At 42.5% G+C, this 144,179-nt stretch overlaps 2 protein-coding genes across 3 annotated transcripts; both read left to right on the top strand.

Moving 5' to 3' along the window:
* The first annotated feature begins 42,588 nt into the window (after positions 1-42,588).
* Positions 42,589-100,503, top strand: LOC116431764 (uncharacterized). 2 transcript variants are annotated; one of them, XM_031987635.2, is made up of 3 exons: positions 42,589-43,002; positions 97,402-97,753; positions 99,423-100,503. In XM_031987635.2, exons 1-3 carry the CDS (start codon positions 42,913-42,915, stop codon positions 99,668-99,670), a joined length of 690 nt encoding a protein of 229 aa, XP_031843495.1. In that variant the 5' UTR covers positions 42,589-42,912; the 3' UTR covers positions 99,671-100,503. The 2 variants fall into 2 exon arrangements, with proteins under 2 accessions (XP_031843495.1, XP_031843496.1); XM_031987636.2 differs by lacking the exon at positions 42,589-43,002 and adding an exon at positions 95,204-95,233.
* On the top strand, positions 73,152-74,569 carry LOC143174335 (uncharacterized). The gene is made up of 3 exons (XM_076365634.1): positions 73,152-73,213; positions 73,380-73,572; positions 73,929-74,569. The coding sequence occupies exons 1-3, from the start codon at positions 73,202-73,204 to the stop codon at positions 74,567-74,569; spliced, it is 846 nt and encodes a 281-aa protein (XP_076221749.1). The 5' UTR covers positions 73,152-73,201.
* Positions 100,504-144,179: the final 43,676 nt, after the last annotated feature.

The following is a 144,179-nucleotide window of genomic DNA, read 5'->3' as shown; positions in this document are numbered from 1 at the left end:
TGGACTAATAGACTATAATCAAACGTATAATCTTAATGAATCTCTTTGAGAGTTGAGAACGTTCTTGGTTAGGTCTTGGTTAGGTCGGAAAACATCTAACGAGAGTGATGAATTTCTATTCAATTCTAGTTTTGATAGAAACTTGTATATGCAAGTATATCATACGAGTGACGTAAAGAGATTCACGAACATCAACCGCTGCAGTAACGAATACATAATTTTTCACGCTACAATTTAACGGACACCGGTACGAATATCGCCGTGAATCGAACGACAGACTCTGTTCCATATCCTCTAGTTTCCCTTGGACTCGTATCCGTCCATTCACGATTGCTCAATTCGCGGAGGCGATGTATCGCGGATGTTCGCGTTATTTCCCCGTTTATCGGATCCGCTGGATAGAGGATTGGCGTGGGGGAGGCGGCTCGTATAGAAAACACCTTAGATTTATGTAGACAGCCGGGAGAGCGTTGCCGAATGGATAAATTTCCGGGGAACGAGGAACGTTTTCGATTCAGCCGGGCTTTGAAGCTTGCGGCGCGGCCTGCGATTTCGCGCCGCGGAATTCAGCAGGTTGCTGCCAGATAATGGTGCGTTTACACCGACCGAAGGAATACTCGTTCGCTGATGCAATACAATTGAAATTCAAATGAACATTCGTCTTCACTGGATATTATTAAAAGACTCGTTGAGACATTTGTCATTTATTGTACACAAGACAATATTTCACAGTAAATTATAATACATCAAATTGAAATCTTATTCCCATTAGAATAAAGCAAATCTTGAAAATAAAGAAACCTGTGAATTTGTAACGTATTCCTTCTAGAACTTAACCATTAATTCCGAAATGCTTTACCACAAAAGTGTGCCAGAGTTTATAGACTACATAAACCAAAAAGTTAACAAAGTGTAGAGGGCTAAATTACACGAATATTCGCTAACGTTCATTAAAATTACATTAAACATAGCCTATTTGCAATTCACATCACAGGAATACGAACGTATAAAGAATGAAGATCAATGATTCATTCGGTTATTGTACACATACCATAACACAACGGTCATGGTATAAACTATGTACCCAACATTAGCAATCGCCGTTCTCCGACGTCATTCCTAACACCGGATTCATGCAGATTAGTCGCATTGAATATCGAAATTAAATCCAGGCTTCTAGCCCTCTCCTTTCCCCGAATAAGAGGAGTTCCACGGGTAGGAGTTTCACGGAGAAATCTTGGTGGCTCGTTCGCCAGGCACTGAGCAGCTGCGTAACGAACTTACGTTACTCGGTAACGCCGCCTACACGCGACACACCTGTCTATTCCTCCCCCGGCCCCTTGCTCAGTCGCAGTTGAAACACTTTGATTATGCATTAGCGTGGCTCTAAGTACTAATTTGGATGAAACAGCAATCAGCAATGTAAATTGTTGCGATACGCGAGACAGCGCGCCGCGGTAATCAGGAAACGATGTTTATTCTTCGCGAGTCTTATTCGATGCGATTCCTTATCAGGCGCGACGTCTGGGTTACTCGGTAGAACTTGTTACCCGTGTAACGAAGCTTCTCGTGGATCGAGGCGTGTCTACGAGGGAGATCTAATGAGAGTTTATTCGATAATGCGCGCGAGAACGCGTGTAGACGGCTCGGAATAATCTTGGCTTCCGGGTACGATGTTAAATTAAAGTATTCAGTAGAAATTAAGCTTCCCGAGCTGGTAATTCGTATGGTAACGCCCCGTGATTACCAGGGCTTAATTTGATGGGGATTTTAATATAAAACTGACGTGCCGCGAGCTGGCTGGAAGTTTTGTGAAATAACACTGGGCCCGGGAGCTACACGGATGTCGCTCGCTCGTAATGATATTCCGTCGCCGCTCTCTATTTAACCGGGCTCGCGCGTTTCCCTCGTTGCGCTGTGAGGATAAGAAAAATACATCGTTCATGCACGTGTATGATACGGTTGTCATTCTATTAAACAGTTAACTAAATTTGACAAGTGTATTTGTCTTAAAACAGAGAATAATATAAACTTTGGTAACAATTATTTACTTTTTCAAATATACATGTAATTGTTTTTCTGTTTCACTTGTATTTTTTATGCATTCGTGTTGCCTTCGATGTGTTTACTAGTTATCGGTTAGTTTTATTATACATCTCACGAGAGATTTTTGAAACTGAATTCCACAGTTAACTAAAAGTTTATGTAAGTTCTGAAAATTTTTCCGATTTCAATCCTTTCATTAATGGAACCTTAACGGAACATATAGAGTGTTAATTTTTGTTCCATCTTTTATTGAATGTCTTATTGGAGAATGCAATTTATTGATGAATTTCTCTACTTAAACGAATGACACTTCCTTCCTTCAATTTGTCAATTGTTAAGTACTCTCGAATGAAACACGATCTTGATAGTAACGAAGATGATAGTAACAAAGAAATTCGCAGGAAACGGGCAGAACGTCGCAACGATGCCAGACAGTGAGAAAGGATTTTAGGAGATTAGAAACTCCTGGAGCTGCATCATTCTAACGACTTTCCCTGCTCGACTCGGGGTGTGTAACCACGAGTAAGATGATGATGAAGAAACCAGATGTAGTATGCGAGCGCGGATCGTCGGTCGTGTTCGGGTTTCGTGAAACTTTCAACTTTGAAATTTACCAAAGAGTAAATGGCGATGGCGGTTGCGGTGGGACAGTGGGCCACAGTCTTAAACTATGTCAGATATGGCTCTAAAGCATTTTCCCCGAAACTGGTACCTTCACGCCTAATGCCAGAAATACGCGGCAACTCGTTAATTCAAGCGTCAAGAATATACTGAGTCACTTATGGCTCGGTGTCCACAAACAACTGCTATAAAATCTCTGCAGAAGACCACTGTCGGATGAAACTTTCATAGGAACTGTTGACCAAAAAGGAATTCACGAGAATGTTCTCAATCTTCGAGGGATGAGGATTTTTGAAAGTATTGAAAAACTTTCACATAAAAAACTAAATTACATAGAGATGATTTCATTAAATTGAATTTTTAAAGGTTAGTAAAAAGAAGTACCTTCCGATCTCTGGTTACTTAGATAATTAAATTGTTTACTTGCAACATTCGATTTTATCAATTAATCTAATGTCACGATTGTGTCGATAATCGTTCTGAAAGGGTTAATGCATTAGTACTGCTAGCTAAACGGTAAAATCAAACAATCGAACTAGTGTACGGTGTGTTATTGTACGCTAAGAGATTGTCCGAAACTTCGGACCGCCTAATTATCGCCAGAAACCCGCAGAAGGTTTTAACAGCTCTGACACAACTCTTATCGACAGCTCTTAACATATCGTGGTTGAGAAGTTTTTTAATCAACATCACTCCCGATAGAAAGTTAAACGTTCTTGGCACTGGCAATAGCAGGACCAGCGTAGGAAGGTTTATATATGGCCGTGTAGAAAGAAACCATTACAAATTGAACGGAAACGCTGGCGAAAATCTATTGGTAACGGAATGAGATACATAAATCGAGCTGGGTAGTAAAACGTAGTAAAAGACGAAGGTATAGTTTTCATGGGCATATTGAAGTGATCTAGTTTGTGGCCGGTGCACTACGGAACCAAGGGAATAAGAAAGATGAATAGAAAGAAATTGGAATGCACCGATGAGGAAAGTGCATGTGGTTCCAACAGGTAGCCGAAACGATGATTGCGTTTTAAAAGCGATCTTATTGTCATGGGCCATTACGTTTCTAGAAGTCCCTCTTACGGATATCGAATCAGCTATATATTTTCGCAACTACAAATTACCGATTGAATTGTTTTTTATAAAAAAGAAAGAATTTATCCTTGCTCCAAAAAACCATATAACTCACTTCTTATTACTATTTACTTTGTCTGTATGCTATTTGGTTTAGAAATATTATTACAGAGATAAATTATCACTGAAATATCCTCCACTATTTACATAAAAAACTCCACGTTATGTTTCAATATTCACCCATGTCAGTGATGGACGATAACCACCCGCAAATTCACGAGGTATCGCGAGATCCGTTGCTTGAAATATGTTCACGCTGACCGCTCGATTCAGAAGAGCATCCGTCTTTCCTTCGATACCGCGGAGAACCTTGTTCTTGCTTACTGGTATGCTCGGTTGGGTTATTTTTCTAGGCGCCATCGACTCGGCTGTTCCTCTGGCATTCTGCACAATTTGTTATCCGCCGATAACTTGATATTATCTACGAAAACCGACGAAACATCGCAAGTATTGCAATGAAAAATTGCCGACACTGTGTTGACAAGTCGTGAACAATACTTATAGAACGATTAGTAAAATTCATGATTAGACTGTAAATTCATGTCTTTAACAATATAATTAGACAAACAGAATTAAGATAGAAAAATGTTCTCTGTACAAAAGTTAAAAGCTCTACACTTTATTCATACATTTTTTCGTATCGTATGCATTCTGTTTAATCTTGCATCTTTCAAGTTCCTATAAACGGACACAAAGCAGTCTACTTGCGACACTAAGTGCGATGAATGAAATTACTCTTAATTCTCAGGATTTCCTCTAAAAAACCTATGATTGTCCATTTTGATTTTTGATCAAAGAAAAAGCGGTTCAAGACACGGTTACTCGATGGATCCTCGATTCCTCGGTCGCGAGAAACAGAAGCATCGAAGCGGGGCGGTTCGCGGTCTATATCGAAACTTGCCCAGGACAAAAATACGAAAATGGGAGTGCACGCTGGGAAAGAGTGCCGGTGAAATGCGGTCGGTAGAAGTCGGAAGTCGCGAATTCAACGGGACACGCCCTTATTCCCTGCAACCCCTTGAAAAGTTGCGGGTCCGCGGCTCCGTTAAGAACCTCGAGCCTCATACTTTCCAGTTGCTGCATCCAGACTTTTCGAGGGCTTCGAGGCCGGACATTTCGACTTTCCCGGCCGGACGGCGTTCAAGAGCCTCGACTTCTGGTCATGTCGTCCGCGTGAAAAATCGACACCCGCAGCTTATCGGTGGAAACCCGACGGCTCGGACTATCCATTGTCGTCGAGCGTATCTTCGGCCTGACGCACGTCCGTCACGAATATCTCGCAAAAATATTACCGGCGAACCTGTCGAACTCTTTCGAAAGATGACTTCTGCGATGACTACGGGAGAGGAATATTTATGGGTTACGGTTAGCGATGATAGTTTGGTGATTTGTATCAGGAATGAAATCTTGTTGATTAGACTTTTATTCATATGTTTATTGGTTCCGTTAGAATGGGAGATCGATGTACTGTGTGAGAGAAATATGAGAGTAAATATTCTTTAATCTCTTTCCGTATGACTTTGTTGCTGCGCTAGAATTTCCTTGTAACTAATAATTCATTTTGGTCTGTTTTATGAAAGAAACGCCCTTGGAGGTAGACCCGACAGCGATCTGCTTGCATGACCTCGATCATACTGCTTGTGTGAAATTTTTGACAAATAAAATTGAAGTTCAATATACATTTTTCTTTAAACAATAATATTTCTAAGAAAATCGTTAATCATTCAGGATTAAAATGTATAACGTACTTGTAGGTGATATTTTAAACTTGGATATAATAATTTTGGTCAAGTCTGTGTAAATAAATACAAATAAATAAATAAAAAATTCCGTTTATTTTAATTATGCACCGAAATAGTGGACATACTAAAGAGTACACAAGTCAAACAACTCTCTCCATCATGCACGAGAAACATAAATATTATCTAAATACTCATCTGCCGATGATTAAATATTTCACATTTAAATTACAGCATTATCGCAGCCAATTCGCGTACCATGATCCTATTACAGAAAAAATATTGTGATAAAGAGGATGGTAGTTGCTCAGGTCTCACCACGTGGAGGTTGTTGCGAGGAGGCCCTCGGAGGTGGGTGGAAATTGAATTCCATCGACCTCCCTTTCTAATTCTAAATCTTATTTTTAACGCACTTAGAACTATCGCATTTAATATTAATCCCAAGGCGGTTGTTTTCTTTCTTGAGTCTGAAATGAAGTATCCCACGGCGGACGGTCGATGTCTTCTTTCGCATACGTAATAAATTAAGTTAGCATTAAGACTAAATTAAGCTAGATTTATCTAGAATTAACAGATAACTTCAATTATACATTTATCACAATAGTAAGGGAGTGAATCAAGGAAGAAGTCCTTGATTCGACCATGAGACGAATCAGAGAAGCCTCTGATTCAGCAAGAGCAGAATGAGGGGATACAAGCTTAATTGTGTAGGGCTACTAAAATAAAAACTAAGTCCGTAGTCAGGTTAAATATATTTATTACGCGATGTGGCTCTAACGAGGAACGGCGACTAACCGCTCTTCCTCAACTGCTTTTCCAAAAGGGAAAGCTCCTCAGTCGAGAGCGTACGTGACCCAGGTCATGGTGGTCCCCTTGGTCATAAACTTGTCAATGGGCCTGGACTATCTCTCAGGCCTCGAAGTATCGACAAGAAAATGGGCGAACCGTCTACATTTCTATCTTAGTTTAGTTTTATAAAACTATATATGGACGCTAAAGATCAGCTTTATATATCGTCTATATCTCATTAGAAAATGTTCAATGTTTCTGGTGAAGAACTATACGATGGTTAACAGTTAATAATAAGACAATAATATTTAATTCAAACTCTAAAGAATTAGTATTTACTTCCGTTAGTATCTGTTTGAGATTTTCATCTGCAATACGATATCGCATAACAAGGGGTCGATGCGAGTCATTATTTATTTGCAATTCTTTGTTGCCCAGCTTAGTCCACGGCATTCAGTCAAAATTATTCAGCATCAGCCAGTGAGAATGGTAGCTGTGTTGAATTCCCGCGTACGATGGAAAAAGTTTGGGGAAGAACCGCGTGGGAAAATTGGTTTCCAACTTCCGAGGATCGTGTAATGCGATTAGCGGGTCCGGTCGCGGCACGCATACGCGCGCGATACATATGCACCGGGCCCCGGTGGAACGACATCCACAGAATGGAACTATTTTTCACGGAACAGCGAGCCGATGTAACCGGAAGAACTTTCAGTGAAAAATTTTACGTGCCCGGCCTGAAACTGCAGTTTCACAGTTTTGATCGAAACGCGACGATAACTCATGCCCGGATTTACAATCCGTGCTTGTTTCACGGTGGCGAACCGACAGAGTCACGAGGAAAACTTCCCTCGCTGCCGAATACTTCCGGGCTCTCCATTCGGGGCGAAACTAATCGAACAACGCTTCGTCATACGATAGCACTCCGGCCAATGGAAGCGTACTAACCCCCGTGCGCCTCGGGGTAAAAATTCTTGAAAGGGTATCGGAACGCGGCAAACAACTGCGCGGCGCAACCGAGTTCGAGAGGCCACCCACTCGGTCCAAGACGCCCGCCCGAAAACTACGAGGAGTTCGTGAACCATTTAACTGAATTTTAAAGCCATCTTTCATTCATCCTGTTCCAGGGAAACGGATCCGTGCAACCGGTACTTCTTGCATTTCGTCGACACCCTTAGTCCTGGGACTACCGCGTAGATCGAAATGACGCATCTGGGATTTCTCCTTTGAAAATTGTTGAAGGTACAGACGATTTTGTGAAAAATGATATTTTATATGAAATTTATATCTTCTATTTGCATTAAATGATTCGATTCGGTCACGCGCAGGTTGGGAATTAAATGAAACTTGAATAAATGCAATATCGTAATTTGTATAACGAAATTGCAAATACAAGAAACGATTAATTCGCTGATCAATTGGAAAGAATATTTGTTTGAAATAATTTCGGTGACTTTACTTTTGTTTGTTTGGAAAACTCTTCCCTAAAATCATCTCCAATACACAGACTGCGAGGTTGATATACCCATGAATTATTAATGAATATGTAATCCATTTTTCATTTTGTTTGTTACCACTTAAAATCCACGTGGAATATAAGTATCGAATTTATTCATACGAGCTACTGAAAAAGTCAATGCTATAAATTTGCAACTGTACGAATATCCTTAGTCTACTATTATTTAAAGGTGCAATGGCGTGATTGGTTTAACAGTATTTTTTCTTATTCAAGTGAAAAATATATTGAAAAGCATTGAATTTCGAAAATTAAATATTTTGTGATAATTTTAGGAGTTTCAATAGTTAAGAAAACGTTTTTAGCTTTTCTTTCAAGACTCCTTTATACATGGAGCGTCTAACTGTATTTCCAATGCAGAGTATACAGTATATTACGCAAATGCAGCCACCGATCAAACGGCAAAGCAGGCTGGCTTGCATTGGAAGATCCAATTGAGTCGTGGTGGGATCAGGAAGGCTTAGACGGGTCCGGAAATGAAAGTAGACCCTTTGGTTACGATAAATCATACAGCCGATTACCCACGGAGAATCCACTTTGATAAGGATTTCCCTGTGTTCTATGCTCTTCGTACAAACACCGAGGGTTCTCAGTAGCCACAGTTTCAGGATTCACGGCCCCCTAATGCTCCGTGATTAGGAAATTGGCCGTGGCAGTATTGAATGTAAAGCTGGTATTAATGAACGAAAGCTTCCTGGTTGCAATCATCGAGAGTAGGTATACAATATCCATAATCATTTTGTCTTTGATCAACCCTTACTTACTACTGAAACTCTATACAGAATCATAAGCTATAGAATAATTTCTATTTCTCTTATTTCCTGTTCTTTTATTTTTCTCTTCTTTTTCTTCCTGCAGTTTTCAATTTTTAATTAGACACTGATGTTTGATTATTAAAAAAGATAAAGACAGAAATGAATATTAGACTGTGAAATCTTCAATAGCATTACTGTAGTATCTAGAATTATTTAGCGTAGGTTAAAGTATTGTAGGATGAATGGTTTGTTGTGCGTGCGTAAGGGCGACCAGGCCGTATTGCGACGGACCGGCGCCGGGATGTTTGGAAAATAGTGTGACTGCGTTTAGAAAATCTCGAGTGGCTGAAAGAATACGAGGAAGAGTGTCTGGAACTGAGCGATTTAACCGTGAGAAAAGCGTGTACGTGACTGCGTGAATTTTGACTCTGAACGAAAGATGCGAGTGAGAAGGGTGCAAGGGTGAGAAAGACAGAGCGAATGGGGGTGTGTGTTAAAAGCGAGTGGGAATGCGTGCGAGAAGGACATTTTGGTGAGAGACAGCGGAGAAGAACATTTTTGTGCGTGACAGAGAGTCGTGTGTTGGCCTTCGTGGTATTAACTTGTATTTTTACGTGTTGTCCATATTGTTTCTTTATCTCATTAAATACATATATATTTATTCCTAATTCTCTTTTTAAGATCTTTTGAAGATCCACCTTTTCAATATTTATAATAATAGTAGCCCCACTATAAACTTGGGGGCTCATCCGGGATCACTATATTACAGTTGCGTAAGCTTCAACATTCGTAGTAAAGTATGAAGTGCAGCGTTTCTCTGGTAAAAATTATCAAATGCCTCGAATACAGTTTGCTAATTTATTCGTTGCTGGTGTCGATCGACATATCCACATATTTTTTACTTCATTTTTTTCAGCAGTACATACGTATGTACTACGATAGAAGCAATATGAACTGGACGAGAACTCGGATAGAATTTTCAGTCGGTCCTCTACGGTCTCTTTGATTAAAGGCAACGATACGGTGTTCGTTATACGGAGCTCTTGGTTAGAGAGATACTCGAAACTCGTCGGCCAGGAGCGAATTTTTCGGTATAATTAGTGCCGGACGAAAAACCGAGGGAAATACGGCTCACGTCCGCGAGACGAACGAGACGTTCAGGCAAGGAGGACGTGATTTCTATTCTGGGACGAACGTTCCTTCGCATTGCAATCATTCGGGGTTCCGGTTAAATGATGCGTGCAACCGAACATCATTCTTCTAGAGAATGAAAATAAAATAAAATTCAACTCCAAATGTACGTTCAACTGTCAGCACTTTGTAACGTACAAAAATTCACAACTAAATTTCACATAATCGGCTATCAGACACCTTAATACCCACATACAAAATATGACCGTTTTTTAATTTGGTACTAATTCTGACACAATTTCATAGAAAACATATGAAGATAACATACGAAGATTGAAATCTTCCCCAGGAAACTGTTTCAATATCATGAAGCAGTAAGCCCAGAGTCATCGTACAATCAATGCAGCCAGTTCCCCATCTTCATATCTCTTATCGGCGGGAACGACACGCGAGGGACTCAAGGTTCATATGAAATACGACGGCGGGCCGGTTAATCTAGCATCTGCCGCCAGCGTTCAAAGTTTAAACGCTTCCGTGACCGCCTTTCAATAACCCGGAAGATAAAGCGAATCCACGTTTCCCCTTTACATGAAAAGTTTCCTTGATGAAACCGCGAGATTTCACACAAACCAACCGAAACTCACCGCATCCTTCTACTTTCTTCTCCGTTCCGACGAAATCCTTGCCGGACAGGGAAGATGTTTGCCCGGCGTGGTACTTGGCCGCGTTACAGATTGCGCCGATCGCGCGATGAAGATAAATCGTTTTCACGAGAAACTGCCAGTCAGTTGGCTCGATAACCGAAAGAAAACGCGACGCAGATTGCTCGCGTTCTTACCCCGCCCCGCTTCTCCGACTTCCAACCCCTGCAGCACACTCTCCGGACGCTGGGGGAACGGATCAATTCCACTCTGTTTGTCTTTGAACATGATGGGAATTTATGGTAGCGGGCTGCAGCACCGATTCCTCTCTCCTCGCGGCAGATGGTTACTGCGCGGTGCGCTAAGATAAGGCCAAGACAAATTCTGAGAACGAGCGACGCGCGCGAAGAAGTGAAACGAGGGAGACACGGGCTAGAGCGACGCGACGCGATGCGAGAATTCGTCAGGGGTAAGACTGATGCGCCGTGAATGTTCGCCTCGACGCGACGTGCCCTGTTTAGCTACACTTTTAATGTTTCCCCCGGCGCTACGCTCGTTGGAACAAATGTACCGACTTTGTAACACATTGCGCGCCGTCGTGCGATGAATCTTCCCGAGGTACCGTGCTGGTGGTTCGAAAGCAAGGGTAGCTTGATTCTTCTTGGATTTTCGATCGTTGAAGATTTCTTTTGAAAATGCTCTCAATGAAGCTGTAGATATTTATCTGTAATTATTTGATCGAGGACAATTAAATTCTATGTTGATCGTCTTTCGTGTTCCTAACCCATTGCAGTCGACAGGTAACGCGTATTCGTTACTCGATTTGACACAGCAACAGTATAAAGTTCAGTACCAAATTCGACATAAAGTAATTAGATACGAAATATTGAAATAAAATAATTCAATTCTTTGATTCGTATAATCTACTGGATATAGCGAAAAACTGAATCAGTCTTCCATTAGAATACTATGAATGTAAGCAGAAAACTTCCGTGTGCAAAGCGTTAATTAGGTATACCAGTGCCACCTTGCATTGGTATCCTCACATTCCAGGCAACCCACAGACTGATATTCAATTTTCCTAATAACAAACGAATCACTGGACAGCGGAACGCGATTCACTCGGAAAACCCTTTGTCGGGTATTCAGCCGATGATCAGCGGTGAGATCGATCCGAAAAAAGGATGACGGACGAGTGGCTAATACGCTGGCGTGAGGCGCGCGCGAGCGTCCGCGCGAACCAGGAATAATTGAGAGATAACGGTTGATTGGCTGGTGTATTAATTCCCGGGGGCGAGGGCCGTGCGGTGAAAGAGCTAATCGTACGAGCAGCCCCCGGTCATCAATCTCGGAGCCTCGCTCCGTCGATTCTCCCTCATCCTTCAAAACTGCGCGCCGGCCTGGTAACGAGATAGGTCGTCGAGATAATTTTTCGCAGCGATCCCGAAGGTCCGGCGCCGGGGTACAAGCACAGGCCGCTGCCGTGCGCGCGTTTCCATTAGCATCGGTTAAAAGTGCTTTCCATTAGCGTCGACAGGCCGCGGGAACAAAGGGGTTTCAGTACGAAAGGCTAGACTGTGCTCGCGCGATGGAAGGTCGCGGTGAAACGAGGATGATGCCGGCTGAGAAAGGCGACGGGGAACGGCGAGCAAGGGACGGGGCGCGATGTACCATGGCTCACGCGAAGGGGGAAGACCGACAGATAATGGGACCGGCTGGGAGCTGGTGGCCTAGGTGCGCGCTACTCGAAATAATATCGCATCGCGATGAGGCCCTCATCAATCACGCACCCTAATGAAAAGCCTAACGTTAAAGCCGCGCCGTGAATAAGCCAGCCGGACCCGACTAAACTCCACGCGAACGATACACACCGAACCTCCATCCCACCGCCACACACCCCTCGCAACACCCTCGCCGTCGATCCTCGAACGGAACACAATTATCCTCTCGATGGAGAACGCGTATCTGAAAACGTCGCTCCGACCGAGAAACGCGAGGAACTCCCGGGGAATTTCGTTACGGGTATTAGTTAAATTTCACTGGAATTTCATTTCGCGTTCCGATATGGCTTAAATTGATTTTTATTCTTGATGGAATACTTTTAGATTACTAGTTCCACTATTGAAGTTTGTTATTCTTTATTATTGTATGTGTATGCTTATCTTCTTGTTTAGGAAATTATCTTTTTGGTGAAGGGTTCTAATGTAAAATTAATGAGTTAAAATTGAAGAATACAGAGCCCGATGCTACTTATTTGATGAGATTGTTCAATAGGTATGGTTCGAATGGAACAAATGTTCAAACAAATGTTCCGCCGTGTGTCCTGTATTGTTTTTTAATTTGATTCGCATCAGCTTTCGCGACTTCGCTCAGAGCACGCTCCTCCCCTTTGTTCCGCATCACCGACGCTCCCTTCTTGCCTTTGCCTTTCTCTTTGCCGACACACCTGTCAACACTCTGCTAATATACGGGCCACTTCGCTGCCGCTGAATGGCTCTCGAAATCTTCATTTCGCGGAGACTTGTAAACGACCTTCCGACGCGGAGAAATCGTCTTCTCGCAGTTTCACCTTTCTTACTTCGGTGCTTTGCTTTTCTTCCTTTCTTAGCTGCTCTTTGTTCCCTGATGGCGCGAGTTGGGGCTCAGAGATTCTTCCCCTTGTTCTTCGTGAATGATTAACCGTTAATTAATGGCAAACAGGAAGAAAGAGCTGTTCATTACACACTTGAAACACTAAAGTTTTGTTAAAGATAATAATATCTCATATTCATACTCTACATACAGTAAAATATTAATTGATAGATTTAACCGCACTATGTCAGTCTCAGCTAACAATAGTCTCTTGCTTTTTATAATGACGTTCAATATTATTCACGTGACAGAGAAATATTTGAATAATCAGCATTCAATCAAATACTGCATTACTAGAAAATTGATTGAAAACTAGAGAGTCGCCGACCTCGTTGAAACTTTTCAAAATATTCCTACCTAATACCGAGCTGTTGAAGGTGTCAAATTAACGATGCGCCGAACTCCTTAAGAATTTCTCATTCTAAAGCAGAACAAAACGGCGCGCCTGTGATCTCCGTTTCTTGTATGTTTTCTTGCCTTTTCCTTTAGCACGGGACACCTGTCGTCTCTCTGTTAATGTACACCGGTGTTCTCGAGTGACTCTAGAAATACCGTTCGCCTTCTCGTTTCCGGTTTACGATTCCCCAGACGAGAGAGCAGGACGGTGTAGGCTTTAAGGTCGCCTAGAAAGGCGTTGACTCGAATGACTAAACTATGCAGCTCGTTGCGTTTATGCCCGGGACAAATGCCACTTCAGCTGCGTTGGCTTCCGTGCTCGCGTTTGTTCACCTAGTGGTGTACCTGATATTCGTTCCTCCCCTTCCTTTTTCGGTCTTCCGCTCGAAGACACTCGGGGCGCATCTATTGAATCGTTAACACCATTCGAGCATGCTCTGTGATTTCAACATGCACGTTCTCTCGTTGCGCTAAATATTTGCGGTACTTGGAATTATCGAGAATAATAATTATATTCGCTGTATAGAAGTTCTTACAACAATTATCGAAGTTCCATAGAAAAAGCGGCGTAAAATTCATTGAAATTGCAAAGGTTTCATTCAAACGTATCAAAGTGAACGTTGTCGATTCTATACGCCATTAATTTTTTTACATGCGGTTTGGAAATACCATTATTTTATGGCCAATTTGGATGCCAAAGATATTAGGCCTCTAAACTTTTAAGCGTCGCAAGAGTTAGCTCTTCCGTCGTAACGCGCTTTTCACCGCGCATTGTATTACGACCACCATAAAACAGATAAAACGTGAAGTATTAAATGTCCATTTTCCGAGAGTCGATTTTATTTTCCGTAGGGGACTAGCTCGCCTTATCGATTCGGTTTATAGGTTGTAGCGGAACTTTTTCTATTGACGTACAAGCCGCTTAAAGCACGGGGAGATATGATAGCGTGCGCCGTGCCGGTTCGCGCGAAACGCGAGCTTGCCTCGCAGAATATTGTGGCAGAGCTAATTAATTGAAGCACAATGCCATGCGTGCTACGAAAGAATCGACCGATCGCCATTGCCGGCGATAAACCATCGGTTACGGTGTTATTACACGAGGCCCGTTTAAACGAGTCGCGGCCGCGTGCGTGCTAATAATGAACGGCTTCACGTTCGACTTGCCGTTGCGCTTCTCCTCTTGTTGCTCTATTGACTTTTATTGCCGGAGCCGATGATCGACATAATTCTATTTACGCGACGAATAGAGAACGTGACACTGTCCAGGCTTTACACGCGGCGACGAATATTTTCATCTTTATGAGAGCAGCTTCGTTTCCTTCTTCAGATGATTATAGACTCTGCATTTTTTTCTTTTAGCTTGATATTTATTTTATCGCATTTCCTCTATTTATGGGGGCTGTGAGAGATGCTAAATATAATTTTCATTGTAATCTACGTAACGTGTTGTTAACCTTACGTCACTAATCTGTCGCTAAAATAACTATCATATTTATTTATATCTAGGGAACAAATGCAAACTGGTTGAGTATAGTTGAGTGACTTGTGGTTAACGATACTATTCACCGTGTTGGTCCGTAAACATATTTGAACATTAATAATAACACTCGTAATAGAAGGCGAGCAAGAATGTTTAGATATTTCTTTTGCAAATGGGAAACATGTTATTTCTTATTTCAATCTGATTCACCTCGTGATCCAATTCGCCTCGGTCTATCCCATCGTTCTTTCCTATTTTCCGATTAGTAACTATAATACGATTCAATGTATTGCTGTTGGTTTAACTATTTGAACAATCTGGATATCTACGCGTATAACAAGAATCTTCATCAAACAGCTGACAATGTATACACAACAAAGCAACGCGACGCACAATTAAAATATACAATCCGGCCGGTCCGGAAAATTTTTACAATTGCCTCGAAACCGCAAGGATACTTGTACCTTTTAGCGAACCATGCAATCCCTTCATAGTTTACATTCCGTGGTTTATGCGTTCCGGGCACGTCAGACCGCCGAGACATAAAAATTTTACAAAAGCGTGGGTCTCTCGTACGCGCGCGTTTCCATCGCGGTTTTTGTTTCCGGTGACGCAGACGCGCGTCCGTGCGGCTCGAATTATTCCCCGGAGAATTTTTAAGAGGATTTTCGTGCGGCGCGTTTGAAAGCACAGGCTCGCGTGCCCGTGCCGTGACCCTGTTCCGTTTTTTCGGGAGCCGGCAAGAAACAACGGCAGACATTAAAGTACGCGCATTCGTACCGCGCAGCTAGTATCGCGATTCTTTGCGGCTTTGTTCAGTAGTTTGCTTAACCGGGGAACAATGTACGCCGAGGAATCCGATCTTTCTTCTACACTCGGATTATTTATGAAGGAAATACACGAGATTCCTGTTTCCATCACTCTTTCGGTCCCGATAAGTTTCAAGATATTCAAATGTCTTTTCCATTCTCAACTTTGAAGATTGTTCTCATCTTTTGTTACATGAGATGTGAAAGCACGTTCATATAAAAACAAGATTTCTTGTTTTCAGTGTTCAATATAGTAGTTAGGTATAATAGAAATGTCTATTTCCGTATGAATTATTTTCTACCAAATATTCGTCATTTATTAACAGTCGATTATATAAGAAATTATACCCAAAATAACTATTTTCTTATGAATTATTTTCTATCGAAGATCCATCGCGTATCAATAACGTGTCACAACAACAGCGAAAACAAAGTTATCCATTGTTATACGAACTATTTTCTACCAAATATTCACCACGTTCCGTCGAAGTGGCTCGCTACATCCTTCCGCGAGAATACTCAACCCCTTAAGTCCTCCGACGAAAACACCACTCGCCTTTATTACGCTCGAGCATCATGCCCGCGTTTAATCGTCTGTTCCGGTCGCGTGTGGATTGCGATTGCAGTCTCGCGAATCCGTGGTTCCGTGTCCGGAATGCTGATACCGTCGCGATCGTAGTATCCTCTCGATTTTACGGATAAAAGTCGCTGTGCTGCCTGTGTTTCTTGACTGGATAACGGTTCGTTCGTCGCCGGGGTTGTCGCTCGTCGAGACGAGAAAGGAGCAACGCGCGTTGCTGCAACCAGACCCGGCTCGATGCATAATTCCAGGACTTTATTTAAATGTAAATCGGAGCATCGACGTGTTCAAATTTCACGAAGCGCGTGATTACAGCCCCAGCTCGGCTGTATTTATACGGGAGACTGTTTAATCGGGACGGCCAACGAATTAGTTATCGTATCGACGCATTCAAATAATTTCGACACTCGCGCCGAGTCGCGCAGCGCCAGGGATATTTCTCCTGCGCCCGCAAGCAAATGAAAGAGGAAGCCTGCTAATTACGAGCAAACGGAACGGCCAGGTCGACGGTGGTAGCGCCGATCTTCCGCGTGCCGAATGAATCGATGGAACGCGATCCTCCGCATTGTCCGAACGTACCTGCACGCGTCATTCCATAAAAGATATTCAACGCGACGGATCACGTGACCCGGGTGTCGATCGATCCCCTTGTTCAACGTTATTCGACATCGGAACCGGTGTATTAATGTCCAATAATTAGCTGCCAGGCAAAAATCCTGCGGCCGTTTTAATTGCCCCACTGTTACTGAAATTGCAGTCTGAGCCGTGGAATAATCCACGGGTTTTCTAATTCTAATCGATTCGAAAATGAAGATAATTTTATCGAAGAGAATATACGGAATTTGGGAAATACGAATATTACTCAGTTATATGCAAATTCCAACGTGTTCGTTCATTTATGAATTCAAGTAACGCGCATTGCAAATTGAAGTTTGATTTTCGAACGGTTAGTATCTAGAATATGAAGTCGCAGCCCGTAAAGTAGTAAGGAAAGTTCTGATTTGTATTTATATGAGAAATCTCTTTCTCTCGAATGATCTCTTATTTCCGAAGCACCCAATATCAGTTTCAAATTTACTACAGCGGTCATAAAGAAGCTTCATAAGCTCAATATTTAGATAAGGCAGTTCAATCATTTCTTTCAAAAGAGGCATTACCAAAGAACAAAGTTCAAGAATGAAGACTCTTCAAGCCACAATACACCGAAATAGATTAGCTCCCCTAAACAACAGACTTTATTACAGGCCGTAAAAGCCTTAACCCGTTTCGTTTCATCATCGAATTCCATCCGTTCGACGGTTAAATGCTTATGGATGGGCCAATATTTCCAGCGACCGATATCACCAGCAGCTCCGCAACTTTAATCCGACCAGCCTGCAAAACGACAACAAAGGAAATATGGATGCGAAGCATCGGTGCACGGTGCGCGCGAAAGAATAAAGGATAATTGCGAAATGTCTACAGGGTCTGTATTGAAAAATGGCGTACGTCTTAACAGGGTTAACTCGCCGTTGTTTCCACGAACGGAGCATGCGGCAGCGGGAAATGGGAGGAGGCTAACGCAATTTTCCAGGAAGGCATTTCGTGGAAATTCCGTGAGCGTCGCGAGGAACCCGCGATATTACCCGGCAACGCCGCTCGAACGAACGTTGTAATTGCCGTTAATTACCATCGAAGTGGACACGGCAGTTTCCTATTTCATTACGGCCGATAGTCGTCCGGTTTTACGGCGCGGCTGTTCGGTCGCTAAGGACGCGGGCAGAGAGCGGCGGCTAAAAATCGGCCCGGGATAGGGCGAAAAGTCAATCAACGACGGTTCGGTGACGGGGAAAGGTTGTCGACGGTGCCGGATTAACTCCGATAATCCGCCGTCCGATCGGGAAGAAAGAGAGAGACGGACAAATCAATGGGGACCGAGGCGCGACAGATAGGCGGATGGTTTTGAAACGGTTACCGGACCGAACTGAAATTCTGGCGGCGTGTGTGCGCGCACGGCTCGCTAATCGGACGAAAGCAATTAAAAATGTTTAATCGAACGTGAGATGGCGGCCCGGAGCTTTTTGCCGTGCGGCCATCTGATTTCGTTTCATCTCCGACTCGGTGTACCAGATCGACCCGCGGGACGCGACCGGTCGTCGCACCGATTCCCCTTCGATTTTGCTCCTCGCTGTCCCCGATAATTAAAAGGCATTTAGTGTATTGGACCGCGGGGGGTCGCCGCGGTTACGGCCTGTTCTTTTGACCTCCAACAGAAATTGGTTTTGGTCCGGTTATTGTCGTCTTTGTTTTTGTCTTATACGCGGTGGTCCATATAACGATAAAATTCTAGGAACGGTAAATGACAAATTTGTTTTAACGTTGTGTTGCTTGAAAGTTTAGTATTATTCATGTTGCTTTAGGATTGGTAGATAATCTTTGATTACGTTATGAATGCAGATTGGTTGTCTCGATGAAGAAGTATCTACTTATGTTCAGAAGCTATTAATCCAATGGATAGTTCGGTCGAGAATTTTTGAAACTTGGACTTTCTTGTGCAGCGTGAAAGGCAAAGTGCATTAATGAAATCTATTTTGTCCATCGGAGCGAAGTTTGACTTGTTTAACGTTGTTCTGCGAGAGAAAGGTGTGAAGAAGAGGCGTTCGATAATTGTTAATGAAAAACTGTTGCTGTCCGGACATCCCTAAGCAATTAAAAGACGATCGGCGAGCGTCTACACAAGAAGCGGTAGGCAAGAACTTCGTTATGCGTTGACAAACTTCTTCTCCCCGAACTTTCTTCTGAATTCTGAAGTTTGTTTCGCAACCAGGCCGCTCGCCGACAAGTTCATTGGGTTCGGCGACAGTTATTTTCGCCTATGTTTCCCGGACTCTCTATAGGGGGACGCTGTTCGCGCATTTTCTTCTCGTTAGCCGGTAGGATTGTGTCACACGTCGAACAAATTGTGTATAAATTCATCGACGACATACTTCCATTAATTACAACGGAATTCCTCGGCGTCGAACACGCTTCCGGTAAGAAGTCGCCGGCGTCAACGACGTTCCGTCGAGAGTTATCGGCTCGCATGCGCGCCAACCTGAACGCTAATGGCAGTTTGAGCGCCACTGTTGGAGGATGCTTGTCGCGCGAACCTCGGAGGGTTGTTCGCATTGTTCGCGAAAACAATGCTGTTCAGCAGGTAATTCGGCACGAGCGTTGTACAACGAGGTGTACGTAGGAGGCTCGTTTTCGTACAAAGCCCGCACCGACTTGTCGAATCGTGTTTTACGAATTTTCGTACTACGGACCGGGTACAGGCTGTTCCAACAACGTGAGATATCATTATCATAATATTTGTGCGAAACATGCTTTGACGAATACAATCGTGAAGGGGGTGGGAACTTTATGAAATTACGTTAATAATAATGGAATATTTTATACTGTAGGTTTAATGAATAAATTCTAATTAAGAAGGTAATAATTCTTGATGGAGAGAATTAATAAAATTCAGTGGACGATCTCAAGAGTAAGCATTGTTTAATTAGATAAAGTAAATTTCAGATGGTTCTTCTTTCAGTTGTAAGGAAGAATTTGGATCTATTTATCCTCTTTAAGCTTCCAACAAGGTGATCTCCATATTTATTTCGTAGAATTCGAACACCTTCCGAGAATCACCTGGTATCATTCATCAACCGACAGATTCGAGGAACGGTTATCGTCTCGTCGTCCGAATCGCGCCTAGTTCATCGATTCCTACGATGCTCGTATATCGCCGTTACGACAATTTTACTGTCCTATGGGGAACAAAGGACTACGCTGCATGATAAACTGAAATGGGAATGTTGATAAGAAAATTAACAGGGAACAGGATTTCGACCTGTTAGAATTATCCATCCTCGAACGTAGAATATCAAAATAGTCACCGCGGTTACATCGTTCCACCGGATTAATGTTTATAACTCAATTTAATTTTATACTTCATTTCAATCCTTTACGCCCCAAGGGTCCTTTAAAGTAACCTTTTAATTAAAGTAATATAACGACGTTAAGCGTTAAATAAAATTCAAACTCAAATTATAAACTTCACAAAATATCAATCAATAATAATTCTCTCACCTTCAAATTGCACTAAATTCAACTCGTCTAAAATTTATCGAATAATAGGAAAGTCGTTATAAAATCATAACTGCAGAATAAAATTGATCGCATCCCTGTAAAATGAATTTACTGTAATCATGGAAAAGCTGGTTTGGATGTGCCACGGCCATTTTGTCGGCGACCGAGGACAACCAATCGGCCACCGGAAAAGGAATTATGTTTCACTCGTTACGACACCGGTGCCGTCGAGTTAAGGGCTGTGTTTCGCGTGCACGCTGTAAAATTTCATTCTCCCGGGTCATTCGAGTGTCGCGGGGACAGAGGCGTGTGTAGAAGCGGTAACAGCGCGCGATCCTCCCGCGGAATAAAATCGCGCGGAGAGATACTGTTAAAAATCTGCAAACCGTGCGCGTACCGCCGTCCATAACGCGGAGTAGAACGTCCGTGAATGAACGTGCCGGGAACTCGTTTTTATTTTAATTTGTTTCCCCTTTCTGCCAGCACTAATCTGGCAAACGACTACGACGACGACACTTTTGTCGTTCAATTACTGTAATACCTGCCCTTTGAATTCCCTACGCTGTTTTAAGCGCAATCACGGGATTCGATGATCGCCGTAACGGTTGCCCTACTTCCTACGAGCGATAAAAAAAATTATTTTGCAAAATTCTATGGGCTGTTACGTCGTCCGGATATTAAGGTTGCCTCGTAAGTGACGCTCCCTACTCAATCTAACAAACCTTCTGTTTCCTTCTCTCCTTTTTTCCACTCGTTATTTTATTTTTCTCAAGTATGGATTTTTAATGGCACTTTTAAAGGTACCTTATGTTATCTGTGGAATTATTATTATGATGATCATTATTGGGTATTGCTTGTGGAAGGAACTTGATAAAATTGACGTTTCTACCGAACGAGTTTCAAAGACGTTGGAGCAATTATCAAAAGCGTTGCGCGGCAAGCTCCGAGTTTCCGGCTTGAGATCTCCAGGGTGCCATTAGCCGTAATTACCAGCCGGAATTAGTAGGTGCTTAAGAATTTGGCTCCTTCTTCGAGAGATCCACACGCGATTCCGTTTTAAAGCTCGTTCGCTAGAAAGAAGCTCGCTGCCGCCCGCCTGGTCGTTGCAGTGTATTAATTCGCCCCCTTAAGGAGTTCTTCAGTGGTCGGCGAAAGGTGACGAGTTTCCTCGTTTGAATCGTTCCGGGGACTTTCGCGAGAACTTTTCAATGATACCCGGAGGAAATGAGCGCAAATTAAACAGGAAAAATTTAGTCCTGTTCCTATTTGACACAGGTCAAATTATCATTAGCAGGTAAGCTTATTAATTGTTCAAATCTTTAAGTTTAAAAATAGAATTGTATCCAAGTAAAATAACATTTTGGATTTTGATATTTTTGAAATTCGAAAATTTCTAAATATTTTTCTGAGAATTGAACAGAATCACTTTCTACAGAAAGCGTTTGCACAATTATCATCGCCCACAAAAATCCGCGTGAATCCTCATCTAACGTCAGAGAACGAAAGGAAAGTTAAACCTTCTCTGTAATTGGAAACATTCAATCTGTAAAGATCGTGCGGTTCGTCGATCAAGAATCTCGTTTAACGGAGTCCGGGTAAAATATTTCCCACCAGATTCCACTCAGACTTTTCCGCCGTTCGTCCCGAACGTTTGCCTGGGTGGTAATATCGCGGAACGGCTATCATTTTTACTGTCGGAATTTATGTACCGGATCCAGGAAGAATGAACATTTAAAACTATTTAATATCTCGGACGGTGTTTCCCGTTTTCATCCGTCCCGGCACGTTTATTAAGACGTTATTTCGAAGAGGTCCGCGATCGATCGCGCGCGAAGGGGAGCCGCCCCGTCCGACCGTTTCCCCCGAAACGCTAAAATTATTGTTCCACTGAAACGTTTTCCATTCACCGCACAGCCGAGACCATTGCACGTCCCACCGGAAGTCGAGTCTATTGTCGGAGATTGGGACACGGTCTCTGTTCATTGTACCCGGCTTCTTTACCATTTTTGGGGACTTGAAAATTCGGATTGTTTCTCGTATCGAGCGAGAAGTGTACGTCGAGAACGTAATGACTTACGGTTTACTCGAAATAATAATAACCGGTCTATTGCATCCTGCCTGGGAAAGTAGGTCAGAGGTAAAACATCACGACAAAGGGACGTTATCTCATTTTTCCGCAAAAAGTTTTATTTGTTCTCGTTTATGGGGACATCACGGATCTTGGAACATTCGTTTCTGTATTTATTTATTTCTTTATTCAAATGACGCTTTTTACGAATCGTGAAAGAGATGGGGAGCCACGGGAAGCAAGAACAGGGAAACGAAAAGAGATTTAATCTTTTGTTTGCGTGGAAACGCTGAACGCGCGTAGAAAGTTATAAATGATAGCCGTGAGATAAATAACGTTAAGTTATCGATTGGTTTACCCGTTCCTTGTAAGTCGCGAGCGGTAATGTCTATATTTAAGTGTGTAACTTGAAGAACCCTTCGCTCTCTATAATTCCTTCTCCCGGATACAATCTCGTTTCCTGCTCCGGATTGATAAAGCGATAATAACATCTCGTACGCGAAACTACGCGGGTGGTTATACGTGCTGTTTTCTTCTCTCCTTTTGCGCATTGTTATCTTCAACACGGCCCGAACGCTTCCCTCTGCGTGCGGAATTTAAACACTCGTGTCACGTGCACGATGCAATCGGATAAGGAGACCTTTTTTGTGGCGCGTTCCCGTGTTTCACGGTATTCTTCACCGTTTCCGTGCGACTCTGATGGACGAGCTGTTTTCTGTGGTCAGTATCGTCGATACGGGGTCACAATCCAGTATCGTCACGGCAAATACAATACTGCTTGGTTAGTCGTTCGTTATCTGAATTCCAATCTTACTTCAGCCATAATACGTTTTATATCTCATCCACTGATTCTTCGTTAAACAGAAACTTTTAAATCAGTACCAATCATTCCTGCATCGCAGTGCTTTTAATATTAGCAAAATTGAAATTTATTAGTCTCTATCCACTGAAATCATTGTTACAATTATTGTTATTCTCTCCTATCAGTACTTTTCTGTTCAATATATGTTTATAGTATCAAATCGTTTTCTTCTATTAAGCTGCTATTACTTTTTTCCTGTTATTAATTCCAAAGGAGAAGAACAGAGATAAATGTCTGACAAGGGAATCCTTCAAGCGTAATTGCATACTATGAAGAAACATGGACGATAAGGAAGAGTAGCACCGCCGAGGTTGAACCTGTACGAATAACGGGCGCCGATTAACACCGATGTCGTTGAACACACCGAGAGCCGCCCAGACGCAGACGGCTCGACGAGATCGCTCCGGCTAAGCGACTCGTCTAATTGGAGCTATGCAGTAATTTCACACCGCATGACGCCAGCTGCAGTCGCTCGAGCAGCCTGTCGGTGAGAGAATTGAATGTCGAAGTCGTGGAGGAAGTGGTTCCGCGCATGATTATGAGCTACTCCCGCGGAATCGTCTTTGTTTCGAACTGCGTCCGTTGAGTCGTTCCCGCGTAACACCCATTATCGAAGCTAATCGACTCGATGGAAGTGGCTGGAGATCGCGCGGAAATAAAATCGTCTGTGGCGCGGCTGGGGAATCAGAAGGGAGACGCAGGGACGAGTCGCTTAACCGTTTCAGTAGCATTGATGCCTGTGTATGGTGCAACAGTTTATCATCCTTCTAAGACATTATAAATGTATAATATTAAGTATTAAATATTAAATATTGGACATTGAATATTGAATATTGAATACTGAAGACTGAATACTGAATATTGAATATTGAATATTGAATATTGAATATTTAACATTGAATATTGAATATTCAAGATTGGATATTCAATATTAAAAATTAAAAATCAAGTATTAAATATTAAAGTACTAAAAACAGAATTTATCTTTTTAAATGGTAACAGGTTTTCATAATTCTATGTTTCGGTTTATAGTTCGCACATAATTCAGGTGAAAATTTATTCAGACACAGCGGCAGCAATATCGATGGAACTGAAATTTTTACCACATTGTTCGGGGAAAATGATTTTCTGTGTTAATATCTTATATGGACGAGCTTTTCACGATACACTCCGATTGCCGTGATATTCCGAGAAAAATATTTTCAATCCTCAACATTGGAGGTGTTGAGGCGGGGAGGAGGATAAAAAAACCGCGAACAAGCGGGGAAAGGAAACGGGGAAAGGTGGAGACGGAATGGCGTGATTGAGTTCAAATCGATTGGAAAGATTAGAGATTGCCAGAATATAAAAGGCTGGACACGGACACACCAAGAGAAAACCAATTTCGAATTAAACTGGCCTAGATGGATTTTCTTCTTACCCCATTGTCCGTCTGCTTCGATCCCGGTGTTCATGCCTCGCGACCGGATCACGGATTTTTCTGCGAAATGAAATTCCCCTCGCGATATTCGCGGTGATCGGTGTAACGTGTTAAACATGTACATCAACTCCGAAGAGAAAGGAATATTGATTTAAATCGTATTTTACATTTTATTGGATTCCTCGGATCCGTATTCGATATGAACGCATAAAAATCCTCAATCTATTTACGACCAAGCTGCGGAGGTTCGCGAATTTCAAACAGAAAGATTAACGTGGTTTTCATTTTATGTTTGGCGCAATAAAATCTTTAATGTACAAACTATACTCGCTGTTTAATACTCGTTCCCGAGCATTTATCTCGAAAAATATAAATTTCCGTAAAGATCAGTCCGCGGATATGAATAGAGTTTAAAATAGGTACTAAAATCTTTAGACGCATATTCCGGTTCATCGTCTGGGTTTGACAGTCGCGAAAGAGATTGCTCGTACATTATCTGAAACTTGTAATAGAAATGTATCCGTCTGGTATTATACCATTCGGGTCAGCCAGTTTCAATCGTAGTAATGCTCTCGACGTTTCTGAGGAACTCATAATTAGCAATTATACGGGAGAGTGCCTGTAAAACGTCGAATCTGTGTGAATAATCCGAGGAATCAGGACTCCGGAATAATAGCTCGCGAATTCGCGTAATAGCGACATTCGGAAGCTCGAGTCAATCACTCCGTGTCTACGTGGAACCACTTCGTGCGTCCATATGTGAACGCCGATTTACCGCTCAATTTCATTTCTTTTAAACAGCTCTTAATCGGTTTCGTCGTCAGGAAGCAAAAATACTTTTCATTCAATGCTCGAGTACTCTTCAAAAAATTGTAACATAAATATTCCATAAAGTAATTCGTATCGAATTTAACATTCATTTAAAGGGAAAGGAACCTGCATGTAACATCAACAGAAGTATTCAAACTACTAGTAACGGATTTATATAAGAATGCTGGTGTTAATTTAACCTCGTGCTTTGATATCCAAAATCGAAAACTCCAACTGAATCATTCAATTATTCCAACATTTCAAGATTGACGTAAGGTTTTCTTCTTTTCTAATATTGGACTCTTTGATACACGATTCTGTTTTTTATGGAATTCAGAATTTCCTATGGAGTCTAGAAGTCTAAAAGTTTCTCGTCAGCAAAGAGTGAAGCGAGTTCCATTTCATTTTACCGCACGAAAACCGAATCTTAATAATTTCCATTTTAAAAGTTACTTTAGAACGTACATACCTATAAACGAAATTCGTTACATCGTAAGCGACAACCTTCCACTTTGATTAAAGAATCAGAGTCAAATTTCCAAGCGGTCGATAAGGGCGTTTGTTATCGACCTGGTCGTGAAGAAGGGCTTCGTTTCAACGAATTTTACAATGCCTTTTCACTTACCCCGTGAAATTTATCCGAGTAGTTCTCGCGGAATGAGAGGCGGGAGGTGAAATCGTAACGTACCCGGCCGCGATACGTATCTTATCTTGTCAAGTTTTACGAGGAGCTTCGGGTTTAAGAGTTCTCTCATATGCATAGAGAACGTCTTCTTCTTCCTCTTCTTCTCTTTTTTCTTTCTTTTTTTTAATACTCCGGGGTTAAACGACTGATAAGCCGGCTTCCGGTGCGTCAGCACGCCGCGATTCGTTGTCGCGCTCAGCCCCGATTGAAATTTTCGTCTACGTGGTACAGTTTCGAGGGAATTCACGCGAATTAATTCACAGGATTCGTTCAACTCGAGTGCCGTTTTAATAATTGATGCCTCCCCACCCCGCGGCACCGCCAGGTGTCCGTTCAATTCACGGTGTCAGCACATCGCGGGGTACAGTTCGACAATATGTATGTATATCCCTTCAATTTGCTGGAAATCTCCGAGATAAGAGATCCCAATTACGAAGCGCGTATTAAAAGAGACCTTTGTCCACGTATTACCGGCTGGCCCGTTCAATGCGAACGGTTCAACTAACATGGCCGATTTAATTAAGCGAAAGAAAGATCGTTCTCGGCCAGTAAGTACACAAAGCAGCTTTCGCGAATGCTTCGTTTAATTATGAAATCGCGAGTCTGTGCGGCGTTGTTCACCGATTTTATTCGATCCGTTCGCGCAGTGGTAATAGCTTCGAAAATACAGTGATTCGAGGGATGGGGGATGATCGGCGATGAAACGTTCGATCGCAAGGCGGAGTGGCGAAGGCGAATAACTAACTTGCTGTACGTGAATATTTTTCATAAATGGATGTTTCTGCAAGTGCAACACTAAGAAACAATGTTAAGAAGGCAAAGTGGTGATAGTGATTCTAATGAAAAATTGGAAGTGTTATTCATATCATTGACCAGTCACTAAACACACCTCTATCCTAGAGCAGGAATACTCTCACTAATCATTAATAAATAATTAAACGATTAAGACCTTCTACTTTTCTCTCAAAAATCTTGTTTACATCTCAGTTCGACGTAAACGCTTTCATTACAGAACAGAAGCACACATTTCTAAGGTTGGATGTTATCGTCGTTCTCATCGAGTATCGCAGTTCTGCTATAAACGCGCCCTTAGCTTCGAAAATTTATTGATTCAAGGGGATAGGGGTTGACCGGCGTCGAAACGTTCGATCGCAAGGCGGATCGGAGAAGGTAAATGAGGTGATCACGAGACAGTCGGCGCTCCGGATTACCGGGATCTCTTACCGGCCCTTAGACTGATTTGGAGGGCTGCATTTGCGCCCCAGTGAACGGACACCTGCGACCCCTGCGCCACGCACGCACTCGCTCGCCGCTAACAGAGTCGGGGATCCATCTTGTTGCGATCGATAATTCCGCTCACGAAACTTAATCGTGCGCAAGGCTACGTGCCTGCGGCGACTGCCTTACGAACAATTACGCTGCCAATCCATCGACAACTCTTCGACGCTGAAAGCGGATCGCGCTGGAATTGAAAATAAAGTCTGATGCTGAATGAAGATATAATGAATTCTTGTTTTTAATTTCGTTCGACCGCTTCCTGTTCAAGTGAATCGTTCTATTCGGTGTTATTTTACGCGTCGCTGATGTTATTAACTGTATCTTGCAATAATAAGGTGATGATAACTGGAACTAACGTGCGTGTAGGGTGTTTGTACAATTAACGCTCGTAAAAGGGAAATATTAATTAAGATTAACTGAGCTTTCGTATTGTCGTTGTGTTCCTATATATATTTCGTTGAATCTAGAATATTGCTTTTGATTGCGAGGATTTTCAAATGCATTAAATTTATGTATTCACACGAACCACCGAGGGATGTTGGTTTACAAAATCTTTCTGATCTGTGAAGACATGAATTTGCGATCCAATTACTTTTCAGTTTTTCGTGTGTGGTAGGAAGAAGCAGGGATGAAGTGTTAATATTATCGCGTCGTCGCGGAAACGTAGACACAAAGGATGTACCGTAAACTGTGGGCAAAGTAGGTAGACAAGAGGCGTGGCAAGTGAGAGAGTAATGAGAACGAAGGTCTCTCCTCGCTGCATGCTAAGTGAAAAATGACGTACTATCTAGAAACGTACGACCTACCACATAAACAATGGCGGGGCTCTCTCGGTTGCATCGTGCGAGCCGGGGACGTCACTGAATATTACATTACTGCTTACAGCTATGTATTGGACGCATTTGCCTCTTTCGCAGATCCTTTCTATCTATCGCCTTGAATATTCGACGTTCCAAGAATGTCCCTGTGTTTTATCAAATCTTCTTTTACTGAGTCAGACAGCTGCGGGATCCCGGAGAAATATTCATTTTTCGGAAAGGATAACCATCGCGACATTGAATGTACCGCAGAAGCCATCTTTAACCACCCCAGGAACATCGATTTTCAGGAAAATCCTCCTAAAACGTTTGGAGGATTCTTGGAACGACGTAAATAACAATAGATCGTGAGCGCGAGCATTTTGTACTAGCGACAGAAACGTGGATTGTTATTCACAGACATCGAGCGTTCAGAAAATTGAAAATCTGGATGTACTTAATTTGATCGAAAATTGAGATTCAGAACGTGTTTGTTCGTGTTTTCGAATTGATACGTTTACGCAGTTATTTGAGAAATTTAGAAGAGGAATTTTGGAGTAGCATCGAATGGGATCTCCGGATCAGGTCTCTATCGCTTTACGTGTCGCGGTAAATTGCAGCTGCGCTGATAATCGAAAGTTTGCCAAGCTAATAGCTGTTCCCGATACTCGTGCTCTAGCGCGACGGGGCTGTCGAGTCTCGTTCTTCCAGTCGATTGGTCAACAGCTCAAAAATTTATTACGCCACCGATCCGCCGTTTCGTGATACCCAGAAAATTCATTCCCGGCTTTTTATACTGAACTCATTAAAAAGTCTCAACTTATTCACTTAACGACCTATTAACGGATTTTCATTAGTTTAGAAGTTACAAGGACACGTTTTCCTTTTGAACTGCCTCCGGAGGATATACCCGACCGAAGCACGCGAACTCGACAACTTTTCAGCGGAAATTGTCCTCGAAACAATGCACGCATTTTCCTGGGAGACGAAATTGTAACCTGTAGGTACCCTGAAACGCGTTCGCTGCTGGAGGACAATTACTTCTTCGGACGTTAATTGCGCAATTATCGAGTAAACATTCGCGACGCTAATTTACGGCAGTAAAGTGCATTCCTTGCGGAGAAAATGCTGGAATTACGTCTTAAAGGATTGCTTATTGCTTCAACGCTTTATTATAGAAATATCTTAAACTAATTGGATTATACTATTTGTATGCATATTATTTAGATTAAAATAATTTATTACCTTATATTATTCATTTCTAACTACTCTTTCTTTTCTCCAAGAAAATTACAGAACGAACGCATGGAAAAGACCGAACGCGCAATCGTTGCGGATTCACAGGATCGATCCAAAGAGAAAATCGAATAATTGAGATCCAGAATGAATCAGGGCGAAGCCACTGACGATCGACGTTCCTCGAGATTGGATAATGTCCACGCTCCGGTTTCTCCATGGCGGAGGTAAGATTATAACGCAATAAAGGGGCAAAGACTTGTTTTCCTCGGTAGCCGAGCACCCGCCCACAGTCTTCCAGCAATTTTCCCTGGTGTTCCGGGTTGGCCTGCTCTTCGAGATTTCGCTTTTCAATTTCCCTCGACCAAAACTCGATTTAAGGGACGGTATCGTGGATTCAAGCGCAAGAGAGATGATCGTGGCTGGCACGGAACGCGAATACTGGGCCGCAGGGTATTAAAAAAAGGGGCATTATAAATTTTTAGCCCGGTCTAGCTCGCTGTAGCCCGTCCTGACCCACTTTAACTTACTTCAAGTAGCTTAGACTCGCGTGTTTCGTATGAAAATTTTATTTTAGAGATTTATAATTTCGCTCTTTATTTCGGGACAGACCTCTTTTGAACTTTTCTACGTTAATGATTTCTCCTTTGTTACCTCGAATTATTCTATACCGTCACTTGTTGTACCTATTCTGTTATTTAAATAATTCACAGTTAAAAATCCATTCATTAAGATCATACTTTCATTTCTGTGACAATGCACCGTTAATCTCATATAAAATATTACAATCTCGAGTATCTCGTTCTCAAAACAAACACGTTCGAAGCATCGTCAATCCCGCGTTCTACCCAATAAAAATCAGCGATCGCGCACGTTCACGGCTCGCCGCCTCTACTTCTACAAATACCGAGCCGTCTGACAAACTTTCAAAGCCGATTATCTCGGGAACGAAGTGTCCAATGAAAAACCTTATTTAACTTTTTCGATTTATTCCTTGGCGCGGATTCATCGTCGTCGCGAAACGATTTCGGAAAAGGGCCGCGTGTCAAACCCATTTGTCACTTTAAAATGCTTTTGGTGTCGGCCGCGGGTTTTCATTAGCCGAGCGTAAACTGATTCCCACGCGAATCCTGCGACGGCCAGGCAGAATAGGCGGATTTCTATTCATTTATTCCGGTTTATCCGTGTCATCGGCGATTGGGACGTTCGTCAGCCGAATCCGAAATATAAAATTATACGGACAGGAATATTTGCATTAAGCGATAACGCGACGAGACAGGGCTCTCCGGGTGGTTTGCGCGCTGGCGCGCCGAGAAATGCCCGATGAAGAGCCGCGATCCATTTTCCGGCGACATCTTTCACCTTTGTGTTTGTGATCCGATTGGGATTTACGAGTATCCCCGTGCGATCTCTTAGGAGCCGTCTTCTTTCCTCAAAAGAAACACACAGCCTGATACGTCGTTTCGCGAGCGAACGGCGCGCTACTGAGACAAGAGTAACGGGGCCGTGAAGTTGGTCTTCTGTTGTACACTTTTCATTTTATTAGCTACCGGTCCGCACAAATATAATTCACGAAACTGGAAGAGGAACATTTTGGTTTGACTTTAAGTTTTCAGACGAAAAAGTTGATTCAAGATTGTTCTTGTACCTTACAATTAAAACTATCTATAATCAAACGAGACTACTTTTAGGAATATTGAAATGGAATTTTAATAAGTTAGAAACAAGTTTAGAAATTTTGCATTTTTTTTTAACTGCTTTATGATATATTTTTATTTCAGAGAATGATTCTATGTATAGCCCATATATTTAATATTTGTTTTTATAATGAAAAGTTTACAAAACCGCCGTTATTATTCTCATTATCTTACACGATTTTTAATCGCACGATGTAACCACGAACATTCCATTTCGTTATTTTCTTGTATAGTTTCCAATCATATTTCATAGAGTAAAGAGTAATTATTTTTCTTATATAGTGACGTTGCTTTTGAGCAGACCTGTACATTCGGAAAGCAATAATCCAGTAGAATAGGTTTCCTCTGATCCGACTGTCCGGATAATATCTTTATTGGTTATAAACCGATTCGATCCTCACAATGCTAAGTCGGAACTTCCGTCGACGGTCACCGCCCTCCAAAGGCAATTAGATTATAAGGTTCTTCGAACTGTATGGACCGCGTGCAATAGCTTTTGCACCTCGCAAATGACAGGGGAAACTTTTACTGACTTTATCGATCGCGATGGGATTGTGTTTGCCGCGGGGGATCGACCGAACGTTCGCGAGCATCGGTTTTGTTTCGTCGATCCTTTGACGTTAATTGCGACAATATTTACGTTAATTTAATTTCGGGCTGATCCGTAGCAGTGGCAAACACATTATTCGATCTAAATAATTAGCGAGGCGTGGAACGGCGTTGTCACGGGACATTTAACTTGCTCTTTTGCACCATAAATATTTACGGTACTCACGAAACGCGATCTATACATAATACATTTTATGAGCACCGTTTAATAATTGGTAGGATTTAAATAGAATAAAAAATTAGGGTTGAACAAAAGACGAAACATTCGTGTTTAATGCATGTTGTCGGATTTAATATTAACAAATCATTGTTATATTAATATTATATAATAATATTAGCGGCCGCATTTGTTCGTTCGATTTATTTTCCAGCGAAGTTTCGCAAACGTACTGTTTGCATATTAAACATACCTTTCAAAAATATTATGACGTACTAACGTTATCATTTCGCAGAACAGAACTCAGATTCTATTGAAAAATTAATCAGAATGAAAGTGCAACTACAAATTCCCCGAGATATCTTTTCGAAAAACAATTTGCACGAAAGAAACTAACCAAATCAAGATAAATATACCCAATCCTCCACAAAAAAAGAAACAATACAAATTCCATATTCTTGCAGCGGATCGCGCGAAACCTTAATTCGCTTACAATTAATTATCTTGCCCGGCACACTTCGTCACAGGATGACTGAAGCCATAATGACATCAGCCCCGGTCAACTCTCCGCGATAACTCAGCCCCCGTTAGCTCGACTGAGCGACGCGACACGCAATAAACCGATACAAATTACCCGACGGGTCGGGTTATACATTAAGATGCTCGAAACGAGTCGCTCGGACCTTGGCGGTGTCGCGTTTCGACCCAGTTGCTCGGGGGTGGAAATTAACGTCGCCGGGGACGACGAGCAGTTGAAAGTCCTCGATAATATCGGGTCGTCCCTCGGAATGCGCGTCGCGGCCCGGTTCCCCGCTGCTTTTAATAATAATTTCATCCCCTTTGTCTGCGTGTACGACGACGGTATGACGAGCACACCAAGATAATGTATGGTAATTGGGTATTAAACAGCGGATTACACCGTTTAACACGCTTCAAGCGGCCCGGTAGTTTCGCAAACAATGTATTTTTGTTTCCCGGCGCGCTGTATACGCAGGCAATTAAGGACACCGGTGCGATTAAAGGGAACGACGGAAGAGTGGCGCGGTGTCGCTCTTTAAACGTACTTTTCCAGATGAAATTTGCATAGTAAGAACGCGCCGAGAACTCCTCGAGATTTCTTGGCTGAACGGTTCGCATGCGCGCGCGCGCGGTCGCGTTTTCACCCCCCACCGCCCACGCAACAATTTGCAACGCCGGGAACGGAACTACCACTGAAGTTTGGCCATTTGTCTTTTAAGCGACTGGAAGAAGAATTAATGAACATCGCCCGTCTAAGAGCTTCGAACGTGCCGGGGAATTATTCTAAGTGGGTTAATTATTTTAACTCGCCTCAGCCGGCGCGCGGACCTGGAAACTCGGCTCGGTTGACGGCCCGACAAAAATAACGGCTGATGCTAGTTTCCTGGCAGCTTCCAGTTTTTTGCCAGCCGGTCCAGCGTGCATTCTTTAATGCGTTCGCTGCTTCGCGATGCCAGGTATTTAGAGTTTCTGGCGGGGAGGAAGAGCAGCAGTTCGTCTTCGGTCGGTTTTTACTTCGTTAGTGGGGTGAAACAATGTTTGAAAGTTAGTCTCGTTTGGAGATAATAAAAAGGTTGTTGTATGACGAAACTTGTTTACGAGCTTCGTAGTTTAATCATTATTCAGTCGCAGAGAGTTGAGGGATAATTTATTAATCCGTCCGATGAGGTTGGTTTTGATTTGCTTAAATTTCGTGGTAAACATCATAACAAGTGGACTCGTTGGTATCGTTAGACTCCTTGTCGATCGATTTTCTTCTAGGCTTCACTTGTCGGCTTTTTATGATTAATAATCATTTGGGAGAACGGAAATAAATTTTGTGATTATTGTATATATTAATAATTTCTTATTCTAACATCTGTACAATGTAACATTGATTTGTACTGGGTTAGAAATCTTCATAACGAATTGCAATCGTCATTACACGACCAGGGATGAAATTAAAATGGAAACCGTACATCAAGTAAATATTGAGTTTTCCCAGACTCCACGTGAATAATGTATCAGTCGGAATGTCGTAAATAAATCGCGACGCGCGCAATTTGTATTATTTAAATCACAATTCTAAAATCGATTGACAAACCGCGGCATTAGCTGTGTTTGTGGATTTAAGAGGATACACCTAAGCTGATCGTAGGTAGTTGGATCGGTTGAAATTCGACAGTGGATAAAATATGATTAAGCTTCGTGAAATACGAGACAGTGGCTTGGGGACACGGGAGATTCGAGCAGGCTGAAAAAGCTCGCAGGACACGGGAAAAAGAATTGAGCTTTTAATACCAGACGAATCCACGGGGAACCGTGTAACGGCGTCGTTTTTTTTTGTGCGCGCGACGATCCATCCCGTTGTCAGTTTAGGAAGATTTCACTTACCCGACCGATGACTCGCGAGGCGACTGAAGATCGATCTCTGTATTAATGTTCCGAGAGCCTCGGGCTTTTGGGTATTATCGGCTGGTTAATCGATGTTGACCAGTGTCAAACAACTGGTATTTGGTTACGATGATGTTCTCGAGACTCAAACAAGATGCTGAATCGGTCACTATTGTTGAAATTCTCGCACGTTGTTTCCTTAGTAATCCCCTACCATAAAATGTATTCGATGATCATTATCAGAGATATGGGTTTATTATAATATGCAGAGAAGCTACTGTCTGGGGCGAGTTGGAAAGAGATCGATTCGAGTCGACCGGAGTTCTATGAGTATCTCAGAATTCAGGAATTTCGGGAATCTTGAAAATTCTCAGATCATCGAAAATTTTGCGACTCCCAAGAATTTTGGGGTTATCGAAGAAGTTGGGATTCCAGAGACTTTTCCAATTATTAAAATTTAGAATTTCTGTAATTTTTTAGATGAATACAATCTGAAAATATCTAGAGTTTGGAAGTTCTCAAGAATCTCGATCACTATTTATAATTTGCAACTATCAGATAATTTTCGGAACACAGTGTAATCTCGATTTCCAAGTTGTCCAATATCTTCAATAGTCATTATTCAATACTCAAAAAGAAATCTGTTAATTACCTACTTGAAAACAGAGGCAGAACGTAACATCAAAATGTTAACAGAATCTCAAAGGACGCGTCTGGATACAACTAGGTCAGCCAATCCGCGGTGCGCCGCGTTTCCGGCGACGCCAGCGCAAAATACACGCGTTCCTATTGTTCCCTAAGTCTTCCGTAAATCCTGGGGTAAGCCTGCCGAGTCTAACTCTGCCTTGGAGGCGTTTGGCCGCGTAAAATTGCCTGTAGGATTTGCTGCGCAGTGTCGTGGCTGGGTTCGCAGGTGCGTTAAAAAATTTTCCAGTCCCCTGAACGCGTAGTGTATTCGAATCTTGCATATATTTCGGCTCGGTCGGGGGTTAAGTAATTCGTGAGGCAGATTCGAAAGTTTGAGCGAGCCGACGCTACCTTATAAAAGTTTTCTGTATCTTAACTCTGCTGTGGTTTTCAACTTAGCCATGTATTTGAAACATTATTGAAAAAACTGGGAATATATATCTTAGTAACAATTGTCTTAAACCATCTTTAAATTTATAGTATTCTTCCCTGTTATATTGGTAACCGAAACGTCCGTTTTTATTCAAATTCTAGTATCACGAAATTTCTACGCGAATCCTTCATTTTTGGAGCAAACGTCGACGTAAAAATGTTGAAAAAGTGGAGATCCAATGCAATGTTCCAAACTTTCATGAAAACGCTGTAAAATTACGCAAAGAAAAGTCCAAAAATTTCTTGTCGACGTCACAATTTACAAATTATAAAAACAAAACGCTCCTTCTGCTGGAATATCCAGATAATATTGATGTTCGTCCATTCCAAACTGAAGTTCGCTCATTAAAATCCTGGAAATTGGAGCTTTAAAAACAGATGATTACGATGCATGTTGGTGTAATTGCATTAATCAAAATCGACAGAAACATTTATTAAATTATAATAATATACAATTGAATATTCGTCAGACTGACGTGTTTCGCGAAGCTAATGTTAATGTTGTTTTAGTCGCCGCGGCACGCTCCATCCCGACGTGGCTCGCTGAATTACCCTGAACAACCCTTCTTGGTCTCTCCTGGAAATCCGGTCGCGTTTCCGCGGCGTTTTCCAGTTGGCCGTCGATAGCCGCCCTCTCGACCGGGACCGTCGTCAAACGGAACGCGGCCACGTTCGTGCGTGAACGGTTCCTTAAGCTGGCAGCCACTTAGAAAAACAGCGCGACAACGGATTAAACTGCCTGACCCCTTTTCATCGACCTCTCCCTCCTCCTACACCCATTTCGCCAGGTTTTCCCGGCGACAACCCGTTCCCAAACCCCTTTAGCGCTGCACACATTCAAAAAATAGAACGATGCGTGAAACGTTCTGTTGGCGTATGGATTTTCTGTAATTTCTTTATGTATTGGAAATTGAACATTTTGCGATCGGTTGGCTATTGATTTCGTGTTTCGTAATTTTTGAATTGTTTGACGGAGAAAGTTTGAATTCTATAGCTTTAAGGAGTTATATAGAAAATTTCGTACATAATTTTCATTGAATTTGCTACAGTTACAAATATAATTATCGTATATCTCCAATCAGTCGTAATGATTTTATATTTTCTAAATGAATGAATCTCGAAAAATTACAATTTCAGGAGTGATTCCTTTATATCGTATCGCCTGACGTTTCAGAAGAAGAGAAATATTACATTGTCTGTCAGAGGCTTCTTTGTTGCTCTAAATGTTTATTTAACACGGTTGCGACAGTCGGAATAAAATACATGGATTCTGGTTGTCAGGAAATCTATTTAAATGTGGGGTAACCTAATGCAAATTCCATTTATAGGAAGAGTTTCTTGTTGGATGCGAAGGTACGAGGCGAGCGCGGTGAACGAGCGTCCGCCGCGAAGTTCTTGTCGGAACTTTTTCTACGGTCCACGTAGAATTTCAAACAAATTCGAAACAACCGATCGTGCCTTATCGCTTCCGCAGCGAGATAGTTCTCAGGAGATACAAGCGCGCAGGCTTAAACTGCAGCGCCCCCGTCGGTGGTAGAAGAAAATACCAGTCGGTATCAAAGTCTAATACCTTACTTTGCAACTTTCCTAGCCGGCCCGATAATGCATTCGCCGAAACTGCCAACTAATCTTGATCCAGGATTAATCTTCCCGTACCTGTCTCCCACGCGTCGCATCTCTTTGTGAAATTTCCCGGGACAAAAGGTTAATCGACGTCGTCGATTGATTTTCTAATGAACGGCTGCCTTGTACAAGTTAAGATCACACGGACACTTTCAAAAGGATGCATTTTACTTTCTGATGGCTGGAGGACAGGGCAGTATATCGGGTGAGCTAAAATACACATTGACTTGTACGTTGTATCTGAAAAATATATTAAAACAAGATTGCAGAAGATCATACCACTGTGATCGTGAGATTAGAAGATCGATAGCTGAAGATTAAAAGAAATGTTTAAAGAAAATGTAGTTGAAAAAGTCACGTGACCAATTGAAAGATTCTTTAAACATAGCTAACTAGTATCGCATGGTATTATTGGTTGCGTGTTTAATGGTAAATAATGTGACACGAAATCACTAGCTTCCTTTTTAAAAGTAAATCCGACCGATAATATTAATCAGCTTCAAACAATCCAGCCGGCAATCACATTTCCCAACAACTTCAAAGATAATCGTTTAAATGTGAAAACGATTTTAAAACGATTTCCGGCGACGAACGATTACAGAGATCATAGCGGGATGTCTAGGATTTAAAGCACGGCTGTGCGTACGGCGATAAACGAACGCTATGGAATATTTAATAAACGGTTGCTCGCGCGCACGCTATTTTCCTCGATGTTTCGCAGCCGCTTTGCGATCGCGCGTCGCCGGGGATGGTGGAGAGGGAGGATTCAATGTCGCGCGTTTTATTTGTATAATCCCGGCCGGACAAAAGAATCCTATAATATCGGGAGTCCGGGGCTCATTAATTCGTAAACGGCGTTAATTCCGGTCGCTCGAGCAATGAAAAGCAATTACGCGATCACGGCGGAACGGAGAGATCGTTCGACCGGTGAGCCGTGAATTTCGTTCGCGGAACGAGGCGGGGCTACCCCGAAACGCTGCGAGTCGGGCGTCGATACGAATATTCACAGACGTTCCTCGCGCGAAATTTAAATTGGAGGGGGGGGGGGGAGGAACGTGTCGACTCAAAAGCTTCCTCGGCGACATGCAGAATTTAATATTCACCCGGAATGAATCGAAACGAAGTAGTTTCGAGCTAGCTAGCCTGCCAGAAACACGTACATGCCGGGCGTCACGGGTAATACCGTCTGGATGAACGCCATCCAGGCCTGTTTCGTTCCTGTGTCGGCTGCGATATCGGTGTAAAAGGTTGCCTGACACTCGATAATATCGCCTGCCGTGTAAACAAGCCGCCGCGTAGGTGAACCTGTCAGCCGATCTTCGCCATCTTTCACGATCAATCGCGATTTTCAACGTGTCATCATGATTTTTTTTCACTCGGATCACTTGCACGTTGAAGCGTATACTTCGAGGTTTAATCTTATGTACTGGAAGGTGAAAACGTTTCAGGTTAGTTAATATGAAGGTAGATCCATTCTCGAGGGATTAATTTCGGCCTTTATCACAAGATCAGTCGACATTTTCAATATATTATCGTCATTTCGTTTGAACAGGACCACTTGCATATTAAAGTGCCCACCTCGAACTTGAAATTCGTGTAATAGAAGTTGAAAAGATTACAAATCGATCAGAGGTATCAATTTCTGCTCGCGGCACGTCCCACGTTCGATAGGAATTTTTAATGTATCAATGCAATTCCTTTCGTTCGTAACAAATATCACAACCAGGGAACAAAGCACTTCCAGCAATTTCTCTGAAATCCGCTAACAGGAGAAAAGTATCATACGCGCGGAACAAGGGCTAAATTATAAGCTACGCGTTTTCCGGCTCAGAGCGAACCGGGCGGTTCGCTCTTATACGAGTGGACTTAATCGGACCGGGAGCGGTGCAATTTTCGTCGCTGAAGTAATTGCCGGCATCGCAATTTGTAAATGCATAGCTGCGTTACGAATGGTTCCTTTCTCATTATTCAGCAACCGGGCGCGTGCGTGGGCGGAGCACTGGGTCAGCACCCCCCTCCGTCCCGCTACGCGCCTAATTATTTCTTTAATTTGACGAGAACAATGCGCCGCGTTGTTTGATAAACGGCGCGTTCCCATGCGCCGGGCCCGTTCCATCGTTAAACCTACGCAGGTACATACTTCCGCGCTAATTGCGAAAATACTTTATTAATCGAAAAACGCCACGGCGTCGAAGATAAAAAGAACCGGGACGGAACACGTTGAAAAATTGTTTTCGTCTCTAATGACATCGTCCCGTAGCACCGCACGAACCCCCGCAACGTGTTCTGGGTCGCGTAAATAATGAATTTCAATCCTTGGATAACGACGGTTACGTTTTCCAACGGAGAGTGTCGCGCGGGTGCGCCCTTTTCCGCCCGTCGCATCGCGTCGGTTGAAATATCGCGCGCGCCGACGCGCGTACGATAAAAATAGAAACGATAGTTCATCCGTCAGAGCGATAGCTTGATACATTTCATATCGGCCGGCCAACGCCGTTATTTCGTTGCTACCACTCCTACCCCAACCCCTACCCCTACCTCTTCCACTCAAGAAACATCTGTTTGTTATCAACGCTTCATAGTTATGGATGAAACCATCATTCGTATCTGCCAACTGGAGACCCGCGCCGGCTTCCGTCTCCACATGCCGCGTGTTTCCGAAGAAATTTGTCCGCGAGAAGAAAGGAGGATGGATCAGTGGTATCTGGCAACGGCGGAAAACAGCCACGGCTGTGTATCATTGTCATATTCCACTTAACGGTGACTTAAAGCGTCGCATATACACGAGATGCAGGGAAATGGAGACTTTGAGGAATTTGTTTTCGTGACTGATTCTTTCGAGCGAAACTTGCGACGCGCTTGAAAATGAAACGAAATGGTTTTTTTTTCGTTTTTGTGAACGGGGGCTAATGGAGAAAGTGGAAAATTTTCCATCTACGTTCTTATAATAATACAGCATTAGCGTAATTATAATATTATCACGAGTAAAAAGGGAAAGAAGGGGAAGAAAAGAAAAGCCAGAAAAGTCGTGTTAACAGGAACAAAAAGTTCTTTATAACCTGAGAAATATTAATTCATCAACTCGTGTTCATTGGAACTTTTATGCAATATTTAACCACTGATTACGTTATAAGCTACGAATACTCCCTTCCAATCAGCCTGTATATATTCCTAAAATATTCTTACACACTGCTCTATGTTCCCATTAATTTTTCGGGTGCAAATCCGGTACATTTTTACAACGCGTTTGATGAGAACTGAAACTTTTGGAACGGCTGATTTTTCCATAAAAGTATTCAATACTACGTACCCCCATGGGAGCGGCGGTAGAATTTCGTTCGCCGTCGACCTAACTTTTCCGATTTTAGAAAACAATAGATCGTTCGTTCCGGTATAATGCTAGAATAATGCTACTCGTTATACCTGGAGATGCAATCGAATATATCAGTAATCAGGATCGAGCGATTCACGCGCGGGAATCTAATATCACAGAGCTGAGGTGTGAATTCGCGAAAAACAGTGATCACAATAGCCGGGAGACGAGTTCGTTCGCCGGCATTCAGCGTGTGCGCCGCTTCGAACATTTCCCATTTTTGCGTCCATTAACGCAATCAATGCTTTATAACGCCGCGCGCGTTCAGCCTCGGCCAGCATTGGCGGGCGTTTCGTCGAAATAAAATTCTCGGCGTTAAACATTATTTACAAGGACGCGCGTGAATTCGACGATTCGATTGTAAAAATCGAATGAGCAAATAAAATCCGCCCCTACTCGGACAATATTTATATCTTTACCGTTGCAACGGCAGCGTGTTTTATAACGATTCACCAGGCCGCGCGCCGGTTAAATGATAAAAGTTGCCGCGGATAATGGACGAAGTCGTCATCGAGCGAAGAGATTCCCCGGGAAAATGGAAACAAACGACGGGGAAGGAAAATCGCGGACGAAACACACGGCGACTGGCACTCGATTTTTCACGTTTTTACAGATTCCGTCGGTTACCACAGCTCCGGAGTTGAACGTGAACTGTTGCAAGATGTTGAACGAGACTTCAGAGACTCGTAACGAGTTTGAGGAACGTCGGGTCCATGAAAGTATGAACATGGGTGCTTCGCGGAAACTTCAGGATAACGGACATTAAGATTCTTTCAGGATTGCTTCCGCGTCTTCCGAAGTTTCTTCTGCTTCTGCGCAACTTCTGTTATTAATTAAATTCATTTCCTGGTTTATTGCCCTTTTGGAACAATGCTCGAAGAATGGGAAAATGGTAATTTGGTACTGCGTGCCCTCGCAGCGGTTGGAGATCTTAGAAATATCGACGAAATACGAATTTTAATAGTATGCGATACGTTTTATGATTGCCCCGAGTTTACGATTCCTTTAAAATTCCCTATGGAAATGCACGCTCGCGGGCAACTGACAACATATGAAAATACAAGAAACAGAAAAAACATCCTTGGTTTCCCCGATTACAACCAAAAAAAAAAAAAAATAAACAAAAAAAAATTTGTGATCGCCCTACATCGGCGACCTTCCACAGGTTTATTTGGGGGAGCTATGGGATCTCTTATCGAACGCAACCGCCGCCCCCGACTACAACCGCGACAACGTTACAGCCAGATACCGTACCTGGAAACAAGTATCACGTGTGTCTTTTATAGTTACGGTATGCAGTTCTCTTTCCAGTACATTTCCCAGGTTTTTTCGGCACCAATGGCATCCTTTTCAAATAGACAATTCCCCCATAGAATGTCCCCATTGGAAAAGCATTTCGGAGTCGTCGCGGTGCGTACTACGACCTAGACTCTTGCGGCTCCGTGTTTTCGGCCGAGAAATTGGTTCACGGGGGAACTCGGGTCCCTCGAAAATAACCCCGGGCACGCGCAACTTCCGGTTGAACGATCCTTTTGGGGATTACGTACAGGGGAAACGGTCCCGGGAATCGTAAAAATCTCGACGCTAGCTTTTAGCCTTAAGAGGGTTAAATGAATAGGAATTTAGGTGCTGCAGCTGTACCAAAAGTTAGATGACGTGCTTTAAAATTGTTGTTTAGATTTAAATTGTCACCGTCAACTATTGATAGAACGGAATAACTATCGGACGATCAAATTTTGTTTGCCATTTCCTTTAGATCATCCTAATTTCTTACACCTGCATCTTAAATGAAATGTTTATACTTTCTTGATATTCAAATTTTCTTCGGATACCTTTCCAATGTGGACCATTAAAATTCCCAATTAGCATTAGAACACTGCCAAAAAAACTCCAGAATGTACGGATGAATCGAAGTTTAATCAGGCGTCGTAAATACAAAAGACAAACGAGGCGTGCGGAACAGGTGACGCGGGCTCGTTTCCAATTAGCGATGGTATCTTGACGAGATTGGATGACGGGGCGGCAGAGGAACGCGTCGCGGCGTCGAATCGTAGTCGTTTGCGGTGGTCAGAAACGAGTGACGAATTTACAGCGGCCGCAAACTGCACGCCGACGGCCGGCCCGTGCGGTCAGCTCTCGGAGCTGCGCCGCGTTGAGAGGGGCCTCGGTTGCCGTGGTGCGGCTTTTCATTGAAATTCATTGGGGAGGAAAAAAAAGCGGAGTGTAACCGGGCAGCGCGGAGAAACGTGGCCCAGTTCCGGCGTGGACGCGCCACGGATTCGTCGAATACGCTCCGGCAACCAAGGACACGCACAGCCCTGCTCGAATATCTGCCGGAATAGCTTATTGGACAGTGAACGGGACATTGATAAATTAATTCAGACGGATAGGGATCATACGCGGATACCTCGTGGTTGATTATGCGGGGCACAGATGCACGGTAAGCGGATTAAATGCGAACTACCTCGGGACATCGGCAAGAAACTTCCGTCTTCGGCCACCATGCAGAGTCTCAGGCAGTCCGTAAGTTACCAGTCGCACATTGTGCGGGGAAGATGAGCATCTTTGCGGAATTAGTTTATCGTTGAGAAGATTAGGATACGGAAGGGAGAATGCTGAGTGCGGAAATTAAATTGACGATTTTTTGGGCGCAATTTAGTGTCTACTCGCGAGGAGATTATAGATTTTTCGGTCTTTTAAATATTTGCTATATATCATTTATAATGTTCCAGTTCGCAGTTTCACGGTTGTCAATTGTTCCGAATTTTTCCATTTTTCATTTTCTATTTTCCATCTTCTCGCTTTTACAGTCTCGATTCTTCAATTTTCGAGTTTCCCAGTTCCCCATCCTTCTCTTTTCTAAATTTCTAGTCTCCACCATTTCGGTATGATAAATCACAATTCCAAAACGGTAAAAGCATTAGCCGTTCCGCGACCGCTCAATTACCAAATCTCAAGACATTCTCAATACCATCGCATCGATTATCCCCGACAGCGTCGATTTTCAGACAAAGGTCCCACTACTGACAAAGTTTCCCAAGTGTCATTGACGAATCGGTATGCGGCGGTCGTTAGAGGAACGGCTGCAGAACCTTCAGTCTTATCAGTTCGCAGAAAGACCTCATTCGTAAATCGTTTGCGGGCCGCTCGCATTTCTTCTCCACTTGTCGCCGCTTTTGTCCGCCGTTTAAGCGTAGTAACTCGCGACGCGGAAGCCGATCGAATCGATACTCGGAGGGACGGGTGTCGAAGATATCCGCAGAAAATTCTTTTTCGACTCGGTGTGTCCCTCTTTCCCCGCCCACCAGCCGTGCACTGTCGTTATCCCAGCGAGCGGGTAATCCGAAACCGGGCTATCGATAGAGTCAGCCATTTTCCTATCAGACATTGGAAAAACGTGTCTATCGAATTGGAATATATAACGCGGCCCGGAGGTGGAAGAGATCCGGGGGAAGGATATGATCGTACGTGGTGGTTTCCACGTATCATCTTCCTTCTCCAGCCAGTTTTCTGCCGCCCGATTCAACCGGCTCGCGAGCCTCCCATTCTTCTCACTCGTTCGTGCACACCGTACCGGAGAATATTTCTTCTTATCGACAAGTTGCAATAGCGGAGCCCTGGAATATATATAGATATATACACTTCCTGGTCGCTTTCTTCTTAAGATCGGATCTCTTCAACGAGGCAGAGTCACGGGAGCAGAAGGCCGGGGAGTATCACCTCCGTACAACTTCTTGTATCCTATCTATTTTGCTTCTCTTTTCATCCTTTCATCCCTTCCTTTCTTCCTCTGTCCCTTGTTTCTTCTCTCTTGTGGCGGCACCTTATACTTCTCGCCACTAGAGAACTATGAAGATCTACACGTCTTTGCAGTTCCTATTTCGAATCGATAGTTATATTATATGTTTTTATATATGTATCGGTAGTTATACTAACAGTATTATTGTATATATATACGATTATACTCTGATTTATGAAAGAAGAGCTCTTGGAGGTAGATCCGACGTTTCGCGTTGTCGACTAATCTGCTTGCGTGAATCCGATCTTGTTTTATTGAAACTGTAATATTTCTAATAAAATTGTTAAATTGTTATAAGAACTTCACGGTTTTCGTTTGTGAACGCAGCTGTGAAATAGACTGTTTACTTGATTCTATTGACTGGGCGCCCGTAATAAATGTCGCGACTGCAGACGGATTATCAAATTCCTGGAAAATAATGTGAACAATGTGAAAATATTTTATTTTGTATATATGCAGTAATGTGCAATTCGTAAATCTTCATTATGTCAGCCTTGTGTACAAGGCATAGATTCACTGGGAAATGTCACCAACGATTTGATTAGCAAATTTCGAACATAACGGACTTTCCTTCTCCCCTTTATCCTTCCTTTATTCCTTCCTGGTAGCGCTGCTTTAATTACACTGGTTCCACAACCTTTTTCTCTCGACTTTTCCTTTTTTCTTTTTCTCTTCATCGGGTAATTAGTCTTGCATAATACCGTCGCTATTTAAATCACGGTTTGTCCCATGTTTAAAAAAAGGAGGAGACAATTTATTTTCAACGAGGCTCGGTCACCGCGACCAACTTTGCCTCAGTTTTTTCATCCCCTTGAGGATGACGGACGGGTGGACGCGAAGTTTTTGATGAGGCCACTGAAAAATTCTGGGGAACTTTTATCAATCAGAATACTTGGCTACTACCTTTTGATCTCGTTAGAAGGTTTACGGTGAGGAATAGACAGGGTAGCGAACGCAGGCAGAAATTTGTTGTCGCGTGACAATTTGCGATTGTTTGGCTATTCAGCTCGAGAGGTTCATAATTTGCAACTTTCTGGTCAAGATTACACAGGCATCGAGGTATACATCTTGTATAATCTTATATTTTCAATCTGGCTGTACTTTGTTTCCAAAACGCGCGTGTATCGCAATAATGATAGTCTAAAAAATGGTGATTCAGTGTTCACCATTCTTTTTCGCAATCTCGTAGGATGGGTATTGTGAGTAGGGATAGCTTATCGTGACGAATTTATTAACATATTAACGTATTTAATGTAAGTGCAAACACTTCAGCAGGCGCGCAGTTCCACGCCACACTCACACATTCATACACACAACGCATATACGCTCGGCCACCCTACAATCTTAACCCCTTAGCTTGCACGCTCGAGTTAATTCGAGCGCGCTAAACAGGCCAAACTGTGAAAATAACAATGTGAAAGCAAAGAAAAAAAATCGTTTTATTGATATTTATCATTTACATGGGATTGTACGCTATAACACTTATTTATTCAAAAATAAAATATAGCCTTTTTCCATGGAACAAAAGCGCAGTATATCAAAATTGATTTTTTTTGGCCGGTGTTTTTAAAAAAAACTGTGCGTTAAGGGGTTAATGATCTAAATCATTATAATGCAAAACATTGAATAATTTTTGAAAATTTGTTCGCATTAACGCTTTATTTGACAGATAAAACAATTTTTTTGACAAAAAACGATTTGAAGGTGCTGGTACGTCGCATAGAAAATCAACAAGAATGTAAAGGGTTAAAATACGAGGAAGGATATGTTTTTGTTTCGATTAAACTCACACGGCTCACAGTAAATTTCGCGTGTTCCATTGACCATTTCGGTAATGCCGTCCTACCGCGTGGCGCCTGTAAGCCACATTGTTTCCATGTAAACCGTGGCCGGGCGAGCTTTACGCGCGCGCGACTAAATAAACCCCCGGGGGGGGGGGGGGTGGTTCGCGTGATGACAGCCGTCAAAGGCTCTTTGAATTATTGAAACGGGGAGACATGTAGCGAGCGGCTGTTGCCGCAGCGTTTGATCGAACGAATTGGGTCTCGCCGGGAACTTTTATCGCCATTACCATTGACGGAATTCTGCCTATTCGCACTCAAAGGCCGATTTTGACCATTGATTTGGATATGTTTCGAATATTCTCCTGGAAAATTGCGTCGGCTTGCCGCAAAATTTCGAAATTGAGTTTAAGTTTAATTCTTTAATTTTGTGCCAGCAAATAGTAATTTGTTCGTTTCACCTTTTTATATTTCCCTTTAGCTTATTAACCCAAAAGTTAAGCGAATAAGATTATTCCTTTTACATCGAACGATCAAGCAAGCTTCAATTCAACGTTGCGCAGCGAAAGGAAGATGATTAGTATCAACAAAAGTGTAACACGCTGATCAAGAAAATTATTTTGCAATTGGAATGAGAAAATGAGAGGAAACTGAGTAACAATATTCGATAGACATCCGATAAAATGATATGAACGTAAATTCGAAAGAAAGTGTTTGAATTACATTTACCTCACAAGGTTCCATAACGAAACAACGAAGTTACATCGGCAAACCTCCGTTCAATCTGGATGAAATTTCCCATAATCAACGTTCGCTATATTATTCAACCCTGGAGGAAAGAACAGAAACAGCGCGGCGCGCGAATAATTTCGTCGGGTCCGACTTTCCATTCTCGGGAGGGAGAAAAAAAGGGCCTGGATGTTCGAACGCGACGGAACGTCGGCCGGACGAGCGAATTTATTTGAAAATTATGGCAGCGATGTTGAAAAATATACGGTTGGGGGGCATAGAGCGTGACAGAATGAAACGTCTGGCTCGGCCAAGTGAATTTACAGGTTCAGGGAAGATACAGCGGCCCGAGAACCTTATTTTCTCCGGAACGAGTTTCTCCGGCGTTGCGTTGTACATAATAAATGTAAATATGTATATAGGGGGATATCACAGCAGCTACTCGCACACACGTGCGCGACCGATGGCGTGCGAATCTGAAAAATACTCGCGCGAACACGGGGAAGCAGCAATTCCAACGGTTTCTCGCAAATAAAGCGTTGAGGGGAAACGGAGAAAAAATTATTCCGTGGTTCGTGCCGGGTAAAATCTAGCCGATGCAAGTGTCTTTAAACGTCCATTGTTAATTACATGCGGTAAATTTGCTAAGGGCCCGGTTAAAACTGCGACTAATCCGGCTTTAAGTTCTATGGTTCTTCCTGCTCGTACCTGTTCTGTAGTCTTTTAAGAGGTTAAAGTACCGTTGTCAAGAGAAGAAACTGCGCGGCCTCGGAATTACATCTGGAGCTGGCTGAGCTTTTTCAACTGTGCGCCTGCGTTTATTAATACTTAAAAAAAAGTCCAAGTGGAATTGTGCGATTCACGGGAATTTCATATAAAATTTAGTATGGAGCGTGTATATAAAAGCCAAGATTACTCGTCAAAATTAGTAACGTTTTTCCGCAGACTTCGATCTGAGAAATATTTATTTCCTCGAGCAGCTTGTTTATATATGAAAATAAATTTATCTTCGAAAACTTTTAAGCTACCTTTTATCTTTAATTTCTGATCTGCAATGTTTTATATCATCTTACCGTGCGTTACATTCAAATGCTTCTCGAAACAGATCTCCTTAACAAAAGCATTTCTTCAGGGATCATTAAAAGCTCTCGCATCATTAAAAATACCGGAGATATTTTGTATTCCAATATCGAATGCATTTAATAGCATCAATAAGCCAGGTCTGAGAAGAGTTTCCACCGTATCTGTCGTTCGAATTAGACCAGTTGTAATGTATTAGGAACTGGGGGAAATAAAATGGGTTCGGGACGTCCTTCTAATTCGTCGTCCCTCAGTACCATTCTGCCTAGGGCCGCGTTTCTCGATTCCGGCCCGGGATCGTAAGCCGCGCGCCAGTTTCCCATTCGATAGAATATTTCTTGTCGTCGTCGAGTCGCAATAACGCTCCTGGAAGGCACTCGGTCGTTCGAGAGAACGCCGATCCCCCGGACGGGGAAGGATTTATAGATACGGAAGCGCGTCGCAGCACCGTACGAAATCCTGTATTTTCTTCCTCCACGATCGCGGACGAGCAATCCACCAAGATGCAACGCGACGTGCATCGATTGTCCGGTGAAACTGCGGATTAGGCGATCGATTGCCGTCCGACCGATCACTGTGCCTGGAACACTGGTATATAACTGTCTCGACTTTTCTACGATATATCCACTTCAGATCAGGATAAAGCGAATTCTTGCCGCTATTTTTGTATAATCAATTGTAGATCGGTTTAGATCGTCTCTTTCGAAGCAGATGGAAAGATATATAGCATTCAAGTTGATCCACGGATCAAAACGGTCTTTTGTATTTTACTAGTCGCTACGCGATGATTTGAGACTTTTTCTGACTCTTTTTGTGATAATCCATAGAATTTTGTCCCTGGATTAGAAATAGTAAGTTATGCAAAATTTCCGATTCGAAATTAGCCGAGTGAATTGAATATTATGTCATGTGGGATTTGAAAATTTGTTACTTTGTAGGGCTTGTGCATATAATTTTATATAATTTTTAGTTCCTTTCTAATTTTATATTTCCTCATCTTTCAACTACTAGCTTTTCTATTTTCTCTTTGAAAAATTTCTTTGTATAGGTTCAAAATATTGGAATTAGAGTTTAAAATCCTATTTTCCACGTTGTAACTCTTAAATGCGATATTCCCGGTAGCTCTGATAGTTAGTGCACACGTTTGTACGCCGTTAAACTCTGTTTTCCGTGTTCCTAAAGAAGATATACCTAATTCGCGTGTCCTCTAATAGAACACAGCCGAAAGCGCGACCAAGCTCGTGACCCAATATAACTTGCGTGGCCCTAAAGAGAATCTACACAGACCACTTAGCCAGTAATCGAATTTGATTCCGGAACGTCGAACCGTGTGTCAGACGATCGCACGAGTTCCCCGTCGCCGCGATTAGTCACAGAGAATAGTTGCTCAGCTCGGAATGTTTGGACTGATCCTGTAACGTGAACTGTCGTCGCTCTGGACAAACGGAACCGTTCCAAATTAATCGGTCCCAGGCGGAGGGCCGACGAGACATCTGTAACAGTCGGAAACTATCGTTGCTGTCGTCCGAAGACGTCGCTCCTCGACGACTAATGATATTTCATAAACGAGTTACTCGCAGGTTAAGCCGAATAACTCCACTTTCTGAATGTTTGGAAATTTTCGTGGTAAAACGCTTTGGCAAACGAATAGTTTAAACGTTAGCTAGACTAGCTTTTTATGAAAACTAAAATACTAACAACGGATAATTGTGTGAAATACAAGCAGACAAATCATATGTATCATCATTTATAATTCTACTTGTGTTTCTTCTTTTTTTTTTGTTATTATTCAATTGTTTAACACGTCAACTTCCATGATGATCACTGATAACTGAAGCTACCGAATTACTTGAAAAAACTTACAATAAGAAAATTGAGTAACTAAATAATAAACTAGTTAGACGAAAGCTTAACATAAGAACTGTGTACTCATATTCCACGAGAGAAATATTAGTAGCACTACATAAAACACTGAAAATTCTCGTGGCAATCAATGTGTTAATGTTACACGTTATTCACTATCATCCTACCCCCATCCTACACGAAACATGCCAATTCACGCAAAGCAGATTCCCACTAAGGAAATCTTCCCTAACTTGCTCGAGGGATTGGAAAGCAGCCACCTGATCAAGAGAAAAAACAAGATTATCTTCGCAAGAAACACTCGATCCCCTGAGCTAGTCCGATCGCGCGGTATCAGCCGGGCAAGAACAACTGCGAAACGAAACGCTGTTCTTCGCCAGCCGATAATGCGTTCGCCGATAATCATTTCCGCCGGAACCGGTAAAATAATCCGGCTGGCCGGCGCACGATAACAATTTTATCAATTTGCCGGCGCCCAAGCTTGTCCGCTCAATTGCATTTTTTCCCCGGTTGGCCGAAAGGTTTTCGCGGGAAACGGTATTTTGGAAGGTCGAGCGAAAATGACAGCGGCGAACCGCGCAGAATTTATTACTGTTTGAATGAAAAATATTTCTCGTCCCGCAGAAGGCTCCGTTTCCGCTCGTTGTGACTTTATTCTACCTGCGGCGTGTTTACTGTCCAAATTACGCGGCCGGTAATGGGTCGATCGAGCCGAGCGCGAAAGAATAATCAATATTTGATTATAAAACAAGGAAGCTTCGGGACGGACTCGCGAATCCCGTTGGAAATCGTACGCGTCGGTCTCAGACATGTGCAGTTTTACTTTCCCGTGAAATGACAATGTAATTTGCGGCCCCTTCCGCGCACGTGGAAGATGTTCTCGGTGAAATCATCGAGATCTACCGGGTGTTCTGTGAGTCGTACTAGCGTACCTTTGTATTCTGACGTGTCTTTTTCACTTTGGAACTTTAACGTCGTTTCATTCAATTATATTGGGTCACCCCATGAATAGTAGTTTTTTTATGCTTCTTTCATTTTTCGAAGTCAACATAAATAAAATTTTGTTTGATCTAAAATGTGTATTGTCCTTCGTGATTTACAATTCCTTTCCATTTTTTTTGGACTCGCGATGCTTTGCTTTCAAAATTTACTTGTCCGTAGTAGGAAGTACACTATTGTGTAAGTTTAATAGGTAATACTCTGTTTAAATTAGTAACACAATAAACGTATATCCATTGTTTTTTACAGTTGCATGACGTTATATTTCATAAGATAATAGAAAACGTATGGACACACGGAATTATTGCGGAGCAGTTCGGTTTCATGGAAATCAGTTTGGGAGCTCGGATGGATGAATTTGTATAATCGACTACGGCGTGCGCGATTCATGATGAATAAATACTTGTGCCCGTATTTATATTCACGAGTACTGATGAAATTGAAACCAACGCCGCCGGTGATTATTTGAAAAATAAAATAAAATAGCGTACTTCAAATGATTGATTCCGAATAAATTATATCGCTCGTTTATGCAGGATTTTAATTTACGACTTGAAGGCTTTTGGCGTGATAGCTGTTGTCGATTCGAGTGTGGCGCCGATATTTCAGGGAAGGACAAAATTAATTTCTAAAATAGAAACACGCGTAAATAAAATTTTTTCCTTGCATATACAGATAAAATATGGATTTTCTGTTAGGATTAGATTCTCAAAACACGTCATAGAAAATGGAAACGAGAGTAAATAGACGTCGAACGAATGAAACGCAGTCGGAGACTCGTCGATGTCGCGCGACTCCCTGACAAGAGGACGAAAACCGAGCCGGCTCTCCGTTTGACGAACAATTAAGAGCTTCTTATGAATATTCAAGCAGTCGAATTATTCGACGCATCGGCTTTCCATTCGGTTGTCGAGCAAACGACACCCGCCATCTCAACGATCTCCGCAATTCAGCCTGAAAACAGGGATCGTCGCTGAAAGGGGGGTGAAAAATATTACAAGGGTCGAAATAAAATGCAAATAACCGCGTATGCGTATCGTTTAAGCTCGTCCATCCGTCGAGCTAGTTTGACAAATGTAAATTCGAGCTTTCCTCGAACATCTGGCCACGTTTTCTGCGAAAAGAAGCGATCATGGATTGTAATTGACGAATGAAAATTCTTAAACTGGCCTTCAACTTATTGGAAAATCACAAGTAAAATTTTAATTCAATGAATATTTCATATTAAGCATTGTTAATGTAGAAAGAGATACATTCGTTTCCCTTTTTCGCTGAGAATATTTCACTTACATATTCTGCAATAGCTTAACTCTACTTTAGTTCTAGTTTTTGGATCGGATTTTGAAACTGCCTCTGGCTATGCCCCACTCGAGCGCAATATATTCCAGCAACTTTCGTACTTGCAATATTTATGTCCAATTACTGTGTAATAAACGCAACATCATAATAATAATATTAGTTTCAAATTTCTCGGAGTTGGCTGTTGCAGTTTCAGTGAAAAATTTATTTCATCTCCATTCGCGGGGAGCAGTCTGCTTCGTGTAAAATGTTTAAAAGAAGAAACTAATTAATCGCTTCTCGCGTGGAGAATCCACGTTAACATTTGCCGAGATTATTTATTTAATCCTTCACTACATCCTCGCAACAAATTCCTCAATATCAGCCAGTCATTTATACTTTCAATGAATTTTCATAAAAAATATTGTCTCGTTAATTAATTCACTCATGTGATTCTATACACGTGTAATTATAATAGATAGAATTAAAATCTGTATACAAAAGCAATTCTATTGTAGATCAAAGTGGAAATCCGCTACGCGTTAAAAATCCCTCGATCGAAGAGAATCGCGCTCACCAGTGATTAAAACGGACAACAAAGATCAGGGTACAGTTAAAAATCGGCTAATTAAAAATATGCAAAATTCGGCGAACCTGGGCACATTAAAAATTCTATCATATATCAAGATCAATTCTACCACATGGTTATGCATTGGTCATGCGTTAGTAATTTCTCAATCAAACAGAATCGCTTTTTCTCTCGGGAGGTGTTACAGTTAAAAAATAATTACGGCGTTAAAAGTTGAAAATTCTATTACAGATCGAACCGTTCATCCTCCGCGCGTTAATAATCCCCCGATCGAACGGGATCGTGCTCGATAGAGACGATTGAAATGAGCGGAGACCGACGTGGCGGCAGTGACATTCGGAAGGCGGGCTCGTTAATAAATATCGTTTGTATCGCGGCCATGAATCAGCCAGCTCACGTACGAAACGGGACGCGGAGCACGCGTGCACATAGACGTATGCATACTGCGCCGCGATAACGACGATGATGCGGACGGGGGTGGCGTGGGCGACGGTGGTTAGGGAACGGTGGCGTCGGTGGTGGCGGTGGTGGCGGTGTTTGTAAAATACACAAGTATTATATGGCAAGACGGCAGCTCGGCCCCCACTTTTGTTTGCTTTCCTGCATTATTCATGAGCGTACTTATAAGCCACTATTGCATCGCGTTGCATCTCCTCCGTTTTCGAGGGGGTTTCTGGCTAGAAAGCTGGCGCACAGGGGGAGGCAGGAAAGAAGGCAGGGAGAGGACGGAAGCGACACGGAGTGAGAAAAAGCTGGGACCACGTAGTCGGGAACGTAGTCGACGAAGAATCGACTTCTAGCATGAACCCACCAGCCGTAACGAAAACTTTATCGGAGCGGAGCCACGCGGTTAAGCTCGGATCCGGCTTTAGTCCGGTATCGGCTTTGCCGTAGCTAGGCTACTTTTAAGACCGTTGAAACCGCTGTTCGACGACGATTACGCGATTAGTAGCGTTCCACGAACGACGCCATTTCTCATTGTTCCCCGGGAAAGAATGCGGTTTAATTATTCTTCTGGGCTGTAGGAACTGAGTACCCACCGCTGCGACAATTCTGTACGATGGAATTGCGACGTCGGATGGGCTTTATCGGAGTTGCGTCGCACAATGAAGTCTCGATGAAATTGTGGCGTACCGGTATTAAACTGTTTAATGACTGCTATTTGCATCCTGCAAAAGCTGGTGAATATTTTTATGGTAGCTGGTTACACTGGTCTGCATTGTTCGACGAGTAATAGTATGCTCTTGCTTGCTTATTCATCAGTTTGGATTAGTGAAGCACAGCATATATGAGATTTGTCAAATGTAAAATCTGAAATAAATCATTTAAACGTAAAGTTTCATTTTCGATGTTTCGGCTCAACCTCTGTAGGTGTTAATGTTTGCGAGTAGAATGTTTATGGTAATCGACTGCAACAAATTTCCATCTTCTACCTCGAAGTGTGAAATAGATTTTTACGATCGTCGCAAATCATCCGGCTTCAATTTGTGCAGTTAATGGGGTCGCGCAGCGGTGAAAACTTTTTAAGACTCGGATTTAAAGCGGTCGGACAATAAATATCTTAATTAAAGCGAACGCTTTCGTTGCGAGAACAACGTAATAAGTGGCCCCACGACGTTGCCGACGATCGCAGAATCCGAATTATCCCGTCGAGCGGGCGGGATTCGGCCGACTTGCAAGAATCGAAAGTCTGATGCGACACGAATGATTCATGCGGAGTGTTCTCTCTGTACGTGACGCCGAGAAAGTATGAATTTCACCTGACGCGGTTACAGGGACGCTCGTGTATCTCGCACGCAACTTGTTCTTTCGTTTCCCTTTTCGGCGAACCGCGTCGCGGAACAAAGAAGCTTTCGGAGACGAATCAATTGCGTGTTCCTTGGAAAATTTCGTTCCGAGAATATAAAAGGATTTCTTTTTTATTCGATTGCTAATAGATTTTTCTTTGTGAGTGTTATCATTGCAACACTGTGTTAACTACTTTGGACCGCGGTTACGAAGAGGAAATTTTGATTCAGGAATTTGGAAAATTGCGTGGTGTATATTGTAAACCGATAGGAATGGAAGCTTGAGAAAGTTATTTATTTTCTGGCTAACGGATTATTTATTTGCGGATAATCTGTAAAGTTTACGAAAAAGTCGGCAATCTCTTTTGTTAAATCTGCAGAGCGTTTCAGAATCGCGCAGACGATCCAGATTCGGCTTCCATATCCCGTCTTTACGAGGTATAGGAAACAGGTAATGCAAAACCAATGTAAGCAAATCTCCTGATAACATACCAGTGGAGAGACTGCGCCGACGAATATATGTAAGGAGAGTCTGCCGACTTTCCTGGTATCGACTTTTCGTTGCGGTTCGTATATTAGATGCGGTGGGTACGTCCGCCGATCGAAGATGAATTTTTAGTTTTATTTTTTTTGGGGGGAATATTCGAGGAACTTTGATGTTTAATGACATTACAAATTTTAAATATTACAATATATACGCGCATATGTGATGACCAGACTGATGCAAGTGAAAATCACGAAAAAGGGTGTGAAGACTAAAAAAAAAGAGCAAATGCTTTGTATAGAAGTAGGACATCTTCTGTCCCTATATTCTTTACTAGAATAATAAAAATTCCGTAAAGTAATGAGCAAAGACTGCCAATTACAAATATTGTATTTGTATTTGTATTTGTATTTGAATTTGAATTTGAATGAAAATCGGGAAAAAAACAATCCCAAAAATATGTTTTGATAGTATCGGAAAACTGAAGCAAAAGTAAAGATAAATCATGGCCACCAAAGTGTGGCGTAAAATCACGTAAGATTCTAGTCCCTACGGGTACAGGGCGAGTCATTTATTACAGGATTCGTTGTCGGTCGTTATGATTAAGCAAGAGACAGGGAATAAATTCCGGGACATCGTGTAAGTGCCTCCGAACTCTCGTACGGCAGCGTTACAAGGACAAATATTTGTCGCTTTTATAAACGAGACTTTGTAGAATTCTTTCGAAAGCAATACAAATAGTGACTCGTTTTTGTTCAACGCGTTATCATATAAAAATATTGCTCCGAAAGATAAAGAAGAGAAGTACGATGGTTGCCTGTGGTTGAAAATCTTTCGACCAAAGATAATCGTTCATTATTGAATACATGTTAGCCGTGCTAGGACGTGTGGAAGTATACGATAGTAAGAGTATCGAAGGGCTCGGGTACGCGTATTACTTGAATAGGAGCTTCCTGAAAATTACGGGAACGTGACTGGAATCGTTCAGGGTAAGTCTACACTTCGCTCGAAGTGAATGTAGCAGTTCTACCTTGTAAAAGCTACGTGGGGTTACTCGGTTACTGTGACTAGCCTTTTCTATGGCTCTTCTGCTGTGTACGCTTCGTGTCACAGGCGACTAACATACACAGTACGCAACACAAACGCGTTTAAAATAATAGTACACAACACATGCTTCCCAGAATTCAACACACCCCAAACAATATGCTATACCACCGTCCGTACTATTGTTTCCTTCGAATACAGTATAACATATTGCAATTCCCAGAATGCTGACATTTCATGCTTCAAACCTTCGTATCTCCGGGACCGATTAACTGATCGACCTAAAACAAACTGCAGATTAAAGAGCAAGTGTTCACGTTACCCTTCTATCTTATTAGAAACAGTCTGAATTCGATATTTTTGAAAAAAAAGGAATTTACTAATGCCGAACTACAACCAAGCTACAAGGAAAATGGGTAACCAGAGTGTTCATACCGTGTCCATGGTACCAAACGACATTAGGTACGTTTTCGTTGATTGAAAAGACACATTGCGCAACCAGAAAAACGTTTCACCGTTTAATAGCACGTAATGGGTGCCAGCGTTCTTACTTCGCTGTGTCTATTAATGTCCCCGCTTCCCCGTTGGTTCGCTGGATTTCCATGATTATTCAGCGAGATATGAGAACGGGACGGTTCAAAGGGTTCCCGAGCCGTCTCGTTTCCCGGAGGAATAGGCGGAGGACGCGGCAGTATCATCCTGCTGTAAAAGGGGCCGGCAAAAATGCGTGTACCGGAAATTCGACTGAACAGAGTTGGAGGCGCGTGTCGGTGAGCAAAGTTTCGTCCCAACACGCCAGGTCTCCAGGCGGTCTGCCGCGGGACAATAAATATTCGGCACGTGCGGGCTGGCAGTCGCCTACTGGAAATCAGCCGTTTTCACCGTTGCAGCCAGGACTCGAGGCTCGGCTACGAGCGATAAAAAGCGTAGAAAGTTACGTGATGTGTGTCACATCCATAACGCGCAACAAACACGTTGCGGAGCCGTTGTTGCCGGTGCGGTGCGTGTATACCTGACCGAAGAACGTCTGCGGATCGGTCGGCTTTCACGCAGCTCCCGCAGCGGATCCTGTGACTGCGGCTGACAAGGCGGGACATGCGGGGAAACTTCGATGACTTTTGTATTTTACGCTGATTCATGGGATATCGTAGATCTCCTTTTGAGTCCTTCCTACCACAGCAGTGATTTATATAATTTTTAAGAGTATACCTGACCTTCTGGATCTTATATTGGATTATCTTAAGACTTTGATGCTCGTATTACTCGAATTCAGCTGACATAATCTATTGCACGGATTTAAAAATGAATTCCCTTGAAGTTAGGAGATCTGTGAAGGTTAAGAGGACATCGAGGAAAATTACTTTTCAGTTCTTATTTCCTTAAGAAAATTACTTTAATCGTATGTAATAAACTAATAATTTTAGTCGCAATAAAATTAATTTTCAAATGTATATAAACAGTTGACCCAAATTCGAATAACATAGCGATCAAAGCCTTAAAGCCAAGGTATGTAAGTATTTACCATCCAGATTCGAAGACAGTATCGCGAAATCCTGATGTAAACGCAACAACCTTCAGTCCCCAGTCTCGTTCAACGGAAACAAACTCGTCAAACTCGTGCACCCGTTGAAAGGCTTTCGCAGTATCCGCTGGCGAGTTGGTTGCGCTGGGACTTATATTGCTGCTTGTAAAGGAAGAAGAACGGCGAGTCAAGGGCTAATAGTCCGTCGCTGCGGAGCGCTGCCATTAAGACTTTCCGCTGACAACGACATGACACCGGCGCGATATCCGCGGGAACGACGGATACCGGACAGCCTGGCCGGTCGTTTTTTAAGAAACTTTTCGTTATCTGTCCCCGGGAGGGAGAAATCCGCAATAACGAGCGGAACGCGAGTTCAACTTTTACACGACTTTTTATTATCACGCGAGCCTCCCCCTTTTTCCTACCAGCCATTCGCCTTTCATCCTCCCCCCTCGCGCCCGCACGTCCCAGTTTTACCTTCCCCTCGCCACCACCGTTCACTAAAAGCTTTTTATTCGTTGTATCTTCCGACGAGCTGCTAATTTACCGCGGGCAACCGACGGCCCATGGCTCAATGAGTTTTTACGCGCCTGAAGCGTGCATGAGCGTATACCGCCAGCTGTGCCAGTAAATATTCCACTTCAGACCGTGTAATCGCGATCTCTTAAGTTCTGAATACCCGACTGTCTACGCTGTCACACGGAGCGCCTTCTTAAACAATCTTCGAACACGAAACATCTATGGAACCTGGTTCAGCGGAAATAGTAGAACCTGGATCAGCGTGGATTACCGGACTTGCATTAGTGAGTTTATATAAAAACTCTGGGACTACTCTATGCAGGCAAACACGGAGGAATCTGGGTTAGCGATGTGTGGAAATTGAAGGGATTGCGGAACTATTTTTGATGCGGTGTGTGGCGATTTTTGGAAAATAAATTTATGTTATTCGTTTATTCGCAGTGATTCTAAGATTTTTCATTTTATATTGACACGATGCATGAAAGTTTGAATTATTCCAAGGTTTGAGGTGAAGTAATTTATTGTCGTGAAAGAAGTGTTTATCTATGTCAATATTAATAATGTAATTAGGCAGCTTCAATATTTTGCAATTAAACGTATTCAATTCTTCATTTATTGTGGGTAAAAGATTTTGGACAAGAAGGGTAACAGATTTTTAACGATTTAATTCGTTCGTGCTAATCCTTACTCTATTTAGGATCCATTGCAAAGCTACATTGGAGTCAGTCAACGTTTAAGGGAAGTCCCTCTAAGCACCGGTCGTCAACAATGTTCCAGGATTAAATTCTGCGTGTATACAGTATTCTCTTTGTATAGTTGTTCAGCAGTAATACGATTGCAGAGAATAATGGACGGGATTTTGCGATTGTTCGTTGCTCGTCGGATAGCTGTCCTGTTCTCTGTCCATTTCGCGACTACCCCATTTACTGAAATTCCATGATTATTAAATTACTCGGTATACTTTCTTCTAATAAAGGTTCCCAGAGGTAGCTTATTCTACATTTCTTTTCCACGGAATTCCAGAGTTCCACGGGGAAGTCTGGAATTAAGGAAGTATTTCCCGGTGTAACGCAATTAAGGAAGGAGTTTTCTGCCCATCGATGTATACAGTCGTCCGCCGGGAGTTCGAGATCGAAGGTGGCGGATCATGGAAGAGTTCACCCTTAAGTGCTACAGGTGACTACTGGTGAATTATAAATGATTGCTAAAAATAGAGACAGAAACGTAAACTATCAAATAATTGAAATTGTTTGAACAATATAGTGCAGTGGTCGACGAACTACGTTTCTAGTCTCTGAAGTAAAATCGAGAATGGAAGTAAAACTTCATTTATAAAATTTTACATGCGATTTCTTACACACAATAAATATATAAAGCGTTCACGTAATGAACTGTAAATACCAATTATAGGCTGCACTCACGTAAAAACATTCGTTTCTTCGCGTTATTATATTTAAATATACCAAGAAGTTCTCATTCGGTATTATAGAAAGACAAATAAAGTTCATTGGTGAGAATTTTTGAGAGAATTCGGCAGTATAATATTGGGTAAGTTTAAATTTTCTGGAAAGTCATACGGAAAATTTATTCGCCGAGAATTACACGGTAAAGAAAGGGTTAAGGGGTGGATTGAATTCTCGACGTGGTCATTTCGACTCGTTCAGATTTATGTAAATGCGAGAGCGCGTCGCTTGAATTAGTATGCGTGTCGTCGCGCGGATGCGTCATAGGAGGTTGTGTCCAGCTTTAGAAGCTCGAGGCGAACGAATTGATCGGCAAATCGGTTATATTAAACGGACCTCACGCATGCACACACGGCGTCCCCCGTTTCATTATCCAGGTAGATTTGACGGGAATCGATTATGAGGCTGTCTTTCAGGTTAAACGAGTTTCGGCCTGACAGAAGTGTTTAATTTAATCGTGCTGCTTTGGCCGACCCGCGCCATTCGAACCGTACCTACGTGAATGCTCGGGATCGATTAGACGTGAATAACTAATCTCGCTATCACAATTATACGAGAGACTGGCTTCAGTTATGCGGCGTGCCACGGATTTCCCGCGTTTAACGGTCGAAATTGAATCTGTTGTTGGACAGATTTTCTTCGTTCTCCAATTAGACCAAATAACGACAATTCTTTCTACATTAAACAGTAGTAGTTTGTTAATTATAAACAGATGCTCAGCGATAATGGGGAACTATATGCAAATGTCTTTAATCGGTGATCTTCATACTTCTTCGTGTTGTACAACTTCGTTCACATTTTACTAATGCATTACAATATTTCTTTAGAGTACGATAAGCTGTGTAACAGTATATAGGTCACTTTGTTTTAATTGCATCGCTTTCTAAGGGTGTCGAAAGTCGTCCCCGGTCAATATTGTGTTAATCATCCGCTAAGTAAAGTGACAAAGGGATGAAATCAGGGGCGAGCTGTCCAAGTTTATTCTTCTCTCAGGGCTCCGGCGACTAATTATGCAAAATTTATTCCACGGCAAAGGAAGAGGGTGAAGCTCCAACACAAACATCGAACACATACAAACTCGAGGGTCCAGAGAACAGTAACCCGTTTCAAAAACCGTAACCCTTCGTCGCGAGTAAATCGCTCTGATCCCGGGTATTAATTTCCCGTTACAATTCGACCGGGCATTTTTCACCGAATTCACAAAGTACCCCCGATTCTTTTATCCGGCGTGTTTCCAGCAGATGTATAATAGAACGTCTCATTTATCGCGACCATCCGTTTCTCCGAGAAATGACACCCGTCCCATGTTAAATAATTTCGCGGCAGACAGTCGGAGCCCGCGTTTTACCATAATCGATCAAACGCGGGGAACGATTCGTCTTCATTCCACGCTGGGAACATAATTTTTCACCGGTCCCCCGTCAGATCGGTCGTATCCAGTCTTTCGCCTAGCGCGGCCATGTTTTCGGCCATCACCGGGAGAGTTGGAGCAGGCAATGCTTGAATCGCCTGCGAGGACTACAGCTAATATGGTGGAAAGAGGAAGCTCTTTCTTTCCTACTGTTCTTTTTTCTTTAAGAATTGTCCCTGTGTTGCGATGCGGTAGAAATGTGAATTCGTGTTCTTGTAGGAGTTTATACTGTTTTCTCTGTTAAGTCTGCTTCTTATTATACATGTCCGACATTAGAACTACCAGATGAGCTAAAATTACACATTCTTAATGTCTTCTTCCGTAATAATCACCCTACATCACTCAACTCTCGCGAAAATAAGCACCGAACCTATTTCTTGCGAAACAAGTGTTTCTTGGTTGAAAACAGTTCAGTAACCGAGATTAACAACCTGCAACTGCTTATCTGAACAATTCTTAAATGAACCGATGCAATAACACATACTCCGAAACATACTCTGAATCAACGAAAATCTCAATGAACACACCGCCATAGCTACTACCAGGAAATCACATCTAGAATACATCATTAATACTGTAACTGCGTTGTATTTCGAATCAGGTGTACAATTACCGAATCCCCGTATTGCATCTTACTGTTAATATTGCAGTAAATAATTGCATATTGAATAAACTAATGCAAGAGGGAGGATAAACATGGCCACCCTTTCAGCAGCGCCTCGAGTAAGGGAAACAGGGGATGCGGGCGTGGCGAGTGGGGTAATCCTATTGTTAAGCGACGCGCTAAAATGGAAATGACAAGCGCGGCCTGTACAAACGCGAGCGCGAACGTCGCGTCGACGGGGACCGATGGATATGCCCAAGCTGTGTTCACTTCGCGCGCATTCACACGCGCGAGCGCCGCGAAGAGCTTTCGAGGCCTGCCGTTGTGTTTCCCAGGGACACCGGGGACAAGGCTTTTCCGGTTGTATCGTACGTTTGCTAAAGTACTCGGAACCCAGCCCCCATGGCCTGGCGGACCGCTCTCTGTTGCCGGAGTTGCCGCTACAACGCGCCCAGTAACTCCGACCATCCGTTGGAATGGGCTTTACTTTGAAATATCGGCCAGCCTGAATCCTAGCGCTTCTTACGTGCCCCGGTCACGGTTTAGGAAATCTTTTTTTCCCTGTCGAACAATTGGAGCAGTGAAACAGGACGGCCGATGGGTGGACGAGAACGTGAGGATCTTTTCTGCAACGGATCCTATAAAAAGAACCGTCGGTTGGCTAGCTTTTTACGGGAGTTGCGATTACATTGCACCTGCTAAACGAAACTTCGGTTTCTCGGTTTATTGCTGAAGCATCCTCTTTTTTAGGACTTCGATTGCAAGGTATTGGCGACAGGATTTACGATGTTGGACGGAATGTGGGTGGTTTTGTTTATTTAATAATTAGAATTGCAATTTGTGTAGTTCCGAGGGAATGTCGAGGAATTAATTATCAAATAATTCTAGGAGCTGGGAGAATTTTTGTGGAGATGTATATACCTTGGTGAATATTCGGCGTTATTAATTTAGCAGCAACTTTAAGAATAATAAAGTTCAGTTTGGTGGCTACGATTCGTCATTGAGGCGGAGCAATAAATCCAAGCTCGGCGAAAGGATGCATCTGGATCGCACGAGAAAACATAGGTGTTATTGAGTTTTCCATTTCGGAGTTGGATCTCTTGGGACGCTGCACGTAGAAGGTCACGGCTCACGAAATGCTGCGCGAGCGGGTCTCCTTAAGGATTCCGCGACGGTACGAATCAAAGAGACGGGAAAGGAGCATCAAGAAAAGAGGGAGGAAAGACTCCACGAAATTGCGTGGGTCATCCCTTTCCCTTCCCATCGACGCCGTGAGGAATCGTAACGAGGAGACACGTACGCCCGGATTCCGTCCTTCTTGCCGCGGATAAACGCGAATGTTAAATTAACCGTGCTGCTTCCGGCGTTAATATTCACGAGAACGCATCGGCGGTCTGCTCGATCGGCTTCGACTTTCGATCGTGAGAGGATCCGTTTCCGCGATCTTGAGGACTCACTGGAAACTCGTACCGAATGGTAGGCAATTTGAAGTTTAGTTGAATTATACGGACAATTGGAATTCATATTAAATTTGTAACAATAAAATATTCGGCCTCCAAAATACTAAACATCTTTCACTATTTATGTTTGTAAAATATAAGTATTCCATTTTCTTGTAGCAAAAGCATCATTGAACTTTTCTATTTTTTTGTACTAACCTATTTGTTTACAATTGCAAGCAATCATGCTCAGATACATAGATTAATTCGTTTAAGCAGTGTAATTGGAATAACAAATGCAACAATTTAATTCATAAATCAGGTGATATAATAGTCTCGATATCCTGATGAATCAGAGATCGGTAGACTGACACATTGATTTACAATTCTTCAAAGCCCTCCAGTATGTTCAGTTCAAAAATCATGAAAAAGTTAGACGGTAACGAGTAATCGGCAAACAAAATCCGCCCGCCGAGGCAAGAACCGGCGAAGCCCTCAGCATCGACGAGGTTTCTCCGTTTCTCGTCGGCGAAAGGAATTTCGTCGGAGCGGAGACAATGCGAGAGGAATCGATTCGCCTCGATGGGATTCTAGGGAAACGAGCCGACTCGTTTCGATCTTGGCCGAGTCGCTGTTCGGATTCCGTCAGAGCCAATCTCCCGCGGCTAACCTCGTCCCGCACTTTAATCCGGGAAATTCAGGTAAACGAAGGAAAGAAACTTCCGGATGCTCGGGTATGCAGGTCGATTCCGCGTGGTCGGGTCGCGAGCGAATGAAGAACGGGAGCACGGAAATTCTGGGAAGGAAAAATTACATGGTGAGTCAATACAAAAACAGCGTGTTCTTTTTTCGGCGACGTACTGAATCTCAAATATATGAAAAGTTTGATCGAAGTGAATTGTTGAATATTCTTGATATTCGATATGTAAATATTAAATATCTTCTTAAACATTTGATTCGTCATTTGAACATGAATCTACACCGTGAATGATTATAAAATTTGTATTTTTTGTTAAGAAATTATTACCAACGTTCAATTAAAGGATATAATTATAAATCTATCTGTGAATATTATTTATTGGAAGTGTGCAGTCGTTTTTTTATGATTAAATCACGCTAGAAAATCGTGAATTTTTATTGCAATTAAAGAGTATATAATAGGGAAGTATGTAAAGGATATTTTAACGATCTTTTGGGTGAAAAGGGGGAAGAAGACTCGTTCTCCGTCGTTAACGGCGGCTAACGAGCCCCCGTAACGTAATCGAAGCAGTTTGCGTGTTGTCCCCGTAATATCGTCGAAACATTTTGGCACTGTTTCTGAATCAGCGCGATTACAAACGGAATCGCGCACGCGAAACACGATTGTTTAGCAAGCACGCTCCTGATGCGGAGCATCATTAGCGCGAATGTACATACAACGGTTGGCTATTTCGCGGGTTGTGTGCAGTAAATCAGAGACTCGCGACGCGGAAATGAAGTTGCGCTCGGTGCTCCTTCACTTGTAATATCTTAATCGCTGGCGCCGAGAAAAAAAGGAATGGTATTATTTCGTACTAAGCATTCTTACCGCGTGTCCCAGTTTTGCGTCGGATGCAAAATTATGATTCTGGACATAACGAAGGAGTCAAGGAATTGGGGAGTCTTTCATACAACTCTTCCACATTATTCTTCTATAGTTCTTGGAGTTGGTATTAAGCGTCTGTAAACTTGTGACGTGTAAGATGATGTAGATTCCTAATACAACAGGATCTTTTAAATCGTATCTCTTTTAAAAATTGTCTTAACTACCGATCTATGTATGATAGGAATTACGTTCAAAGTAGAAACATTAGGGACTTCCACGTAATTTTCATTATTTGTTTGTTCAATGTTTAGAAACGAATGATCAAAATTATTCCCTTGTTGACTATAATAAAACTTCATTCGTTCAGTATCGTAATATAAACATTAATTTTTCATTTGAAAACAAAGTACGCGCCACCGATATGCAAACGAATGATTCTAAATTTCTTGATGATGGATCGCGTACCCGTTATCCGCTGCTTGATAAATTACCATTTGCTCACGAACGAAATAACGGGAATTCAATTAAAAGTACGTTTTTTATTCGTCTGCTATCCAAACAGAAGGAGTTTCGAAAGTAACAAAGCGCGAGGTTGTCTATAGCTGGCACGTGCCCATCGCGGACATGAGTCACGATCAGTCTCCACGGCTTTCCTCGTTCTTCCGTCCGCGTCCGAGTGTTTACGTACACCGTGTATCTGTCGTCAAAGATTTGCTCGTGCTACCCGTCGTGTGCGACGGCGAAGATTCACCAGGAAATCCGTGGTAAGCCGGCGAATAGCGCGACAATTGAAGATACGTGCTAGCTGGAACTAACGATGTAGTGACTAACTTAGCTAAGAATCCTTGTCCCTTTCAGCTCCGAATACTTGTTATGATATAGTATCGTAAAATAGCAGTGTACAGCCTCGGTACAGAACAATTTCGAAAAACAATAATATTATCCATTTTTGGAAATTAATGAAACATGAAACAGCCGAACGAAAGATGGAACTGAAAGATTAATTTTTGAAGGAAATTTCGAAGGAATAATTTTATCCATTTTTCAATATATTCACAAACATCATATTTTGTTAGTATAATAATCTTCGCCGAGACTCGGTAAATCTAACGTCGTTAATTAATTAGTTATTTAAACTCTACTGTAAATCTTAAAATTGCAGGAAGACGATTTCTGTAGAGATGCAACTTCGCTACAGATACTGAACGATGCGTACACGTGTTCTCAGCGGTAGAGGGGTTAATATCCCGCCGTATTTTGGTGGGACGTCGTCGAATGCTGGCGTGACGATACCTTCTGCCTTTCCTCTCCGGCCGGAGACTAATCGATTGGCCTGTGCATTCGGCGAGTCCACCTGGCTGGGACGCGTCGCGCGAGTTTATTGTTGGAAATAGCCCCCGATTCGCATGAATATTTCAATAGGGTAGCCCGGCACAGATAAATGGATAGTTAGCGAGCTTTATTTTCGTTGGACGAGCATTGGGGACACGATAATATAATGGGTTCGTGTAAAGCTACGCGGAGAAGAATTAACGTTTTGCAGTATTTGCTGACGGACTGTATTTACTCGTTATAAGCGCGTCTCTCTCCCCACTACGCTTTCCGCGTGGCGAGCGCATGCGCTCGCTGTCGTGGTTCCTCCCGCTTGAAAGCTCTCGTGGCTCGTCCTGTATTCCGATTGGTCGAATATACGTTACCGTCTAAAAGACTGATGATGCGAGGAATTCATAGAGGCGAGTGTTTAGTCGCAATAATTTTCTCGTTGCTTACGCGTCCTCTGAGAGTGAATCAGTTAAATTTCCTCTTAACGCTGGATCTATTTAGATCTGGAATATTAGGTCTATAGTATTACACTTAAAACACTATTAAATACTATTTGCTTATTACAAATTAATGGGTAGTATTAAAATTAAATGAATATTTCAGAAACATCGCTTATACTTTCCTGTATCTATTAGCAACAAGAAATTTACAATAACAGTGTTATCTAAGCGAAATAAAAATGTTTTAGCATTCAATAGTTGAATATCGAATTAGTTGGGGCATATATTTCCATGGTAAGTCAGCGACTTGTATTCTACTACACTAAATCAGGTGTTACACGGTATCGATTGACCGAGCAAAGTAAAGATACATAGGAGGTTTACGCACACGTGCTATGCAAAGCCCCGCGTAACAATATTCGACAAATACACGCGTTCAGGTAAGGTGACAACGTGGCCTGTTGGTGCACGCAAATGTCACAATACCCTGGTACACGCCACAAAGACATGGCCGCGAATACTGGTTCGCGTTCGTGCCAGTGAAGGCTGGAAATAGACGAACCTCTCTGTTGCCCTTTAATGCACGATAATCGACTTGCATAATGCATCCCAGATAACACCGCTACGAGTCCGACCTTTCGTCACGTTGTACCGGTGTTATCCGCATATGTATATGCACATATACGGCGTACGGGTGGTTACATGTAATAAAAAGGGAGAAGGATCAGAGGAACATATTGATTTTAGTAGCTGTTTCTTCGCGGAATGATTCGGCAGTATCTCCGGTTTTATTGGCTGAGGATGTTCGTTTCGCGAACGTATGAAAGCGGAACGATTCCTTGGCCCCCATGAATCCCATATCAGCCGACGCGGAAGACACTTGACCCCAACACCTTCGTAAAACGAGCCGTAAAGAAGATTTACAGCGCTGCTATTTTGGAAAGGACATTGTGGGTTGCTCTTCTTCCGTGTCCATAATTACGTCACTGGCAGCTGCGTTCGGCAAAGGACTCCTGCTCCAATATGTAGCCTAGGTATCAATCAATTTAATAGCGTTCGATTGGTTCTCTGTCGTAAAACGTGAGTAGTTTATCCTATTCACTTAGAGTGTGCAGCGAAGACTCGTGGCGCTGACAAGTCGGTGATAGTGCTGTATTCCTCTAAGGTGGAGTTTATAGATACGTCGCATCGAAGAATCAAGAGGCATTGGTAGATCGAGGATCTTGACTTGTTCAAGGTACATTAGAATTTGTAAAATACATTAAGATATCTGCGTTAATAAAAGTAGGTAGTATTTTTGTTTTATGAGTGCGACGTCAGATCTTCTTGTTGGTGCAGAAATAAAAGTAGATAGACCTAGACTATAGATTCTAGGATAATAGGCTCGTAGAAACATAATTTCTTTCTTTACAACATACTGTAACAATTTCGCTATTGTGGATTCTCGAATATAGTACCCGCTGTTGTATTCGCAACTATATGAACCAATATTCGTGACCCATTTTCAAAGTAATCCCCATAAAGAAATTCACGATCATGGTACATCTCTGTAAGTATTCGAAGAGAGTGCACTATTCCTTTCAATTTCCTTTACTAAAAGGAACATAGCTCTAACACAAAGCTTGGTAAAGAAAGTAGCTCGTTTCCGGCATCAATGTGAATTTTCTAGAGTAGAGAATCCGCAAAAATGAAGCGTTCTTTGGAATATGCGGATCCAGAAATCCAAAGATCTAGCATTCCGTGACCGTGTCACTGATCGATTCCTGCCGCAATCTAAGATTTCGATCGTTAGTCCGATCACGTTGCATGAAAACTGCTTTCCCTCGTTTTTCTGGCCTTCGTCGGCAGAAGGACGCGATTGAAACGCAAACTGGCATCAGCTGGCACGACGTTCGGGAATCCGGAGATCGGTTTCTCCACCTCTAATCGGCAGACATCCAAGTGAAACAAGATCAAAAGCGAGAATCAATAATTTAAACAAATTATTATATATAATTTATACTACTAAATTTATTGCTATATGCCATATAATTGCCTACTATTGTAATTTTCTGTAGCGCATGCGCATATTTTCTTGTAACAAGTCGATATAAACCTGTCTTTAATTTTAGCCGCACAGATCGCGTAAATGCTTGACTGTGCGTCGCAACGGCAGACCCTCACAGGTTTAGAATTGGTCAGCGTTTAACCGTGTAAATTGTACGAACGGTAATTAGGTCCGGCTCTTTACGAGCCACGAATTCCGTCTAATCGATGAAAGCGGCGGAAGCGTACGCGCTGGGCCTCCGCGGTTCCGTCGGGCGCAGCTCGAGCTTACGACCGCGGCCGACCCGGGATCGTAAACCCCCCGGCCTCGTAAATCTACGCACCAAGACGACTGTTCGTGACGAATATGATTACGTGCTCCCCGCCGTTGACACCTACGTCAGCCCCTTAACCTCGTTCAAGCGATACAATCGTGATTTATAGATCGCGCGGGAGCAAAAGGGAGGGACTATAGAGAGGAACGAAGAATAGGTAGCGGGAAGGAGAGCCAGCTTCTCACGGCGTGACACCTTTTATCCTGAGGACGTTCCTGGAATTCATCCGTTTGCACCGGTGCATCAGCATCGATCGTAAAAGCCGGTGATAGCCGGCGAAGAACGAATCAAGGTTTCGCGCGGCCGTAAAAGGGGCACGGTCTTTCTTATTGTCAATTACCGACGCACCAGCCCTTGTCGCGGAAGCTATTCCGTAAAGGGAGACAGATATTTTGTTCCGACCCAACGCCCTTTTCTTACCTGATTCTCAATTCGAGAGGCTGATATTGCTGCTTTAAAGGAGGAATCTTATTTCGAGGTTTTATTTTCGGTAGGTACTTGTTGCCAGCTTCTCTTTAATGGATTCTTTGATTACGTAGGATCAGTTCACTTTTTATTTGAACTTCAAAGACGAATGGAGCGTGTTTGCTAATGTCAGCGTTCTCCCGTGTCTTATAAAAGTACTCTATTTACATGTTATTACGGAAACGAACGAGTTCGCTTAACATTATCAAGAAAGAAACAGGTATACCGCCGCTAGGTATACTGACTTCACGAATGATAAGTCAATAGGCACTGCTTGTTTCTGAAACGATCAGATGAACGCAATATTGAACACACTTCGATGCGAATTGTTTTTTTCAAATCATCAAATTTACGGTGACATACTTAAATATTAAATTTTACACAGTTACATTTCAATCTCAGTGCTTTCCATCTCGTAATACTTTACGTTCCATTTACGAGTAATTTGCAGTACCATCGAATTCAGACATTTAACGCAGAAACCGATCTCCCCAAGCAAATTTTTCAAACGATTCAACGAAACCGGTATCTTCGGATAAACTTCAGGAAAGAATTATTTGTCGGTGCGGATTACGGTCCCCGAAAGCAGCTGATAATGCACTGTCTGGCGCGTCGGCGGTCTGTTCCTGCAGCTCCCGGCACCCCGTTAATGACAATGCAGTAACGTCAGGGGACACCATTGTTTCCGGCAACGAAAACGTAACACGAAATTAAGCTGAATACAATTACGGTATAACGAATGGCCGTAATATCCCAATTGTGTCACGTTCCTCAGGAATGTACAAGAGTGTGCGGATCGCGCGCGGTGGTAAGCCAAGAATTGCTCGCGGCCCTGTTGTAATTCATGAGGCGACAACTTCTAATTACGCCATCACAATGCATCATCGTGACAAATTAGTGATCCTGCGAGATCCATTTGACGAGGAGCCGCCGCGCCGGTTTCGGGGATTCCGTTTCGTGGCTAATTGCGGCAGACCGGTGAAATTGTTAAGCGCGCGCTGACCAATCGGGTCAGACCGGCGTTACCTCTGAACTTCGGGCGTGCTCGGGGCCGGAAATAAATTTGCTCGGACGCTTTTACCACGGAAGGGAGCTCGTCTCCTTTGTAAACCGGGCAGATCTCGTGAGCCGCTCATTGTTCCGCGGCGTAAAGCGTTCCTCTCCGTCGTGCGAAAGTTTTCCTAGACGTTGCTATTCAGCCGCGGAGACACAAAAGGGGGAAAACGAATGCCACTATAATTTCACGAAATCTTGAAAGGTCATCCGGTACCACCGGTCCGCCGCGGTATCTTCATTTCACGAGGGAAAAATGTCCCCGGCACATCTCGCGTACCGTTTTTCCATGAAAATCCCCGCATCCTATTCCGCTCCGACGATGCGAAAATTCACGGAATCGGCTTTATAGTTTATTATTTAATCCGGATGTTCGGGTGGTTTTTTCTTGCGCGAATTCAATTTACCTGAGAACCGCTGATGAAATTTTATTCCGATGCTTCAACGAATTTACGGCAGAATTGCGTCTATGGGGCACCGTAAATTTCAATTCGAAGCCTGTTTTTTATAATTGTTTTGCTTTCGTTTGTATGGGCGGCTCGGATATTTGTTTCAGGTTGTTTGGGAACACCGGCTAAAATTTTAATTAACTCCACGATGAATTTGCGAGACGGTCATATTTTTGTATTACCGAACGTTCAGCCTGAATATGGTTTCTTCTTTATACAACGTTCGTTCCTTGTCCGGTGGCATTTTATATGTATTTAATTTGTTTTAAAATTATTGGTACTTTCTGAATTGTGACGTTATGAAAGAATCATTCTCAAAGGAGGTGCATCTGTAGTTATTCATGCTTATGTAACGACGCTTCGGCGAGAAATTCAGAGACAATTTGTATGTTTAACGAGGGCCGCGATAAAGTTCGAACGTCTTCACGCCAAAAAATCTAACAGACTCGTAAATTTCTCGATGCGACTGAGAATGTAATGAACGCGACGCCTCCGCTGTATGGTACGTGCTCGATTTATAATAATGTTTCATGGCCGCGTGTACCGATGCGGCTGATATAAATTTAAAAGTGATGGGGCCGAATGTAGGAGACTTTTTGTGGTGTTCGCCCAGAGTAATTACTTTCTAAGTATCGCTGGTACAGATTCGAGACCGGACTATAATTTCCTAACGGCGGCACCGCTTCCACGAATCGTCAAGTTCGAAAGTTTGAACTCCGGCCAGACCGATTGATCATCGATTACAGATAATTTGTTTCCGCAGCGGGGAAGGGGGGGGGGGGGACGGGGGAAAATACTTCCTACTTCCGCTCCGGTTGTCGAAGAAATGTCCCGGTAATCGATGTTTCCTTCCTATGCCCTATGGACGCGTCATCGTTGCGCCATTCACATAAATTGTTCAAATCGACCAGTACTTTGGTTTGATAATCCACTTGCACGTGAGATCGAACGCAGCTTTAATAAAGAAATATCGAAAGAGTGATTGGTGTTTCCATTATTATTCGTGATACATTAATAGTCTTATTATTAGAAAGATTTAATATCGCTGAAAGAAAGATTGATTTATCCTTGAATAATAAAAATTAATAGGTGACTAAATCGATAGATAATAATGTAATACCAACATTTATATTTGAACATTTTTTAAATTGAAATTTTCAAATATTACTTTGTCAATCGAACAGTCGATGTTATTAAATATTATTTACCATTGAATAACGTTAATTTCGTATATGTATATACTAAAATCTTAGTATATGATTCGTTAAGAGAAAAGTTCACGTTAAGAAAAAATCATCTTTGATTCTAAAGTGTCAATACAAGCTGGAAAAATTCCATTCGCAAATGAGGATGCAACAAACAGGGATCTTCTTTTGTCGTATAAATTTCTATAACCCAGCCAGCAACCTAGTAATAACCAGACCGCATTGAATCTAAACATCCCGGCGCATTCAAGCGGATTCGGGAAGCGTCGAGTATTCTCTTTAGAATCGCACGCCTGAATCTCGTGGCTGATTGCCGGCACACAGGCCCGATGGTGTTATTTTACAAGTGAAAGCCGCAGCCTCGATCGGGGCTTTTCAGCGGATTAAAAATTTGATTTTCCACAAAGGCACCGTCGACCGATGCGTGCTCTTTCATTACCGACTGAGTAAAGTATCGTGGTGGTGTACATTTAATTAAACCAAGCGAAACCGTTCAACTAGTCATTCGTTGCGTTTAATTGAAACTATGGGTCATTTAGAGCCGTATTTCTAATCAATGAGAGCGAACATTTCGTCTGAAAACCGTTTTCAATCAGTCACAAATAAACGGGAAAAATCAACGATTTTTTTCCACGATCCTGATCGAAATCGTCCCGGCAGTTTCTTTTTCATTTAAACTCTGTCCACGAACTATTTGCGGCTCCGTTAACTGTTCCAAACACTCAAAAAGTAGCAACATTGTTACACTAAATTCGACTTGCACCATTCGTTTATGCTTTATTACTGATTCATTCCAATTCTATCCACTTTGTGGCGAAAGAATCTTCATGGTTCAGTTGAAAACAAAGATATCATTTTTCTAAGACTGAAGTACTCTTTTTATACTTTTCACTGATGCTAGAAAACATTACGCAAAAATTCCCTTTAATCTTCCAAATATTAATGCCACATTAATTCCCGCGTAAAACATACAAAAACCAATAATAACACTAAAAATCTTTGAACTCCCTAAACAAGAAGAATCTTGAACCTTCTAAATTCCGAAGGAACACACGGCAATATACATTTAAAAATCATTTATTCGTCTCTATCCTTGTTAGTCAACGAAACGTTTAGAAAGTCGAGCGATTCAGCGGCACATTCGATCGCGAAAAATCTGTCGGATCGAGCACAGGCTCAGCGGATCGTGAATCGACCGCGCGCGCAAAAATCGTCGCTATTCGTTAAAGCGTGCTGCAACAGATTTTTCGCGCGGCGTTGCCTAGAATCGATCCAGGATTATCACGATCCGTTAATTGAACCGAGCCGACGCGAATCGGCGATTGAATAACGTTGTCGCGCAAGAAGCCGTCACGTAATTCGTGCGACGAATATTTTCCTATAAAAGGCAGGCTTGGCGCGCGTTCCGCTATCAGTCCGTTGCGTCGTTAGGGGAGAGCGCTGTTAACGACGTATGACTACCGGGAATACTAATGGAGTCCAAGGTACGTCGAGGGATGAAATGAAAGTGTGTATATGTACATACACTCGTACATCTTTAAAGAACGCTCTCTTCGTGCACGAAATTCCCCGAAGCACGTGTCGACACATTTTCTTGCGGATTATCTAATGCGGTTATGTAACCGTAGCTCGCGCTTTTGATTATTCCAGGTCTTACTTTGGATTCTGCTGATCGCGCCGATTGCAGCCGAGTTTGCACACAGACCGACCGGTCCCGCGGCTAAAATAACGAGAGCTGCTTGGAGGGATAAGGGCTACGATAGCGGAGATTACAAAGTTAATGCGGGATTCTCGGATCGGTACAGTCATCAGGATTATAAAAATGGCGCCGCGTTTGGCGAAGGTAATGTCAATGTTCTATTTGCTTTGGGATTAGCAGTATAGCGCGTGGTTTCTCCGATTTCTCTGTAACCGCGTTGTCATCCTTCATATAGTCACTAATGAGATGTTTCCAGGCAGACGATAGTTTCTAATCAGTAGTATCTGAGAAGTTGATAGTCTCTAGTGTCATAAACAGGAAATAATTTACTTTGAATATTATCGCAAGTGCCTTAAATGTCAGTGTAAGGTGAATACAAGAATGACTACAGTGATATAATTTAAAATTTCAAATTTGTGATCATCAAGAAATCTATGGATTGTGTACTTTAAAAAGCACTTGACTATGCTTCAGGATCTAGAATATTTATACATTTCTAGGAAGCATCGTTTCCAAGTACGACTCTTTAGGATCCAATTTGAACGAAGACAAATATCGCGTTAATCATCCGACTGCTAACTATAAACATCACAAAAGTGGATTAAACCAGGGAATCAAGGACTCAAATGGCGAGTCGGATGGCCACAATCAGGAATATAATCACGGTTATCATCACAGTCACGGTTATCGCAGTTACCATCATCATTCCGACAACGGGAAAGATGGGGACGGTGGTTACCATGGATACTATCGGGTTCATTTCGATCACGATGACGATGCAAAAGGCGATGGAGATCACGGAGCGGATCACGACGATTACAAGGGCGCTGGTTATCATTACAATAATGAGTTCGAAATTCATTTTGGAGACGATGGCAAAAAGAATGAGGAGCTGAAGTACGACGGAGACAGCGGCCACGATAAATACGAGAGTCATTTCAAGCACAGAGATAGACAGAGTCTTAGCAGCGGCCATAACGATGGCGCTGATGACCATGGGACCGATTATCATTACGAGTACACTAGCGGCGGTAATTACGGCAAAGATTATCCCAGCTCCGCAGATGATCGCCATTATCACCATGAGCAGGACCATGATCACTTCGCATATCGTTACGGGGTTGTTCATAGGGATCACTGAAGTAGTTTGTAATGATCGTCGAAGATTGTTGCATTTGCATTTGCAACAGGCTACAGGTGTTGGCTGCGTTCTCGTGTAAAGCTGTAAAACTTCATTGATGGTGACAAATGATGCGATGAGTCTGGAAGTACCGAGAATATTTGTTACAAGAATCTTCAGTGATGTTACGTTAATATAAAATTTTAATCACGATTTCCTTTAATCTTCAACACTTCTAACACGTTGAACAGAAAGTGTTCTATAAGATGATCATAAGCCGTTGGAATCGTTTCAGTTCTCGTTACCAGGAATTACTGAAACCGTAATTCCAGGCAGCAAATAACATTGACTCGAAATTTAACGATGCGTAACGACTGTTACATTATACGAAGGTACAATCGAATATCTTGTTACCTCCTTGTGCCCCGACCTCTATGCACTAGTCACACGAAAACTCCAATTAATCGGAATAATGCGCGCCGCGCGAAATAACAGAGCGGAATACTCAATCCCGCAGAAACGTTAGGTTCGTTAAGTTTCACTTGCAGCTCGTGTAATAATAACGAGGAGGGGAGAAAAAAAGAAGCGTTATCCGGTGGAAAACGGGCGAATGTAGGTCCATTAGTCGTAATAAATACAACTTCGGTTAATGAGAACGCTCCTGAAAATTCGCGGCGGTGATTTCAGAAAATATTATCATACTCGTTAGCGCTCGCGGCTGCAAGATGAATGAAAGAAAGGGGTGAAAAGGGAAAGAGAGCGTGGCGAGATCGATATCAAGCAGCAGTCGTAACCGGTTCGCGATATTCGGACGATGAATATTTCTACGTGAAATTGACACGCGTGTTATGCGCATGACGCAGATGAAGAGAATTGACGAGAAGCAACATTACAGAGGCACCGAGGGATGGATAATCAAAGATTGATGTTTGCGCCTGCCGCGGCTCGTCCAATATCAGTCAGCCCGAGGTGATTGATCGGAACATCGAAACCTTTTATGGATAGACTGTCTGAAAATCCGCAAGGTTATTCCGTTACACGAAGAAAGAATGAACGTGGAGAGACGCGGTGTACCTAGACCCTTCCATTTCCGTCTTCTCACACCTCGTTCCCGTTCCACGATGAAACGGATGGTCTACGTACTTACGTAGGTATCACCTAAGTAAACCGATGCTCCCGCGGTAGACTGGATCGCGTGAATTACCATTTCCAAGATTTCTCAAAAATACCTTTAAGCGAGCGTACTCACCTGAAAGCATTCGTTGAGATCTTAACATTCGTGATTTTCGACATTTTTAATAATTTTTCGATCTTAAGGTCACAATGCTTCAGAGTCTGCGTATTCATTTTTGAAATTGTAACAGTACGAAGTAGTATTATAAAATATTCCAATTCATACTTTCCAATGTTTCAACAATTTTAACATTACGCTCTAGAATATACAATAATCTTCTTCCAATTTGTCTATGATTCTTATCATTAGATAAGTTTTCAGGCAAAAATTCATGATAAAATTCATGGTTCTACCGTCGAAATAATAATATTTGAAAGGTAATACAGAGTGACTTCTTACGATCAGAAAATAAACTAATCTCAGAAGATTCAATTGCATCAGCATGGAATGAAGAGAAAAAGTTAATAATATCTATTATCATGTACCACCATATTCATCCTCTTTTTCCTAGCTCTCGCTTCCTCTCTTTATCTCCTCTTTTTCCTCTCTCTTTCTCTCTTTCTCTCTCTCTCTCCCTCTCCCTCTTCGTGATGGTTTGTTAACATCCTTTGCATACAAATTCCCCATTTCGTCCTTAAAATATGTATGGAAGAACCGCGGAACTTTCGCGTACAACCAGACAGTTATCGACTCGGCCTGCACACGCTGAACTAAAGTGATTGTCTATTATCTCGGTGCCCCGATAAGACCAGCCGCGTAACAACAGAGCCAAAACGCAGCTGCCTCGGTGTATCAACCACCGCGTTGATTAATTAAAACGTCGGCCTCGGATAATCGATTTCGCGATGATACGGTGGCAAACATATTCCTCGGTAATTAAAATCGAACCGATATCGGTGAACGTCATGAAAGTCCAAACGTTTTTTGTCTCGTGGCTGCGACGTTTCATTTGACGAAGCTTCCGTTTCGCGAGTAAGGAAAATATTCGGTGGGTAATTGACGATGGGTTTAATTATTCGTGAAAGAATTTCGCGACGTCGAGGTAATCGTGGCTATCCGCGACGAGGTGTCAAAATAATGATGCCCTGTCTCATTTTCGCACAACGTTACATCGATTCGAGATAGCCAGGTCTATCACAAATTTAATTTCTAGTTTATATTGGATCATGGTCGATTTTCTAAGTAATCTAATGATAATAATGATAATTGAGGACACCCTTTAACAATCAGGTGTCGTCTTCAATGCTTCCTTTTGAGATTGACTTGCAGCTTTTTTTGTTTCTTAACCCTTTGCACTCGAGAGACGACTCCCAATCGCCAGATGGTTTCATAGCAAAATTATGAACTTTCGTATTTACCCTTAGTCTTTGTATACTGCATCGATACGTGAAATATTGAAAGAAAATAGCTTTGTTACCTAATTTACGTATGATTTCTTGTTAAAGTCATTTAAAAAAATCTTGTCTGCATCCGATTAGAAAGTATAGAATATTTCAAGTGAAAAACTGTCCAGTGCAAAGAGTTAATATGTAGCTGTTAGTAACACATGTTGTATAAATTATGTAGTAAATTAGTAAATAGCAAATTAAATGCTATACAAATAATGCATGGAAATAGTAAAGAAAATCAGTCATGTAACATTTGGAGTCTACGTGATTAATAATAACCAGTAGCAATAATAAATTTCTGTTGGTTTTATTCAAACATGTTAACAATATTACATAACTGAACCACGTTGCACGAGGTTCGCCTGTAATTCCAATTACAACCTGAGCAAAAGTAACAGTCTGAATCGTGAATAGCGGAATGCTCGGTGGTTTTTAATGAAAAGCTCACTCTATTGAATTCTTTAGGACATTGTCTGGTTTCAGCGCGACTACCGCGGGAGCCGCTTAAAAATGAGAAACGAAACGTCAGACACGGGGAAGCAGGAAGACCCGTCCGTTGTGTACACATTAACCCTCCCTGCATTTTTGTTCGCGTTTCCCTCAATTGTGTTACCTTGCTCACTGCTCGCCTCTTTCTCCATCAAGGCACTGGCAAAAAGTGCATCTAATTAACTAGCCTGATTAACCACATCACTCGCGGTGGTTTAAGATCCGCGGGGCCGTCTCTACATTTAACATTTAATACCCGTGGCTCCTTTCTTTTTTATCCACACGAAAAAGACGTTGCACCCATGCACATTCTTCGAGTCCCTAGCATCCGCGAAGCTCCGCTGGAAATGTACAATTCCATTCCACCGCCGGCGAACCGTCCTCTCTTATTCTTCTCAGACTGATCCTTTTTCGGCTGATCCTTGACTTATTCAAGTACAAAAGAGAAAATCTTTGATACGATTTAAGACGATTCGAGATACTTCTCCGTTTATAGTTTTCGTTGTTGCCTCTCTTTCGATTACTTTTAGTAATCTTTTAGTTAACCGATCAGTAATGAATCGGTACTTCTATTTTTTTTGAATTTACTATTCCTTGCGTAATATATGAATTCTTCACTTTTCGCACGAAAGAAAACATATTGTACAATTCTTATAGAATTAATTTAATGGAATGAAATTTCGATAATGGAAGGTTGTTGGTCGAACGAACGATAAATATAATGTTCAGATGTGCCACGGATCAGTGAGAATTAACAAAACGGTTTCATCGGTAACAGTAAACCGGAGAATCTACTAATGGACGCTGCAATCAAATTAGAAATTGATCGCGCTGGCTCGTTCTCTAAGATGTTGGAGCCGGAATAAAACAGAAGAAAGATCACGCGACCGATGCCGGCAGAATTAATTTCCTCGGAGATACGACCAGCAATCTCGTACGAGTATCACTTCCACCCATCGCTCGGTGTCGAAAACGATTCACCGGGGATGCCGCCCCCGGGGGCGATTGCCGGGTCGGTCCTCGGATAACGATCTCCCTTGCCTGCTTTCCTGGCGTAGCTGGAACATCGATCAAAAAATACGTTTGTCGTTCGAGCGATGACTTTCATCGCGCCTCATGTTCCGAACGATGCATCTACCGTTGTGAATTTACACATGCAGTGACAATTTGTCAGACTGGGTCAGTCTCCTTAGTTCAATGCTAATTGCTGAGAATTAGATATTTTACTAATCAACACCATTATATGTAGACCGAACAAACAAATTGTTTTGTGTCTATTGTCTTTTATAATATTATTATAGTGGTTACTATATTATAGATAATGAAAAGGTGGATCTCCAGTAATCGAGAACTAGGAATAAATATATGTATTTAATGAAATATGCAAACAATATGGACAATACGTAAAAAATACAACTCAATGCCACGACTCTTCCTTCCGCAACTCTCTCACAGGCATTCTCTCCCTCACAAGCATTCTTCTCACTCGCACTCATCACAAACACTCGGATGCACCCCTGGAAAGCTGGCCCTGCATTCTCGGGTCCGCGACGTTGTGCAGGCCACTTTCCCTCGACCGTTTTACAGCCTGTCCTTCACTCACACTCATTCTTACATTCACTCTTCTTAAAAATACTTTAACTTACGCTAAAAATTCTAGATACTACATTATTATATTAATATACAAATATTACTAATACGTCAAATATATTTATATAAATATATGAATATTACGAGGTAAGTATATGCTTAGAATCATTAGGGAACTCTTTTGAATTCTCACAAATGAAAATTAAGTGATTGCGTATAATCGCGAAGAAGATCGCATGGGGTTAACTCAGTTACAAAACAGTTGTATGTATTATTTAGTTTCAAATGTTGTACGATAGAAAGGAATGTAAAACTTCATTGCATTGGCACCAAGTATTAGATTTGCTTGTCAGCGCAAGGAGATCTCACAGGCCTACAGATTAGTACTATTAGCAATGAGTGTACTGAACAAGAACTGCCTGTGATCGATAGGTCCACTCGGCACCTCGCTATCGCCAGCAATCGGTCGCATTAACAAAGAACGTGTTAACTGGAGTACGTAATAAATGAACTACGACGTACACGCAAGCTCGTTGAAATTATGGACAGCGCGTAGTCACGTAAAACCAACGGATTACAACGAGGCCGGCATCAGTAACGCCCGGTTGGTTCCTCGGTCCTCGCGCTGTCTGGCCCCTTTACGCGGCGAAACCGTGTGATGTATCGCCAGCGGCTCTCCCACAGAGTTTCCCGTTTAATTAAACTTCTGATTGGTGACGGCCTGACAGACGTACCGTAATGACTCGAAGTAATCAGTTGCCGCTGGGAGGGCGGCGCAGTTTTCGAACGGCGAACAGAGGGTGAGGCTTAGCCTGCGGTCCGAGGGTCGATGATTAAATCTTAATGACACTTTCATCTACTTCTAATTTCTTTAATTATTTTATTGATCCATGTTAATTTATGTTTGGCTGTTTTCTTAGTTTCCGTTATTCAGATGGTTTCATTGGTGAAGATATGGTCGATGTTAGAGTTCGTCGCAATGTGATATAGTATTGCGATATAAAGTTTTTGATAATGTTGTTAGTTTCCTATACAAAGGAACGCAATATCTTGGTTCCTTATTTTTATTGATGTTATTCGGATTATTATTAGTATTAGTATACTTTGCACTCATCGCAATCTGATGTGAATTTTGTGATATTATTATTAGTTTACTGCACAAAGGAAGATAACATCTTGACTCCTTGCTTTCGTTAGTATTATAGAAGTGGTTTTAACATGAGGAAAGTTTATATTCATTATCATCACGTTATAATATAATACTGTAAATTGCGGTAGTATTCCTGGAATCTTGGTAAAACAACGCAATATCATAGTTGAGTGTTTTCATTGTTCGTCTCCGTTTCCCGAATCAAATAAGAAACACTAAGAGATCCAAACAAACGCTAAGACCCAAGTTTCTCTGAAAGACCCCAGGAAACCGAGCCACTGTTACTGGTTAACAGAGATCAAATTAGGATTACTTTGGTCTTCCGCTGAAACCAAATGTTTATTAGTGTCGCTTTAGCAGCGCGTTCCTGGGGAGGCCGATACGTAGCTGGGTGTACATTAAAGTCCACAGGTGACGCGCTTGAACCGCTTTCACGTACCGCCCTATAGAATTACAAAGGCTTTGATCTCTGATTTCGACAAAGTGCTTACTGTTACCAGGAGGATTACCTCAAGTACTATAGTCGGCGAACCAATAATGCTGGCCGGCTCGGCCGGGCGCAATGAGTCGTTGAGATATGCCTGCTATTTAATCGGAACTCCCCGATAAATCTTGCTCACCGATAACGATCCGACGCGGCCAGTTTTAACGGGCGGCGGTCGTTAAAATCGATGCCGCGTGGAGACGGAAGGAAACGACGCCGTTTAATCCACGACCGGCACAGGTACTAACTAGAAATTATCAATAAATTGATAATTAATAACCTGGATTTGTACCTGTCCACCGGACGCTGTCCGCGGAATGGAAATCCGATCACGACCGAGCCATCCATCGGATGAGCAGTTTTTACTTTTACCTGCGCCACGATTGGCTGGACGAACCTGTTAATCCGACTTTACGCGAGCATCGATTAGACATCGCCCCGCTGTCATAAGTATGTCTACACTTTTAGTATTCATTAAATATAGAGTAGAAATCAATTTAATATTACTTCCAAGCCCAGATTAATAAATGAGGATTATCGCCACAGGAAATGAAGATCTACTTAATAAATCCAGGCTTTGTGAATTAATCTAATAAACTTTTATAATCCGTAAAGGTTCGCTGATTAATAATATGTACTTCGTACGTTCAATGTGTGGATAAATGATTAGGGCTCGTTAATTTCGTTTCACTTTTGTCACATTTTCGTAGAGATATAAGGTGAAAATGATTTAATCCCTGACTATCTTCAATTTTTGTAGCGAATAACAATTGTGGAGAAAATTAGGAAATCGCCTGGTTTACTGGTGAACCATAGTGTAATAATGTATTGATACCCTAAATCGGAAGTAACCGAAAAATAAGATTAGTGGCATTAGTAGTTATTGAAACGCGGCAAAATATGTATCTAAACAATTCGTAATTCATCAACATACTCGTGTATTTGATCATCGTGATTTAATTCATCATCAATTAATAGAATACCAGGCGCCCTTATGCGTTTAACGTTTAGACTACCAACGGGATAATACATATGTCCCGGAGCATAATTAAAAATTTCAATTGAGCAAGTAAGCCGTTTGAACTGTACTGTTATCATTTCCATGATAGCTTGGGGTCTATTTCATGGAATAACCCAGCTATTCGGATACAAGCGAAATGTAATCGTACAAATTAATCATTAAAGAGACAGAATACTACAATGCAACCCTTGAAACAAAAGAGATTCGTGTTTTAAAACGTAAACGTTGGTTTATACATGGATTAATTCATGTAATCGGTGTTCCGATGAAAGGTAGAAAGATAGAAAGAAATTTTAGGCGTATTCAACGTCCACGTTTGCTCGAAAGTACGATAATTGATAACAGAAGAATAGTATTTCATTTGGATTCACGAGAATTGAGTAATATCTATGATTGTTAAATTCGCTTTAAAATCTTCACCACGAGTGTTAGGACAACAAAGGGACAACTTTACGATACGGTAAAATATTCGTAGAGTCGTTCATAACCGTTAGCTTTCTATTCGGTAGTTTAGCAGGCCGGCCTGCAGCCAATATGCGGCACATAAAAGTTCATTGTACAAATCAGCCATTGTCTATTTTTTCGCTTCAGCCCAGGTATCGTAAAGTCGTGTTCCAGAGGGTCCCTTAGAATTTCAGAAATAAGTTTCCTCGAGGACCTTGACTTAACGGAATTTAAGTACTGGAAAGGATGATGCAAGAGTGGTCATCATAGTTAGGAAGGGATGGAAACACCGCTCCTGAGGCCCCACCTTCGTACATGAAGAGGGAGGGAGCGTGCCCAGGGAGAATCAGAAAAAATCTCTTGTTAGCCGGATCAGAATTAGAAGGGCACTCGGAGAGACAAGTCAGAACTAGAAAGGCCCTTGGGGGAGTCAGACAGAATTAGAATCACACGTTCAATTAGGAACAAGTTCAATTAGCAACCAAGTTCAATCAGGAACAAGTTCAGAAACAATTCAGAAAACCTTCATCAGGGAGTTCAGTCAGTCAGTCAGTCAGTTAGTTATTAGAAGTCTGTAGTCCCAACACTGGGTGGTCCTTCGAGTGGTAAAAATTCAGCATATATTCAAAGTACTCGTGACAATCCGATTATTTAACATTTGGTCCTTCGAGCCGGATGCCAGATTATTATACGGCAAGAGGTTAAACTAAAATCAAATGTACGCGTATCTGCCAGTTTCATTGAAGAGGTTAGTTTTGGACTTTTTCCCCCTTGCAATTATGAGATCTAGGGACCATTGTGAGGCGTGTTCGCGAAACTCGTCGCCGCAAGCGGAAAGCATAATGGGCAATCGACGTCACACGTGTATCGCAGCTGTTGCCGTCGGGCCGAGGATTTGTTAGGCGGCGGCAAATTGACGTACGTGTGTTTGGCCGCGTGTGCCCCGCCACAGGGCGTGTGTACGACATCGTCCGGTGACGAGGGGCTCGATCGCGGCCCGATCAACAGGTCTTAAGATCCCTGGACGTGCGACGGCGGTGAAAGTGTCGCGCATGGCCAGGCAACCGTGACAAGTGCAAGTTAATCGGGATCTTGAACTTTGATTCGCACGGGGACAGGCGGTGACGGCTACCTGTGCACGCACCACGTTGATAATTCGCTGGAATGTTAACCCGTTCACTAGCATGGTGGTCGTTGATGATGATGACATCTGACTTTCTTAGGAACGGTTCCAATCAGATGATTCGTGTCGAGAATATATACACAGTGACATAAGTAAGTAGAAAATAGTGTGAACCGAGGATTATAGTATTTAATGATTGATAATTGTTTATGATATTTGGTGTTTTTTATTTTCGGCGTGAAAGAGTATGAGATATTTGAACGTTCAACTCTTGGCAACTATGGATGTTGAAACTTAAGTAACTGTAACAGAAGATTTCACACACTGCAGATATTTCTTATACATTGCCAGAGAAATGATTTGTTTATATTAGAAATTGAATATTGAACTATGATTGAAAGGTACGCGGTATAAGAAGATCAGAAACCACGCAGAAAAGGAAATAAGAACGAATGAAAATTTCACAGACGATTTATAACGGTTAAGGATTAAGATTCTCGTGGCGGTGAACGTGCTAATCTGTGATCTTGACACGTAGCATTCACGTTCATGATCGCGAATCGCTATGGACATTTGGAAACGTGTGCGTCGAACGGCCGAGATTTCACTGATGGAATTCCAGGCCTGTCTCGAGAGGAAAATGATCTTCGTTTGAGTCAGTAGACCGTGCCTGACTCACGGGATCTCGGTCAGTTATATAATTGTGTTTTCTTTTTTAACACGATAATCGGGACTGTTAGGCGCTTAACATATGGGTCATTAGAAATCGATTTTACGATAGCAGAATTAATTAAAGGATCCTTTCGTTGCGTATTATAGGATTCGTTACACCTTGGAAACTGAATAGCATTATACATTTTTAAATAGTTCAGTCGATGTAATTACGGAGTCCTCATAACAGGATCGCAGCAGGTTCACCAACGCTGCATGTACAATTTATCAAGCATTGAAAGCTGATTTTATGATTGCAGAATTAATTGAGGGGCAATTTCGTTTCTATGTTATAGATTATAGAACAGTGATTAATGTAATATATTTTTAAATACCCCTGTCAATTTAATTATAGAGCCGATTTACCGCTATTGATTAGAATCACGGTTATAATAGGAGAGGAGCTTTTACTTGCTGACCATGTGTCTAGTAGTTGATTACTGTATATTATAATGATACACGGTTTGCCTTACGTGGCGTGCACAGGCAATTAAGTCACGGTGAATGAAAGTTGATTGATTGTTCGATCTTTACACCACGGGATACATGCAGAAGTAGAGAAGGTTTTCAAAGTAAATTGGGAATGTGGAGGTACGTTCTTTTATGTGGAACTTTATTGCCAAATAAAATTACGTTGAAAATTTCTCTGACGAACATGTGCTCAAGCGCGCGATAAGTAGAAATGGTCGGTCATAAACAGACACGTTAGCCAAGTTTTATTCACTTGCACACGTGCCTGGCTGAAATTCAAAAGGAACTTTTTCATGACACTAAACAAGCTCCGCGGGACTTTATCGAGAATTTTATTAACGTACTTGCTCCGTGAAAATAGTAGGTTTATTATTTATAAAATTGTATTCAACATTTCATTCTGTATATAGATACTTTACAAAATCACTAGGTCTAAGTATAATACACTTATTTGTGTGTTCATTACTAAACATATTACTACACGAATATTGAAGTTGGTTAAAATTTAATCTGATCGCACATTAATCATACCGTTTATAATGTAACTGTTAATCTGATTAGGAATTATCTTTTATGAATGTTAATTAGGTTTTGCTATCAACTGGATTAGCTATAGATAAGCGAAAATTAACGATTAAAATGCATATATTAATTTGACTAATAGTTGTCTTGTGTACATTATATTAACAGCGAATTACTATAATCTGTATCGGTTGCAGAACCAATGACCAAGAAGAAACGACCCCAAACTCTATTAAAATCTCCAATTTATTCTCTATAAAACTTTAAAAAATTCCACTCTCCATTAAGAAAATTATCAACCAAAAATACACAAGCACTGACAATAAATAAACAACAACTTCAACGGTCACAGCTCTGCAGATCTGAATACAAAGTCGTCGTTTCGTGCTGAATCCCAAGGCAGTCCATTACACTCCTTCCTCCACTCGGCAAGTCAGTAGATAATCGTTGGTCAAGAAGCCGGAATGCAAAGGGATAGGGGACTAGTAAGAATGGCAGTACGTTTGCGAGGAAATGGCGCATGTAACGACGGATCGGGAACGTACAAGGCGGTTCGGGTATTCTTCTCTTTTGGTTTCCATCGAGACCCGGGCACTGGGCAGCGGAAGCAGGAAGAAGGATCGTTGGCAGACACCGGCCACTTCTGTATTTTAATAACAGCAAGACGGCGTAACGCGGATGCAAATGAGACGGGGGGCTTCTTTGGGCGCATTGGCTCCTTAACAGTCCGCATTTTTAACGTTTCATCGTTTTCCCGTGCTTCTTCGCGGGTCACGCTCCGGAATACCAGACGCAGGCCGCAATAACGCGAAAAGAATGGCCGAATTTGCGTTTCCTTATCGTCTCTCGTTCCTCGGCTAACCGTTGCCCCAAATATAGCGTCTGGCGTGGCATAATGGCCGGCGAAAAATGGCACCCGCCGTGAAATACATGACCCGTCCGGCGACGGACCCGGCTAAGAGCAAGTGTTTCGGTTAAATGAGAAATTTCACGGGGAATTTTAATTGAGCCGGCCGACGACCGTGCGAAACTACCGCCGCCTGCGAGCGCTGCCCGAGCTCCTCGCCCCAGCGCCATTGTTCCCGTCGGCGAAGGTAAAAAACTTGCGCCAAGCTGGCCCGCACACGGTCGACACGATATCACGTACTGGTTCGCGACCCTTTTCACTCGTGGATCGCGCAAAAAAACTCCACCGTATCGGACACGACCATTTTAAATCGCAACAGAGCCGACACGGGAATTTCATTCTTGGATAACCGTCACGTTAACTTCGAATTGGCGAGTGTAAGAAGAGTAACGAAAGTCCGAGCGTTTCGGGTGATTTAGTGAGATTTATTGGAATTGGTAGATTGCGATTTGAAAAGATATTTGTAGGCTGGTCTTTTTGTATTGGTGATTTTTTATTGATGGTTTCGTGATCTTGTAGCGCTTATGAGGATTGAAAATAAGATTGGAATCCAAAGTATCCGTAATTCGATTTGTAGGCAATTATAAACAGGTGGATAAGAAAAGTAAAAGGTTGATAACGTCTGCTCAGAAGAAATTGGTAATATCTACGTAAACAGTAACAATATTCGCTTCTACAGACTTCCAAAATTCAGTCCAACAATTAAGATACACCGTTTCTTACGTACCATTAGAACGCGATCGATTAGAGTTTACAGATCCTTTGAAGTCTCGGTGCGGTTTAATTTGCGCGAGTACGCGGCCAGAGACTGGGGCAATACCGATAGGCATCGATTCGCTATCGTTCCGATCAGTGACCATAATTTGCGCGAAGAAATGGTGACTCTGCGAATTCTTTCCGTGCCTTTTCTTCGGCTTTATGCGGCAGGGTGGCCACGGCGAAGCGCATCGAGTGCAAATTGCGGCTGATGGTTGATCTGGGTCAAGTCGATGCGCGGGACGACCGTTATTGTCGGCCGTCTCGCGATTAAACGAATACACCGAGACAGGAGGGGACGAGTTTCCTTGTTGAGCGGCGGTCCGGTGACAGGACGTCGTTTCATTGCCCCAAGCCCCTCGCACGTTCGATATTACTCTCATGCCTGTATCGTTTCCCGTGATTTATGTGCCCCTAACAAGAATGTGCGCGCCGTGAACTTTGTTCTCGGACTACAACACTCGGTAAATTTATTCATCCGCTAACCACCGCCTCTCTGTGGACATTTCAATCGAGATTATTTCGAGTCTCTCGATTGAGCTGCTCGCACAGCAGATCGATTGAGCCTACTTTTGGAAGTTTTGACATTGGCGAAACACTTGATTGCTGGTTATCTCTTTGTGACTGAAATGAATTTGATGATTGTTTCAAAATTGCGAGATGAGAGAAACATTTTTTAGCATAGAGTGATACCTTTATTCTAGAAGCCAAACCGATTATGTAACTTAACGCGTTGAGCACGAACGTCCTCGAGCAAACAGTGTCTTGTTGTTTTTATCGATTATGGCTGTATTACTGTTTATTATCATGCTACAATTGAACGATTCTAGATAAAATGTAATAAAGAGAAGATTCGCTTCATCTATTTTTCTTTGTTTTGTTTACTGGACTCAATCGATTTAGCAAATAAATGGCTCAATTATTTATTTATTCGTCGACACGGAATCTCGTTGGAAGACCGATTTAAAATTTTTCATTTAAATATTCTTTCCTATTTGCTGTATAGGTTAATATTACTGAATTTCAAGTATGCGTCAAAGGGGAATATTAATTAAATATCACTGCAGCTCACACTTGTTTCTAGAAGTAAAATTATCCAGTTCCGCACAGACGTGCGCATTAAACGGAGACCAAAGGTATGCGTCGAGCTTTTAGAAATGTAAAATTTCCTCGCGTGAAAGTCACACGCGAAACAGCCCAATGATATGTACAATTATATTATTCGAAATTTTCCAGCATTGTTTCACAAATAAAATTCCGCTCTCTTTGGCGCGACTGATGTAATTTCGTCGGACGCGGATCACTCCGCCCATTAATTACGGTTTACTCGTTATACACGCGTTCGCTGAACACAGTTGCCACGGACGAATAGAAAGTCCCCGGGCAATGTTCAAGTATGGAATAATTGATGTTAAACAATCTCAGTAGCGCGAACGTGTCGATCAGCATCGCATAAATTCGTGAATGGCAGCATTTTATTTAAAGCTCTCCGCGGTCGTTGCGCGAAAACGCTCGATTTACGGGAAAAAGTGTCGCTGCGATTCTTTGCTTCGGTGGATCTTTCAACGCGTAGAGTGTCATAGTGTTTTATTGTAACCGACGCATTCGAATCGCTTGAAAGTAATTGCAATGAGAAAATAAACTATATAATGTAACGTAATAACGATGACACCAAATCATTGAAAATTATTTCTAATATCATTTTTCTAATATATTTTTCTAATATAAAATAATAAGTAGCTAACATATAAAACAGTAATTAACTATTGGTCCGGTTGCATTCGTTAAATATAACAAAAATTACTTTCTATTATTTTCATTTATGTTGGTCGATGCAACGTTATTACCATGAAATTGTACTGATACGATACAACAGCAGAAAGTCGCAACACCGACAAAAGCTTGTTCGCCTGCGACTGGCCCAAATCGGTCGTAACGCGACCTAATGCGTTCTGATTTTATTGCGCGTGTCGCACCAGCCAAGCTCGAGCTGTTCGCTCGTACATATCAGGTCCTCTGGAAATTTGAATATAGAGTGAGTATTTACCCTTAGAAAATTAAAGGATCTGCTCTTGATCTGCAGGGCCCGGAGCACTTTGCGTGCACGTGAAAGCGTTTCCCGTGAGATCCCCGGATGATCCGCGTATCTTTGCGCCCTATGCTCCAAATTAGTTGGAAATTCATTTACACGTACAGGAAAGTGACTACATATTTGTGTCGCGGGATGGGAAATTCGGAAGATAAGTTCTACGAACGGTTCAACACTTTGCCCTATGCTATCTTTCGCAAGTATGAGCAGCAAACCAGTTTACCTTAAATAGTTTACCGGAAAAGAGAACATTCTATATTTATTCGTTTGCTTTGAAGGTTGCTTTGAACCGATGAGAGAAAAATAATATTTTATATGAATTTAAAAGAACCGAATAATATTTGTATTTGTTAAACTGTTAAATTGAAATTTTCGCCTCTTGTACCTACACAGTTTTATAAGGCAAAGATTTAACCTTTGCTCACTAAGTTATACTCAATCCGTGATCACGTGTTCTTCAGATATAAATAGATACGATGTTTACTTTGACGAGAGATTGGTGATTCAGGGTTAATATCGTCCGAGAACTGGACGATACCCGGGGAACCATACTTTTCTATTTTCCTATACACGCTGCTCGTTCGATCGTACCAGGACTTTTATCGTGTACCCGGCTCTCTTATTTTCAACGCGGTATTATCCTCCGTGAAGGGTCAGACAAAGGGACCTATGCTTTTAACGTATACATACCTAACGTACAAGGAGGACGTGGCTGGCATACGATATTTTGCCTTTCTTCTGCGCCGAGGAGAAGAAGAACGCTCCAAACCCCTAGCAGAACATTATCGGGACGTCGATGCTTGGATTATTTTGTCTGTGCTCGCCGGCGTGCTTCCACTGAAAGGGAGTTTCTTTGAAGTTTAGATAAGAAGCGGGGCGTTTGTTTCCCCATTGAGATCTACATTTATTAATCAAAACATAAATCTTCCACGGCACTAACGGATAAATTAATAATTCATCAATGTAAATACTTCGATCCACTCCATAAAAGAAGCAGCAAAAAAATGTTGATACCTGGACTACGTACTTCTATGGATTAATTAAAATGTATATATGTAAAACGAGCTCAAGATCTCCATGTTCTCTTTTTTCAAAGGCGATTACTAAACAGTGTACAACGCAGTCTCTTTAAAACGCTATCGGTAACATGATAACGAACTTACAACAAAAACGTTCTTCAAGAACCATCGCGAATCTCTTTTTATTCCCTGAAGCAACACGATCATCCACGCAGCTGTTCGAAACACAAACGATTCCTTCCTGAATAGACGTACGATTCACCATCGCTCTCCGCAGGATATTTCCGCATCGTGTCAAAGGTCTCGCTCGAAGCATCTCCGTCCTCGCGACAGCGATTCGTTTCTTTAAAGGGAAAGAAACGCAGCGGATCAAACGCGGTCACGGATCCTCTCCAATTAACGGCGCCCGTTTAACATTACCAGATACCTGAATCCGGCCGATATAATTGTCCCAGGCAAAGGATTAATTCCACGCGAAGACAGGTGTTGTAATTGGTCTCCTGAAGATGAAGTGCCTGCGCTTCGAGCCGCGGGAATAATTTACGGACGACGCCTACCCGGTTCCACCGCGAGCAGCCGATCGATCGATGGGCGCCGGAAACGTCGTCGCACGCGCTAATTGAATATATTTATATACGGGCCGTGTTTCGACGCGCCCCCCTCGGTAAATAATAATGCTTTGAAATCCGCGGGCGGCCGTCGGATCCACCTACAAAGGAAATTCAATTACCGGCGGTGCTCAACGAGCGCGTCCCTCATTCATCCTGCGCTCGTCGATCTTTAATTGGACAGCATAACGAGCCGCCTTTCGTCCAGTCGTACGGAAACCAATAAAAGTACGCGATCGGTGCCATTCCATCGGTCCGAAATGCTCGTTGATCAGTGGACTGCGAGTATTCGTATGTTTATGGATTCTTCTAATCCGCGGAGTATAAGGAAAACAAGGTTTCAATAATGTTTGTATCATTACATTCCGCTTCTTCTTTACTTTTTCGTTTTACCGTTTCCTTACTCTATGTTGCCTTTTTAAATTCATAAATCGAAAGATCATTCATAAATCTAGATAGAAAGTGGAAAGATGAAATATAAAGACAATCTGGAAAGAAAGTTCATTTCTATTTGTAGTATGGCTAAATATTAATGATTTGATTGGCAGTGCCTATTTGTAGTGTCCGTATGTACAGATTCGATATCATTAATAGCGAAATTTTTCCTTTCAACGGCAAGCGATTTACATATGTACATCTGAAGTGATCGAAAGATGTTCGAGAGTACCAGCGATTTCCGACCGCGTCACAGTGGAAAGGGCATATTCGATCTGTGTGGGGGATGCGTAAGGAGGAGACAAGAGGACGGGATTATATTCGAGTCATAAACCGATACGTACACGGGCAAGATAGGTTCAGACGGTTTTTACTCGTCGACGAGGAAAGCGTATAGAGAGGGAGAGAGAGAGAAGATTCCTTCCGAACGGTAGCCAACTTCCGGTTGGCTCGGCTCCGTGAAAGCAGCGTCTTTTATGCACTCCACCTGGAAGAAGGAGCAGCCTGTGCATCAGCCGCTTGGCATCCGCTGCGCCGGTGAACCTCGCCACGCGGAATAATAACTCGAATCAGTCGGAAATCAATAAACCGAGACGATCGCCGAGAGGACATTCGAGAGAATGCAGTCAAACAACTTTGTCCTTTGGTTTAATCCTGAACCGTTGGGGGGTTCTTCTTCTCCCTCGTACTCCGTTCGTTCACGTGAACCGAAACTTAAGGATCGCTTTTCCTGTTCGTCGCAACCGTTACTTTCCTTTATCGATCTACCGATTTCGATCCTCGCTGTTTCAGGAAGGAATTTCTCTGTGCACGAGCTGTTTGGTGAAGTTCAACGACTCGTTGAAATAAGAGTCCTTATTATTTCGAGTACCGTAGAACCCCAATTATCCGAAGGACTAGCGTGTCGAGAATTAAGTAGACCGTCGATGTTCATTAATTTTGTATCGAAGGGGATGAGAATTAAATGGTGCTCGTTGCGCGCGAGGTTACGGAACGTTAAAGTCCTCTTCATTGCTAAAATGGAGTTTATGCGTTAGATACAGATAAACAAAAGCTATCGTGTTTTTATATTTATTATCGTATTATCGTAGAGCATTGATGATCCAAATAATAATCAACTTCTTTGCAATGTTATGTTAACGTTCTTCGTGTGAAATTATCAGGTGGACGATACACAATTAACTTACTCTACTAGAAACAGGTCTAGATTTAGCTTTTAGATAAAAGTCAACTCCCACTCTTATCATGTAAACTTAGAACCCAGGATTATACGTATCCATCTAAATTATATTTAACCTATGCCCCTTTAGTATCAAATTCGAGGAACGATATTTCCTAAATATTATATTATACAAATTAAAACATTTTCTCGCGTCCTTTATAATGAATCTCGTCAAAGCATCGTAAACAAACAAAGATTTTATCCGTTACATCCCTTGCTCGCAACACACAATTATCGACTTCGCGTGCGATCTAAACAGAAAGCAGAGCATAAAGAGCTTCTCGTTCAACGTGTCAGGCAAGGGTCAAATTCTATGTAATCTTGAGCAGCCGTCTTAGGGTGACCGATGAAAGCGATCGGCGGATCTCAAGGTGGTTTCCTTACTTTCCACGAGTCGACGGCGATGGCGCCTGCACGGCTTCCCTACTTTCCCGAAGCACGAGGCCCGGCGTCGATGGACGATGCTCGGAAGGAATAATCCGCTTACACCGTTCGTGCCAGGATTTATTTGGAATCTTAACCCCCCTCGGGAGTCGCCGCTTGAATTGAATCGAGTCGGATCTACTTTAAATGCCCCGATCTCCAACGGTTTTTTCTTCCTCTCCGACCGGGAAGCTGGTTGCCTCGTTCGTTTAATAGTCGAGCTTAATTCCTTTATTGCGCTGTTTGTTCGAGTCCCTGATACCTTGGCCCGGAACGCTGGTTATCCGATTGTCCTTTCCGGCTTGGAGCAACGGGGTTACGCGTTCAACGCCATCATTGCGACACTCTTCCGAGACTCCCTTTATATAGACTACCAATGAAATTAAATACCGTCGTGCAGAGGGTAATGACCGAAAAATTAAAAGTTATTAAATCTAAAAAACTTATTAAAAAGTAATTAAAAATAAAACGCGTGCCCCCCCCCCCTCTCTCTCTCGATACGTACGATTTTCAAAAAATTAGTGACGTTTAACTTCCTCGAAGAATTAGTACCACTTTCAATCAGGCAAAACGAAGGAAGTTTTATAGGTTAATCCTTCGTACCATATCACGGCTAATCGCATTATTGCATAAAGTAGAGCTTCAACTCGCTGATGAACTTCAATCTCTGCACAATAAAAAGATTACGGAATTCCATACTTGTCTCTGTATCCTCTTTTAAAGGGGGCGTGCCATTGGCTGAACCTTTGTGACCGTGTTTTAGATAAAATTTTATCGAACGTTCAACAACAAAGGCGAATAGAAAAATGTAACAAGCGCTAGTACGTTTTCTAAAAATCACCGTTCAAAGGGTACAAATGGTACTAATGAATTTTAAGATCGGATCCCGACGAAATCGTTGTTCCAATTTTTTCCCTGGAAAGTCCTTCGACGTGGTCCGCTTTAAATTTCGTCGAAATCGCCGCCGAGCCGAATTGTCTCTCCGCAAAGGGTCCGATTTATCCGAACGGAGAGACTACGCGACGGGAACGGTCGCTGGTAATCGGTGTCAGTTCGATCACTCCGAACGAAACGCGGTCGAGATCCCGCCGGGAGACTATAATTTGGCCGAGGTTCCTGAGCCAGCTTGTTTGAAATCAGAGATCAAAAGCCCTGATTTTCTGGCATCGGTAGCGCCACTGTCTAACAGGTAGACCGGAAAACAGGAAACGAAACAGGAAGAAGGAGAGACGCGAGCTTAAAGGGTTAGAAGCTACGCGTCCGCTGTTGGCTATTTACACAAGCTCCTTTGAAGCTCCCGCGGGGGATGTAAGGAGACGACAGTGTCCTCGATAAAGGGAGGGAGCACGGTTGATCAGAAAAATAACGGGTTATATTCGGAACGCCTTCATCCAGCGTCGTTCGACCCTTCGGACTGTAATGGTCGAGTTGTTTCCTCTTCTTTTGTATCCACGACCTGACATTTTATCGCCTTCGGAAATAAAACCCTCGTGTTAACCGGTGCTCTCTGTGTGCCGGCGATATTTACTGGCCTGAGTTTGAACGTTGCGGTCGCTGTTCCTGTAATGTCACGGTGATTAAAGTTTACCGTGATAAAACGATCCACGGAGAAGCTCGATGTTCGCTTCGCGTTACACGGAAAAAGTTTGTCTTTATTTAATAGGTTAGCACTTCGGTGTGAAATTGTATTTATTTTCGTATCGCTCTAATATTAGGTAACGGTCTTTTCGATATAACACAAATATTGAGAGGTCTAGGAGTATATTCTCGGTAGCCGAAAAGTTAAGGTGTTAGAAACTTTCGTTACGTGAAGTTATTTATCTAATCAAAGCGTGATGAATCTTCCAAATGTTCTTTTCATTTAATACTCATATTAAAACTTTTTAACGGTACACTTTTCGGACAATGTATATGCAGCGTCCCCTTCATGGTATCCAGAGAATATTCATGGGGATATAAAATCTTTATACTTCCAACGGTTTTCCTGATTTCATGCGTTGGATGTTTTACGATGATTCAAATATAACTCTCCGCATTTCCTGTTGGCTTCCAAATCTTTCAACCGGTATCAAGCAAATTTTACGTTGACATCTTTGAAAAGTTTAAACGCTATAACCTATAAAAGTCCCTATCAACATTCTATATATATATATATAAATTCTGAATGTTTGTTCGTCCATAAATATCGTTTCACGCGACTAAAACTGTCCAATTTCTGTAACATCGTTTACATTCCTTCGATCTATAGTTCCCCAAAAACCAAATAGTTTGTCAGCGGGCATCGCCGGCTATTATCAAGCGAACCCGCTCGCCATTTCGCTCGTTAGAATTATCACAACTGCCACACGGTTGAGGTAACAATGGGACGCGCGTCGCCACGTATAATTTCGACAGATGCATCAGCGCGGCGGCTCGCTTCCCGGCTGTTGACAATTCCGATCGTGAAAGGTGGCCGGTAACGGTGGAGAGGGTCCAGTTTATCGTCCACGAGCGAAATTCGCGCGCGGCGGCGTGCACGCACCGCGTAACGGGCAGATTCACGTGTGTTCACGAGGCCGGTGGACGCGGCGCGCGGTATAAAAGCCTAGAAAACACGCCGGAGAGTTGCAGTTCTCGCTTGGCCGCCTTAAATACCGTAATGGCGGAGATGAGATTCAAGGTAGAGTGTCGGTGCATGCGTACGGGGGCGCACAGTGGGTGCATTCGGTCATTTACGTGTCAAAATCAAAGAGCTTTTGATCAAATTAAGATAGAACGATGAATTTTTGTCAAATCAAAGCTGAAATGTTGCAGAACAAAGGGAAAAATATGTGAGCCGTATGATGAATAAGTTCTGACCTTTAGAAAATTGATTATTGTTGATAGTTTCAGAAAAGGAAACAGTCATGTTGAAATGAGGAATTCGAATCTGGTCACAGAATTCAACCAAACCTTATAATGGAAAAAATTAAATCTGTTTTAAGAAACATTAACATGAATCAGTATTCTCTAGGTCGAAACTTGTTTATCAAACCTTTTCCATATTTCTCCTGTATTATACGTTTCAGCTTGAAGTCAAAGGAAATTCGTTGCTATTTCTACCGATAATACTTAATTCTACCAATGTTCTTTGATACAGATATAAAAATACGTAAATATCCCCACTACGAAACGGCGTGAAGGGGAATCGGCTGGGAAGAGGGGCGAAAGAAAGCAAAAGGAAGAGAACAAGGAGAAAGTGCTCGTTAGAAGACGGTTTACTTTTTTCTCGGGCCAACCGGTGGGTCTGGGAGGGTGGAACGGCGGAGATAAAACTGGGGAACGGAACGGTGATTTCGTTGGAAGGCGCTCTAATTGATACTAATTTCAAAAATATAATTAGCTGGGCCAGATGAGCGTGCTCGCGGCGTCTATGGGCCTCGTTAAGGAGTACGGGGAAACGAAGTAAATAATTCCGGGAGATTCAACCGGAACGCCGGCTTCCGGTGTCACGTGTACTGGGACTTGGATCGTTTCCACGGGATATCCAGTCCCTGATAATTGAGTATTTGGGTATTTTCATTGAATTTATAATCCCCGCGAGATATTCAATTTTTGGTAACTGCATATCGTGACTTTTATTTTCGCTGCGTTTACGGAAGTTCGATCGTTTGATATGTAATGATGTGGAGAGCAGGTTGCAAGAAATGGGTAGGAGACGACAAACGAGTAAATAGAATACCATGGAATGTTATATTAGATCAATTGGACGTTCTATTTTCTAATTACTTCTGTCAGTGTGGCTTGGTCAATCGTTTCCAATAATTCCGTGCGCCACGACGACCGAGTAAACGAAGCGGGACGCGTTTAAAAGGGACGAGGAGAATCGAATTTCAATCCACAACGAAACGCGAAACTTTTATTGGCTTGTATAATCAACAGGCCGGCTCTGTTTTCGAATCGGAAGTTGCCGGTGATGTTCTCCCGACCGGCGTAATTAAAACGGGGACGTCTCAGGCATCGCGTTTCGTCTCTTCTTCCTCCCCTTCCGCTTCCAGCCTCCCTTTCTCTACACTCGGAATTCAATTTGCCAGTGTACGTTAGCATGTATTCAATAGCCTTTTGCCTCAATCCCGTATAATTGCAATTGAATTAAAGTAAATTCTTCGATTAGAGATTTTAAAGCGGAGGGGTTCAGTGGAAAATTTGAAGAACCGTGGCGCAAAGTAAATGAGAAAATCTTGATTTAATTGAATCAAAACGTACCAAGCTACCCCACCGGAGAATGTTATAATTATTCCATGGGGAAAAGTGAGTTGTACGGATATTGGAAAAGTCGAGATTACTTTCAAACGACCTAACGAGAGGCCGACGCAGAATATACCGTATCATTCAACATTTCTAAACGATTTCCACGATCGCCGGCAAAATTCACTTTTCACCATCAAACGTTGGAACAATCCAACACAGTGCAATGCATGCACGTGTAATACACTTTCTTAAATCAACACAAAATTATGTAACACCTTTCCTCATACTTCGCATTACGCTACCCATATCCGTCAAAAAGAAATCTTTCAACATCAAGCCACCCCCACGCGAACCTGCCCTATTCCGGCCAACTCAAAACTTTCCTGCCCCAAAGAAGTACCAAGAAACCGATCGGGATCATCGATTACTTTCACCGGCGGGCAATTATTCAGACGTAGCCCCGGGCGTCCCATCGATCGTCCGGAAGTAGCAGGTTCACAATCCTCGGGAAGTCGGTCAATTAAACGTCACCCTCGGCCGCATCAATAACCCGGGGCGAACCTCACGCGGAAACCGGTCCCTGCTAGCCATTCACGGGTGAACTTTTTGCTAACGCAGGTCGCGATCGCCTTGACCGTCGTGCTGGCGCTGGGTCATCGATCAAGCGGCGGCGTGATCGGGTTGGAAGAAGACGAGGCTTACCACGTGCAGAACCAAGCCGCGCTGGAGAATGCTGCCCACGATCAACATCAGCTTTCGCTGGCCAGCTCTTACGTGCAGTTCCATGGACCGGTCGAGGGGCCGGAGTACGAGGTGAAAGTGCCGCAGCATCACGACGACGGGAACCATCTTGCGGGACAGGAGCACGAGGACACGGTCGACTACGTGGCGCACCCGAGGTACGAGTTCTCTTACGGCGTCGAGGACCATCACACAGGCGACTTTCATAAACAGAAGGAGGTTAGAGATGGTGAGTGATCTGGTGATTAGAGTTGGGTAAAATATCATTCGATCGTATGTTAATGTTACCGATTGAAATGCAACTGTTGATTCAGCTGAAAGTTATTATCTGTAATTAATAATGCTTTGCTGTTGGAACGCTGCTTCTGATACAATTGCAGGTTATTGGTATTTGGGAAATGAAGATATATTTTTCACTCCGTTTCAGTAGATATCAATATCAATATCAATGTCTTGTTTTTCGATTAGTAGCAAATATAGACAGAATAAGTACGGAATTATCTATTTATTCTAGTGAATTATTACCAACAAAACAGATCGAACGAGTTCAGTTAAGAAATCATAGAGCAAGAGGTTAATAATGAATTATTGTAATCGTCTCGGTTGAAATACGAAATTAGTAACAGTTACGTTTAAATCGTTATCAGTGATACGTAATCAGATTACATTTGACCTAAATCTGACGTAGATAAAGAAGAGGTGAACGTAGGACAGCAGGTCTCTGCCGTCGCAGTGAAACTTTTCCACGTGGCTAGGTTCCTTTGAGAGCTTTTGCGAATTTCGCCGCGGCAAGAGCGAACTCCGGCGACCGGGCCGCGAGAGAAATTCGCTTGGACGCGCACCATGAATATCCGAGGAGACACAGGCGGCCGTATACTGCGGTCGTCTTTAATATTCGGACAACGTGCTGTTTTATAACGTGGACGGTACCTGTTTTGAGCATGATACTCTCTAATACGTGTTACGCGGATGGGATGATTTACACGGAGCTGAACTACATTTCTCTTTATGGTATTGACTTTTGTCGAACCCTCGTTCAGTTTGACGCTTTCATCGCTGTACTAGCATATACAAAGATATTGTTAAGTTTTATATACCGTTTTTAGATCAATTGGAATTGAAAGTAATCATCTGTTGTTAGTCGATATTCAACATAGAAGTATTAGAGACAAAAGAAAAATGGTACCTCGGTACATTGTTGTAAAATTTTCAGTTTTGGAATCTCCACGATAAGATTTTGATTTGATTAATAAATATTTTTCTCGATATAGCGGAGCCAAGTTAAGACCAAGCCAGGGTTATCTTAAAGTTATCGAGCGAACTACTCGAATCAAGCTGATCCAAAAGTAGCTCGATACGAGACTTGAAATAACCTCGAGCCTGAATAAACGATCATTCACCGGAAATAATCCAACCAGATTCCACGCGAGGGCCATCGTTGGTCCAACCTATACTTAGGCCATCATCACTTCCGACCGACTCCCGTGTCAGCTTCTAATTAAATCTCAATTACGACAAGTAGTCGGGTCAAGACGAAGTTTCTGACAGATCTATATCTGGCTCGAGTTACGCCCGGACCAGGTTTCTCGCGCTGGTATCAGGGTCGAATTTCAGTGAACTCGGCGTCCAAGTAACAATCAACTTCCCATCAAGTCGAAACATCGACACCGGTTAACGAGCACCAAGAAAATCGACTTAGGCTAAAATATCCGGAGCTGGCTCGTTGTAAATAAGGAGGCCGCGACGCAGTTTCCTCTTCTATTAGCGTGACCGCTCGCTGGCCCTGTTATGCTAATAGCCACTCCGACCAGAATTTCTCCGGGAAGCAATTATGCCTTATTACGGTGTTGGGAATTGGTTTTGCGGCGAGGATTCGTCCACGGCCGTTCTTTTTGCAGGGAGCAGCGTGACCGGCGAGTACAGCGTGAAGGAGCCAGATGGCAGCGTTCGAGTCGTCAGATACCGCGCGGACAAGGACGGATTTCATGCCGTGGTGCACACTTCCGGCCAGAACGACCACACTGCCGCTACCGCTACTGCCTACGCTGGTCAAGGCCAGGAGCAGGTTCACGATCATCAACTGGCTGAGCAACAGGGACAAGACGTTCACGGTTATGTCGCGTCGTACATCGACCATGGATACTGACGTGTTTTGTCCGTGTCCGATCGCTCCTACCCATTGTTCTGCACCTGGATGTTAGCGTGTATTATACGGAGCCGAGAAGTTGGCTGGCTATATCTGCCGCTGAGATATAGCGAGGTTCTGGAATTGGTTGGACGTTGGCGGGAAAAACGTTTCTAGTGGCAGGACAAATGGATTGATAGAAGTGTAGTTTTCTTAGGGTCTGGGACTGTGATAGGCATCTTTAATGTCGTTTGAAGTTTGGTCACGGCAATTGTTACTAATTCTAACGGGTATAAGTCCTGGCTTGGAAGATTGGTTTACGATCTAGATATATTGCAGTGACGACTGTAATTACAAATTGAGATAATAGCGGAGTAAAGGGAATTGTCCAATTGTGATGCGTTATTGAGTAGTTATGGCGGCAGTGACGCCTCGGTATTGATACATTAAGGCGTCGAATGTAATTAATTTATGTGATAATTTATCGGTACGATTAATTATACTGTAGTATTACATTACAATTGATCATTATATTACTAATGTGACTAATTATAACGTAATGTTACATAATACAATGTTATATGACACAAGTGTAAATGACATTTTCGTTATTAATCGGTCGCGTGACAAAATGAAATACAACGATATAGAATGATACTGTTGTAAAATTCCGTATTCCAAATTTCAAATGCTTACGAAATTTGTAATGATTATTCTAAAATATTGCAGATTTGATAGTCTTCTTACTAGAGTCTTCTCGATATACTTTTAACTTCTAGATTGTCGGCCAATTTCTCATCACCGCGCAATACGAGTCTCGCGTTACGTTATACCAAAGCACGGTGGATCGGTCACGAGCGAGCAACGCGCACTTTGTAAATAACATAGATCGCGCTGCTAAATAAATTAGCCACGTCGATCCAACTACTTGTCGCCGTGCCACTAATCATTGTGTCGACAACAATTGTGTGTATCGCGCACGGTAATTTTATATCGCCATGATGCGTCCACGGTGCACATTTCGCGATAAGTACCTGAACGTACAAGGATGCGCAAATTGATCGATAATCGGCTACAATTGACGTGTTGCGATTCGCGTACTCATTACCATTTCTATGTATTTCATGCCACGAACATTATACACGTTCCAGCTGTATACAGGGTGAGTCAGAAGAAACAGAACACGTGAATATCTTTGTTGGATTTAAAGATACGAAATTTGGCGACATGGGAATTTGAATGGTATCGAAGGACATTGCCATCATAATATCATTATTTTTTGTGCCTTTTTCTTGGTATTTTCAAGGTCACCGAGGTTTTTTTTCTTACCCTGTATATCTGGTTGTACAAATATATCTGACATACCATTTTCCAGAAAAACTGAATGTATTATTTCATTAATATTTCGATATTATTCGGAAATATTAACTCCGCTTTCATAGACCACGCGACTGATCACGGTTCACATGCACTGTCCAATAGAAACTACAATTAATTGCGTGCATCTTGGCGCATGTGTATTACAATCTTAACCCTTCCCGAACAGCCTATATATTTCTAAATAACGCGAAAACTCTTACACCTACCTCTTCACCTTTGGACAAACTTTTTAGCTCATCTCAAAAATCCTGCTGCCAACGTACGATCAAAGTCGATGACGCTTATAAATAGGCTTCGATTATTTACGCGTTTATCGGAAATTCGAAAGTGTAAGAAATGATATGAATTACTCAAAGTTTCTTATGACATTCGTTGGAAAACATCTGTTTCCTATCGTAATTCTAGTTTTCCAGTTGTGTCGTTGAAAACGTGAATTCGCAAAATCTAATTATAAAGGTTCTGCGATAACTCGCGATCGCGAGAGCCGAAAAAGCGTTCCATGAAAACGGTAGTCCGGCCGCTCCCGGGGCACGGACGCACACGGCAGGTCGTTAAGACGCGTCCCGTCTGATCAATTCGATACCGGCGGAACGTCGTTATCGCGAATGGATAAAGACAAAAGGGGGAAAAGAGGGTAATGGGACGAGGAAGGGTGGCGGCGATGGCGAAAGGGAATAACAGGGCGGGGGGCGGGGTTGAAAGGGAGGCGCGTTCGTGCGCTAACAATGCCTCGAATGCATGCCGATAGAGGGAAAGGAGAGCAGAGGCAAAAAGACGAGCAGCCAGACGACGATAAGGGTCCGCGAGAGGTCCTCGCTGCCCTTGCCGCTCGTATTACTTCGTTAAAGCACTAAGGCGGCTCGTTGATAAGAGGGTCCATTTTTTTTTCTCGGTGAAAAGATGTTCCTCATAGATAACGGACCCTCCTTCAACCCTTTGCGGACCGTGTCGGTACGCAGCCCGGCGTAAAACTTTTATCCCCTATCAAATTCCTCTTTGAATTTTTCAATAAAATAAGTTTCTTATGGTACACGGTCTCGCGGAGATTTCGGAAAATAAAAAGGCGTACTGCACCTTTCATCGATCGCCTTATCCACGCTGATTTCCATACTCTCAATATGTCTGCGAAATTCGGGACTTGCGGGAATCTTGGATTTCCGCTTTTCCCTTTTTACGGTTACTGAAGTCGCGAATTTGTTTTTTTTTAGGGAAAATCGATGTTTATTTAGCTGAATGCATTGCGAAGAAGTTTCGAAGCGAAAGATATTTCGACTAATACGAGGGTGGTTTAAGATGCATGCGTTAGAGATCGCGTCGCAACTTTCTAGCACTATGTAGTTCTACCGCGGAATCGACAACTACGTGATTGGAAAAGTTACTATCGGCTCGAACGAAACGACAAATGAAACCGGCTCGATTTTCGGGATGTTTCGCGTGCCTCGGTTCTTACGTGACGTCGTAACGTGTCGATACAGCTACCGATAATGACTGCATAGACACCCGAGGTTCGCACGGTATTCCGAGGGACGCAGTAATTTCCGGCGGATCGCGGCAACTGCTAATTACCGCTGCCATTGCGCTGCGATTACTTCATTCGCTGGTCTCACGAATCGTCGTGGGTGATCGAGGGTTCGCGTATGCCGCCGCGACGTCCCTTTCTCGCACGAGAATCCACCCCTTCGACGTCGCGCACTATTATCGTTCCGTAGAGTGTTACTACGTTATGATTGGTGACATGGAAAACCTTTACACGACGGTGAATCGCGAAAGTATTCGTAAAGAAGGTTGGATGAAATGTAAGCGAAGTAAAGTAAAAGAGAACATTTATAAAATAGTTAACTTGACTCTAATCTATGCAGTTAGTTCAAAAAGGAAGACTGTAATTCTCTTATTATGCTTTTGAATGATTGTTCGATATACGGTTAATATTGGAAAGACAGAATGAAAGTGAATCGGTAATAGAAAGTCTTTGATGTTTTATAAAGATTACAAGGGACTTAAAGGATAGAAGAGGAGTGAATGAATTTATTTAATAATTTTCCATAAAGATATCTTATTAGTTCTTAAAATAACTGAAATAAGAAATCCAAAGTGCATTATTACGAGAATATGTTCATCGAAGAACGAAGAAGCGTGAATAAGCCACGATAAAATAAGAACAAGCATAACGATTTTAACGTTCGAAACGATCGAAACTCTGGTCTCCACTGTTCGACCCAGTAGAGCAAGTTTCCCGGAAGTTAGAACTTCCCGGAGCAACATGAATCACGGTCTCCTGGTGACGAGTCCGGCCCAACGTTATTAAACGATAAAAGAAGCTGTCGTTTGGTACAGTACAAACTTCAACCCCGGTCGGGTAGAAGTTTCAATTATGGAACGGGTATTAACTTTCCTGACTTCCTGGCAAAATCAACGAAACAGGAAGATTCGCAGTTATGATTTCCGGTAGGGAATAGATCAAAATTGACATTTCAACAAATAAAATTAATGTTCAATGTGCATCTTTATTTGAACTATAATATTTCTAACAAAATTGTTAAACATAATAAAAGTCGCGGCCGCAGACCTGTTATAAAATTTCTAGAAGTGACCGACGAGGGGTGGCGCTCAATGCGAAGATATTTTATTTTGTATGCACTAGTCATTGGAATATATAACATTACAATTGATTGAAGAATAATCACCCCGCTGTCCGTCATTTTATCATTGAATTTTTCTGTTTTTCGTCCCGCGGTCCCCGAATAATTCTCAATTATTAGACTTGCCCGATAGCTCAACGTTGGTGCTAGACCGTAGCCTTTGGATACAGGAACCAGCTAATTTCCAGTGATCCGCGACAAATCGTTTCCCCATGGAGTTCATTATTCCGCGCCATTGTTCCGAATAAAATTTGCGAGCTGGGTTAATCGATAATTGTAGACATCGGTCGCGTGAACCGCGATCATATTTACCGGCGCTCCAATTAGCCCCCGCGACCGCGGCAGCCGCTTGTCCGTTCGTAGCACCGGCAAAAACCAGCCCGCGAAAACAATATTTACCCGTGGCGACCATCTTAAATTTGCATTCGCGATTACGGCCGACGATAATGGGTGCCCGGTGATCGATTCTATCGATATCGATGTCGATATCTCGCATAGAGGTTCAGTAAACCAGAATAACGCAGGATCATACGTCCCGACAGCCTTGATCTGCAATAAAATCGCGGTGCGTTTAATCGGATGGGAATGTGGGTCAGCGCTGCGTTTGGACCGCGCACCAGAAAAACATCATAAATATATTATTCATAACTATTCGCTGACCCGATTCTGGCACTCGAATGCGTCGCTCGAACTGCGGCCGTTAATAATCGACGGACAAAAAAACGCTGCACCGGTTTCCGTAGGAGGCTCTTTATTCGCGCGGTGTTTGCTACACGAAAATAATTGATAAAACCAGCCGACGGTCTCATTATGAGTAATGATCGCTCTCCACTGGTAACGGTATCCATTACGGTCGAGTATGCAACTCCGATTCACAATAATTACGCGTTTCCGTTGCATATCGTCCTGGCGAATCTGGATACCGCATACTATCGTTGAATTCTGTGGCTTTAATGAACGATCGATTGACTATCCTGTCGTTTTCAAAACGGCATGTTTTTGCAACGGAATTCACGTACAGAATGATTGCACCTTAATTTTCGGTTAATGTTGGACGATCAATCGTTTCGCACTTGTTGCTTCGATGTTCAGCAAAAATTCTGTATGTTTGTAATGCCCTTTTCGCAACGTTGTAACGGTTGATTTAACATTTCTGAAGATAATAGTTTTTTTATCATGGAAGTTATTATTAGTTTATTGCAACTGAGGGCATTAAAGTAGGCGATTCAAGTTTGTACATTACACGGTATTGACTATAGTTTCAGAAGAAGCCACTTTTCGAACTCAAGGAATATACAAATAAAATTTCACTTTCTGCTACTAGAACATGGTGTACGTATCAGGCATCGAATCAAATGGTACCAAAGGCGCGTGCAACATGACACGAGTTTGTCGTTCCTCGCGAAATCTCAATGCCGTGTGACCATTTCGGCGCAGTAATGAATCGGCTTGCAAGTGGACAACGCGTAGAGAACGCGAGCAAATAATCAATAGGTTTGCCGATAGATGCATAGAACGGTTGGCGTTACTCGAGCGACGCATTTTAATCGGCAGGAAACGCCAGGAGGCCATGGTTCGCGGCAATTTCGCGATTCGCGGACGAAGGATGCGGCGCCCAGAACACTGTATACATGTTAGCTGTTCACACATTCGATGTGTTCCAGTTTTTACTTGCTTTATCCAGGTGACATTAATTATTTACTTATTAAATATTAAAATGAGAATTAATATTATTTATTGAACACGAGGAGAATTGAAAGAATATTTCTCTCTTATCAAAACTCCACCTTCAAAATAAATTTTCCCTACAATGAATGCAATTATTGATACTGAAATTAGTTAGACGAACTTGGTCGCAAAGAAAATCGTGCAGTAAGGTGTTAATTAGTAATCATTCGGCGCCACTCTTAATACTCACAATCAAAATAGCCAAAATGGACGATTCTCGGTGTACAGCGGACGTGTTAATTCAATCGGGACCAAAATGGCGGTGGCTAATGGCGTTACGGCTAACGCAACGACGGGACAGTTGTCATGGGTCTCGGCCGCGGGAAGTTTTTCGCATCGCGGACGCGGCGAACCGATCTCGGTCTTTGTTATTCGACGCGGGAACGGCGCCCGGCGTCATTAGCGGCAATTATTTTCGGCCGCGCCGCCCCGGGGCTCGTTTGCACGGGCAATGACGGACGAATTTCCCGATTGGTCCCGTTACACCCGGCGCGGCGAAGTAACGCGTTAATTCTGTTGTTATCACGCGATTCCGCGGTGACATTTGGTTTCGGAGCGTGTACGGGAAAGCTTGCTTGTTTGCGCCCTCGATATTACGCCGGAATTGCGCGAATGTGCGCGCAGAACGGCCGAAACCGTGATTCGAATTCGCCGGAATGGCTTTCATTTATTAGCCGGCTAATCTACTGTTCGCTGTTGTTTATTTTTCGCGGATAATCGAAAAATTGCGTCGGGATGAACAATGTTCGATGTTGCACGCCGACAACGCGATGCGTTCGTTAACCGAAACGTCATTCCGATCCATGCTATCGTTGAAAATATTTGATCGGTTGTTTGTTTCTGTAATGGAAAAGGGAATTGGAGGGAAATTAAAAGCTTCAGGTTTTATGTAGTTAAAACTGTTGAATGTTACTGGGCAATAACATTGAAATAACAATCGTAGAAAAATATACTGCAATATTCTTCTATATTTTTTATTTTTTTCTTCTTTTTGTAAGATGTGATTATCGAGAGTGGTCGAATATTTGAGATAAGGTAATTTCTTTGAGGCGAAGAGGTACTTGGAGAGCTGTAGCTCATTAAGAAGAAAGTAGTGTCTAATGGTGAAAAAAATAAAACCACTGTAAAGAGACTTCAAGTGATAATTAAAGACCGACTGAAGATAAACGCGACAAGAAAGCGGTGTCGGTTCTTTTCTCCATGTCACGGAAAGAATGATGATGAAAGTTGACTGGATTCGCCGGGCAATGATGAAAAGCAGGCGCACAGGTTTGCCGTAACTTTCTCTGTCCACTGAAGAGACGGCGAAAGGCGATGGATTCCGAACTGGGGACTTTTCAAAGCACGCTTCTTTCTGGTCAACCCTGGCGGATAATGACGTCATCAATCTTTCTGGTTTTATTATGCTCTTAACGGTGCCGGGCAAGTGTTAAGAAACTTTTACTTCTGACGCACTTCTTTTCCATCTTCTCTTCTATTCATACAATTAATCGCGAATTATGAAAAAGTTGGCACCAAATCTTCAGCTTAATGTCAGCGACAAGTAAAAATAAGCCAAACACGCTTAATTCAGATACTTCCCGAAAAGTTCCTCGACATTCTGTACTCGCAGCAGTGCAAAGATGATTTTCAAATTCGTTACTTTAAAACATTTCAATTCTTCCATAATACCTCGTGATTCTCCCCCGTGCATTTAAAACAAAATTACATACACGCGTTATAAGTTTCCCACCAATCCAGATCCACGAGGATTCGCTGAGATATTGTTCACCTACCACTCGATGAGCAGCTTGATACAAAGTCAAGAACTTGTTTGTAGTTCCAATTAGTTACGTGTAACCGCGTTGAACAGCAAATTATCATCAAAACAAACAACAGATAAAAACTGACCACTTAGATCCTTATTTCTCGGTGCATCCACCGAATGGTAGGCTACACCAATCCACGAATCGACTCGAACGGATGTTTGTCGCGGTGGCGAAAGGACGTTGCACCAGATCGGTCTCGATCGTAGATCACGAGGAATGAAAAGCGTGGAACGAAGCAGCCCGCGGTGGGTGGTACTCGGGGACCGTAGCATCCACGCCGACTCTGCAGTCAAATATGTAATTCCACGGGCGTATATACGCCGGCAGTGAGTAGTAAGGTCGACTTCGGAACGTCCGTGGAATTTATTTATGAAAAATGTATAAACCGGCAACGAGCGCGCTGCGACCGGGTGCCGATGCAATAATATGCTCGTACACCTTCCCGTTGGGGAAACGAACGCCGCGAGAGGGAAACGGCGAGGAAGACGGAAGGAGAGGGAGCAAGAATCGAGGGAACGCCGGCCTGCGGAGGGTGGGACGCCAGTTGGAAGGAGAGGAACGTCGGGAAAAGGGAACAGAGAAGGAAAAAGGGATCACGGTATGACCTACATTTGGCCTACGGGTCGCAGGGTACAGCTATTGATTCAGTTCGCTCTTAAACATAGCCTCCGTTTCATTTCGTTCCAACTCCCTCCTACCATTTCGCGATTACCGTTCTTCTCCTCGCAACCCGTTCCACCCGCGTTCTTCTTCGTTTCGGTTTACTTATCGTATTGCCCTTCTATCCCGCCCACTTAAGGCTGCGGTTGCAGTGGATGCGAATTCGGATGAATAAGCAGTTGAAGATCGCTATGTATACATTCTCGGGTATTCGTATACGTGTCTGATTGCTTTGACGTATTGAGTTCGTAGGAACACCGGTCTGTACGAGTTCGCTTCGATTGTGACTGCAGTACGAACCGGTATCTACGAAAACTGGCACCCCTTGTTGGAGCGAGGGCTGCAACCGTGGCGGTCTTTGAGTTTCAGCGGAAATATACTATCGTATTAGTACGGATTTAAAGATATGAATATATTGGCACTTTACGTGCTCATCTGGTTTTAATTAGCCAAGTCGAATGGGAAGAACGATTAACTATTTGGCATTATAATTCTTGTGTTACACTATTATCTAAATAGTTGCTTGTGTCGTTGAACGTTTTCGTTCGACACTAATCATCTTACATATTGTAATCGTTTCCAAGTAATTCAGAACCAGCAAATATCGACGACCAAGCAATCAATGTGTCAACATTTCATTTCGCGAATTGGTTTATTAAAATGACTATTTCTTAGTTTAGAAGAAACGCGCCAAAAGAAACTCAGACTTACATTTCTGTCGTGGCCAAGGAACAGTAGATTCACATCTCAATTTGTTAAAAAGCGAGTACTTTGCTGGCATGAAATATTAGAGTACACAGCGTTTATTTAAATTTTGTCAAACCTTGTTACTCGCAGACCCCGACCGGGAATTCTAAACTATGGAGTTAAAGTAATAATGTGACGGGTCGCATGCAGGACCGGCGTCCCGGGCCGTGTGAATAATTCTTTGGATCGTGATACACTTTAATAAAAAGGCGCGAAGTTCCGGAGGTTGCCGGTAAATTTCACCGTAAATATTATTCCCCATTAATTTTGTAAACGCGTTGTCTGTTAAAACACAGACTTCTGCGGCGGGGGCAGCGCGGCGTCTGCGGAAAACCCGGGACTGAGATTAAATATGACGCGGGTCGGCGAGAAACGTGGCATAATGCACCGGTCTCGGAACTTTTATCAATACACAGTCCGAGCAGCCGGAACTTTGTTTGTCCCGTCGTTTGTCAACGGCGAACAAAGCGCGTAAATTAAAAGCCTTAATCGTCCCCGCGCAGACGTGAAAAATTGTAACCGTTGTCGCCGACTGTTCCCGCGATAAGGCGGCCGGATGCAAACCGCGTAGATCCGAGTCCGGTTATCGTTAGAAAAGTCGAAGAGATATTAGACGCGCGGCCGCCATTCTGTGCAACGGATGCGCTCACGTGCGTCCCGACGATTCCGCATGCAAAACGGAGGCGAAGATTGAGTCACGTCGGTCGCACGCCGCTCAAACGTCTGCGTTCCATTCAGCAGGCTGATACGGGACTACAATGGCTATTTGTCGCTTGCATTCCGATTTCATTAAACGCACTTTCTTCTCGATCTTTATTGTTTCCAGCCTATGTGCTTTTGTCGTGGTAACGGAGGTAAGTGATTCGCGGATGTTGCTTTTATGAAAAAGAGATTTCCTTCTGTTATGCTGCTTTGCGTAGTTGTTGTTAGATTTAACGTATTAAATTTAACTTTATAATTGGCAACCGGCAGATTTCCAAAAAGACAACGGCATTCCTGTTGTAGCTCTCGTACGTAACATTTCTGCGACCGACACTCGGAAAAGCGTCCTCGCAGCGAAACATGTTCTACCATTTTAAATTATAAAATAATAGATTGAGTTATTGAATGCAATTTTGTAAATTTATAGATGATAAATGAGATTGATATTTTCGGGAGGAAATAATAATCGTGAATATGATCGATTATAGTTGAAATATGTTAGAGTTTTAAGTCTTCTATGAATTGCGAGTACTCTTGATGCCTATTTTCCTCTTGCCATTCTACCAAATTTATATTCCCTGGCCATTCCGATGTATTGCACCCGTCGGAACAGTAAAATAGTTATAGGCAAACTTGGTATTTGATACATCATTTTTACCCCGTATAGCAAGTGACTGGAGCCAGGAGAGTGACGTAAAAATTCATGAGGAACCTAATATTCGAATAGGAAGCGATATGTAGATATGAATCAAAATGTATCCATTGTTCGCCGTTCGGTCGCCAAGGCAATCTCTTTTCATCTAGATAAATTCCTGTGAGTCACTTCCTTCAGTTTCTCCGTTTTACAATTGTGTTCAAGTCGGAAGAACAGGTATCGAATTAGCCAGGAAACATTTAAGCGATACGTCGAATGGGATACATAACCATTTCTCCTTGCTGATGTTGCTATAAAACGAGATTATCAAAAATTCGCGACGAATAAAATAGGAACACGTTCGTAGCGTCAAGTATACCCCCAGGTTTGAGATAAAACAAGAATATTCTAAAGGTCTCATAAATTCGTTGCACTCCTAATTCTTCAGTGTGCCACGAATGCATAAAAGTTGCAATCTAGCTATTGATTAGCATCTGTAATACCTGACACTCTGCCATTCCTGCGTCACAGTGTCACATTATTTCACGAAATTCCGAGAACCGTACCTACAGCTAATATTCGTTTCTCAAATAAAATTGTCGAAGAAAATCATTTATAATTTACCGACGCAATCGATATTCGATAGATAGTTGTCAATGTGCGACGAGTCGCGGAAGGCCACGCCCAGTTAAGTTTTAGTCACGGTTAGACCGAGTCATTTAAAGACCGCGGAATAATTAATTGACGCTCGCAATTATCGCGTTTAACCGGCCAATTTCGAGCCAGCCTGGCGCCGGAGTGCATCGAGCACAGAGACCCGTAACTTCGTACGGCGTACAGGCGACCGACCGCCTAATGCTAAGTGGCATCTGGTCAGTACACCGAATTGATACACTCCTGGCGGAACTCTGTCTGACGTTGGCGTGTGTGTTCGCGCGTTCGCTAAGGCTGCGACGATCGGTCACGTACATACATACCGTGTCACGAGTTCCCTCGAACGCCATACCGGAACTACGTACGACGAATATGAAAGCGAAGTTCCTTCGCGGCAATTAAGCTCGCGTGATTTTCTACCAGTGTTGGTTAGTTTCTAGTGGTTAATCAGTTTCGTGCTTTCCAACTGGTAATTTGTTTATATACATCGACCAAATGAACGTGTTTGCTTCTCAATTAATCTTCGTTGATCTCTTCATTTCACTGCTACGGTATCAGAAGATTGTGTATTGCGTTTAATAATAAATAACTGTCGTTTAATCCACCAGAAACGATATTATTTGGGATGAAATACTGGTATATTACTTTTCCGAAAGGAGTACGCTCAGAACAACGGATTTAACATTGTAGATATTGAAGTAGTAAAACAGTTTACGATATAATGCATGTCTGAAGGGGTTAAGTTCTATAATTATAAAAACAAAATATGAGAAAATATTCATATCATTTCGAATTCTTTTGCATCAGAACAGTGCAATTTCAATAGACCGCCGGATGTTAAGCGCTAGCAACTGAAAAGGAGTAGAGCAAACTGAAGAGAAACTGGAGAGGAAACTGGAGGTAGTTTGATTGCTAGACCAGTAGTTGATAAGCGTTAACATTAGAAAACCTTACTAGTTCGTTTCCTGCAAATAAACTGTCAAGACAGTTCCAATTCGCTAGCTTATCAACTGCTATAATTCTATTTTCACGGCACTATTCTAAAAGACACTGCTGATCTTCAAAGGCAAGAAAATACTATTCTACAAGTAGCAGTTTCAGGCTCCTTTTTCCTTGTGTACCGCAACGAATCTGAAATACAAGCCACTTCCTGTAGAAAAATATCGTTGAAGCGGAGAACCTTCGACCATCTACACGCCGCCGAAAAATATGGCGCGGTTAGTCGGTTCCGCGCGGAAAGAACGAGCAAAACACGATCTCTGCAAGGTATTTTTACGCCGCGGGTTCCCGCGGCGGGTAGAAACAACCCGGGTGTACGCGGGTTCGACGCATGTTAACGCGCGGCACGTGCACACGGGGTTTACGAGGTATTTATACACCGCGGCGGCCGAGGCGCGAATCGATAGAACAAAAAGGAGTGTGCACGTCCGCGCTCTCCTTTACACACGCCGTATCGCGCCGGGAATATTTTTACCCGGCCCGTAATTATAGACATAATTTCCTTCTACCCTACTAATAATCATGATGAATAGAAACCGCGGGGAAGGTCGTGAGCCGCATATACCGAGCGAGTCACGATGCTTTCGCGATTCAACGACGAGGCCAACAACGCATTTTTAATACGCTGACTGCTGCCAGTATTTTGTGAGATTCGTGTATTACTTATTCTTTCGTAGCGAAAACAATGGGTAGAGTGAACGATAAATATTTGTATAATAAATACTATTGATTTGGTATACAGTTTGGCACAGTTTTTACGTTGTACGTAAATACTATTACCTAATTGTTTAGGTTAGTAAATATCTTTATTCGACAGGAATCTATTGTGTCGCTATTAATATTTTGATCAGACGATAATTATTGTAATTGTTTTCAAGGAATTTCGAACGTTACATTATTAATATTAATTATTCTTATGGAAAGAATGGACGATATGTCCACCGAGGGGACACGTTTTTCCATGGAACATTTCCCACCGTCTCATTTGCGTTTCCAGGATTAAAATTTCCGTTAGAACGTATAATTTTTTCAATTACCCACACTTCGCAATCAGATGATTTTATATCCAAGGGATCTTGCGAATCGATTTTGAATGTTACGTGGAAATTTCCTTTAAATTTTCATTCCAGCTGATGTTGACTCACGATCTGCTTTCCATTAATTCTTTCGGTAATATTCAATGGCGAATTGTGGCGAACTTCGATCGTTGTAACTGAATTTTTCGGTATGGTAATTACTCCGAGGACAGATTTCTCGACAATGGAGTTCGATAAACAAAATTTCGCGCGGACACAATCCCCGAATGGAACTGAACCTTTTGTGTTTATTCGTATACTCATAAATGCGTTTGTGACGGCATTTATTGAAACGAATTTCAGCGTGGCGGAGCCAATATTTTGGAAATACGGGACACCGGTTTCGTCGGGGAATAAAGACTCAAACGTGAACATTTCATTCTGCTTTTTTGGAGCGTGTCTCTTGGCACTATTGCGTCACGGAACCGTATACATTGAAAGTAACGCCAACATCTAATGAACCAAATACTCGCGCGCAATTCTTGCTAATATTGTCAGATCGTTATTAGACTCTCGCGACTGCGTAATCGCAACGATATCAATACGATGAACGTAAAGGGAAAAGAATTAACGCGTTATTCGAATTAATAACGGAAACAATGATGCTCTGACTGTAACTGGGCCCACACGCAGATAAGATCGATTTTCTCGTTTCACAGAATTATTGTGGCGAGTTTCTTCGGATACAATATATCCTGCAGCAGCTGCGGGTTTCCTCAAGGAAATTAAATCGTACTTGTAACTCGCCGTGGTCTGATGAGGGCTATCAAATCTATGGTTCGTTGAATATCCGCTTATTGAAAATTTATTACCTCTTCTCTTTTCCTCTCTTGCTTTCTCACTCTACATCACTTACTCACTCACTCACTCATTAATTAATTCATCCGAACATTCATTCATTTTTTCATTTACTCATTTATTAATCCATTCGCTTGTTCATTTAGTCATTAACAAATTAATTCATTAATTCATTGATTTACTTATTTATTCTTTTACAGATTTACTATTAATTTACTCAATCACTCACTCGCTCACGCATTTTATTTAATTCTATTTCTCTTTCTTTCCCTCGAGGAAAGAATATTGTTAATAGATCAACAATCGTATTTGCTGGGTCCAGTTTCATGCGTCCGTTCGTTCACCCCGGATGCACTTTTATTTACATGCTTTTCCGGTCCTCGTGTTGCGTGAAATCCCGTGCAACTTAAATTAACGAAGAGCTTCCCTTATCAGTATCAGCACGGCGGTCGTTGTGCCCGTAAAAAATAGTGCGACCATCAACGGTAATTACAGTTTAAATCCGTGTTCATGTTTTTCAATCCACAAAAAGTTACTTGTATCAACGTATATGTCATATATACACACTCCCACGAAAAAAAAATCACAAAGGACTGTTACAATGATTTTAACTTTCAAGCGTTTCCATTCGATTCTCGCGTGATTTCCTGGAAAATCCGACATCAAAGCTTTTGAACGATTTTCATAGATTATTCATTGAAGTGAACCGATTGGCTGCGGTTAAATCGAAAACAAATATCGGAATATTGCTATACCTCGTATATTCCAGGGTTCAAAGTACGGTAATCGTTCGCTGTTCATTTCGGCCTCGAGAGTCTCCATCATCGAAGCAATCAATAGCAACTAATTAATTTTTCAGAATATTCTGCTGCAGTTTCTAATGCAATCGTTTAATCATTCCTACTACTTAGACACCTTTGTTCGCTGCATTTATGAATAAAGGAATAATTAACATTCCAAACAAGAATCATTAACAACGATATTTCGTACAGTGACAGAAAATTCCAACACAAATCATCTATGTGACATTACTCAATTTATTTTTACATTGGAGATATTGTCAGAAACAATAGGAACACGTAAACTAATCATCAGCTCTTTACAATATTCTCAAACTCAAATCATCTTAGTTAAAAGGAGAACGTTATGAAAGCGAAAAAGACTAAATGAATGGTTTCAAGAGGACAAGAAAACGATTAGGATATAAAAACTCGATGTCGCAGCAGTATCAACGAAACATCGGATCATCGATTCAGCGATAAATTAGCGTTCATTGCAGATCAGCGACGGAAACCCTCGTACACGGATCAGCTGATTGGTCAGCGAGCAATTCGAACTCGGTCGCCGATCCTACATCAGACTCGTAATCAGGGATGAGAGCCGGGGACAAGATCGCTTCGACATCTCAGCGAGACGGTTGCGGCCCTCCAGGCGCCCCGTCTTCACTGATAACCTGATTAATTCATTAGCGATCGGCGCTGATTACGTCGTCGCACGTAACACCCATTGTGCACCGCGGTGTTATCGTATCCTTGCAACGAGAGATATCGGCGTCTACCATCAATTCCCAGGATCAAGACGACACCGCTGCGAGCCCTGAACGAACAAAGGGATTATGTATGCATTATAATCTCAATAGGAAATTCGGGATCAGTGCGCGATTCTACGCAACCTGTGGAAGGGGATTTACAACCAGCAAGGGTCCGGAATCTAATCTGTAATTGAACCTGTCGTTGCGGAAGGGAAACCGATTACCGGCAGTTGCATTTGCACTTGAAAGCTCGTCGATACTCGTTCCGAACTTGTATTTATATTTCTTGTTAATAACTGTAGCTTTCACTGCATGACGAAGGGTTTAGGATTCTATTTCTGTTGACTCAATTTACAGTGTTGTACAAACGTAACAACGTTCGATCGTGAAAAGAGAGTTCGCGATGTTGCCGTGGTTTTGATAACTTCATTAGCATGGAAACTAGATTCAACATAGAGTGGCAGCTGTCAAAACGATATATATATATATATATATATATATATATATATATCGTTTTGATATATATATATATATATATATATATATATATATATATATATATATCGTTTTGATATATATATATCGTCGCGCCACGAGCTATTGACTATGTCGTGCACGATGGACCTAGGGTACGCTCTGTTTCGTGCCTGGAGAGATACACACTGTGTCCTAGAGATCCTCTTGTACTGCGTTTCATGTTGCGCCACCTTACTTGATGGGGACTTAAGTTGCCAATGTACGGCGGCTTGATCAGCCTGAAATTCCTGAAGCATACTCTCTGCCTCTACTAATTCGGTATTAACTCGGGATACCCCACAGCGCTACGTTCTGATAGATGAGATCCAGTCCTTACCTCGTCATTTTCGCTTCAACAACTAATTTACTTCCTGACTGATTGTACAGGAAGCGCGTTGTTACCAGGGAGTAATATCTTTGATAGAATTCTGATGAAGGAGACTGCTGCAGGAGACTCTGTTTCTTGTATATAGAGTATTAGAATTACATATGCAGTGTTAACATATTTCATCTAGAATCATTACTTTTTCTGGTAACCTTGAGAAAACACCGTTGGCAAGAGACTGTTAAACTTTTTTATAATATATTTTTTATACTAAGCATCGTAATAGCATTATTCAGTATGAAACATTCCCCATATTTAAATGTATTCTACTCGCAAAGTCTGGGTAAAAGGATAATTTCGATAGTGTTAATCAGAGATTAATATTATTTCAAAGTGTGTAAATTTCCTTTACATCACATTGATACATAAAGTGACTTGATTACGTAGGTAATGTAGTGTTGATTATAATTAAAGAATTAGCAATAATTCCATAAAAGAGTAGGGAAGAAGAGATTTCATGCACGTTAAGGGATCCGCGGGACTCGAACCCGAACTTTCGTTTGACGAATCAGGCACGGTATTCATAACACTATCGAGTATACGCGAGATGCTTCACAGTTTACCAGGTATTTGTAGATCTCAATTTTCCATTTAGAAACGTTATACTTGACGACTTCGTATCGGCAATGAAATTTTCCGAAATATTCATATAAAAGAAATAGTGGCGGCAACGTTTTCACCGAGGTACAATAATGTTCGTCGCACGACGATAGAAAATTCCAATTCACCGTTATCACCTGTACTATTGCGATTATCGAATGCAATATACGACCAGCGAAATCCAGAAGTGGTGTCGATAACGAACAGGTGGAGAAATTCTGGACGTCGCTCGCGCACGTAACACCTGAAATAATTCCATTCGAAGGAAATTCCGTAAACCGTGGACCGGTTTCACGTCCGCAACCGAACTCGCTGTTTACGATTACAATCCGCCAGGCGAATTTCGGTTTAATAGCCGCGGCCGCAACCGGCACGGCATGACGGACAATTTCTCACGGCCGGCTATAAATGAAATTTGATTATATCTCGCTGTTGCTGTGGCGCATCGTCGATCATGAAAATAGCGTGTCTCGTTTCTCAGCTGTTTACCGTTATAATAATTTTATACGGCGCCGCCTTCCTACACTTCACACTTTAAGTGTCAGGCAAATATAAATCTAAACATAGATTGCGCCACGGCGCAACAACAGAATGATTTGATTACGTTTGCGTAAGATACTGTATGAAAGAGATATAGAGAGGCAATGGACGATGCAGTCGCACTTGTGCGCAGGTTCTCGTTTCGTTATGTCTGATGCAGGTTCGAGTCAGTCATGCCATTAAGATTGAATCAAGTTTAAATTAGATCTAGTCTGAATCTGGGACATTTTTGACATGATCTAGATTTCGCTGTAGCCAAATAGCGAAAGAAATAGAAGCGAGAAACATCGCAACAATATTTTGATTAATTTCTCGAATTATTTTATTCCTTTTCAGTTTCCAAATGAAAGACACGTTGACGATGGAGTGGAACTTTTCATAAAACAAGTAGCACTAAAATGTCAAGTGTTAATGCGAAACAGCGGGCTCGTATATTACTTCTTAATTGCAACCCGTCGAGTTCATTAAAGACATCAAACCGATACGATTGCGGTGAAGTATGAACATCGATGGGCAGTGTATAATTTCTCTACGTAATCAGTTTCGCGAGCATGCAAGCGTTTCCTCGTACACAGAAACGATCTAGATAATTTCGGTGAAAAAAGTGCGGCTCTGACACACGTTCCTTCGAGCGCCGTCCGCCTGAAAATGTAATTGAGCTGGTTACAGTAGAGCTGACCGTGAGCAGCGATCCGTTGAGAGCGATTCGATCGTCGGGAACGCGATGATAAAAGCACGTTACTTATTTTTCACAGTTAGAGTAATCCAGCTACACGGAAGGCGTTGCCATGGCTATTATTAAGCTAAGCGGTGGCCATCTATCAGACGCAGCAATGGCTACTATAATTTGAGTCCAGCCGTGATGTACTGCGACCAGATATCAGCACGTCGTTACGCTTTTCCTTTGACGAAACGCGTGTAACCCGATTCGTTACTGACAGAACGATTGCACTTGGTTTTCAGTATAAAGATTTTTATTCGATTGCGTCAGCTGCTGATATACTAGTAGCAACTATTTACAAGCGTTTGTTATAGGGAATATTCTGACAAAGTGATTACGTTAGATTTTTTATGTAAAGGTCTCTTTATTCGATTGTGTCAACTACTGGCACACAGTGGCAACTAGTGGCGAGCCTTATTATAAAGAACGCTACCCTAGCGACTACGCATATTAATAAAGCGATTTCGTTTTTCAATCTGCAAACATTTTTCTTCGGTCTGAAGCTTTGACCTCTGCAAGCTGGAAATTCTAATTATTCTTACCGCCGCAAGCCATCTACCGCTGCAGACTTTTACAATTACTTTTGAACCCTTCCAAGCTATGAAGTTTTCATCTCGAGAGAGCACAACCTAAACAAGCCGAAGATCAGATGAAAATTGCTCCTAAAATTATGATTCCGTTAGACGTTATGGATCGCAGAGGTATGTATCTCCGGACCGTAGTTTCATCCGACAAGTGACTCGCAGTTTCAAGAACAAAGTAGACACTTTAAGAAAAGATGCACAGTTGCTGAGTGACAGAGCAACCGTGTCTTGTAGCATGAAGTTTCCAAAGGAGATTGCCCGAGTCCAGGAATCTGACAAGAATAAAGTACAAAGGCCGGAGGGAGTTGTTGAAGCGTCTATTTACGAAAGCTTAGCCTTTAATGGTTTCAGGAATTTTTAATAAATTTCTGTATATATTAAACAACATCGGCCACATTTGAAATATTGAGCACGCGAAACTTGCTACACGTAAAGTCATCCAATTACGTCAAAGAGGACCCTTCGTTTAACGCCAGTTCGAATCAAGTAACGTTATTATTACTCTCGTCCGATTCATTTGCAGCATCCAACTAACACACACCGATACTCGAATAAATATAGACATTTTTACTGAACTCATCAAAACGGGGATTACACGGACAAAAGTTTCGAGCTCTTGAACATCGCGAATAGCAATTAATTAGTGTTATGAAAGTTACCTAAACAGTACCGCGCTGAAGGAGCATTTAAATCGTTAAGCAGCGCATTTGCGCGGTGTGGCTCGCAATTAGTTTAATTACGTCCCGGAAAGTCCCCAAAAATGGTCGAGAAACACGTGCGAAAATAGAAAAGCCGGTTGCGATTTCATAAATCTCACGGAAACCCTCGCGTGCGGTTTATATTACGTAATAGACCCGGCAAGATACACCGAAATCCTTTCTGTACCCGGAGCGTAATAGTCGCTGATAGTTCCCGAAACGCAATCTTCCCCAGCGATAATTCAATTAACGCAATTCCAAGGATTGTCGACGCCGCTGTCGTCAGGGATATATACGAGCGCGTAGGTGCGCGAATTATGGTCCCGGCGCAGAAAGTACCGATCGATCGGCGTAATGGGAATTTAATGGCCGTATGAAATCCTGTAAATACACGGCTCGCATCCCCCCTCTCTCTCTCTCACTCTCTCTCTCTCTTTCCTCTCTCCTCTCTCTCTCTCTCTCTGCTGCGTCCCCTTTACCTTACTGCGTTCCTGCATCATCAACGGGAAGTTCCTCTCTGTCGCTAGACTCGCGTTTATTTATTCTTTCGTTTCATGGCTCTGCAACGCTGCTCCGTAAATAGAAATATGTGCTATTTGTGAGCCCTAATTGGCCCACTTCTACGTCGTGTGGTTTCGTTCACAGAAAATGATCGAAGGCGTCGCGGTATCGTTTTATTTGCAGAACGAAAGATGTAAGTTGTGACGACAATGTGTTTCGAGAGAAATACTTTTATCCCTTTGCATTCGAGAGTAGACTTTCAGTGATCATTTGATTCAACACGAAAAATATATGAAATTTAAAATTTAATATTGTATTCTGTATAGTGCATCAACGCATGAAACGCTGAAAAAAGTAACGTCGATTTCAGCAGAAAATTATGAGTAATTACAATGACAATTATTTTCGAGTGCCAACGGTTAATCCGTTCGTGTGCCGACTACTAATACAGACTTCTTGTGGCATGTAATTTATTCGGTGAACTCAGCTCACAATGCTGATTTGTTCGATATAAATGTAGTTGCATAAATATGGTTGCGTAGTTATTATGAAAATGCGACTTGTGTACATATAAAATGCAAATTAAGTTGATTCGTTTAAGGGACGTCATAGAGATGATTTTCTCTTTGAATGTTAAACAAAATAAATGCGCAAATAAGTATGAAAATTTCTTAAATTGATAATGGAATATTTCAATACAGACCGCTCATCATTTTTGGAGCAGCTGTTTATGTAAAGACGTCATTTCCAAAAATGAAAATAGAGCCCTGCTCCATCTAGCGTCATTCTAAGCGCCGAATTACGGGAAGGTGCAAGAAGCAAGCACTCTATGCTTTGAGCTCAATTGATTGGCTCATTAGGCTGGCACTCTTGTTAGAAAAGACGCGCGGCTCAAATAGCATGCTCCCCTGTAGTTCGTCTCCCCTTTGGAAAAGATAATTTCCCGCGATTGTGACGGGTAATTTTGCTAATGAAAATTCCAGCGCGTAATAACACATTCACAAAGACCGCGTGACACGGCTTTACGCGAAGCGCTGTTCTTTCTGCGGCCAGGGCTCCCGGTATTGTTTCCGTCACCGAGATTGTGGATTTAGAATTTCGCCGCGAGCTTTTCAGCCATACAGTCTTTAAATCCGCCGAAATAAATAATAAATATTCACGGTGAAACGGACGAAATATCTTTACTAAGCCAGATGACGGCGATAAGTGTCCTGAACGGATGGGATTATAATTGAAACTCGGATAAATAATAAATATTCACACGAAAAATCTCAATACTAAACCATACAAAGACAAGAACCGTGCAAGACGCATCTGATCATAATTGAAATTTGATCCCGCAGGAAAGTTCCCGCCGCTTAATCGGTTCATCGCGGAAAGGAGTAACAGGGCTGCCGTACAAGCCTCTCAAAGTGCAAAGTTCCGAGACAACGTACACGTGGAACAAGTTACCGCGATGACAACGACGGAAGATGAGTAGGACGGGACGAAACGCGAGGACGGCTCGTTGTTTAACCGAAGAACCGGCGGGGAACAGGAACCTGGTGCCGACGGCTCGCCCAGAAGGCGAACAACCGCCGGAACTCGAGGTGATAAAGTTTCCTCCGTCGTGGGGGACGATTTTTTCCTCGTGACAGTCTTTTTTCTGGACCAACATCGCCTGAGAACGTCTCTCTGTAATTTTTATTTATGAGACTTCATTATCACCGACCACCAATCTCTTTCGCCTTGGGGACACCGTTGCCAGCCGTGGGGAAAAACCGAAGATAGGAATAAGCAAGGAACACCGGTGATCCACTTTTCTCCTGGCGAGAGATCCACTGAGCAATTGTCAATGAGAAACGTTAAATAGCATCGGGCTCATTCAGAAGTTTAACCGATAGCGATAAGTTGTCGTGGAGTTATTATAACAAGGTCGATACGAACTGGCTCGGATAGGGGCGAGTCTGCATCGATAGCTTTCGCTGCTCCATTCAAGCCGGTGAATCGGGTCCGTCAATGGAGGATACTTCTTTTTATTCTGCGTCAGAATTTCGTCGAACGAACAGATAGAATACACCGATTGTTATACTATTTAGAGTTTATTCTTGGCTTGTTAGCTGGCTGGATCGTTCTGAAAGATATTTTTATTGTGATTCTGGTTTATTCTTCACCTCGGTATGCTGCGGTAGCTACGCAAACTTACCTTGGAAAGTCTTCCTTTGAGGAATATCTGATTTCCAAGTGTAATGCGCGTATTGTTCGACTATGAAACTTTCGCCCATTAAAATTTACTTAATAGCCGACAACGCGACAGTAGTGAGAGACGAAGTCAAGATAAAAATTTTCTTGACGTGCATAGAATTTGCCCTGAAACTTCCCTTTTGAGGTACACTCACGGCATAATTACAACTTCCTCTCTAAGTCATAATTACAGAGCCCGCCCGCGGTGCGTAACAGTCTTTTACGAAGCAACTCGGAAAAACTTCGTCCTACCGAACAGCGAAGATAGCTTCGAACCTTTCAGCGACGGCGCGCATCGCGCAGGTGTCCGTTTCGCAAACTTTAACTTCCCGATTTAGAGGCTCCCGCTGGTGTGTGCAGGGAAGATCATAAACTCGGGAAGCTCGCGTTGCGAGGAGATCGATTTCGACGTCCCTGGGAATGAGAACACTTTGTTAACTACACGTCGCAGACTCGGGAAAACTATTCAGGCGTTCTTGCGCCTCGAGGCGGCACCTTCTTGTGATCCGTAAAGGCCTCTGCACATTATGCTACATCTTGCTGATGCATGCGTTGATACTTGGCTTCCATGATACGTGTTTCAGTATGCTGATAGGTATAGGTGAATCAGCATCGATGCAACTTCTATTCGATGCAGGAATCGGGAGCATAGGTCACACTACTTTTTAACCCTAATCGTACCATGTATTTTTATAACGAATCATACCACAATGTGACTCTCAGTCACTTGTGAGAATAAAAGGAATGATTAAAATGTTATTGTTTTTGTTTATAGAGCCAAAATGTTAAAAGCCCAAAAAACGTTTGGAAATGCGATATGAAATAATCAAAAAATTTAAGTAAAAAGTTCAAATGTGACTCAAAGTCACATCGTGGTCCGATTAGGCTTAACTATTAATTCTGTATTTTTTCTTGTGATCTTAGTTCTTAGATTTGATATATTTAGGACCCAACAGGTTATAGCCATTTGAGACTTTCGAGAATAAACCGTGTGCAAGCAGATATTTCTCAACGGTTCGCAAATAAGACCCCATCAAAAACGTTATCATTGAAATTAATACTCAAGTTGAAGCAGAAAACATTCCGAAACGCGTCGTTACCACACGTATTATCGCGCGTAGAAACCTTAAGATAAAAGACATGCTTCGGAGCGTGATAGCGGAGCGGATTGAAGCAAAGGACAAACGCGAACCCTTTCGATCCTCTGGACTTTTCCCGTGGGTTGCATTTTTTATGCCGCAGACCTTATGTCGTCGGCCTCCCACGCCGGTGCGATACACACCGCGGAAACGATCCGTGTAATTTTCAGGTAACTCGGTGGAAAGCGCTGTCGACGACCGACACCGGTGATTTATACGCGTTTAGCGACCAATGACGCGAAAAGATTACACGGCCGAGCGGACTCGCGCCCGCGCGTGCGCGCTCCCGCTCTCCTGCATACGCAGCGCAATTTTCCCTCTTGCCTAATGGCCCATAACCTTTGATTGGGCCGTGTTTACGTGGCGTTTTAAACGGCCGGCCCTCTCTTCTGTGCTTGCCGCCGTTTTCCTCTGCTAACGAGCTGCCTCGACGATCTCGCCGGGATAAACGAAGCGGCCGTGCACGCTCTCCTCTCTCGCTCCTCAGCCCGCCGCCCAACGTCGTCGCGCAGCTTTACATCGTTTACAGCAAGCACGACATCGCGAAAAGCTTCTTGGTACACCTCCGAGACGCCTCGCCTGGAGAATATTACGTGGTAATTGGCCGATGGGTAGTTACCTTCGCTTGCCACCTGAAATGTAAACGTACGAACGATCGCTGCTGTCACTGAAACTTCCCGACGACTACCGATGCGCGCTGGGATGACGAGGATGCATCGGTGGAGTCTTTTTTCCGTGTTTAATGTTAAGAAATAAATGTTTTCGTTAATGTATATTTGAAAACTTGAAGTTTGACACTAGAATTACCGAAGCGATCAAGATGACCCATTCCAGACTTTTTCTTTTCGCTATTATTAAAAAAGTAGAAGATGTTTCTCTGGGAGTTACAAAAGAAATTGATTTGGCAATATGCAAATTGAATAATGGATCAATTAAAGTCTCAATATATGCACTCTTGAAGTTTTTATAGAGAAGTTTCAACGAGTCAATGTCAATGCTCGGTAGTTCTAGCGTTAATGAACATGGTAGTTTCATTAAGAAATGAATAATAGTAATGAAATTCGTGTAATGGAACTTTAACGAAGATATTCTTTCAAATTAATGTGTCTGATTGTTTCTGATTAACTCTACTTGCGCCGGCATCAATAATAAATGTACGATTTCGGAAACGAAGTTACTCCGTGCAGTAGAAGAACCGTGTAAATGGTCAGCCACGACAAGCCACGAGTGTATCCGGCGATTTTTTCTGCTCGATATGTCCCGACCTCAATTGTTTTGTAAAGTAATTTCATTCGAAGCTCTGTGCACTTTTACGCGCTCAATTTTTTCTTTTTCTAATTTAAATTTCACTCACTTCCACGCGTTGATATGAATAAAAAAAGGTACCTCTAAAATTCAACTTATATCACACCTTTCATCAAGAACTCAAACCTTCAGTATTACAAAATTCAGAAAGTAAACCCAAGGTAATAGATGCTTTCTATTCCATTCGCAAAATGTCACTTAATTGTATCGTATTTCTAAAACTCAACGGATTATTCTAAATCCATTAAATAGTCCAGTACATTACTTCCAAAATGTTAAATCAAATCTTACAGCACACTGTATTGCGTTCCAGTTGAACCCAGCGCTCTCGTGGACCTTCGAAAACGCGTTTTCACAGTGGAAACCGGCGTTGTGTCTGTAACGGATACAAATTTCGGCCATGATAGCTGTGTTCCGTGTTGGTCAAAGCGTAACAAAGCCGGACAGTTTGTTCGTGCGGGTCCGGGATCTCCGCGTTACAAGTGCCATAATTTTCCCGGAGCATTTTCCAAACTTTCGTCCGCCTTTGTGCGATCCTTTGTAAGGACGGGACTTACTCGGCCCGGCCGCCGCCACTATATCAATTTTAGTGTCTTGCAATACGCTTGCCATCCATTCCGCCGGGAAGATCCGGAGCGTTGCGCGCCGCGGTTTCGTTCTTTCCTCGAGTATTTCGCCGTGGGAGCGATTAAACGTGATGATTTATACGGTTCGTTTGTTCGTTAACGGTGGAGACTGGTTACGCTCGTTTCCCGCAGAACGACACACGAAGCTTCGCGAAAATCGTAGAGGCTTTTGTCGAACTGCTACGACCCGTCGGCGATGCAATTTCACATGGTGCAACAGTTACTGTATCTTATATTCGGCCAATCGAATCTGTATTTGATCGTCGGAGCACTTCGAAGTGTTACACCTGTATTTCTAGATCCGGGTGTAATACAATTTCATTTGGAATCGAATTCGATTGTATGGAATGACAATCGAAACCATCGGTTCTTGTGACACGAACTGATTACTTTACATCATGAAACCATCGCTTCAAAGTACCACTTTTAATTATGAATTAGACGTGTATAGGTGTTTATTCTGAATTTGATTTGATTTTATTGGAAGAACAATTGTAATGATACTTCAATCATATTTGTAGTTGGAATATATGTTTCGCAGTTGTTGAATATCTTGGATATAAGACAGTGGTAAGAAGTAAGAACTGCGTGAAAATAAAAGAAAGATGAGTACCTTGACCCTTCTATTAATGTAACAGCTACGTATTTATATTTTCCTACATGCACTATTATTCTTATCATCTTTTAATTTACTATTCCCAATCAAATGATCGTAACATGCACAAAAGAATTTGTCCTTTCATGGTTGACTATAACATAGGCAAGAAAACAAACTAGCAAACAGTTTCCGAATTCTGTCTGCACGAAACTGTTGGCCAGACCAACGAGATCGCGTTACTAACCGATCCCACATCCCTTTGTCCCTATTTACACCTCCGTTTTCCCGGTTAATAATCCATTTGATGCCGGGGTCTCGTACATCCAGCTCGGATCATGAATAATTCTTTTGCGACCTGTTATCAGCACTGTGGAATGCAAACCTGTTTGCCTGGAACTTATTCTCTCCTGTAAATTAAAATTCATCAGCATAGGCTCGCTGTTTGCGGAACGTACCTGGCTTTCCAGATATGAAAGGTATCGACGAGCTGGCGAATTGCTTTCCCCGTGTTTCGTTTCCCACGCAACAATGAAGAGCTGTGTCATCGTTCCCAGGGTTTCTATTGTGTTTCGATGCCTCGATGTTTTCGTTGAATCGTCCGATCAACTTCGAATTTCAAAATTTCGACGTCGAAACACAACGAAGGACTTCGATCGAGAATTCCTGTGGTGAATGTGTGATTCGTGAAGTTGGTATTTATTCGCGTGGCACGATAAACGCGTGTTTAGTACCATTGGACTATTGACTATTTAATACTTTTAACATTCGGGATGATTAGTTTATTAGTTTTTAATTTATGAATGTGATAATGAAAATGAATTCTCTGGTTTCCATTAGAAATAATATTCTCCATTTTCATTCTAGAATTCACATTCTCGACTTGGTGACCTAATAATTTGGGAGCGGTGATCTGGCTAGACGAAATAAATTCAATTATTAATTCGATCCAGCTCCGAAATGAACGACCAACTCGTTTCACCGTCGGTTGGTTGAAACAGCAACGTCTTGCCCATGAATTTCTGAGCGAGTTCGACACGTTCCGCGAAGTTGGCGCATCGAAATATCACGGGATTGCTTAATATATTATCAGAGCAACGACCGGAGTATCGCGTCTGCGACAAACGAACGTGTAGAAGCGATTGCAGCCGACAGTTACGGGCGCAAAGGGTCCTCATCGTTCTCGATTAATCAGCCGGGACATTTCGTAACGACGTAGCAACACAACATCTGCCGCGTGTTCCGCCACTAGACGTCAGCCCAGGGCCCCGATTAACAAAAGCGCCACCCGTTATGCGTGAGTGCGGTTCGAACGTTGAGCGTGACGGTACGTGAACACGCGGGTCAAGATGATCGACGGGAAGGAAACTACCAATGCTGGGAACAACTGAGTGCTTATGGTTAAGTTGCACACTCACGTTGAGCCACGAGGAAGTATAAATTAAACTAAGTAATATGAAAATAGGAAAGTATCGAAATGTAGAAGCATAGAAGCATCGAAGCACCGAAGTATGGAAGTATCGAAGTACTGAAGTATCGAAGTATCAAATATCGAAATATCAAGGTATAGAAATATCGAAGTACTAGTATATTAAAATACCAAACTGTCAAACTACCAAAACATTAAAATACCATCTTGTCTTCCAAAAACTGTAGAGTTTGCCTATCGATCTGAAAACATGTACACATCCCACTGATTAATTAACTGGAATTAATTTTCTGATCTACCGTGCTCAATTCCAGCATTCACGGTAGCAAAAGTTTCATTCGCAGCGAGTGTCTTAATTTTTGACGGGATCACTGGCGGCGTAGTTGCATCACAAAAGCGTGTAACGCCGCTCGAAGAGCGTCACCTTTCACGCGGCGCTGAAGGTATACGCCCTTAAGTGATGGACAGCGAAATAAAACAACGCGGTGCTACTTTCATCGCAGGCGCCTTATGTATCGCCGCGCCACGTCGAGGCCATTCGAAAGAATTTTACTTCGCCCTGTCCGTTTACGTTCCGACGCTGGACGTCCCGTGAAATGAGCTGCTCTCCCGCGGGAGCGCGGAGCTTCGTGTTTTCCGAAGTCGAGACGCGAGCGCAGCAAAAACTGCTCCGTGTGACCGCTTGCACCCTATACCCTCTTTCTCCGACGCAACTAGGATGCCGCAGGATATTTTCCAAGCATGGAAAATGCACGCGAACTGCGCAATTAACCGCGTGTAACAGAATCGACACAACGGTCTCTTTGCAATGGTATGCAAACGTTTAGCCAGTTGTAAGCGAAGAGGCTGTTGAATATGCTTCCGTCTACTAAGAGGTCCGGCATGTCGATGTAACGTCGAGTTGCTAGGTTTCTGCTGGGTCTGCTACCTTTTCCAAATTCCACTGGAGCTAGATCTGGGCTAGGTCCTGCTTATACATGATTTGGCTTAGATCTCATGCGAGGAGGTGTGGGATCAGGTTTTGTTTAAGAATGATCTATAATAAATCTCACGTGAAAAGTTCTGGGTTAAGTTTCACGTGAAGGAAGGTCTGACTGCTGTTTCATGTGGTAATTAGGTCTAGTTGCCAGATCCAAATTTGACTAGAGCTAAGTCTGTGCTAGTGAGTGCTTATTTGAAAATAATTTCACTTAGATTGCACGTAAGTAGCTTTCGATTAAGTTTCACGTGAATAATGTTTAGTAACGTCTTGCGTAAAAACATGACTTTCCATATGAAAGGGGTTTAAGTTTGACCCGAATTTTACCCGCAAAAATCCTGGTTCAATTCTAGGGTAGAATCGATTAAACTATACAATAAGTACATCCGACTGAAAATGGAAACAAATCCAGGTTAGTGGAAAGTGCGAATGGAAAACCTCGTGAATCTTTTAACCAACCGCGATACCGGCATGGATTCAGCGATTCAGCGCGCATCCGGCGGAGAAGTTTCCGACGCGAGAACACAAGTTTGCTTTTCCCACCTTCGATCTCGGCAGAGTTCCTTATGGTCGCGAACTCCGTCTAAGCGGTATCCATCGAATAGTTATGCATTCTTTGACGGAACCGCGGCCCCTGTACTTTTATGAGCGCTCTTAAGGGCAGTGGCTTACGAGGGGACTCTGATAGGTGGCGAGAAATAAATTAAACATCAGCCAGCGAATTCGTTTAAAGTTTCGGGCGGTAACTGATCCACCGGCTGCGCCAAGTTCGCGGCGCATCTAATTTGTTACTCAAAGGATTACGCGTTAAGCCTCGCGCACACTCGGATAGAATGTTTACGAACAATGTGTCCGCGTGAATAGCGAAGTAGCTTCGAGAGTAATGTAATTTTCACAGAACCTCCGGCACATTCTACCTATTCTATCACTCGCATTATCGTACCCCTCGAACGTACACGTACAACGCTAAATAAAAGCATAACGATTTTCAGAAGCAATAAAAAAAGGCCGTCGTCTCGAGGATCCGAAAGAGGATCGCAGCATTTGGCTAGAATAGTCCACGGAATTTCGGGCAACAGTATTGACCGAATATTTTCGAACAATCACGGGTATCACTCTCAAAATTGGATTCCCGTTTCAATGTCTCCCACCGCCCGCTTCGAAAAATCCACATCGCGTACTCTCCATCTCGAAAATTGAATCGGGACGTTTTTCCGAAACATTCGTAGCCGTTCTGAGTAACACAAGTAAATAGCGGCCCGGCCGCTTGACCGTTTCGCAGCGGTTATTAAAGGGCGCGCGCACACGGACACGGAGAAATCGGGCGCGGACGTTTCAGTGATCGGCGCAAATCTAGTTTCCGTATCGCGTCGCGCGCGCTACCCGGGGACGGGTTTATTTTGCTCCCCGATAGAAGGTATTCCGGGTGGAAAGTGTAGCGACACGCGACACAGTTCGACGACAACGCCGGGGAAAATACGACGCGGCGTTACGAAACAAAGCGTGGCCGGGGCTGATTGGATTCACACGCGTTCATGCGTATTCCCGCGCGTGCCCCTCGCGCTTTTTGTTCCGCCGCGACCTTTCTAACGCGATTTCTCTTCGCGAAAGGGATCCACGCGCCGAATTACCACCTGGATTGTTTTACCTGAAGGTAGAGGTAAGCTGGAAAGTAATTCTTAACGCATTCTACGATGGCCATTTGCGGGAGCGTTTACACTTATATTTTATTTTACGTGGTTACCGTCGTAAGTGAATTTATGTTTTCTTAACCAATTTCAAATCTGTTTATATATGCCATGAGAGTCGCTGTCGGAGAAAAATATCGCAAGATTCTTGCTGGTGCAAGGTTGTGAGATGATGGCTAGGTTGAGGAATGGAGGTCAGACGGTTTTGATCTGTTTTCATCTAATCTTTAAGATTAATTTGACATTTGTCAGTGTGGTTATGCATAAGCAATCGAAACTGTAAAGGCATTAAGCGGGAGATGTCAAGTCATCTTCTAACGGTATCTGCATTTTAAGGCTAAGAAACTTGATTCGTCAATGTAATCGAATATTCAGGTATATGAAAATTTGAATCTGTACACACAGCGACTTCAAAATGTTTTTTTTTTTCAATAGAACGCCAGTTCGTACAAACACGCATCCAATGTAACCATAGCCTTAATCCGGATCGACCGATTAAACGCTCCCCTCCGTTAGGCCCCCTTTTTAATCGACGATCGTCGGTCGGGATTCAGCCGCTCGACTTCATTCTTGAGAGAGGACAGAGTCGATTAAGTCCTGACGCGGCGACAATCTCCCTCCGGCGAATCTTTCTACCCGGCGCTACTGTATTTGTGACCCCTGTCGAGTTTATCCCTGTTCTTTCGTCGGACGAGGAATAACGATTGGATTCTTTTTCCGAGATTTTTATGCGATCGTTGAGAAATGGTTTCTGCGGTATGTTACCGCCCAGTGATCCGAATGTGAATGTTCTTCGTTTATGGCATGGCGTATTGAAACCTTTATAAATCAGTATAGATTAATATCGGGTTTTATAGAATACATACTTTCTCTCTAAAGAATAGAACTCTCCTATACAGATAGTTATTATATGATAACACGTGCCAAAAACGAATAAATTAAGAATCGACTGCATTATCCTCAACACCTTTGCTAACTATACATTTATACCCGATTCTTCCACAAACCACCGAATTTACTGATAAATCAATATATAACAAAAGAAGTTTATATGTACAAAGACCAGGTCCTATAATCTCGCGAAGAGATAGTACCTCCGCGTGACCTAATGCTGTTTATAAGTCGACTAGGACCAAAGTACCGCAGAAAATCCGTACACCGATGTCCCCTCTGTTTGCCGGCTCGCATACAGACGCGAAACACGATTAATGGCCGCCGCGATATCGATAACCCGACGAGGAAAATCGCTCCGATCACCGGAGTCGCGGAACAATCCGGGAGAAAAGGGGGAGGAAAAGGGAATAAAAGTCCGTCCGGGATTTCTTTTCTTTCGTTCCCCTGTTGAACGAGCCGCACGATAGCGTAATGGCAGACTTCCTGGTTCCCTAATGGCTGGACGTAGCCGGCATCGGCCAGGGCCTCCAGCCAACTACAATATCCTATACGCGATAATCGAGCTGATATAAGGCCGCTTGCTTCCGACCATGCAGGAAAACACTTGAATGTTAGGCACACCTGCCAGGTGCAGCACCACGGCTCCCGACTCGATCCCGGACGGCACCGGGATGGCGTGTTCCTCGGTAATATTGGGTAATTTCGCGTAATTTCGTGCTTCCTACGGCCCAGTCGCGGTATTTCACTCGCGATCCCACGTTTGTCATACGTCTCGCGTGACGTTTCGCCTTGATAAACGACCATTCCGATGTCATTATTTTCGACGGCCCGCCACCTGTCATCGGTTATCTTCATACTTTCGCGAGCAGGATCCGCCAACCACCTCTATCGTTTCATTCACTCGTGGTCCACGGATTAACGTGATCCGGCACGCTTATGGCAGTCGACTTGCCATTGTAGGAATGTTTCATTCACCGTGGGAATGAAACTGAAAGCACAAGTAAAGGGAGTCGGGAATATTTCATTTTTGGACTGAAATATTAGGGATTCATCCAATTATTATAGGGAATAATTGCAACTGTTAACAATATACGAATCGAATAAATTTGCACAGTTTTATAATTAATGTATTTAATTGTAGCTGAATTTTCTACCTAACTAAATCATGGAAAATCTACATTAATTCCTATATTATATACTCTATGATATTTTTCAAATGTGAATTGCTAAAAAATTCAGTCTAACAATTCCAAGAATACTCCACGTAAGAACTAATCGTCCCACAAGTAACCAACCTGCATCTGGACGTCGAACGATAGAATTTCCAGCGGTACGGCCAACCAGTATCGAGGAGTCAACGTTTTGTTAGCAACTTGCCGACCTTCTTTCCGCGTTTCCCAAAGACGTATCTCCAAGGTGGTCGGAGGAGGATTTAATCCACTCGTAATCCGATTTCTAGTCGAAATGGAAGGCCTTCGAGGAAAGAGTCCTGAGGAGGATCGCAATGCCTTCGTCATGAATTATATACTTTCCCGGTAAACCGTTCGAGTGCAAGCAGCCGTGGACCGGTGTAATTAAAACGGCAACATAAAGAGCAAAATTGGCATGAGGGATAATCTCTCCGAAGTCTGTAACTGAAACAGGTTCAGGCTCTTCTGGAAGGTAGCAGGTTATTCGGATGGCGGACTGTACGGGACGAAATGCAGCAGCCTTATATAATTCGCGTTATTTTAAAAACATTTGTATCCCACTCGATGATAGCGGCATTGTTATGCAGACGGTTCGCGTAGGTCACAGGGTTCATCGTGACACGTAGCGTAACGACCGACCGGTCGATAATCCATCCGGCGTAGATGCTGTGTAGTGAAAATCGTAGACGCTTCGTTTAACTTCTATGGCTGGCTTCTGGGAAGCTTGCGTTGCAATCACGATCGATTAATCGGTGGAAGACAGTGAGGGGATTGTTTCCACGGTATCACTCGTTTAAAGAATATTATAGATTCTGATCTTTACAATGCGAACTAGGAGAATGATGGTTTTGTTGGTTTCATTGGAAATGTCAGCAATACGTTACTTATCTATATTCGCATTCAACTTTAAATTTGAATTCTTTGGCCAATCCAATGTTTGAATGATTTATGAAATGAAATATCAACAGCATTTCCAAGTGATCATTACCATAAATGTATAATTGATATTTTGTGCGTAAATTCTCAATCTCTAATAAATAAATGAAAATAAATAAAGTCTTCTTCGATTAGTGATTATAATCAGAGACCCTGAAATCTATGGCGTGTGTTCAACTTTGCATTTCATTCGACCAGTAACAGCCACATTCTTCACAGAGCTTATCAATAAGGAATTACTCTTATCAGGGATGCTGTCTTGGACAGTCAGTGGACAGGGGCGAGGGTCAAGCCTAAATAATCTCAGTAATCTCATTTCACCCTCTCGTATCGCCTTTCCACGGGCTCGATCCTTGACCCTAATCCCGCTGGCTGGTTCAAAATTACGATATTTGCGTGTTTATCGATCGGTCTCGCTGCGGGAGCAGGAGTTCGAGCAGTTCGTATCAACGATATACTCGGCACGGATCCCTCTATTGACGCTAACCCCTTCAGCGCCGTTCTCGTATCTCTCGTGGGTCTTAAGGGCGAGACCACAGTTGAAAATGAGTGGAAAATAAAAGGAAATTTTATTCAGTAAACCAGAGTAGGAGTGAAATGTTAATTTTTCTGAAATCCGGTTTTTGGAGATTGTCGAGATACGCAATACTATTGTAAAAAATTACTAAGATTATAAACTCTGCTTGAAAAGTAATTATTGAACGCTATATTAAAAATAAATTCGTTTTGAAACGGTCAATGGATATATTTAGTCAAAAACGCAATATGAAATAATCAAAAAATTTAAGTAAAAAGTTCAAATGTGACTCAAAGTCAGATCGTGGTCCGGTTACGGTTAATAGAACTCGAAGCATCCCAACGAAATTCCCAAAACAGAACAACTAAAGCATCGACTGATTCGATGTTTATGACAAAATTCACAGATTGTACCGAGCACAAACGCGACGCGGATTTCGTTACTTCGCCGAAAATAAGCGTACGAACTGGCAACGATAAAACGAGCAGCGTATTGCGAGCAGCTAAAGGAGTTAATCCCGTAGTCCCGAACAACGAGCCGCTTAACCGGCTCGCGATCGCCGCGCCGCTAACCACCTGACGCGTCTCGAATTACAGCGGAAAAGTTCGCAAGAACCGGGGCTTGCTGGTCGTGCAGCTCGTTAACGGGTCGCGTGTCGAAAATTTTCGACTTCCCCGAAAACCAAGCACAGCGATAACACGTTGCCATCCACGTTGTCTTCGTTTTCTTTTTTCGATCGCCGCTATTATGAAGCGTCCCATCATGATCACGGGATTGCAGGTTGTCCGAGATTGCCGTGTCTGTATCAAACTTCACAAACTTCACTGACTTTCGGCCGAGCGCAGCGACTCGCTGTTTTACAGAGGAAGAAGCTTTACGGAATTCGTGTCCGCTCGTGTTGTCTCGCTTCGGAGTGATTGTCTCTGTAAGGGTCTATGCACACGAGCGACGAGATCTCGCGGCGGTATCGCTGGCGATTTCATGTACATACATGTACCACGTATACAGCGGAAATTTTATCTTGCACAACATACACAGCTAAGAAAAGAAAGAAAGACATGTTTGTCATCCGCGGCGCGATCAATTGTCGTTTCCTCAACCGCGCGGTGTCTCGACGGAATCCCGACGGGATCGCCTGTGACGGTGTCAAGTTTGCTTTGTAAGGTACGTTGTTGAACTAGGAATGGCTTTCGTTAATATAATACTGTAGGAAAAAGTTTCCAGGCATTCCAATTCTTCGAGTAGACGTGATGAAATGTAAATATCTCCGTTGCTCGTAATAATATTGTTGCAAGAGGGACTTCTTCCACGAGTATTGTTGACAGCGGAGTACCATTCGAAGACACTTCTCCCCATTCTTCAAATATTTGTGTTATTCCAATACCCTTATGAGTTCGTTTTATGAAGGAATTTCAATATGAAAATTCTCAACGCGCGAACGTAATAATAAACTTCTCTCTTCGCTTAGGAAGGTCAGGTTAATGTATACCTAAGTCAACATTCAAAGCTAAATCTAAAGTTAAACTCGGCCCTAAGTACAAACTTGGTCCTAAGTTAAAATATAAACAATCTTCTCCTTTTGTCGGTTTAGGAATGACAGTGGTAAAATAAAGAAAGTCATCAATTTACAGCACTAATTAGCACTCGTCGAAAACCCGTACAATCGGAACACTTCTATTGATAAAACAAAAATTGAAGAAATAACAATTTTTTGTATGAATTACTCTCTTAACCTTTTGTATCTCATTCAATAAAATTCGTGTTTTCTATTATTTCACTAAAGAAATATAAATTCTCAAATGTTGCTTCATGTAATAATATCAAAGAAATTCATTTTGCCCGATACATCGCCAAAAAAGTACATCCCAGTTTCAATGAAATAATTTCAAATTCAAATCGAAACAGTTTCTGTGCTATGAATATTAATTAGATTCGCGAAAAGCGCGTATAAGTTAACAGAATGGGTTTATTTGAATTCGAACAGTGTGACAAGTCGAACTTTTAAGTAGACGTGAAGAGGAACGAGAGGTCGGAGGGTGCAATGACTAAAGTGTCGCGAGAAGTCGTCGAAATAAATCCGAGTGGGGCACGGAGCCGGTAGCTCGTTGTATTCCCAGCGAGTCGCTCAAGGATTTGGCAGCGGGCGTGCCGAATGTGGTGCGTGACGACGCATATTCATCGCGTCGCGTCCCCGTCTGCTCGTTCCTTCGTTCGTTTTCTATCTTCCCGGTTGTCTTGGCTGTTTCGCACGTCTGACCGCCTTCCCGCGTTCTTTTATCGAGGCGTTCCCAGAAGTTTGCTCTCCGTTACGCGTCGAAGCTGCGAAACGTCCCCGATAGGGACGGCTCTCGGGACTTCCGCCCGGGACATTTCACGGTCGAACAATTTCCACTCACGTAAGACAGTCCCTTTATCCGGGAATGGAGGAAGTTTGCGGTCGATGGGGACGAAAACGGTGGCAGGCTCGAAATTCCTCGTGTCCCCGGGATTCTTATTTCAGGAATGTCGTTCGTCTCAGATTCTTTTTTCCTTCTTTTTCTTATGCGGGGTTAGTACAACGGGGAATCTCCGGGGAATCTAGCGAAACTATATGAACCGTGAGATTATTAAGTTACCGTGCTCCAACAGGCGGATTCTTTGAATACGAAACGATTCTTTGGAGATTATGTATATCGCCAAACAATAGCCTGTGCAGTACAGATATTGACGTATCAAAGTATCAAGGTGCTATTTTACCGTTGAGCAGTCGAATACCGTGAGGGGACTTCAAGCTTCAACGTCTAAAACCGAACGCTGCCAATCAATAATTTAATTATTCAAATAACAAGAGACTGATCTATTTTTGTCAGATATTGATCTGTAGTATTTAAGACTCCGATGTGAAGTTTCATGTCTTATGGAAAGACGTTTTAGAAATTTAACAATTTCTCTCCTGAATAGGAAAAAGCTTGAAACTGTAGTCTATAAATTGATTCGATACATAGTGTGTTCGAAAATTATTTTATCTGTGACAAAAATTCCCAGTGCAGGTTGCTCAACATTAAACCATGACACATCCAACGAAAACGTTTCCGACGAGGTTCAATTAACGCGTTGAACCGTGATGTTTAATTCGATATGTCGTTTACGAATAGCCCTGCCACAGAGCGTAATCCATGACAATAACGCGATCGGAAGTAGATGGCGGTGTCTCAGTGATTGTTTTATTTGCTCTCTCAATAACTGGTCAATTAACAGACGGTGTCCTCGTAGTATACATACACACTGTTCCCTGCATCGTACGTATACGATATGACATTAAACAGCCCGTAGTCACGCATAACTATTACAACGACGCGCGAGAAACAACGGGTACGCTCGTTCGCGGTATTCGCGCGGGATCAACGGAATCGCTGAACAACGGACAAATACGTCGAAAAAATTCCGGATCCTCGTCGATACGGGGGAATTTCCGGCATAAAAATGGAGGAAAACAAAGAGCATAAAGAAGGGGACGGGGTGGGAAAAAGAGGGGAACGGTGAAAGGAGAGAAACCGAATACGCGACGCGCTGAGTGTTCCTTCGGGTTGGAATTCGGCCAAGTTCCGGCCGAGCTGGATAGGTGAGGCGGCGCGATGTGTTCCCCTTTTTCCAGCGGCAATTGAATTTTTATATCTGCCTGGTGAGATGCGCCCTGTAAAAAATGCCGAATGATTCGGAGGCTCGCGCGATGGGGAAGCCGTATAAGGCGACGTGAAGTGTCATACGTCTCCCGGTCCCGACATTTACGACAGAAATTCGCTTCTAGTTTCTCCGTTCTCTCCCCCCCCCCCCCCCCTCTCCGACTCTGCTTTCCTTTCTCTCTTTGGTTTACTTGTTTCGAGCACGGTGGTCGATACTGCACGCTCCACGCAAAGCTCTGTAGCTGTACGGAAAGGAAAGATCTCGTTGGAAGGATTTACTTTGGGTTTATGGGAAAGTAATGTTGATGATTTTCGTATGGTAAGGTTGTATTCTGTTTGGTTGAGTATTTAATAATATAAATTTAGTTGTAGTAGGAAGGAAGTATTTTGGTTTTTAATTGGATGTACAGGGTTACCTTGTATGCAGTTGACTAATTATTCATTTGAATTCAATTGTGGTCAATAGAAAAGTTTATATATGTTAATAGACTAGAATTTAAGGATACCGTTTGATTGATTGCATAGATCAATAACGCCATTGTTGATTTAAGGTATATCATTCGATTATCAGTTTATTTCGATAATGTAATAAATCCATTGTTCAAATGGTATCCACGGAAGGTTCCAGTGATCGTCATGTAATGCAATAACTAGAAGCTTAAAATTATTCAAGGCAGCAAACAATTAATGGCTTGCTTTTCTATCGTTTCAGAAGCTGAAGCTTTATACATTTACATTCGTGGTTACAGCGTTACTAACAACTTCTGGTTGTATACCGGTATCCTCTAAGTTATTCAACAACTAAAGATTACTTTATAAACGGTGTGCCGAGAACGGGCCTCTCGCTTAGAAATTTAAATTAGTCAGATCACTGAATTAGTACAGCCCGTGGGCTCGTAGAGGAAACTGGCACAGAAGCGTCGATGCGGTGTGCCACCGGCGACGGTGCTCGTTAGAGTACCGTGAAAGTATCACCTGTCTCATAAACTGGTCATTTGAAAGGGAATTTCCCCCCGTCTCGCGTCGCTGCTTACACACTTTTCATCCTTTCCGCGCTTTTCATCCTTCCTGTTTACCCGGCCGTATATTTCCCGTGAACAAGCGAACAATTATTGTGCGAGGGCCCATTTATCAAAACGTCTCCGCGGCGGCGAATATCATCGAGGAATTCCACTGATTTGGTCAGATGCTTTACACCGCGACCGGTCGTACTCTTACCAATTATCTGGATAAATATTAATGATCATCCCGTTTGTCTTGTTATTGGGGAGATCATACAAATTATAACCATCGGTTGATACAACGTGTACCTACACATTATTGAGAAATATGAAGTTGGTATACTGGATTGTTCGTTAAAACTTTGCACTCGCGAGGCGACCCGCAGTCACTATTTGAATTGTTATAGCAAAATTATAATGTTTGATACTCAATATCAATATCAAGTATGTAATTCAATCATACATGAAACAGTGACAGTTCTTTCCCTTGATTCATATATTATTTCTGTTTAATATAGTGACAATTTTAATCGATATTTCATTATAAATGATTAATATATGAAATGAAGAATACTTTTGATTGTAAAGGATTAATAAATGACAGAAATTTTCCTCTGTAATATCATTTTGGAAACTAATATTCGTAGCTCTTTGTAGGTTTGAAAAGTTTCTCCCTTTTCATCGCTGCACCTGAATTTTCATAGGAGTTTCCAACTCGTGTTCTGTGAAACGAAGAGTGCTGCCAATAAAATTAATTATTGCTTCCAGGATAAAGTTTCGAGAACTATTTCGTGGAAAGGGACGAAGTTTTTTTGCAAAGGCTGAGAGAGTTTCGGGATAAAAACGAATTGAGGGATGCTGCATTCTTATGTGTAGAACCACCTATTCGAGCATATGGATGCATCGACTAAACACTTGTCTTTTTCCGTTCCATTGTGTATCTCAAATGAGCTGGAATATATTATAGTTAGCTTAGAGCTGTTACAAATATTTGCTTGCATCGTTGCCATTATGTATTCAGTCAACGTTTATGAAAATTAAGTATCTGGTATAATTAATCTGGAGGCAACATTATTAATCTAGTAGAATTCTATTTACTTACTAGTAAACCAAGTGTAGCAAGAAAATGGTAGCCGGTGTGTATTCGAAGCTAATAATACAAGCAACATTTTAAAAGTTTTATTTGAAACCGAAATAAATTTAAATAGCTGTTACACAATAATACGTGTAATCATGTACAGAGAAAGTTTATTTTTGAACCAAATTATGCGTTAATCGTATTTGATTATTAAGAGACGAGAAGACAATGAAAAACACTAATAACAAACAAATTATTGCGACGACAGAATTATTTCTCCGAATTGTTCCCAATAACTATAGAAGCAAAAAATATGCGCGATTACACAGTGATCAACAGAAAGAGTTACGATCCTCCATTGATCCACGGATCAACGATCACGATTCGTTGGATAAAAGCGAATGGAGGGCCGAGATTGACGGTTACGTAGCTCCGAACGGTATTTTACAGCAGGCCGTTTGCCTGCATGAATTATTAATCACCAGCGAGCGAGCGCGTTTATCGCCGCAGCAAAACACGCTTAATTCCCCGGGCGATGCGTCAAGCGTCTCGAAAATCCATGCAGCTTGGCCCCAGTGTGTTTTATAGTCCCGTTGTTGCACCGCAAACTTTATTCTCACACTTACGTGTTGTAAACCGGGCGTGGCGGGGGTTGTTCGTTCGACTCCGCGGCCGTGCGGCCCTCAAGTTACGCTTCAAGTAAATAAATTAGAAACTTGCTAACGCACGGCCAACAGATGCTTAACTCATCCTGCAGTTAAGTACCTGCTGGCGCGGCTGATGATAGCGCTCTCTAGCATGGGCGACGTGTGCTCGGGCTGCCCTGATTTTATCTGCTGGCAAATGAACCGCATTTGCTCTCGCGAGCATCCCATTGATCGCCGTGGCTGATGCGCGATCGTCGAATTACGGCCATCGTTCTTCGCCGCGAACATCGGGGATCCCATCGATAATATCCTAGTAATTCCCTTTCCCTATATTTCGCGATCATTGTTCATGGGTACATCGTTAATTAAGTAGTATTCACGAATCATCGAAAGGCTAGAAATTAAATTGAAGAATAACGGATGTAATTGGTTTCCGGAGGTAAAAAACTGTGTTATATAAATATTTAGATAACGATTGTATAACGTAACGATAATTACATATATAGAGTAATAATAATCAATCGTATAGTGCAATAATAGTATAACGTAATAATATTCAATCGCATAAACCAACAAACACAATGCTCAAATGTACCCACGCTACGAAAAGGAATACCATTTTCCGCTCCCTAAAATCCGCAACAAACCTCCAGCTTCCATAAATCCAGCACACAGGAATACGAGACGAACCGAAAATCGGGTACACGAGCCATTCGATATCACTAATTCCGACAGCATCAACGATTCGGCGGCGTGTGCAGTCTCGCGAAGGGTAAGACCTCGCCGAAACAGGGACGAGAGGATCCGCGCATGCTGCCGGCACGTGCACGCCACTAGAAGCACACCCACACACCTCGACAAACCCACACCAACGGCATCGAGTCCCGCGCCAAGGGAGGCCCGCGGAGTTTCTAATGCGGTAACGAGTCGGCAACACGGTTGACGGTAGTTTGAGCGATCCGCTCGTCGTGTTCAATCATTAGGAGACATCCAGACCATCGAAGCAGCCTGTAGAGGCGTAGAGATCACGGCCGGGTAGGAATTGGCTGGGTCCATATTGGGAATCAAAACCTCGTTCGCTATAACGAAGCCAATTTCTCGCGTACCGGGCGAAGAAAAAGGGTCGAAGAGGGTCGTATAAATACGCCGTGGAGAGCCTCGCAGCCAGGGTCGCGGGAAAAGGGGTTGGATAATGTGTCCGCGACCTCTTCTGGCTCACTCTCCTCCTCCCCGAGTTCGAATTACCGTCTTTCATTCTTTCCTCGACGTGTGACCGCTAATGAGGGGTGGCTGAATCGGATGAAGAGTGTCGTACCCCCGCGGCGGGGAGAGGAAAGAAATATAACCGATACTGCCGGGAAATAATTGCCGGGCCGAGTCACCTCGGGCATGATTAAGTATCAATTTTACGATCCTCCCTCCCCGTATCTTTACGAGGAAAGTTCTCCGGGGGAAGTTCAGCGGAAGGGTAGGTCGAGCGACCCAGGAAGCGGACCGCGGAATCGATCGTAATCAACGACCGGTGTTCCACTTAATATCGGTAACAACAGCAACAACGGGAACAGCTGCCGCGGCTCGGTTAACTACGGCAACAACACGACCATCGATTCGTCCCGACGGAACGAGCGCCAGTGGCCGGGGATCCTTTGGAAAACTATTTCGTCGGCTCGCTACGGCTCCACTTCCGGCTCTTGCCGCCTTTCGTAACTTCACGCGGACTATTAATCAACGATTCCGGGCAACGGCGAACCGTCTTCGAGCGCGCGCTGAGCTGCGCAGCGTCGAAGTTCAAAGTAAATTCGACGAAACGCCGGAGCCGGCTAATGAACGGCTCGAACGCCATTGTTTACGGAACAGGAGAGATGCTCCATAAATTCCGTACGAATCCTGAATGAAATTAGCCCCCCATTCGTCCCCCGCTGTCCCCTCGCCGCCCCCACGAAGATTCTTTCGCCTGGAAGACGAGTTATTGTGCGCCGTTCGTTTCTCCGCTAAACGAATTGGACGTTTCAGTCGTTCGTTTGGCAAATTGATTAAGTTCGTGAAATGAAATGTGGAAAAATCGGCGAAGGAAGTTGTGTGTCTTTGGTGCAGCTGTTGACTCGAATCGTTGGGTAAATTATAGGATAATAGTAAATAATAATACAGCGCAATCGATAGAAACGATAAAGCATTGTTTGCTCGAGCTTGGCTTGTGCTTATCGTGGTAAGTTATGGAGTTAATCGGATTAGCTTCTGAAATAAATTTAGTACCATCCCGTGTTTAAAGAAGTATCTGTCCTGATGTTGAACAATTATTAGGGAAATTTATTTGTAAGGCACATAAAGGTAAACGTCAATGAAATGCTCTGACACTAAAATCTCGATAAATTTTAAAACTAGACGAGATCGATTTGACCTGTGACCGGGTCCTATGAAATATATATTAAATATCAATGAAACGATAGAAAAGACTATTAAAGGTTATTGCTATTGAAATAGTTTTATTTACAAAATTAAATGTTCTCTGAAATTTATCGGTTTTACGGTAATATACATTTTATATATGTTTTATGAAAGAGATATTTGTATAATAACGCTTTCCGGTATACATTTATTTCCCGTAGCATGAATAATCCGCGATAACGATGGTTACACAACTGAAAAACTGAGGATAACGCGAAAGTAAAACTATGTGAAAGTACTACAATTTATTTTCGCAATAAATATAAAGTATACTTATATTTCAGGGGCTCTTTCAAATTTCATAACAATTTTTTACATTCAATTTATATGTTACATTGTGGTCACGTTAAAGCAACGCATATTTGCTCGAAACGCGGCAGCATGAAGCTTTTTAATGCAATGAAACACAATCCGGTATAATCCTTTTATTCTGTACTATTGATATTATATATAAAGAAATCAACTCACAAATGTGTACTAATAAAATTCAGCGAACAATACACGGATAATATATCCGCGAAGCAAACGGAAGAGCTTTCGGTTAGCGGACAGGTTAATTAATGAGAGTAGTTAAATGGAATTTTACCGTGCTACTTAATAACTTCAGTCCTGATATTCCTACAAGATTATGTTCACTCACCTAACAGCAAAGGACTTGCATTCCATGCACCCCCAGTAATAACATGTATTTTTAATAAAATATACTAATATTACTATTAATATATAGTATTAACTCCTTGCGATATGATTTTCTTTACGACTAAGCTCGTCTAATTAATTTTCCTATTAATAATTTCCAAAAAGCACGAAAAACTGTTTCATTTATTGTAAGTATACGTTAACTTTGAAAATAAAATATTAAATATAGCGAAACAGTCTTCGTTTCGATTCATGATCTACGAGGAACTAACTTCTGTTAAGTTGATCTGGAAATCTTCATCACGGAACTCACTCGTCATTATAGGGCAAGGGATCAAACAGACGCTATTAATACATTATATTTTTAATAGAAACAAGCTCAAAGAAAGGTTGTACACGTTCCCCATCACAGTCGTAGTATTTACTCACACACTGACGAAGTGGAACAGTATACATTACAATGTGCGTCAAGTCTGACGGGGTTAAGTGAAACAAATCCTCGACGTATCTGCCCCCAATGTCATCAGAAGAAATTAATTAGGCCATTTAAAATCATATCTGTGCACGATCAACGGGGCCGGCCGTATAAAATCGTCGTCCTGGTGGCTGGATTTTCCTGGAGAATTCGTTTCCAGCGATTTGAATCGTTCGCGGAACCCAGTAGCGTACCGTCACGAGGACGGACGTTAAATCTTTCCTGCTGGCTCGCGGCGCGCGGCTCGCATCTCGAGCTTTATTACGAGATAACGATCGCACGTCGTTTATTACGCGGCCCGGCCGGCATTACGAAATATCAGGGCCGGTTGAAATACGGCGAGCAATTGTTGTGTCGCGATAAACAGGAATTAATTCGCAATAAAGCACACTCGACGAACGGGCCACCGCGAATTTGTCGAATCAATGATCGCGACCGCGTTGCGAGTCGCGATTTACGTTTGATTAATATTGTCATACGTTCGCCGCCACGGCCTCCCATTTTTGGCAATCGATCGCCCGAGAAGCTCGTTATCGCGTTTCGAAATTGTTTCGAAGGTTTATGACTTCATTTCTGGGTCAACTTGGCCGGATTAATCATCCATGGTGTTTGGTAGAACGAACTTTGAAGTTTTACGTTCGATAGTGGCGCGCAAGTGGGGACGCGGCTTAAGGCGCGCGAAACATTTCGCCTTTGGATCGAGTTATTCGGAGATTGTCGCGCCGTTACCTTTGTTTGAATACTTATGAATACGTATGTATCGTGAAATGTTTGGGTCACACGGATGTTAAATTCCAATATCAAATTTCGTAGAAACGTGTACACGAGCCTCGCATAAACACGCTGTTCCTTCAAATAGAATTGTATTTTCTCCACCAATGTCTAAATAAAATATTTGTCTCCGACCATGTCTTTCCTTCTAATCTAAATTCTCACAATCATAATCCTGCCACTAATATTCTTTCATTACAACAAATATCAACATCAATGTAATCCAATAAAACATAACATTTGAAATTTTCCAGAAAACTACACGCCAACGTTGATTTATATGGTCACAATTCCCAAAAGTTCTCCATCTAACCAGGAGCCTCTACGAACTAACTTTCGCCAAATATTTGGAAATCGAATAAAATTTCGCGCGGAGTTCTACGTGTAGAA

Source organism: Nomia melanderi, chromosome 3, assembly GCF_051020985.1.
Source record: "Nomia melanderi isolate GNS246 chromosome 3, iyNomMela1, whole genome shotgun sequence".
In the NCBI taxonomy this organism is placed as follows: Eukaryota; Metazoa; Arthropoda; class Insecta; order Hymenoptera; family Halictidae; genus Nomia; species Nomia melanderi.
This window is presented reverse-complemented; position numbering and strand designations above follow the sequence as displayed.

Bases quoted from the DNA above. Each gene is read 5' to 3' on its own strand.
- LOC116431764 (XM_031987635.2), top strand. From the start codon at position 42,913: ATGCACGGTAAGCGGATTAAATGCGAACTACCTCGGGACATCGGCAAG. The intron at 43,003-97,401 runs GTAAGTTACCAG...TTGCTAACGCAG, and splicing joins TGCAGAGTCTCAGGCAGTCC to GTCGCGATCGCCTTGACCGT. The intron at 97,754-99,422 runs GTGAGTGATCTG...TTCTTTTTGCAG, and splicing joins ACAGAAGGAGGTTAGAGATG to GGAGCAGCGTGACCGGCGAG.
- LOC143174335 (XM_076365634.1), top strand. The intron at 73,573-73,928 runs GTAATGTCAATG...ATACATTTCTAG, and splicing joins TGGCGCCGCGTTTGGCGAAG to GAAGCATCGTTTCCAAGTAC.